At 38.6% G+C, this 144,179-nt stretch overlaps 2 protein-coding genes across 2 annotated transcripts; one reads left to right on the top strand and one right to left on the bottom strand.

Moving 5' to 3' along the window:
• The first annotated feature begins 23,675 nt into the window (after positions 1-23,675).
• LOC133987275 (putative nuclease HARBI1) lies at positions 23,676-24,945 on the top strand. Its single transcript, XM_062426582.1, has 4 exons — positions 23,676-24,120; positions 24,202-24,314; positions 24,395-24,506; positions 24,587-24,945. Exons 1-4 carry the CDS (start codon positions 23,676-23,678, stop codon positions 24,943-24,945), a joined length of 1,029 nt encoding a protein of 342 aa, XP_062282566.1.
• Positions 24,946-66,203: 41,258 nt separating this feature from the next.
• On the bottom strand, positions 66,204-127,712 carry ntsr1 (neurotensin receptor 1 (high affinity)). The gene is made up of 4 exons (XM_062427729.1): positions 126,954-127,712; positions 88,681-88,882; positions 77,446-77,530; positions 66,204-66,459 (listed from the first exon to the last, which is right to left on the bottom strand). The coding sequence occupies exons 1-4, from the start codon at positions 127,620-127,622 to the stop codon at positions 66,204-66,206; spliced, it is 1,212 nt and encodes a 403-aa protein (XP_062283713.1). The 5' UTR covers positions 127,623-127,712.
• Between the last annotated feature and the right edge of the window lie 16,467 nt (positions 127,713-144,179).

Below are 144,179 nucleotides of genomic sequence, written 5' to 3'. Positions count from 1 at the left end.
CTTTATCTGAGCAATAAGCATGTGTTTTTTTCCTTAATGTGAGTGCTTCATTCTGCACGTTCTGTCACAAAAAGCATCTCAGCTGGAACAGCACAGTCCCAGAGATATATGGAAGCATTAAAGAGCACAAACACCCTCCACCTGAACCCGCTCCTCCCCACACTCAGCTGGTAGCGTTGAAGGTGATCATGATATATATTAGAGTTCAATGAAACATGCATACAGTAAATCCATTAAGACTTAATACATACCAGCTTGTACATACCATGTCAACAAAAAAAAACCATTACATATACCAAAGCTGACACCTACATAATAACTTGCTGCTGTTAGATGTAAGTGTATGTGGGATGTGGTGTCTGCCTTAAAGGGAGGTAAAGTCAGCCTTTTGTTCCCTGTTTGCTGATTTAGTCTGGAATTCACTGTGGTTTGATAGACAGCACACACAAACACACACAGTATGGTAAATCAAATTATCTACACAAAGAGTAGTTTTCCTTTAACATAGCCAGTGAGAGAGCTTCGAACACATAGAGAGGCACATATTTCCATGTGTTCCAGTCTATTGTATTAGACTGGAACCTTTCTTATGAGACTGACTGTGGAAAAAGGTTTATTAAAATGTATTTCCTTTTTAAAACTGTGATTGTCAGACTTGACAGTGCCTCTTAGAGTTTCACCTGAAGGTTAATGGAATCCACTGCTGAGTCTCAAATACTCACTTTGCTGTTTTGTGTGCTTAAACTCTTTTTTTGTTCATACTAGCATATTTGTACACAGCTCACTGGGATCAGAACTCTGAATGTGTTAAGCTGTATCTGTTATGTTTTATTTAAATAAAACCGCCTTGACGAACTTGAAATTCAAGGCCTGTTCTTCAGTTCAAGTAACATATGTCTACTACAAACACTTGTATGTAGGCGAGAACGGGGTTGGTAGTCCTTCGAATTTCTCATGAACTGTAACCTGAATAGATTCCCTTTTAATGTGTAATTGAAGCCTAAAGTGTCAGGTAGGAATAAAGTGGTCTTAGTCTCCTTAGGCTGATTCTGTTCAGAAGATATGCACAGTCAAATATATCTTGTGCACTTGTGACAACCAACCCCACCATAGGGTTAGGGTTAGGGTTACCACCAGCAGCGTCTTCGTACTGCTGGATTCTTGCAAGATGGCGGAGAGAAACAAGCGATCACAAAATTCAAGACAACAGTGCTACTTGCAATCTTTGTAAAATGGCAATTTCGAGTAAGAAAGACACCAGCAATATGCTTCGACACCTTTCTACACGACATGGTCTTATATTATAAGAATGCCATGTATTTGACACTCTCTGGACAAAAAGTACCACTGTTCAGTATGTATAGTATGTTTTCTGAGGTGGGATCTTAAATGACATAAAAATTGTCAAGTTGCAAGTTGTTGTTGTGTTTTCATTAACTTATTCATTCACGTAATCTGTAGGGAGATGACTGAGACGTTAAACTCCAAGTATAAACCCCCATCAAGAGAGAGTCTAACCAACCACCTGATCCCTGCCTGGTACAGTATTGAGAAGAACAATTTAATACCTGGACTAAAGAATGTGTCCAAGGCAGCCATCACTGCACATGGATGGACAAGCCTGACTCAGGACCACTACCTTACAGTGACACTGCATTAAGTCAGGCAGGGTAGGGTCATAGGGAAGGTCCTCAAAACACAAGGAGTGTAAGAAGTTGAGCGCTATAGAGGTCTGCCTCCCATACCTGTTTCAGCAGACCCTGTTCTTTGGTGGTGGCAGAAGAGAGACACTCTGCCCCTGTTGTCTGAGCTTGCCCGAACCTACTTGTGTGTTCAAGTGTCCTCCACTTCATTTGAAAGGATGTTCTCAACAGCTGACACTATTAGCCCAGAAAGATCACGAATCCTCCCAGAGAAAACAGGCTTGATCATTTTTCTGCAGAAGAACTGATAGTTATATGTGCCAGTTATATTTGTTCACATTTAGTCCGTTTTGAAAAGGTCAAGGTTTTTTCTTTTTGAAAAAAAAAAATGTTACTGGGTATACATTCCTATTTTTCTAAATAATTGATTTTAATAATCAGTTTTAAGTTATATCTTTCTTAAGAAAAGGAGTGTTGTAATCAGTCTTAACATGTTTAAATGTTGCTGAGATGAGTGTAGTTGCTGGTCCACCTGAAACCTACACTGAAGGCACTGACCTGTAGGTAGTATTTAGTTTTATTCTTTCAGGGTGATTTTCTGTGCAGCCTGACTGTCCTGCTGTTTCGATCATAGATACTGTCTATTAGTCTGATTATTGCTTTCAGTTAATATGTATACAGTATGTGAGAGGCTGATAAAAATATTGAATATTTGTAGTTGTGTGTGCTTGATACAAAAACTTCCCCCTCCAAACATAATGATAAACAGTGAGCTGAGCTGACATGAGTTGCTTTTATTCAGTACAGCAGTCTTTTAAGCAGAAAAGATAAATCCAGAAATTGAGGAAGAGAGGTCCAAATTATTTTGTCATGAAGTCAGACTATCTGTTAAAACAGTGGCCGCCACCATTTGTATTTGGATACATTGTAAATCATTTCTCTCTCCCCTTAACTCTTTCCGTTTGGGCGGCGCAGGCTTCAACTGCCGTTTTCACTGTTGCTCTGACAGCGCAGTAGGCTGTGGGCTCTGATTGGACAACGCCTAACCTGCGCGTGTTGTGTGTTTCATGAGTGATTCATGTCTTATAGGCACATAGACAGTTATTATTTACGCCCTACTTTAGCCTAGTTTAAGGTTTGGGGGGCCTTAAAACTGAAACCTCAATGATGATTGGTCACTTAGCCAATGGCCAATGCCAGATGTAGACTATGAATCTGAATTAATTTAGGTATTACCCATCTCCAAAAGGCCACCTCAAAATCCCCCATTTTCTAAGTTAATACAGTCTGTTTCAGACAGAGGCTGCAATTAGGGACTGCTTAAAGGGTCAGTATTAAGATTGTTTTATGCACAGTTATTCCAGTGGTGCCCCATATTAAAAATATATAGACATATCCATGCTGATTGTTGAGAGCATTCTTTTCAACTAATCATCCCTTTTTTTTTTTTTTTTTACAAAAAAGGACAAAAATATAGATGATTTACAAAACACCATTAATTTTAGGATACATATTCATAAAAATATAATACAGGCTCTACATGACTTTCTTGATCAACTATACACTTGCAGCAGAGTTAATCAAAATCAACCAATCCATTTCCCATACCAGTAACACCTTACAGTTCTCCTAACCATGCGTGTTAATTGTTGATTTTAACCAAACGTCCATCTTTTAGCCGTAGTATTGTTTTACACACAGATATATACAGATGTGTATATACACTTGGGTGAATATATAGTAGATGCCTCTCTGGCCTCACAGTGCTCTAGGTTTACCAGATGAAACATGCAGTGGCGTAATATTGTGGTTTTGTAAGAACAAATATGTTGCTCAATGACATCTTTTCAAAGTTTGAAAGGATCCAGTTCATGTAACAGATGATTAAGGCATTCATTATTTATCCCTTTGAATTAAGCCATGACCATGATACTGAAAAGGGGCATAATCAGATGAATAAACCTTCATTAGAGAGGCAATTACAAAATGTACCAGATGAGTCACTGCACTCAATCAGGTATTTACCAAGACAGTGAGAATACTAATGGAGCCTTTTCAAGTATTATAATCATTTACATGGTAATATAAAAAGATGCATTTGCAGTACAGCAGGTCAGAATAAAATTACAACTTTAAAACAGCTACTGAGTAATGTACAGTAGATGTATGGTGTAATGTTGAAGTGAATGTACTTGAGATCTGTTTAGAATAGATTTTAGCATATAGACATTGACAAAAGTTTTAAGACTGACACAAATTTTGGTTTTCACAAAGTTTGCTGCTTCAGTGTTTTTAGATCTTTTTGTCAGATGTTTCTATGGTATACTGAAGTACAATTATAAGAATTTCATAAGTTTCAATGGCTTTTATTGACAAATACATCAAGTTTATGCAGAGTCAAAATTTACAGAGTTGACTTTTTCAATACTCCTGAAATTCGCCCTGGCATGCTAGATATCAGCTTCTGGGCCAAATCCTGACCTATGGCAATTCAAACCATTCTTGCATAATGCACTTAGTTATCACTTTTGCCTTGTGACATGGTGCTCCATCATGCTGGAAAAACCATTGTTCATCACCAAATTGCTCCTGGATCATTGGGAGAAGTTGCCCTTGGAGGATGTTTTGATACCATTCTTTATTCATGCCAGTGTTTTTGGGCAAAATTGTGAGTGAGCCCACTCCCTTGGATACAGATCTTACACATGGTGTGTGTAAGATGTGTGTTTCTACCATTTCCTTGTACTGCACGTTCACAGCATGAGCCATTGGTATTAAATCTGCTTCTGCTCCTTTATTTCACAGCATGGTCTGCTTGTCTCCTGGCAGACCTGCAGTAATATTGCCTTGCTTTGAGCCCTTCTTAAACGCAAGCGTGTCAAGGTGGGCTGGCTTAACTTTATTTCATTAACTGCTTAACTTAACTTTTTCTTTTTGGTCTCTGATCTGCTGTGGTAGTGGTTGAACTATGGCCTGCTGCTGGGAAGCTGGACCGTTGCTCTCTTTGGTATGTGTATGTGAGAAGATGCATTACTTTTAATTCAGGTGTATTTCTCGGTTGGTAATTTTAGTGTCTCGTGCACTATGGTGGGTGGCCTTTTCCAAACCTCTGTCCCCCATTCCCTGAGCACAGACTCTTCGCCAGACCTCAGTTTTAAGGGGGGCATATGAATGCCATGGAGGAGCCAGCACACATTAGGTTACATATTTTTGATAATCCGATATGCTATTAATATTTGTGTACCACTGACGCATGTTGACTGAGGTTACATAATTGATCACAGATTTAATATGTCTAGATACATTAGGGACTATTTTTAAAATGCTGTAAGTTATGACTATAACGTGGAGAGTGGAGGAAAAAACGGTGCATTCACAATTGCTGATTGGCGCACTTACAAAGTTTTGTAAATAATTGGCTTAGAAAATGAAAACAGTTAATAAACAGGAGACAAACAGGATGCACAGCAATCGGTGCACATGAAATCAGATTGGATTTAGTATGCAGATGCACGTCAACTATCATCCTGTAAAACCATCAGCAGCAAACATACGACCAGATAGGTCTACCACATCAGTCTTCATTCATTTAAAGCAGCCAATTAAATATATACAATTTTATCCATAAAGCACTGGATTAAAGTTAAATACACACCAAAAGGGCAAAGTAGCCCACATCACCACAGAGCAAAGGAGGTGACCACTCTTCAAGGAAAGTAAATACCATGGTGGGTGGTGACACACACACACACACACACACACACACACACACACACACACACACACACACACAACTTGAACTTTCTTTGAACGGAGCTTTCTTGTCCTAGTCCTCGTCCTTTCTACTGTCTGGCGAATTAAACCATTTACGAATGTCCATTTTTAGCAAATAGCAATCTGCTAATGCTACAACTGAAATTGTGGACAACTTGTCACTGCCCGATTTGCCGGGTCCGCCATCTTGGACAGCTACGTACAGCAACTCCACTATGACAAACTACTTTGCGATGCAATGTTTATGTTGCAGCCAAGGACTAAATCAAAAGCAGGAGTGTAACTAACAATGGGCCAGATGCAAGAAACACTCGCACACACAGTTTCGTTCTTAAATCATGCGTACAAGTGATTTACGAGGATTTGCTGAATTCTCCAATATTCTCGTATTTTGGATTTCTTAGGTACCAAAAAAATTTACGAGTGGTGCAGACCTGTCGTACGAGTCACACACAACCAACCTGCAGTCCTCCAAAGCAATAAAAAATTGTTGTTGACTACTCAATTGTGTCCCCGTCATTCATTCTTTTAAGACATTTCGAGTTGTAATATAAAAAAAACACACTTCGGAATCCATAATCGTGGTGACATTACCCTGTTTGAAAGTAGTATTTGACAGTTTAGGCATGATATTATCTGTTATTTAATTGGAAATAAAAAACTACGACGTAATAAGTATGAATGAAGCTTAGCGAAAGTTTAAAACATACAGGCATAAGGCTCTCAATTACCAACCAACCCACACATCATTCCTGTAAAACCCACAGTACCCACACAAAATGAGTAAGAATAAATACCACAAAGCATATAAAGTAATGCCAATCAAAATGATATTAATATTAATAATAATTACAATAGTAATAATTAGAGTAATAAGAGTAGTAATACTAAATAATGTTATCAATCTTAATATATACAACATGATAAATATCAAATGTCACCATATAACAAATACACCAACATTATATCATACCATTATTATCCACAGTATATAGTGTATATATAGTATACAGTATACAAAATTGGTTCCGGTGCTGATAACTGCTCATAATCTATATAGCTCATTGGAGAATCGAGCAGGAACACTCTTGAGAGCAGCGGAGCTCAGCACTTTTGATAGGAGCTGATAGCCAAAGAATGAACTGTAGCTTCAGGGTGTAAAATAAATGGCAAATTTTAACATCAGCCAGAAGTCCTTGAATCGGCAAGAGGATAAAATCTTAATCCTCCTTCCCTGTCTGAGAATAACGAGATTAGAGAAATTGAGATGGAGTGTGGTTTGACTGACAGAATTCCTGGCAGCCTTCACTCTTTTTTAAAACCTTTGCATTTTCAAACATGAAAATGTCAGAGAGTAAGACTAACTTTCTTTGTTCCTGGCTCATAGGACTGTAAAAGGGTTTAAACTAATTTGCTTAAATAAAAGAATAAATAAGTAATGATATAATATTGCTTAAATGTCACCATGAATACATAAATCACAAATTAAATATGTTCATTGAATACATAATTATACATTTGTGTTTATTTAGTCATTCTTATGATAATTTTTTTTTTACAGATGAATTTATACACACATTTATTGATTGTATTTATGTATATACGTATTAACTTTAATTTATCCATAGTGCAACTTGCTGCAGCAAAATAAATAAACTTGTCAAATGTATCTATCAAAAGTCTGGAGGTAGTTAAACTTGAATCTACTGCTTTTGCCTAATTCAAGATAGCAGCACCTGGTGTGGATCTTAATTAAATCTCACATGCTACAATGGTTGATATGTTGGCTGTAGCTAAACAGATGGAGGTAAATGCCAATTCCTGTGCTGTTTAAGATCAGATTGAGGGCCTTGCTGAACAAATTAAAATGCGATCGACCCTGACCAACACAGATCTGTGATAGTACAGCAACTGAGGCTGCAGGGCGATATGATGGAGGGCTGCAACAGTAATGCTGGTCAACCTGGCTATCCTTCTTTTGATGTACTTGTCAGGTCAGGGAGACCAACTACGAGACCAACTAAGCCTACTCAGGCTTTTTGCAACATTTATCACCGGTATGCCATTACATGTCTCCTATCAAACTGTGAAGAAAGTCAAAGCTCCAGCAACACTTGTAGTGTAGAGCAACTTTATTCATAGACAATTGCTTTTCAGGTTGTGGCCTTCATCTGTGTCATTATAAAACACATGTTGAGGGCTCGTCCGAGATAATCCCATTGCAGCAAATCAATGTGTTTCATGATGACCCTGATGAAGACTGCAAGCCGAAATGTGTTGGTCTATTGATAAAGTTGTTCTATACTACAAGAGTTTTGACTTTCTTCTGACTTTTTTCCCTTTAGAAGGTGAATATGTGCGTGTGATTGGAGTAGAGTAGTATCCATAGAGACTAGTGGAGGGCTTTGCCTGTGCTATTAGAGCTAGGGTTACAATATCGTAACCTTTGTTTCTCCTTTGTGTTGGTAACAGTGGCAGGTAGCAGTTAGCAGTTGACAGCTAGCCAATTATTATTATTTAAAAAATATACCCCAAAATGATATTTAATCTTCTGTACTTGATTATTAATGATGTAACATTTTCATTTGGGCCATTCTGAAGATTAAATTAAAGTTTTTTTGCAAAATGTCCCACTCTTTTAGGTCCAACTTTGAAATGTATTCATTTTTGGTTTAGCTATTCTTCTGGAACCTCTACGTCTGAGTCTGAATCCTGTCACTTTCCTGAGCCACTCTGGTCAGGCTTCCTCACAACATGACAAGGTTTCACTGGCCCTGCATATGTAAGTGTGGTATGCCATTCATGAAATTATTTGTGAGAAAACTGAATGGAAAACTTGGAAACATGGACTGAAATTCTAAATATATGAAATGTTGAATTCAATTGAAAATGTTAATTGGGCAAACCTTGCTTAAGGCTGAAGAAATGTCCTGTTTTTTTCCATTTCAGCACTGCTCCCTCAAGAAGTCCTGAGGAAGTCTTGAGTTACCCTGAACTATATGTGTAATATGGCCAAAATATAAATTATTTCATACTCAGGATTGAAATGAGAAATATTACAGCAGCAATCTGTCATCTATTATATGTACTAAAGGCTTTTATGCAGATTCTGTTCATTAAAAATGTTTTTCGTGTCCTCAAAGAGTCATAAAGCAGTTGCCGGAGTACCTGCATGTGCTGAGTATGTTTAGGCCACAAGAACATTTGCATCATGTTATGGAAAGATTGTGATTATGATAAAATACTGAAAAAATCATCACGCCACAGTTGACTTTTTCCATATGTAACTATGAAAGATATTTTCCTACTTTTAACTAAATGCTGTAAATTGCACATAAATATCTGTAAAAAAGTTAATCATGTTTAGTTTCAACAAACTATCATTGCAGACATAGTATGTCCAGTAAACACTTGCAAATCAGTAGTTTATAAGCTAATATACATAGTGCCAGAAATTAGTGCCAGGCATCTTTGAGAGAGGGAAAGATGGATGCATTTAGAATTTAATGCCAGAGGGGAAATGAAACATCCATCGCTTGACTTTATTCTCAAAGCACAGTGGTGTCAGTCAGAGGGTACTTGAGACACATAGACGAGCTGCAGAATAGTGATGACTTTATGGAACTGTTATACATCGAGTACCTGTAACTAATCCCTGCCTGATTGCTGAAGCTCGTGACAGCTATGCAAATGGAAAGTAACACCACAGTACTTCATCAGTGGCCTGTTTTAGTTGCTTCTGTATTCACATATTGTAGATTAGGTTCAGCTCAGTTCATGAATAAATGTCAATTTACATAGTTTATGGTACATTGGATCTCATGCAGCAACATTCTCTTAATTGCAAATACTGTAGCTCATGTCCACGGTTAAGAGAGATGCCACCAACAAAAGGGAGCAAAGAGAATGTATCGTCCAATAAACTTACATTTATTATAGTCCTAATTGGGATCAGCCAACTAATAGAATTTCTTTGGCTCACACATTTAATAATCCAATTATTAGAATATGACTTTGTTTTTCCTCAAATTTAAAAAGTATGTTTCCTTGCATTGGACAAACATTTTGTGAACTGTGAGAGTGAGATGTTTTCTGTCGACCACACGTAAAATCTTACAAAAGAGCAAAAATAAGAAAACATTGGTGAATCCCAGAAACCAATAGGAACTAACAAAATAAAAACAAAGTGTAGATACGTACAAAAATAAGAGGGAATTTGTTGTATATGGCTTCTTGTCTGAGGTCCAATTTCTGGTATGGTTCTGAGTACAGTAGAGTAAAATGGCTAGATTGTGTATGTAGACAATGCGAGACTATTCTTTTTGAATGTTTTACATCTGTAAATTATCCTGGTAGCTAGTCTTATTAGATTGAATTTAGATCATTACGTCACAAATTCATAACAAAAACATTGTTTACCTTTCGAAGTTCTGCGTCGAGGGAATGCGTCATGTTTTGTCGCGGTGCAATTCACCGCCAGAGTGGTAGGGGGATGTGCTCCTTTCCTGAATGGTTATCGGTGTCTCTAGTTGATTCTTTGTTTAGCTTCCGGCTTTTCCGGTCACAGTATACAACAATGGCAACTGAAACAAAGAGGATTTTGCTGCAGTTTTTGAATGTTGAAGAAAATATGCTTTTATTGCAGTATTTAGTATACACTCTTCTACTCAGTCCATTTTCTTTGTGTTTACCTCCCGGATCCAATGGCGGGGTATAGTCAGGCGACCAGAAGTTCACGATACCAGAAATACGTCGCTACCAAGCAAACCAATCACAGCCCTTGCGGTCTGCGTCACCTCGACGCGTAGTTAGGATTTTTTGGAGGTGCACGTCAGACGACAACATCGTTCCGACGCAGAAGCCTAAATCAGCCTTAAGCAGTCTTGGAATTGCATAAATTTGAAAAGCTGAGATTCTCGATTCAATGAGACTAACTGTATTCATGTGTGATGATGTTGGTCCTCATAGTAGACATTACATTGTAGGGAGACCACTTTTTGAAACTTGACCACAATGTACAAATGACCCATTGAGACCTCTAGGATTATTACAGCCTCACAAAACTTTACAACCACAAACTAGAGACCGCTAGCATTCAGAAGATGGCTTTCTTTCTTATGTCGTATTAACAATAGGGGATAGCTGAAGTGATTGCCATCCAATCGCAGAAAAATTTAATTCCACAGAAATCAGTGTCAATCAGCTGTGATTTCTGATACCAAATCACAGCATGAATTTTTCTGTGGTGGTCCTTGGGGGCTTGGTGTCTTAATATGGTATTTAGGCATTTTATTTAGTATTTTTTATTTTGTTATATACTTCTTGTTCTTCTTTGTTATATTTTTACTCAAAATGAAGACTGACTCATCTCTTCTGGAGCGTTCTATGGAGCTCTGGAGGGGACATGGAGTAAAAAAAAAAGCTAATTGTACTCTATACTTTTTAAAATGTCCTAAAGGGACTTAATTCAGAACCTGTATTGTTCTAATCAATCTCCTACTCTCTTGTCCACCCACACTCCATTACATTTTTTATTCTGTTTCATTTGCCTCATGTTCACTTGAGTGAAATTTGAAAGCGGTGTAATTGTTGTTAGCAATGAATGACAATGCCCAGATAATTATATTCAAGGGTGTGCGTACTTATAAAAGTCCCATAACAGCTACTTCTGATGTCATTTGCTTAAACTGTGAGTGTGAGAGCCAAGTATCACTTCCACTTCGTTATATCGGCTGTGCTAATTCCAATCATTTAGAGAAGCTAGTCCATTCCATGTGTGTACATTATGAAGAGGTTCATCCCCCTCTCTCTCTCTCTCTCTCTCTCTCTCTCTCTCTCTCTCTCTCTCTCTCTCTCTCTCTCTCTCTCTCTCTCTCTCTCTCTCTCTCTCTCTCTCTCTCTCTCTCTCTCTCTCTCTCTCTCTCTCTCTCTCTCTCTACATATGTTCTACAGAGCTTGTTATATGCTCATGCGATTCTGTTTTACTAGTTCAACGGATTCTGAATCAAGTCAACAGAACATGTGTTCCTATAAAATAATAAGATAAATATAGTTTCCACAACTGCAGGGATTTATTCCATACATTTGTTATTGCTTACAGCAGAACATTTTATGGCCAATGTCAGTGTTTTTGAAACACTCACTTTCTGAAATACCTGATTTTGGAGGTGCAAATTCAGTCATTCAAAGTGAACATTATTTTTTTATAGGATACTGGACTGGGAAAACATCACTTTCTGAAACTGAATGACTGTTTTTATATCAGTCAGATATAGATGATGAGAAAATGTTTTTTTTGCATGAATTTATTTGCATGAATGACTTAGAACTTTGAAATTTTAGTTTTTGCCATTAGTTTCATTGGCCTGTTATATTTTTGCTAATTTAAACTTACATTAATTGCTTGTTTGGCCATATGGGGGTAGCACAACAAGCTGTGAACACAACAACAAGGACATATGATCAATTCATTAAATTGATATGGTGGCTTTTTTACACATTCAGAAAACATGATGAAACATTAGCATTCATTTGGAGTTGTCCACCTGGTGAATGGACAGGCTCCTTTTGACTAACTTTTGTTTTAGGTATCTCCCCACTCTAACACACCTGATTGGGTGTAGAGCAGGGTTGGAGACCACTGCTCTACACCCTTACTATTACGGGAGCCTCAAGTATCTCTGGGGATATTCAAGGAACCTTTCCTGGGTTGGGCTTGAGGTCGACTTTGTGCTGATTGGGTATACTTGTGTTTCCTCCGTGAATATGCGACAATAGAAACTGTTGCAGAATGATTACATCACCTCCAGAGTCTGTTGGGTCCTATCAAGGTTCTACTCTGCAATGGAGACACAACGGCTGATAGGGCAGAGTGAGAAGATGTTCCTGTAGAGTTCCCACCTCCTAAATTTTACCCGGAGCTACCTTAATGGAAACGGGGCTAGTAACTAAAAATGTTGAAACATATCATTTTGTAGGGGTTGTGTGATGCTCAAAACAATGTACCCACTGTTTTACATCCACAGCAGCAGTGATGGAGGCACTGGCGGAGCTTATGACATAGGCACGTCAACAGTGTTTTTGTAGTTACTCTCACTGCCAGAAGAGGGAGACAAAAGTCCCACCAGCTTAAGTATAAGCTGAAAATGTCTTTGTATTTAACAATGCTATATTATAGTTTTCTAATTCTACTCTGATGTAGTTGAATAGTTTCTTCTGATCGAGGCACAATGCTCGAGTGCACTTGAGAAGGAAACCACAATTAGCATACCTTATAATTAATATGTAAAAAATCTTGACATACCAGCTGAGACTTTAAAAAAGATTGAAGCAACAGAGCTCGCTGATAAAGATAATTAAGTTGTCCACATGAGTGACACTCTGTGGGAGATGACTGAGATAAAACACAACAGTTTGTGTGCATGTGTGTGTGTGTGAGTGAGAGAGAGAGAGTTAGTATTAGAAATTATCCACAGACTTTCATTTTGCACTGCTTTTACGTTATGGATGAGCAACTGTGCAGTTTAAACATCACTGATACGGTTGGCTGACGTTTTTGGCTAAAATATGTTATCTGCTAATTACAGTGAGAGAGGGATTGGAGAGTTGGAATGTATGAGACCTTCTCTTCGTGGGAAATGAACAGAGCCTCTTAGGAAGGTGTGGGAATTTATGAATTTGTCTGGGCTGAGAGCCAAGAAGGGGGTTTTATTTTGCCAGTTCAACGAAAGCTCTGCCTTTCCTGTGTACAACGAAAAAAGAGTACAGAAATCCATTAATTTTATAGAGATTAAGTCACTGCTGCCTGATGTGTTCTGTTTGTCTTTCCTTTTCCTCATTTCTTCCACAACCATTAACTTGAGGAAAGTGCGGAAAGGCAGAGAGGAAACTCAATGAGGTTAGGACACAGAGGTAAATAGAATTGGAACAGTTGCTTTTTTATGTCAACACCTGTCAATGTGAATTTGACATCAATAACACAAGTTGCAGTTAAAAAAAATAAAACACAGTCACAGAATTTCCATATTTGGGGCCAAGTTAACCCTTACATAATGTTTGGGTCATACTTGACCTGTTTTGACATTTAACATTTGTAAAAAAAAAACAAACAAACCCAAAAAACACACCCAAAATGTAATTTTCTTCTACTCTGAAATTTGATGACTTTTCCTAAAGTTGCCCAAAATGCACAACAATTAGAATATTTTAAAATGTTATACCTTTGTATAGGTGTTACAAATCTTTGTCCATTGAGGCTGTTCTGGGTCAAATTTGACCCCTATCTATTGACAGGTCCTTTAGTTAAATGGATAGTTAATCCTACCCCCTTTTTTAAAACTCAATCAATCAAATCAAAGCCAAAAACCCCCAAACATTCAAAACAACACAAGTCAAAAAAGACACACTGTACCAAATCATATTATCCTTTCTATATCTGTCCAATATGTTACTTTTAAAGAAAGGATTTCTGTATTTGTCCTGTTTTTGGAACACTAATATTCCTCGGAGATCTTCCCTCATTTGGAACAACTCTTGGATACAGTTTGGTAGCGGTTGGTTTTTAGCTCTGTACATGATTTGAAAAGTTTTGTAATCAAACCAGATCCTTAAACTTTAGTGCTTTTAATTTGATAAAGAGTGGGTTTTTTGGTTCTCTGTAAATGTTTTTATTTACAATTCTTATGCCTATTTTTTTAAAGGATATATGCTGCAACACTTTCCTCTGTTTGCCTTTAAAAAAAACATTTGTGTGTATTAGTGATGAAAAAAAAACCAACCCATTTTTTTTAAAGCTACCCTTACCTTTGTTACATTTTTACAAATGTTTTTGTTTAGGTTAAAATGCTGTTAATAAGGTAATGGCACTCTAAAATGTTAGAGAGATCCACCAGGCATAGAAACAAATCATTATTCCATTCTCATAATATTCTTTGAAAACTCTGACCAATCATATCATTCGGACCGAATGATATGATATGGCACCCCCACCCGGAAGAGATTCTGTTGTGGATCCACGGCATTATAATACATCCATGATCCACGGAGATAGCCATAAACAGACAGTAGCGACTGACAATGACCGACAAAAGCGGGCCACGGCTTCCACCTCCAGCCGCTCCCACGGGGAAAAAGAAAACTACATCAGTAGTGCGCGTTCGCGGAGGCAGAGGGAAAGGGAGTGTGGGGTGGGACATAGGAGGGAGGAGGGGTTGTTGCTGTTCAAGTTTTTTCAAAGTGCTGTGTGAAATGCAAGAAAGGCAAGAGTCGCTTTAAGGTGAATTTTCAATATTTTTCAAGTTGAGGGGTGACAAAAAGCTGCAGTCAAGTCGTAAAGTTTCCAGCAGCCTTCATAGAATATAAGGGAAGTGACAGAAATAGCTACATCCCATTAGTTCTGATCCTGATTTATTAAGATGTTATCAGATTAATCTCCTCAAGCTGTTATCTGCTCAGTAGGGACAGGTTAGGCTATGAAAATGATCTGGAGCGTTGTAATCATCAAAACAGCATTTATTATGTCATCTCTAACACTACTAAGTTATTTTAAATAGAAATTCAAACAATAATCAGCTGACTTGTCATATTCATTCACATCTCATTTCAGTAATTCAAATGAAAATTTTAAAATTCAGTGTAATACTGCTTATTGTGTCTTGAGTATATGGAATGTAGATTCATGCCTCTCCTGTAAAGATGTTTATTTACTATCAATTAATATACAGTGGAGTATGCACAGGTGCAGGCTTTGTAACATATGTAAATAACTGTGTTAAATATTTTATTAAGAATTTATTTTGTAATGTGCAAACAAATAAAGGATTAAATTAAACCACCAGTCAGGACTGAAATAGACTTTACATCCTTTGTCCAGCAAATATTTAGACTTTCAGGGCTTCACATGTGTACAGAGGAGAATCTTCATGTCCTACTTGTTACCAAAAGTTATATTTGAGTTCATAATACTGACAAGAATTACACGATTATATAATGTTCATATTGTTTCCATCTGTAATATTTGGTTACTGAATGTTTTCTGTCTCTTTAACTGATAAATTAAAAATATGAAAAGTTTCAATTCAATTCAATTCAGTGAGCTGTATTGGCATGAAATGTATGAGAACACGGTTGCCAAAGCATTAAAATGAATCCGTCCAAATACTAGGACAGTACAAAATAACAATAATAGGAAGAGAGAGCCAATCAGCTGTTTGATCAGGTAATAGCCTGGCATTTCCCATCATGCCCTGGCTTCTGCAGTTATTGGAAAGCAGCTGCGGTGCCTGGTTCTTAAAATGATCCTTGCCCACCATGCATTACATTAGAGACAGGATGAAATCAGACACAAATGTAACCAGCATGTATTACTGGTGATTGATTCTGTGCAGGACTGGCTCATCTCAAATGAGCCTTTCAACACCTGTAGCAACTTTTGTTTGTTTCAGCGTACTGTGCTGATGCTAATAAAAGGTGCCAGAGCAGCAGTGTCTCCCTCTGTTACTTTCAACAAGCACCTGCACATGAATAAAAAGCTGCATTCTGTATGTATACTGTGTACCTGCTCAGAGGCACAGGAACCATTGCTATTGACAGAATGAGTTTATTTTATTTATTCATTATTTGCATCTGGATTTATTACTATTCTGATAGTCGATTCATTAACCTGTTGAATAATCCAGATATGATTAGGTTGTCTTTTGAACACTGGAAATTACTTATTAGGCTAAATATGTCAGGATGGAAAAAAGGAAGTTATGTAACTCATATCTAACCCAACAGAATTGTCATGTGAATGGTAATGATAAATTACATCAAATACATGTGTGTGTGTTTCTTTCTGACAGGCAGACTCTCCCTTTGCTTCATTTTTTGTTTAACCCCACTAATTCTGTATTTATTTATACTTTTCAGTTGGTGCTGAAGGTGGTGGCCCTGGTATCCCAGGTGGTGGTTTCCCTTCCTGTGTGTGAAATTGTCACGTGTGATTGGCGTGATTTATCTTCTTCCTCTTGGATTCGTCACACCCCTTCTCCGACTCATGTCCCCCCTACTGGTAAGCCTCAGCACTGATAAGATCCCTTAGTTTTCTCTTTTAAACCTAGTGTGAGTGATGTTTTGTGGTATTTAATTTCTTTAAACTGGAACCATGTTTTCTGTCTCTCCTATTAGTAAAAACGAAACCGGGTGCCTTTTTGTTGTTGGTATGGTAACATCTAACAATTCCTAGGGTGAAATTCCACAGGTGGTATTGTCGATCTCTTTTGGTGACTTAAGGTATTTAAGTAATATTTACATTTCTACCTCTCGTTCACCACCCTCCCTCTTGATCAGATTGACAGTTAACACAGATCAGTCCAATCTGCTGCAGCATTCAGTCAATAACTGTTTGCCAGTAAAGGGCCGTGTCTGCGGGTAGAAGACTTCTGTGAAGGCTGCTCTTGTATATCCTCACTCATGGCTGCTCAGAGATTCCTCCTCGATCATCACTCCTCTGTCCTAGGTCCTTGGAGCAGATATAAGTGCTTTGGGGTGGCCTGAAGGATGGTGGACCAAAATGACTTCCAGTCCGAGTGAGGAGCGACAAATAACAATAAGAGATTTGAGATATACCTAGAGGAAGAGGCAGAATGGGCAAGGGAGACAATATAAACAGGACTGAGGCAGAAATTGTGATCCGAAGAGCAGGGAACTCTGACCATTCCAAAATCCCAAAACCCTAGATCATTCTCCAACAAATGTCACAAATTCTGACATTTAGCAGGAAAACATTCTCCCATACACAATAATTACAAATTAAAGGATGTAAAATGATAAATTCATTTTTGTGAAATAAGTCTTTGTATGATCAGATTTGGTGGTTCTTATGATATAAGTGTGCATGTTCTATGAGAACCAAAAAGCAGAAGCTCACAGAACCAGAAAAAAACTCAGAATAAATGGGATGCCTTTTTTTAGAATATAATATCCAGTTTTCTTTATACTTCCATTGTTGGTAACATGCTGTTGGTTGCTTGCTGTTCTATAGTGACAGTGCAGCCTTTTTCTATTCATGAGTGTCCTGACCAGTAGCGTAGGTGGAAACTGTATTATGGTTGGGCTAATACAAAAGTGGGTGGGCAATCTCTTCCCAGAAAAATGGACTAAAAAGAAAAAGAAAAAAGAACATGCATTTACTTTGACATGTTCTCTATCACAAAGGCAACAACAGTAAAACAACAAAACAAAGCCTATTCAACATGCTCAACCAACATAGCAGTCTATGAAGGCTACACACAACAGTATAGACAAAAAGTGGTCTTTTATATTTCATCCAGCATAAAATATAATACATTTACTCACTGGCTGCTCTACAGTGCACGGTACCATTCATCAACATCTGTGGCAAAAATGAACCCAGACACACATACAGAGATGACACATGTAACATATCATTTGTGCATTAACCATAGATATAGCCATTGTTTCTTTAGTACCATGGTCTGCTCACGAATCTAACAGAAAACTGCGTCCTTCCAACCACGAAAACTATCCAAAACTTAATTTGCCTATGCAGAGAAATACCTACAAATTTGGCTGAGAAATGGTTCATAAATTGCACATAAATTGGCGGATAAACCTGCATCAGTCTGACCGGGATAAAACTTCATACCACCAGGGAGCAAGTGGAATGGCTAACCTGTGGGCTAATGAGTTTAGTGGATACAGTTGATGAAGGCAATGGTGTTTTCTTCTTCCCCAACTCTTACTTTTTAAAAAATAACACATTAAAAATCTTTGTTTAGCCATTGTTGTTGCGTCAACATTACATCACATGAAAATCCAGCTAACTAGTTGGCTGCTGACAGCTCAGGAAGGTCTGTGTGTCAGAACCAGAGGAACCAATTACAGTCTAAAGACTTCCTACAACTTGTCTCAACAGTTCCAAACTCAAAACATTTAACAATAAATCAAGTTTATATTTATTTATTTCCATGTAGTTATTTATTGTATCAAACTTGGCTGGGTCTGCCAGTGCTGCCCAGGCTCATTAGTGGCTTCATCCATCCATTTGTGTTAAGTATGTTACTATCACTGCATGAAAAGAGGTGAAAACAATCTTCTGCACAAACAATTGAATGCAGATAAAAGTCTGACCACCAAAGTTTCAATGGATCCACATAGCTGTGCATATCAAATTCCTGTATATGTGGAATGTGGGTGTTCTTTTGGGGATTTTCACACCTCAGACACATGCATTTGAAACTTAAGCCCACCCTCTCACTGTGAACTATGAATATGTGATTCAACTGGCTGTAGGTTCAACCTTTATTATTCATATATTCATGGCCAGATCTACCATATGGGGAATCTGGGCAAGTACCCAGGGGTCCTTGAGCAGAAATGGGCCCCTAATGATGGGAGGGGGAAAAAAGTGTGTGCTTCTTTCTTCTTTTTTGGTCGGGCTCCACAGAAATAGAACACAGAACTTGACCCATTCTCTTGATGTTGATCATTAATTGTCACTGTTGGAAACCTAGTATGTCCAAAATTAAATATGGAGTTAAGAGGTTTTCACCCAACATCAGCATTATCCAATCGGAATAAAATAAGTTGTTTCCAAGAAAATTAAGTCTCATGATTGACTGATTTATTTGTCAATTTGACAGCTGGAGAAGTGATGATTGGTCAGCAGACTGCATTACAATGGGGTTAGGTTGTATCAATCAACAAGCAGGAAATGGACAGTGCTGGCAGTAACCAAAAGCCCAGCAGGGGTGTCTCAGTGCCAAGGGGCCCCTGGGGGTTCTTATCCAGCCATGTATATTTTTTACATACATTCATGTATCCAAGCAGACACATAACAATAAATGCAGAACCACATAGGCTACTTGCAGCTTAAGCCTGTGATTCTCAAAAAGTCTGCAGACAAAACTGTGCTTAATCATATAAACACATATTAAAACTTCAATAAAAGCATAAATCAAAACAGCAGAAATATTTATAGGCATGCACACACATAAGTAAGCTCAGAATCCATACTGAAATGTACATTTTCTTTTACACATTTTCCAGCACAAATTGCAGCTTTAAAAAGGAGCAGTGCTTTCTCTCAGCTGCCACACGCCTGATGGTGCTTGAAAACATCAGCTCAAGCACAAGCCTGTAATCATCAGTCAGGCTAAATGGAAAGGGATCCATTTACTTACTATTCTGAGCCCATGTCTGTTCATACAGTATTAAACGCTTCTTTCTCTGTTGAGGAAGAAATAACAAGCTGAGGAAAAAGGTTTAAATTCTCATGGTAATGATTTCTACTTTCATCAAAGCCAAATACGAAATATTTTATTCAAAGAGTACTTCCGAAGAGTTTGTGGCCATTTTATGACTTACTGATAACCAATTCTTAATGTAACTGGAGGCTTCCCAGCTCGAGTCCCATTATTGACTCTCCACCGCTACTTGTGTACATACAACAATAACACCCACTTCATACAAACATTAATTTTTCATTCAGCAGCCTGATTCATGCCACCCTGCACGCTTCTTCTCTTTATCGCTCATTTGCGAATATAATTTTGTTGTTTGTTGTCATCCCGTGTTGTTGCTCAGCTTTTTTATTTACTTGCTTATTGTGTAGCCTGGTTTGTGAAGACACAGCCGTGCAACACAATCCATCACATCTAGTTGCAGTCTCATTAATGCCATATGAATGTGAGACAGGCTGCAATAGTGAAGGTCAACAAGGCATTTCATATCCAAGGGTTAGACAAGACTTGGCATGAATGGGCCTTTATAATTGATTGATGGGCCATTGTTTTCGTCAGTCTTCTTCCATCTGTCTCTCCGTCTATCCAATCTTTGCATTGTTTCAATCTCGACACAGTTAGTATGCCTGTTGTTACTCAGATTTGACTGTGCTTGATTGTGATTTATTTCATACTCACCGCCTTTTTGTCTGTCTCTGCCTTTCTATGAATTTTCATCTCTGTCTCTCTCTGCAGCTTTAGGTAAACAGTAAAAATCACTGGGTCAACATTGTGTCAAATGCAGGTCAATATAGCAAGGATGCAATACTGTGTTAACTTTAACCAGTACTAGGGCCTGACCGATACTGGAGTTTTGGGGCTGATGTCGATACCGATATTAGGGAGTAAATAAATACCGATCGATATATTGGCTTTAAAAAAAACATATTGGCACATATCGGACGGCATAAACACTGATACCGATATATCAGTGATAGGCCAATATTGGCCCATAATAGTCGGGCTCTAACCAGTACCAGTAAGAGCACACATGGTTCGACCAATCAACTGTCTGAAGACTGAGATCAGTTGATTATATGAGTCGAGCCTGATGTGTTACTGCTTGGTTGGAATGAAAATGTACAGCCACATGAACCTTAATGTAATAGTTTGGACATGCCTGGCGTTGGTGGTTCAGACTGAAAACAGCCCTGTGTTGAAACAGTACAAGGGTCCGCGGTGGTGGGTGTGTGGTGTTTGAGGTACCGGTGGGAGTTATCATGCTGGCAACAGTTTTTACCTTTTGTCACAATTATCAAGAAGCAAACAGTCAATACAGCATTCATGTTACAAAGTAGTGCTTTCATGTATGTTATTGGTCAAAGCAGTTCCATGCCAAATGACATCGGGTTGTGTTGAGGCAAGGGTTGAGCCCCTTTAACCGTTTATGCCTAGCAACCAATGCATGGTTTTGTCGAATCCTCTGTGGTGGCACCTCTGCTGCATCAATGCACTGCCCTTATTCCTCATTATCAAAGAATGGGAGTGTTGCGTTTTATCATGCAGAGCTGATGTCTGTCCAAACTCCTCTTTTATGCATTTCACAATTCTGTTGACATTGTCAGAAAGGTGAAAATCTACTTAGTGTTTATGATTAAGGTTGCAGTGGGTGGTGGTGATGTCATGGAGTGCATTAAATTGAAAAGTGTCCTGTATTTTTTCTCCATCAAATTAAAACACGAGAGGAACACTTTCAATATAAGCCCACCACCCACCAGATTCATGCAAATCTAACACTTATTATGTGGGAATGTATATTAGATGTATATGAGATGTATATTACTGTTAAGCCAACATTTACACCAGTGCCGAAAGCAGGACGACTGGCCGGAATCACAGCGTCAGACAGTCTGACTTCTGCCCTAAACACCCCTGGAGTGCTCTAACTATAACTGTAACTACTAATTACTGTAAAATATAGTTAAGAGAATATTACTACTTAACATTATCATACTATATAACTACTAATTACTATAAAAAAAAAAGAGATCCTCCAATTTTGAAAAATGAATTTCAGGTCCTGGTGATATGATGTTCTATTGATGATCTATTTTTGCTGAGAACTGTGCGTATCAAACTGGTCTCTGGTCAGTCACTAGCAGCATCCCTCCCTAAATACATTTTATATGGATTGATGTTCAGTGGATCTTTTTTACAATTTAACTTTTCATCGGTCAGTTTCTGAGGAAACATTTTATCGAGTGCACCTTGCAGATGTTGCTTAAAGTTTAATTGGATCTTTAATGCAAACTGGATTGATTAATTGATCATCTGCTGTTGGTACATTGTACAAACCTGACTTGCTGTCTTCAAATATTTCAAGCATCTTTTTACAGCTGAGAACTTCACTAAAGGGTTGATGAATTTGGACAGGCCTGATATAAAGCCAGTGTGAATAACAAGTGTGTACCTAACTAACACAAAAGCCTTCCCACATAGTGTCAAATTTAATCAAAACAAAAAAATCACGACCTGAACACAAATCAAGAGAAAGACAGCCTGCATGACAGCCACCTGGAGGGAATTAAAGACAAATAGAACGTTTGAAAAATCCCTTAAAAACTACAATGAAAGCTGCTGAAGAGTTCAAAGTACCAACATTTATCTTACATTGCATGCTTTGCCAGGTTCACGTCTGCTTCACAGGGAGATGAGCAGAGAACAGAGTGAGAGAGAGAGAGATATATATATTTAATTTGTTACAGTAATAGTCCACTTCAGAGTTATGTGGTGTGTTAGGATGGTTTTGTGTGGATGTCTGCAGCTCACCGTACCACATGTAGCAGAACAGCGCTGAAAGTTCAGACACAATAACAAACTGACCTTATATCGAGACCTTACAATACACAATATGACCTGAAATATTGGCATGCTGGTGCAGCTACAGGGTTACTGCTTGAGTTTCTGTAATGCGGCAATCTACTGCTGCCAACATCAACTGCCAACTTGTCGGATGTGTTCCTGGAATGAGAAAAGGTGAAGCTGTTTAGTATTGCAGCACCGGGGGTTTTGGAGTGGTAAATACTGCGCTGACTGCTGCTGGAATGTGAATACATCTTGAGGGATATACTTGGGATTTGTTGTAGAATGTATGATTCTTGTCATACTTGAGGATTTTTATAACATTTTGCCACTTGCAGTAACAGTAAGCATACCCAACAACAGTGGCGGCTGGTTAATGCGGGCGCCGCCCCCTCCAAATATCTAGAGAAAGTCTACTTAAACATATTAAATATAAATTAATTAGATAATGCTAAATAATTATGAAATAAAAAGTATTTGCTTGTAAAAATGCGCCTGTTAGTCTCTCAGCACCTGTCAGCATTCATTATAAATCGATTCCAAATGGTATTTTATTCATTTCTATATGTACTATGTACTTCCTGTGTGTGGGGGATTGGACAGTTCTGGCTGTCATTCACGCCCGCCCGTCAGCTGCTGTCACTCAAACTCCTGCTGACGTTAGTTTCAGGAGATAACGTTAAAGTGGAGCTGTGGAAATTAAAGAAGATTATTTGGTTATTTCTCTACAAAAACATAATTTCACAAGACTTTCACTTGAAGAGAGAAAGAAGATAAAGCAGTTCGGACCGGACCGGCCTTAGCAGCAGCAGGTGATAAAGGACAAGCTGAGACCCGGAGCTTCTCCCGCTGCTGTTATGATAAACGGAGTTGGCTAGCTGGATGTGGTGTGAGTTATTCCTTTTATTGCTTTATCTGTTTGCTGTTTCAAAGTGTCAGCACCGAAACGTTGTGGACACAACAGGGGAACGAGAGCTAAAACATCTCTCTGAAAAAATGCAAACAGAAAGCTGCAGCCGTCAAGACAATAGCATGGAGCTAAGTTGTTTTTAGAAGACTTAGCATTGCTGAGCTTTGTTTGCAGCTGGCCAAATCTGGCCACAGTTCAGCTTAACTAACCCGGAGTTTCTCCTGCTCTTAAGTTGAAGCCTGCAGACTGAAGGCAGTGGCAGACATGGCATGTCCTTTTCTTGAAGACCCAGTTGATGTCGAGGCGCAGATACTCCGCAGAAATCTCCGCAGAAATCTCCGTCGGGAGAGGATTATTAGACCCCGATTGGATGTTTTATCATTTCCTGATGAGTACCTATTTGAGCGTTTCCGTTTCTCTGCATCATCAATAATTTATTTAAACAATATTCTCAGCCCTCACCTCGTTCACATGACACATCATGGACACACTCTCAGTTCCGAGCAAATTCTTTGTGTTGCACTTCGTTTTTTTGCCAACGGCAGTTTTTTGTATAACATCGGTGATGCACAGCATGTGTCCAAGGCAACTGTCTGTCGGGCTGTCCGAAATGTGACACTTGCACTGAAACGGCTACTATACACGTTTGTAGTGTTCCCAAGTCACAGACCCACCAGACTTCTCAAAGAAGAGTTCCACAGAATTGCAGGTATCAGTCTAAGAAGTAATTAATTTAAGTCATAAAGCTTTGAGACTTGAAGCACTAATCAGTCAATTTGATATATTTTAGGGTTTCCAGGTGTGATTGGCTGCATAGATGGCACTCACATTCCGATCATAGCTCCTTCAATAAATGAAGGAGATTATGTGAATAAGAGATCTGTCCACACTATTAATGTACAGGTAGGCCTAAATAGTATCCTTTAACATTCCAAATGAAATATACTTCACTATACAGCTAATTACTGTTCTCCACTGTGAAGATCATATGTGATGCAGCCCACATGATAAAAAATGTGGAAGCAAAGTGGCCTGGGTCTGTGCATGACTCACGAATGTTTTGTGAGTCTACACTGAGTGCCATTTTTGCCCGTGGTGAGTTTATGTATATAGCTATATCCTATGATCAAAATGTTGTTAATTTTGTTATTAAACTGTACCTTGTATTATCATAGGAGAGTTCGATGGTTACCTACTCGGAGACAGAGGGTACCCCTGCCAGCACTATCTGCTGACCCCTTACCCTGACCCTGAGCCTGGCCCACAGCAGGCTCACTGCAGGACACGAGCCAGAGTGGAGATAACCATCGGGATGCTCAAGGCCCGGTTCCAGTGCCTTCATAGGCTCAGGGTCACCCCAGAAAGGGCTTGTGACATTATAATGGCATGTGTGGTTCTCCACAACATTGCCACTATTAGAGGAGAACAATGTCCTACTCGTTCCCCTAATGATCCAGATAGTAATCCTGACCCCCCTGCTGATGCACGAGATGGAAGAGCTGTTAGAGACATGAAATGCTTCAATCATTTCTGACTGACCCATCACCTCCCCAGTGTCAAAAAACGACAGTATGCCTCTCATTTTATTAGGTCTTCTTTATTTCCTAGAAGGACAAATGTTGTACAGTTAATCCTTTGTTGTTGAAACAATTAAAAATCATGTGGGAATATCACCCACCTTTAACTGATGGTCCAGCAGTTGAATTTCCATTTTTGTCTTGGTGATCTGCAGCCTTATATGTTCCATTTCTAAATGTGATTTGTTGATTTGTGCTTGTAAATATACCTTGTAGATTTGTTTCACAGGGAGCTATAGGAACAAAAATGATGTTGAATTTCACAGTGCCATGTCTACTTAGTGTCATTGTAAGTTGTGGGTCAATGCTGAACAACATCTTGGGTTGCACCTGTGCGCACAAACACACATATGGAATATAATTGTTGAATAAGTGGATCATTCAAGACAAAATATTTCTTTTTTTCTCCAATTAATACTCACGCATTGTCTCGGTCAGCAATTTTCTGCCATGCGAGCTCCCGCTCTTTTGCTGCTGCCACAGTATTACTTTTTCTTTTAAATATATGCTCACTTTCTGCATATGCGGTCATTAATATATCCAACTCCACTGGGGAGAAGTACGAGGATCGAGGCTTTTTATCACTTGTTGCCATGGTGAGTCATGTTATCTGTGTTCCATTGATGAGGGCTTTTTGTATCCTCATGCATGGGCTTCAATCAGGGTTACCTTGACTCAGAGTTGATTGAACTAACTGTTATCACCTGTTCTGAAACCGAAAACTCTGAGTTTGACATCTCACAGTAGGTCAATCTAGAGTTAAGGTTTTAACTCAGAGTTAGTTAAACCTGCTTCCTGAAACAGGCCCCAGGGGACATTATAGTGTGTTGTGTTGTTTTTAGATTGGTTTCCCTTTCTTATTTTTATTTTTTTGCTGCGGTATGAAGTGGTGCTATGGTTTGTTTGACACTAACCCTAGGACCACCAACCATCAAACTGCACCCCCTCAAACATTTTTGTCACCAGCCGCGACTGCCCAACAACAAACTAATGAAACAAATAGTAATAATGGAAACACATTTTATTTCACGATATGTTACTATAGTTGATTCCTAACTGCATTAATGTAAAGAATAAGCCTTTTTACATAGTAGATATTTGACTTGTCATAGCAGGAAAAGCACTGAGTAAAATAGTAACATTAACAATGAAGATGGTCAGTTCCATTTAGTTAACAAAGCCAGTGAGTGAGCATGCCCAATATGAAGCTCCTGAAATAAAAAGTGTAAGGCAACCACAATATGTGTTATTAATCACACCTGCACTCACTGAAAAAAAGACATTGATATAAATCACACTTTTTGTGGAGAGCACATAGAAACGATGGTACATTTGTTCGGGTCTTGTTCACACACTGCACAGCTGTGGAGTAAACTGTCATAATGTATTGCTAATCATATTTACCCCAACTTTTCTTTACTTTGAGAAAATATGTTGTTTGGTTTCACTGAACATGACAATAGACTTGGCTTGTAAATTTTATTTGATTCATTTGCTCATCATTTTATCCAAATTTTATATTCACTCATCTTAATTTTCTAGCAAAAACAAACCACAGCTTAAATCAAACAATACATCTTCTCCATCTCAGAATGTACAAATAAAAAAGCTGTTAAAATACACAACCTCTTCAAGCTCTACAAGATTTTCATGAAGCCGTTTATTTTATTTATTTATTTAGACCTTTATTTTCTTTCCATCCTTAGTCCCCCTGGCATGATTTTAACTGTGTTCATCATTCTCAAGTTGTATACACAAGCACTTTAAATGTATATATTCTGTACTGTACACTCACACCTGCACTCTTCCTGGTATGACATTTGTGACGGCCCCAAGGCCTCTGACTTATTTTGTTATTGGTTGCTTGGGATCTGGGAAGTGGCTTATTAGGAGAGATGGCCAACATCTGAATTGGTATGAATGCTCTGAGCATTCAGTCTCTCTCCCTCCTCTCCGAGTTGCTGGGTTTGTTTGAGCTTTGGTTATTTAGATTTTTGTTTTGTCTTACACCTACAGACATTAACACACCCATACATTACAAACATAACTGATGAACTGATATACATTAATTTCGTTTATTTAAATGCATTTATTTTTCCTAGTAAAAAAAAAAAGTGTGGTCTCCATCTTTTGTCCTATCTTTGAGCCAGGTTGTGACACATTTTAAAATGTTTACTTTAAAAAAACGTTGAAAAGCAGGAATCACACCATGAAGGTGATACTGTTGAGAGAAATAAAGTTGAAACCAGACAAAGGCTTTTTATTTTTTCAGTGTAGCTTCTCTGAGAATGTTTTGGAGAAACAGCAAGCAAGGTGGTCACGTTTAGTTGTGGAAGCTGGGCGTTTAACAACACGGTTCTTAGCTGCAAAAGGTCAAACATGTCCTTGGCTGACATCCTTACCGAGATAAGTGAAGCTGAGGCCTCTTACTGGAAAATTGCCAGGAGAACGTCCATGTGACACTCCCAGTAGAGTAAATACACATTATCTGAAGAGGGTTCACAATTAGCCGCAACAGACAATTCCCATACCATGACTGTCCTTGAGAATTTTGTTTGGATTGACAAAGGAAATTATGTTAAAGGATTTCTGCCTCAAGGGTATTTTACAGCAGCTTTTAGCTAGATTGGTAACATAGTGAGCCGTCCCTACAAACTTTGATGCAGTCTTTAGATGTGAAAGAGGAAGGAAATGAGGTCAGACCTTGGAATCAGCAGATGGGTGGAACTTCATGAGCTGCTTTCCACCACCCATGATGGTCACCAAAGTTGTTTTCACCCATGTATGCTTGCAACAGGAATTGACAAATCACTGAACCCCTCACCCCAGAGTGTCAATCATGTCCAATCATAGATTAGGATTAGGCCTGTAAAGCTTTGGATTTCTCCACATGATGTCCACAGGGCTTTAGTGTTATTTAGCTCAGTTGTTTCCAAATGAGCAAAAGTGTAAGAAATGGCTTAAATTGGGTTTTTGTTTGCTCTGACGTAAACTTCGTATGTTAGTGTTCTTGTCTATTCAGTCTAGTACCCACAGTAGTGTTACTTCCAAGGGCAAGAAGCATTAGCTATCTGCAGAACCATGTGGGGTTTAGGGTAGTTCTAGCAGCTCTGACCTGAGGCCTGTACTACGAAGCTGGATTTTCTCTTATCGAGGTAACTTCAGGGTTAACCCTGGGTTTTCAGTCCTACGACGCTGGTTCACTACTTACCGCGGTAAATCACCATGGTAACTTATGCTGAACGGCTAACCTGCTCCAGAGCAGGTTAAGTTCCAGAGTAAGATCCAAACCTGTCAAAACCTTGTCCTTTGACCAATAACATCACCGAAAAAAAGTCATCATTCCTACAGGATCCCGACATGGACAAAAGTCCTGAGTTTACAATAAAGCAACAAGTTTTTTAAAAAGGATAAATATAGACTGGCTACATTTTTATAGGTCATCAGAAACATCGAGGCTCTTTATTTCCACTCCGGGTTTAAAGCTGAGCTTCTAACAAACAGAGATCATTATTACTGTAGCTACACTAAACACATAATGATTTTACACAGATTTTAATTGTGCAAAGTATAGTTTATCCGCAGAGTGAAGCTGATTATGGATGAGTATAGACTCCGATTTATCACTGCAGCTCAGAATAACATGTGTGATGATCACTGGAAATAATGAAAGATCCTCTTTTATTAAAAAAAAATCCTTTTTAAAAACTACTTTTAATATTTGGAAATCATTTCTAGTGTTTCTACATCTGTTAAATTAGACAAGATGATGTGTGTAAAATGCGCAATTATATGGGAACTACAAACATATATTCAGGCAATACAGAACTGAGGTAAACTACACGAAAGAATAAATTTGTTTATGTTTCGCCTCATTGCATATGACTTTTTTTGCAGTGCGTACAGCATACTTTTGTCTGCGCGAGCCTCACCATTTCCTCTCATATAATAGGCTGCAACTGTGTACAGTCAGGGTGCTGATATCTGTCGCTCGTAATTAACAACTCCGCCTCTTTCACATGAACGCGCTTGTAGCTGGATAGGAAAACCCAGGGTTGACTGAGAAAGTTGATAATTCGCTTCGTAGTACAGATAATCCAGATGTCCAATGTTTGGTTAAGTGAAGCCGGGTAACTGAAAGGTACCCTGGGTATGCTTCGTAGTACAGGCCTCAGCTCTTTATTTGGTTTAAGGAAGTTTACACTCCCGCAAGCCCATCCAAACTTGTTAATTGAGATGGCATTTCTCTTGTATAAATAAGGCATACTTGAAATTGTAAATATAAAAGGTGCTGCATGTCTAACTTAGATATTGCATGTCTTTCTTAGATATTGTGTGTTTATTTATTCTCTCTCCTTTTATATTGTTTTTTGTATTTTATTTTGATATGGACTCCCCATGAGCTGTGTCCATAATAACTATGTATGATGTAGTAAGCTAAAACAGGATTACATTAGAACAAAACAATATTTAAATATTTTTATTTTAATACTTAAGTAAAATACCTGGGATGACTAGTTATACCAAGCCCTAACAATTAACATAACCCCTAACCTACCTTAATTTTAAACCACAGCTTTACCCTAAAATTAATTATTTACATTCAGGGGACTTGAAAGGAAAAGTAAAAACAAAAAATTCTGTGATTTTCACTGCACAATATATAAAACAAGCTAGGGAGATTAAAAATAAACAAAAACACTGATTTAATTTACAATCTGACTCCACTCTCAGTGTCTTTAAGGATCCGCCTTTGACTGTCTTCAAGAAAGAAAACCCTAACCCTAACCCTCACATTGGCCCCAATTCCTGATAGCAATCGTCCCTGTGGTACCTGCAACCAGTGTAATTCTACCTACTGCTGCCCCTCTTTCAGACACCCACAGACAGGAAAACTCATCCTTATTAAGGGGATTTTCATCTACCACACCACCAAAGGTTTCATATTTAATTTCATGCCCCTGCGCTAAAGCTTACGTGGGAAAAAACACACATTTCAGAACATCGTAGCACTATCCGTTGTGGTAATACAAATTCTCCCCTTGCAGCCCACTTTCTGAAGAAACAACTTATACCCTCATTAAAATTAATATGTACTGAAAAAGTCATGTTGCCATGAAGAGGTTGGTAACCTGGATACCCTTTTGATTCAGTGAGAATTTCTGGATCCATCATTTGAAGACCCTTGTTAAAGTTTACTGGTTAAAGTTTGATTTAACTGGTTAAAGTTTGATTTAAAATGTTTCCTCTGAAGTATTACAGCATTCTTTTTCAGGATCTGACTATTTTCTGTATTTATAATATCAGTTATTATTTTTCTCAATGATACTGTCTTCATTATATTTGCTTAGTTCTTGTGTTAATTGTCTGTTGTAACTGGGAATACATGTGACCTGAAAAGCTACACCTGTGTGGACTAAGGCTGTTTACCATTAGTGCAAATGTTTGTGTGACAAAACACCCTGATGAACACTGGTGATTAAAATAACTAAAATGGAGCTGAGTGTGCTGAACTATTTCCTATTTATCCTAACTTGCTTTTTGTCCCCATAAGGTAGGTGAGTCCCCACAACGTAGCAGTGTAAACAAATGTATGTCCCCGTAAGTGTGTAAACATTTGATGTCCCCACAACATAAGGAATACCTGGACTACACACACACAGACACACACACAGACTCACACACACACACACACACAAACACACACACACAAACACTTTGGAGTGCTTTATAGGATGACATGGTGAAATTGTTTGTGTTGGCGGGACCAAAAAGCAGACCCATGAAAACTTCAAATGATTTATTGAAGACAGGGAGCCGGTTGATTGGTTGAGGTGTGGGAGGGTGGGGGGGCTGGCAGCGTGGAGGGAAATTGTCCTTATCTGTGAATTATGATGAAGTGGACTTTAGCAGAGGAGGCAAGTCGGCAGAGTGACCGCCTTTCCAAAGGAGCGACACAAGGAAGCAGCAAGCACAGGTGACCCACACACTTCACAACACCATCATCCAGCAGAAGAGCATGATCAGCTGGAGACTACGTTCACTGTCATGCAAAACTGACAGACTGAGTAATTCATTTGTCCCCAGGGCAGTACAACTGTACAATCTGGCAATAAAAGGATCCTCACAGCCACAGCCTGGACTAAATTCACTTTAAATTGTAAATTTAAATTGTAAAAAGAATATTCACTAAATTCACTTTAAATTGTATATTGCACTATATTTTTAGGTTTATTTTTACTTTTATTTTATTTTATTTCTGCACTTTATCATACAGCCTCATCCTCAGACCTTGTTGTTCTTATTTTAGTATTTTAGTATTTAGTATTTAGTTTTTAGTTTTTAGTTTTTCTTCTTATTTAGTATTTAGTATTTTGTATTTAATGTTGTAGAATAATTGTTCTTTGATGTCTTGTGTATTAAGCTGCTGGACCCTAAATTTCCCCAAGGGGATCAATAAAGTTTTCATCTATCTATCTATCTATCTATCTATCTAAGAAGACAAACTGACAGGGACACTATGGAAAACTGGAGTCTTTAAATTGAGTGTTGATGATGATTGAGCCCAGGTGAACTGTTTGCAATGAGGAACAGCTGTGGAGCCACACGCCCACGTCAGTGAAAGAGCAGAGAGGGGAGTGGGAGAGAGAAGACACAAAAATACATGCACAGGCTCAATATTAATTAAGGAAGACACATGGCACTATTTTCTCAAAGGTGCAAGGCTGCGTCTACTTTTTGTTCATCTGGGCCTGTTTGGTTTCATCCAACCAAAGGAGCAGATTGGGAAGCGCAGCGCAATTCTGCTGCAAAATTGCATTTGAGATAAAAATCTGCTCAGACCATCACAACCCAAACGTGCTTAATTTTAAGGAAGATTCTTACCAATAATATCATCCACATGAGCATAATCCGATGACACAGAGTTCAGAAATTCATTCTTCTGGATTCCAAATCATTTTCCAACTTGTAGAATGTCAGATCTTTTCAGTGGGATCGGGTTTAATTAAAAAGCTGTAGTCATCACACGGTCTCAGGAATGATGCATGTGTTAACAGTCTCTGATTTGAGAGAGGGACTGTACATCAATTATGTGTGGATGGCACAGCAGAGGGAACTCACTACCAATAATTATTTGAATTTTAAAAAGTTTTAAAAAGTTTAACAATTAAATCATTTGTAGTAATGCAGCTGTTCACAGGAAGTGTCCTCAGCTCAATCTGAGGCTTCTGTCCACCAGTTTTCATAATTAAATAAAATTTCAAATTCAGGTTAGGGAATCAAAATATTTTACCCGTTGTGTCATGAGGATCACTACAGTGAGTTTTAATTTATGCCACTTACAAATCTCAAAAACTCAGTTCTGTGCATAGATGTGTATCCACATATTAGTTTGTAAAATAGCCTCTGACAACCTGAGCTCCATAAACACTGTGCGCTCTATATCATACTATATCATCATCCTTTTTTTTTTTGGCAGGGGGGTATTCATAGAACTGCAGAGTTTAAATGCATTAATTAACCTATTTAATTGTTTTCACAAATACTATACTAGGAAAGACTAGGTAAAATACACTGGGGTGCGTCCTCGGTTCTCCAATGGGACTAATACTCAACATTCAATTCCTTCTTTTTCTTCAGGCTTCTTCGTGTCTCTTTTAAATCCCATTTGCATTATGTCTAAGCCTGGCCCTCAGAGGTATTTAACTTCACCTTCACTAGTAAATCCAGTGGAAAAAGATCACGAACCTCCGTAAAAACATCTCCTCTTATTTTCGTGCAATCCTGCCTTAAATACATAATCGAGAGAGAGGCACCCCATGCAAACACTTGCACAAAATGACACACAGACTGTGACTCCAGCCTGCTGCAGCTCTTTGATAAATGCAGCACATGTGCTCAGGGCCGAATGTGTCACATCCGTGCATGAAAAACAAGATGCACAATCCTTAGTAAATCTTACCCTAAGCATCTTCCAGTCTTATTTCACTGCACTAGGTTATCAGGTAAAATGCAGTATGGCAGCAGAGGATACAGAAGTAACACAATATAGAAAAAATAAATGTTAAAAATGAGTAAAACAGAGAAGCTATATCTCTTTGGAGCAGGAATAGAAGAGACTGCATGAACACACATTTCACTTAAGAAAAGCACTTTTCTTCCAGTGAATTATTGAGTCGGTGATATTGACAGAGCCAGACATGCTTAAGTTTAATGTTACAGTAAATACCCCCAGCACGCCCAACTTTTAGATGAGTTTCGATCCTGTTATCTCTTTGTACCTCCTTTCCTCATCGATTTCGAGCCCCTTTTCTTCCTTCGCTCCAATTTCAACATTTCCAGCATGTGTTCACGTCTTTATCGTTGTCACACGCTGGGAGAACACGAGTACAAAAGGTGTGCGAGAAAGTATACACGCGAGATGAACACACACACACACACACACAGCCCGGCAGATGGTGGAAGTTGCTATTGACTAGGTGTCACTTTACAAGGAGCTGTTGTGACAGCTCTCTCGCTCCTGCCATGTTAACACCATGAATTATATCCATTGATGTGACATGTGTTTACACTTGTAGAGATTGACTGACTGACTGATTTGTAGTGCTGTAAAGAATTACCCCTGATTTGGCTGTATAGAAGGACCTCACAGAGCAGCTGTGGTAACCACTGAGCTCTGCTTTTAGTGTTAAATCTTAAATGACAATATTTCAGACCACTTTGTTTCAAAAATGCCACATCGCCCAAGAGAACAGTCTGTGCTGCTTTAAATGTTCTGCTGCTATATAATTACTAAATAATGGATTCTTACCAAATATGTAATCATATTTTACAACCAACACTTTTTCTGTCTCTTATCTCACTAAGGACTAAGGCTGTTTACCATTAGTGCAAATGTTTATGTGACAAAACACCCTGATGAACACTGGTGATTAAAATAACTAAAATGGAGCTGAGTGTGCTGAACTGTTTCCTATTTATCCTAACTTGTTTTTTGTCCCCATAAGGTAGGTGAGTCCCCACAACGTAGCAGTGTAAACAAATTGATGTCCCCGTAAGTGTGTAAACAAATTGATGTCCCCAAAACATAAGGAATACCTGGACTACACACACACACACACACACACACACACACACACACACACACACACACACAAACACAAACACAAACACACACACACATCTGAGACAGGCAGATGTTTTGTTGGTGCTCTTTGATAAATACAGCCAAATACAGTTTACATGTAAATACATATAAATACAGTTTTAGATACATGCAAATACCATAAAAATGGTTGTCTAAGTCACACTGGTGTATAAGACGCAGTCTATTTTGGGGGGTCTCATGCTGGGAAAAACGCTTTTCTATTAAAGACTGGTGTATTTGAACCAGTAGCTCCAGTAACTATTCATTTATAAACACATATGTTTATACTCCAAAACTTTCTCAATTTACTTTTATTTGAAACACACATATTACACCTGAAACAGTGTGTCAGGTTCGGTAATGATTTGCTTAACTGAACTGGACCAGTATATTAGCTCAGACCGGTCTCGGGTTAGATTAGATTAGAGTTTTATTGCCATTTGCAAAGGTACATCACAGTACAGGTACATTGGAATTGTTGTGCGTTTCCCTGAGTCAAGCAGACCTAGCTTCAATAAAAACAAGACCCAGAGGTAGATAAAATAGACACTAAGCTGCATTACAAATACAAATAACAAGTAAATAATAAAACACAACAAATTAATAAAAGACACGTTATGAGTAAAAAAATACTTATTGCACATTATTGTTGTAAGGGTATTGCACATTGTCCGTATTGTGATATATATACTGTGAAATGAGTTATGGCTTCTTTTTCTATTTATTTAAAAAAACATAGTTTTTTAAATACATACATACATACATACATACATACATACATACATACATACATACATACATACATACATACATACATACATACATACATACATACATACACAGAGGCCTGTACTACGAAGCTGGATTAATTTACCCTGGATATCTCTCCGTTACCTGGGTTGACTTAACCAGACATTCGCAATCCTGATAAGCGGTACTACGAAGCTGGTTATCAACTGGTAATTGAACCCGGGGTTTTCCAATCTTGATCAGTGCGCTCACATAAAAGGGAGTGGTGTTTGCAGCGTCCGACCAATCACAAACATGGAGAAACCCTGCAGAGCAGCCTACTTTACCATGGAGGAGCGAACCATTATTCTTCAAAAATATGAAGAATTCAAACACATCATCCAGGCCAAAAGCAACACTGTTGCCGCAGCAAAAGCCAGGAAGGAATGCTGGCAGAAAATTGCAGACTCTGTTAATGTGTAAATTCGTGAGATTATACAATATTAATTCATCGGACAATATAAACGGACAGCACTATGATCACTCAATTTCACACAGACGTTTCAGGCAGAGTCCTCAGTGCCCTTCCTCAGACATCAGACCCCGGTGGATGTAGCAGCACTCACAGCACCTCATTTGTTCAGGGTATGTTTCAGTGAGTCCATGTTAAAACACTGGGTTGCTTATAAAACACAATTATCCAATATACCAGTTACTGTGTGAGTAAGTAGCCTAGGCTAACATGCATTTCCTCTACAGTTAATAGTGAGACTCTAACCCTCACACTGCTGCCCCCACCCACACAAACTCCTGTACAGAGGTTAACAGTAAAAATCAATCTGTCATATATTTCAGCTTCAAACTTTTTTTCCACATCTAATGTAGCCCACTCAGGTGGAGACCATTAATGAAGAGACACTGTCTGTGTGCTCAGAAAGACCATCGCTGGTACAACTTAGTCTTTATTTTCAAATTGTATGCACTTAAAGCGACTCTTACCTTTCTTGCATTTCACACAGCACTTTGAAAAAACTTGAACAGCAACAACCCCTCCTCCCTCCTATGTCGTAATGTTGTCCTATGTTATTTTATTATTATTATTATTATTATTGTCTTTGGATTATATGTCCAGCAGCCTATTTCTGTTTGTGTTGAAAATAATGCTCTATTTATTCTATATCTATATCTATATCATCTATTGACATGAAAATATCTACTATTACAGGCCTGAATTCAAGCACTAGACCTCACACAGTCTCATGACCTGCTTCTGACCTGCCTGGAAAAGGACCCAAGCATGCTGTTTGACCTGATGGCACACTCACAGGTTCAGGACGCTGCCCAAATCAATCGCACACCCGGGCAACCAGAGTGGTGTGTCTGTGGCAGATGCATGCAGATGATCAGAGACATTGAGAAAGTGTGCTGTCGACAAATGCCGGAAAATTGCATATCTCTCCTGCCTCACATGGATGCCTTTATTTTGCAGCCGGGGGTCCGCCGCATGGCAATTTGCCTGTCTTGACACAGATGGAGTCTGGACAATGTGGTGGATGCTGGTGTATCTTTACTGTCTCACTAATGGTGGTGGTCTGCTCGTTGAACTAATAAGTGTGCCCAAGTGCTCTCTACCCTATAAATAATCAATTGCTATACTTATTTTACAGGAAGAGGGAAACCCGCCTGAGCCTGAGCCTGTGGCCTCCACCTCAAGACATGCCACCACGAGACAGTCAAGAGATGTAATGAACTCTAATTTAATGAGGGTAGTCAGTGTGACATTGGCATTAGTTTAAAGCGAGCCATGAAAAGTGGCTATGCATATATGCTGAAGCAACTGTATGTATTCAATTTGTTCCAGGTCGGAGCAGACTCTGTGAGGAGGCTCTACAAAAGAAAGTTAGAGCTCGACATTGAATCCAAAAAACTACAAATTAAAATAGCAAAGCTGGAGCTGGAGAAACTGGAACATGACAAGAAGGTAATTCAGTGATGTAGGCTTATTTATTTTCAGGCATGGTGAAACAATTAGGTTCGTACACATTTTACAAGGTCAAATTCAACCTGAATGAAACTAAAATGTGCACTCTTTTTCAGGAACGGGACAAAAGGAACTGAAATGGTAACACAGCCAAATGAAATACAAAAAAACCCACTTCTTTGTTTAACTGAAAAACTGCTGTGTTATCGCATCCCTCACAACCAATCCCTGCAGGGTAATCAAGGGTGATGGGGTCCACCACATCAGGGGGAGGGGGGTCAACGGGAGGGCTCCTGTCCTTCCTCATGGCAGCGATATTGTGTAGTACAACACATCTTTGATCTTATTACTCGTAAATGGAAAATGTATTCTATCACAAATATTTAGCCGAGTGTTTTCATCTATCTCCATGCTTAGGTCTTTTTCCCAAATCCTTAAAAGGTTTGAGAAAGATGAACGACTTCCTTTAGACAGCACCTCATACAATTCACTGATTCTTTTTCTTTAATGTGATTGATGTTATTAATAGGTCTTCCATTTCAGATGTAACAAAACTCAAAGTACCTTCCTTGATGAGTGTACAAACTACACTCTGCACCTGTAAATATTTAAGAAAAATCTGTACCATTGATACCATACTCCATTCTTAAATCCTCGAATGATTTGGACCCTAACCCTAACCCAATTTGGATCCATCGAGAATCCTGTCTCCCCATCGACCATGACACAACGTTTCCCATTTGAGCAGACCAATGATAATGCTGGAAATTGGGGAGACCTAGACCTCCCATGGATTCTGGCTTCATGAGAGTGGATAGGCTAATTCTTAGTTTTTTATTGTGCCAGATGAATTTTGAAATATTTTTGTTCAGAGATTTAAAAAATTATGTACAGTAGAAAAATAACAAGGTAACATTTGAAAAAGAAAATGTAACCTTGGGAGAGCATTCATGAGTTATGGCTTGAGGTAGTTTCTTCCCTCCCTAATGTCCTGTGCCCCTAGTCTGATAGTTGCTGGGAAGACGCTCTTGTGGAAGCGAGCCGTGTGGTCCCTGATGTTCACTTGAAACAGAGCATGTGCTGGGTGGAGGCCAGAGCCAACGACCCTCTCTGCAGCTCTGATGACCCGCTGCAGCGATTTCCTCTCGGTCAGGGTGGTGTTGCCATACCACACTGTGATGGCGCTGGTGAGGATGCTTTCAACAAGTCCTCTGTAGGCTTGGGTGAGGGGCTGGCGTCCAAGTCTGGCCTTCTTTAGCACCCTGATGAAGTGCAGCCTCATAGGTTATGAGTTTCAATTAAAAGAACACAGTAACTTTACATATATAATACAGTGTGTAGCTGTATGCTCACTTGAGTCCCAATACGTTGTCCTATACTTTTTAATTCTGAAATAAATGAAAGTCTTCTTAGAGTATTTTTATATATCTTCATATTTGTCTGGAAGGCAGCTTAAAAAATAATTGTGGGTCATTTCAGCAAATGCCCGGTAATAACATTTCAATCAGGAGAGAAGTGAATGAAGCAAAAAGAGTTGTTTATTATTCAGAGGATATTTATGATTAAGGGTTGTCAAAAGTCTTTGGCGCTTAGATTCTACAGGGAAAATTTGAATCAAGGGACATCAAGCCTGAGTAGCAGCAAGACACTGGTAGCGGTGGCTGATGACTGATCAGGCTGATGAGGTGATGAAGTAATGCACTGATGAATCTGAAGACTGGGAGGTGATGGGGAGGTGGAATGGCATGAACATGGCATCATGAAAGCACTAAAGCAGAGAGGGGTGTCACTGTGCTGTTGGTTAGATGTGATCAGCTGTTGTCCTAACTGACGCCCAGGGGAATGACAGCAAGGAAATGATGAATGAACTGTGGGAGGGATCGGAATGACCAATAGTTTGAGAAACTACCACGTGTAGAAAGATATTTTTCCTGACTGTATTTTTCCTAAGCTTCATATTTTCATAATTAAGTTACCTATAGCTGTTGAGGGAATTATGAATTTTGTCTGTTAGGAGGAAATAGTTTGACGTTGTTAGAGATCATATACATCATATAGATATAGATAAAATCAAGATTAGTACAATTAATAGGCCTTTGTTTGATGTACAATCAGTAATTCTAAAAAATCCTTAACATACAATAATTTCCACATTCTTTCTTACTTTTTTTTACCCAAACAGTTGAATGGTATTGGAACCAGCCTGATTATTCATTACAGCCTTTTCTTTGTGGTTGTGTTTCACCATACAATGCATATATAAGGAAATATGTGTATATACATGTACATTTTTACTGCATTATTATACATGCATATTATATATAGACAATTATTCTAAATGTTGTGTGTTTATTATGTACATTGGGATCTATTGAATGACAACTACAACTTTTAGGTCAGAAACTGCTTTATTTATTTTTTCAGTAACTGATATTCTGCATATAGAGATTATAGCTATTGCTAGTTCTTGTCTACTGTCCCTAGTTAGGCTTTTAAAAGACAGATATTAATATTACACCCAAAAACCATAATGATAAAAATGAAAAGAAAAAAGAAAATATTTAAACCATATTACAAATTACAACAGTCTTATAAAATAATAAAATAAAATAAAATAATGGATTTATTTATTGTTATTTTTTATTATTTTATTTGGTTTGTCACTATTTCTAAGGGAGATGAAGAAAACCAGGATGTATGATTATTTACTATATTTATACATGTTTATTTTAGTTTAATGACTGAAATAAACTAAATTGAACATGTTTTTTGTGTGTGTTTATTGTGTCAAGTGTCAAATCCTGTCATTTTTGAATGCTTACCCCCGAATTGTATTTGGTAATTGGCACAAAAAGGCCATACTTGTAACCTGTTTGCTTACATAACAGAATGGGTCATATATTCTGTGGCTTAATTATTTCAACTCAAACAATATGTCTCATGCGGTTTCCCAAACGAGTCATTTCTGTGCCTAAATTTACCAAAAGCATAGCAGCGTGAGCTCAGAAAACATTTATTTTTGTAACAGTGATTATAACAGAACGCACTGATGAATAATGTCCTGTGAATGGTGGCTGAGATGAGAAACACTTTTATGTGTCGCTCTGAAGGGCAATTACAAAGAAAAGTATGTTGCTGTTTAATTTGGAGGACCTGCTGCTTTTCCCTCATTTTGTATTCTTACTCACACTGTTCTGTCTGGGTTCAGTTGTTGTTTGACTGAAGGGGGACTTTAGGCTGTATTGACAGACAATTGCTAGATTTTTCTCTTGTTGATGCAACTTTAAAGCTTCTTTCCAACAGACGCATTTGAAAGCAAAAAACTCGATGACATAGCTGTTCCAAACCTTTGCCACCCAACTTCTGTGTCGACTGTAATTCAGATGAGGAACCATGTGACCTTTAAACTATGTACATTTACTACTACAGCTCGTACCAAAAGAGTTGAATTATTTACACAGTGTATATATATTTTCTGTGGGGGTTTTAACCTTGTATTACTGCCTCAGGGGATGATAGGAAGCTTCTATTAGAGAATGAATAACCTGTGTGTCTAAGCATTTGCATGTTTTGTCAGTTCATCAGACAGCAAAAAGACAGCAATTAGTCCTGATAGATGAGCTTCCCTTGTCTTGTATTATTGCTTCACTTCCTGAAACCTCCAGAAAAACAAGGATCAACATGGCATCTTGCCAAGACTCTGTTTCCTGAGTGTTTATGACAAGGTACATCTTGTACTGTGAAAGAATTTTCATACGTAGGATTATGAAATTTTAACAGAGAAATGGCAGCCAGCTGTCCTTTCTTGGGTCAAATTGTAACACAAGTCTTTCCACGAGGCTGTTGCCAGATGGTGTTGAAGTATGAAAATGGCTGTGCATGTTGTGACATAAGAACAAGGCTGTCTGCTCCACGGGAATCTTTATGTGTACAGGGTGAGAGGTTTAACTAGCAGACAACTGTCCTGATCAAGTTTGTGTTTTTCAATAAATCTCTTCTCATAAGACGTCCATATCTCTCAGCTATTAGATATCTGAATTAGTAAGCAGCGTTGGGGAATAACTAGTTACATGTAGAGGCGTTATGTAGTTTAATTAGAAAATAAAATGTAAGTGTAATCCATTACAGTTACTGAGAAAAAATTTGTCATTAAATTAGTTACTTTTAATTGTGGATGATTACAAAAAAGGTTACATCTGAAGTCAGACCTTTAAGATTTTGCTCAGGAGGGTTTTTTCCTAAATGAAAGCATATATTGATTTTTATAATTCTTTGAAATCAATATTTTTTTTATATTTAGTAAATAAATCATGATGTGGGCTTATTTGGAGCACATATGGGCTTAAATGGTTTCACAGTACCAATTAAACCCATGCCAGACTTAAGAGAGAGATCAAATATCTTTATTTTATATTCAAAAATCTACATGAACTAATGAATACATTTTCAAATGAAAATAAATCTTGCTTCATAAGAAATGATATCCCTTATAAATCATGTCAGTATACATGAAAAACACCTGAACTTAGATGTTGGTGCTTAATAGGAACACTTACCCTAACAGCTGAAAACATTGGTTAGAATATTAGAAAAGTAATCAAATGTAATAAGTTACATTACTTATTACATTTTGAATAAGGCAACTAGTAATATGTAATCTATTACATTTCCAAAGTAACCTTCCCAACCCTGTCAGTAAGCATAAGATTTCTACAACAAATTGGTTTATTGGAACAGGATTTCAGTATGACTGAAGGCATAACATTAGGTGAGTAGAAAAGTAATGTTTTTCCTTTCTTTTTTGATTCACTCTGTGCTCCACCTCCACCCTAGCAAAATACATTTTATTGATCAAAGAAAACTATATGTTTCTGCAGTTTGAGATGTCTGATATCGGAAAAGCGATGAGATTTTGGTGTCTGGAGAGTGTGCCTATTGTGCATAACATGTGCATAGACATCAGAACTAAGTTAAAAATGCAGAAAAGTGAGGGAAAACAAGTGAGCAAAATAGGCTACTGGTACTGTTACATACTGTTTTGGGTCACCCTAAATTAAATTTTTTAGGCTTGAAATTTTAATAAATAGAAATAATGATGGCTTTTATGAGGTATTGCTTCAGATGACAGGAAATCATAATATAGTGTGATTGTGAATGTATTTTATTCTATAAGTGAATAGTGGCACACCTCTCATTTGCAATTCAAAATTTGGTATAGGGACTAATTATAAAGGAATACTTAGAATATGGACAGTATGTCAGGGTTAAATTAAAAGTTGAAGGTTAGTTGTTGAGCCCCCTTGGAGGGTGAGGATTTTCAATTTGGGACACTACCCTTAGAGAGGAGGTTTTTCTGGGCCAACGTCAGGTTTAGACCTGACATATGCAAAATTCATAATTCAATTCATATAAGTTAGACCCTCAGGAAGAAATTCTGAGCAGGATGAAAAAGGCTTATTTCAATATAATGGAAACATAGTTGTATGAGTCTGTGTCCATTGGAAGAGGAGGTTCTGTCATGCTTTATAACTTCAGAATCAAGGCACTGTCAATAAAAGTGTAAGAACACAACACACACATTTTATTTACTGAATAAATAAATAGACGTCTCAAATCTCAAGAGAGAACAGAGACTTGAATGCGTCAACAGAATTTATTAGTATTGTTGGCATGTGTGTGTGTTTTGCATGTTTTGTCTGTAAATGCTTCACTGTGAATGTTGCAAGTATGGGTAGTGGTCAGTCAACAGTGGAGGTTAACCATGACCCAGTGAATAATTCACCAATCAATGTCAAAACTTCAAATTCACCAAAAGATGCTGAAACTCCAAATCTGAAGCAAAAAGAACCTGCTGGTAACTGTCCAGCTGAGACACAATCACACTATGAAGCACCGTCTCCCCAAGCAACATTAAATAAAGCAATGATGTTACATAGAAGAGGCAATTATCACAGATGTGGCAAACCAGGCCATCGGGCCCAGGAGTGTAAATCATGAGTGTGGCAGTAATCTGGGAAAAAGGATTTAGAAAGTGCATAGGGGGTTTCTATATCCTTAGTTGTTAAAATGAAGCAGGAAGAAATGCTGAATTGGTTGAAACTATATAGTTATGAAATATAAAATGTAAGAATTGGATGTTGTAGTTGCTTTGAAAGTTGTGGCAGGAGCCATGGGAAAGAAGTGTGAAAGTAAGTGAAAAAACAACAAACTGCTGAATTGAATGTGAAGGCTGAAGACACGCACAGTGTACACAATGCAGCAGCAGGACACAGAGGTAGAGAGAAAGAGAAGAGATTGAGAAAAAAAAGGAAAAAGCAGACCCTGGTTTCAGAATAGCAGCAACATCAGGACTCACAAAGGGGAGTATGTAATTACATCTAGTCAAATTACAATATAAATGCAATTACTAATTAAATCTGATTGATCTGTATTGATTGTCCATTCAGCATCTTGTTTGTTTTCTTTTTACATTCTACACTTTATGCTGATGCACACACACACTCACCACTGATTAGACTGATACTCACACCATGTTTCTTTAGTTTGATTTGTGTTCATTGTTCTGTTTTATAAATCACTTTACAAGCAGTATCAAATACATAGTAGTAGCTAAATCCTAGTATCTAAATAGGGTATTTAAAAAGTAGGTATTTAAAAAGCAGGGGGAAAAAGTATAAAGGTAAAAGAATATATAACAAATTTAGATATGTATCAGCCAATGGGTTTCTACCAGGGTGGGTTTGGTATTTGGTCATATGGCTTCAGGCCAGTCATTGTCCCAGACAGGCAAGGAGGCAAGGGGAGTATCAACTAAATGACATGAGTGACACTATATTTGGAACCAGACAAATACGGCCGAAAATTGTATCTGTTTGATATCCCATATTGGCTCACATGTATGCATAAAGGCTGGTATCTGAAACACATTGGTCTATTCATAAAGTTCTTCTACACTACAAGTGTTGCTGGACTTTTTCCCCTTTCTCCACGCACTTTGGAATTAGGTGAAGTTGTACCAGAAACCTGCATCTCCCTCACTTTTTTTGTCATGGCTGTAGAACCAGGTTGCAACAAATTGGGAGCTCGTCCGGGATCTCACTTAGAAAACTTTGGCAAAAAACATCAATATCATCAGAGGACATCTCAAAGAGAGCTCTCTTCCTATTTCACTGTCAGTTGAAAGCTTGCCTTCCTTAATCAGCTTCATGTTTGCCTGTACTATCTGCTGATGCATCCTCTCCACAGCCAAGTCTTTATCTAACGCTGCTCTTACTTACATTCATCATGTTCAAGTTGTAATAGAAGCAACTCTTTTTGCTGGTCAAAAGTTAAACCTGTTGTCGGTAAGAGCAAAAACAACACCTTATCGGGAGAAACAGCTGGCAGACCTTAAGTTAAAATGTTCTTTTCTACTAAATTTGACTTTAACAACCTTCTCCCTCTCTTTTCTGATGCTTATCAATCTCATAATTGTTTGCTATCTTCAGCAGCTGCTCTCTGGTGCACAAATCTAACATCTCCTGGGAAGGAGACCCCAACAAATTCCTCCAAAGTCACCATACTTACTGTGTGTGCATGAAATCAGTACTATAAAGTGAAATCTACACTGGTGCACAAGCCAAAACAAAGTGACTGCCTAATGTTAGTGTGTAGGTCTTTTAATTGTATTTAATAAAAAATAATTGTTATTAAACCTGATCATCTTGCCTCTGCTATCTCCAGGTTGTTTGGGTTAAAACATCAGAGATGGTTGAAGCTTCATACACATATTCCATATGCTGGTCTTTGACTCTATCAGGGCTTCTTTCGAAAAAAGACACGATAGGTCTTTATTCATCCTCAACCTGTTCCTTCAAAGAATGCGATCAATTGTTGAGATGCTTACTGTATCACTACTTTGGCATAGTCCCTGATCCTCAATAACTCTACTATGTACCTCATGCAAGCAAATGATATTGATGATTTCCATCTCTGGCTCTTCTGAAAATAGCCATCATCTGTCTCAATTAGGGGTTGTCTAAGTTCTGCAACAGTATTGATGGGATTACAGTAAAGCATCTATTTTACAAAATAGGAACATACAGTAACTCCAAATTAACTGTATGTGAGATGGTACAATATGGTACAGCACAATAGAGCAAACAACTACAGTACATGTATGTGCTGTAACATCACAGAGTACTTCAAACTTACACTAGAGAGCAGTATATCAATCACCTACCTATTTTCCTCTTTGAAATTCCAGAATGATAGAGGCTACTGTGAAGTGGCTCAGATTCGGATACACTCTTTGCCCAGCTTCCCTCATGGAAAAGGGATGTACTAAGGTCAACAAGAGCTGCACGAATCTCAACAGAAACTATTTGTGTCTGTGTCCTTGCATTTGCCCTTGCCCTTGCCCTTCCTCTTCCTCTTCCACCTGCTCTTCTGTGTCCTCTTCCTCTACCTTCAGGTATTTATGGATCCATTGTTCCAAAACAAGTGAACTGACCCCTTTTATCTATCTACCCTGTGGTTCTGAATGGTGTGTGAACAATTCTGCCTTTTAGTGATTCCACCTGTTGAGTTGTGTGATTGGGGTTCCTGCTGTGAGGACTTGGCTTAATGATATTGAACGGCAGTGCTTTCTAAATGAGCACATGGTGCAGCCAGTGATATGTGAGGGTTTTTTCACAAAAAGCTCAACAAATCTGAATCATGTGTGAACAATGGGGAATCGTGTTTATAGTTTTGGGAAATGGATCTGTGTTTTGTGAGATGGTGGCAGGGTTGGGATGTTTAGCTAATAGGCCCAGTTATAGTGTGTAAGCAATCATGAAAAACTGTCAAATAATGTCCATGTATTTTCTAATATAAATCAATGAAGAAAAACTAAACAAATCACACATAAAGAAAGAAATCATATTAATTCTGTCTCAGACCTTTGTGGATCCATTTTCCCAAAACAAGTGAAGTGAAGCATGGCCCTGTTATCCATCTGTCCTGTGGTTCTGATTGGTGTGTGAACAATTTGGACTCAGTGTTCCCACCTGTGGAATTGTGTGATTTGGGTTCCAGCTGCGATGACTTGGGTTAATGATATTGAATGCCAGTTCCCTCTAAATGAGCCCACATGAGTGAAATCATTGGAATAGTGTTTATAGTTGTGGGGAAATCGGTCTGTCTTTTGGTAGATGGTGTCATGGTTAGGGATGTTTAGTTAATAGGCCCAGTTATAGTGTATTATCAAGAAAAACTGTAATTACTTAATCACATGGATGTTAAAACATTACATAGTTCTTAAGCCAAAATAGAAAAACATTTTAAAAGTGTGAATTCTTTGAATTAGTTAGGTAATCACTGCTCACAAAACCAGGAGAAAAGATAGATGAATACTTAAGACGTATGTATGTATGTATACATTTCAATCAAATGTATATATTTAAACTCAATATAAAGTAGACAATTAGAGCCTGACCGATAAATCAGTCGGCCGATATTATCAGCTGATATTGGCCTATCACAGATATATTGGTATCGGTGAATGTGTTGTCCAATATGTGCTGATATATGTATATTTGACCTTTTTCTTAAATAAAGTTTAATATATGCATATGTTGTTGTTGTTTTTGTTTAGCATGTTTTTCTTTAAATTCATAGCTAATCCTAATCATTAAATTCCCAGAGAAGTTTACTGTTTTAGGGCACTGATGTCATTTTATACAATAATGTTTATTGTTAAAGTGTAAAATATCATACCTTCGTTATATTTGAGGGATTGTTGCCAAAAGAATGGAAAGGATACGTGCAATGCATTTTAGTGACTAACACTGAATTTAAATTTCACTTTGTTTACCTTTTAAATAAAACCAGGGTTATGCTAAAAAAAAAGTCAAAAGTCAAAGTGTCTTCATTTGTCATTATATTGTGAAAAATACAACAAAATTAAAAGTGCTGCTCTGTTAGGTGCCACAAATAGTACACACTCACATCAATACATAATAAATAAATAAAATAAATAAAAAATAAAATGAAATCACTCAATAAAAACAAGAATATTGCACGTGGAGAAGAAGAGTCAATTTCAGTTATTGTATTGTAAAAAACAATTTCATGTCAAATACACATTGATGTACTAGTCTTTCTGTTGCACCCATTTTTGAGATAAGGTTTGACCAGACTTACCTTTTGCCATAAATGTCTGTGCCCCTGTTATTTGCAATAAAAAGACACAGTTCGCTGAGTATAAAAATGCCTTTCATCCAGCAGTCAATATCAATTACCTTACATATACAAAGTGAACTGTGGTACTCCTGCTTCTCTGAGAGCTGTTATTGAGCCAATGAATAACCCCATCATAGAGGGTAACAGATTGAAAATGTTGCTCAAGAATGAGATTTTTTGGATGGTTGCATAAATAACATGGGCTTTGTATAAACTGTAATTCAAACTATTACATGCATTACACACACACACACACACACACACACACACACACACACACACGAAATGTATCACTAAAGATATTGGAGGTAGCATGTGTGAAGTACAATTACTGGTGTGTGTGTTTGAGTGTGTGAGTGAGAATGTTAAGTATATGTAAATTTTAACCTAAAAATAATCGATTGTAACTAATCTAATTAGTGGAGTTTAAATATCAAATGCATCAAAGATTGGAATATTACCGCTGAACTCAGCCTGTTCTGTATTTCCTACTGTCTGGGTGGGATTTGAAACTTTGATTGAACTCATATTTAAGTATTAATGCAATAATGATGGTATTATTCAACAGTATAATTGCTAAAATATGTACAACTAAAATGAATTATGCCCTTAATGAGTTCTCGGACACCAGAGTATTGAGCTTTTCGATCTGTTGTGTATTATTCTGAGAATGGAACAGCATATCTGAAAGCTTTCGGTATACTGATGGAACCTATAAGTGAAGCTAGTCTGCAGAACGTGTTTGATAAGATCCCCAAAAAATGAGAATAGATAAATCAGTAACCTATATATAAGACCTTTGTAAATAAACATGGTTTCTTCATCCCACATTCTGATAAAGAGAGAAAGCAATGATGTGTTCTGAAAGGATCTCCTGGTACAAATCTAACTGTAGAGTGATCAGTGGCATTCACAGTATTTGCTGATAAATGCATATAGATGACATAACACTGATGGAAGAATTGCCTTCACTAATCTATCACTAGTTACATAACATTTGCATTATTAATGACCACCTTCTCTGATTGGCTGGAGGTGTGACTCCCAACCAGTCAGAATTTGACCTAATGAATAATGCAAATTCCCTTATGCCGCATCTTTACCTGGGGTAATGGCTACAGCTGGAGACACAAGACAATATATGGAGTTTGATCCTGAATGGGAAGAGGAAGAACCTGCTGTTGCACATTTGAGACATCAAAAGGATGTTTCAGAAGGTAAGATGTGTCTCAGTTTCCCAACAAAGTCAAAAGTAACTTTTTCAAACGTAGCCAGAGGTCACCTGCTGAGCTTTAGCACTGATGTATTCCTTTAGCTGAGCAGAAAGAAACAAGGAGTGCCCATTCTGGTGTGACTTAGTAACAAGTTCTATCTTAAAATTCTTCACTTTTGAGGCACGAAATAAACTTAAATAGACAAAGGCTGGGCTCTCCCTAGGCTATTTTTTTCTTGGTTACCACAATTCCAACCTTTTTAACAGTGGTATTACCTGGGTGGCTTTCTGTGTTATAAGGATTTAATCATAAGTATGTTAAGGTTTCTGACATAAAAGACGCAGCAAGTTTAAGAAGAAAGGGATCTAAACAGCCTTCTCCACTTCATTTACTGGTGTCAATATGAGCCAGCGCATTAGGGCTATCATTCATTAGTTTGTGCTATCATGAGTCACCCAAAAAAACCTGCTGGGTGAGAGCAGATAAGAGTACTGACAGCTTGTTGAAGTGCCAGTGCACAAGATGAAAGTTCTGGTATGTGTAAGAGTAACTGCTTACCCAGCACTGGTGTTGATGTATTAAGTTGCCTTTTGGTCCATTGATAACATAACATAAATGTTTTGAACAAAGCATAAGGTTCTTGTCCTAATGAATCCCACCCTGATTTATGACTTTTCCTGTCTTGGATTACTATCCAATGCAAGCCCACAACATTATCACAACTGGCAGATGACACAGTCTGGACGTTCATTCAAACCATCAAAGAAAATATGGCAACTGAGTAAGAACAGGATGAAATTATCTTGTAATTTGGAAGGGAGGGGCGGAAAGAAGGACCATAGTCTCTATATTATTATAATAAAGAGTTGGCCTTGTAGAAACACCCAGTCTTATGTACTTTATGCATCGACACCGACAACAATCTATAGCCCTGTTTACACCTGGCATTAATTTGTCTTAGGCGATCCGATCACAAGTGGACAGTCGAGACGCAGTACCATTCCCAACTGTCTTTCTTATGTGTCTCTAGTTGTCCAATTGTGTCCAGATTTCGTTAATGCCTACATCAATTCTGCTAAAAGATCAAAGGGCCATGTGCAGGTCAAATAACCAAATATTCCAGCTGTTCAGATTATTCCAACCAGGTACATCTGTGCTCCATCCCCATTTTTTAACCTCTGGTACACTTATACCAAAACAACTGCCAAGTCCTGCATTGATGAGGTATTTTCCTGTTACATCCTCACCAATATATCAGGACATTTTAGTGTTACACTATAAAAGGTATGTAGTCAAATGTATCCCAAACCACCTCGTCAAGTGGGTTGAGTGATTGGATCACAATGCATCTTGGAGGTCCTGTACATCTGTGTTTAGAGCTGTCTAGTTGTGATTGGATCACCTGAGATGCATGTTAATGCCAGGTATAAACAGGGCCTTTCTTACATTTACATGGAGCAAATAACTAAATTAATGATAATTACAATTGTGATGATACAATTTTACATAAAGCTTGCAAAATGGGTGAAAGATTGGAAACAACATAGCCAATTAAATGGTAAATGGACTGTACTTATATAGTGCTTTTATAGTCGTTACGACCACTCAAAGTTTTTTTATATTACATCTCAATCACCCATTCAAACACATTCATACACTGATGGCAGGGGCTACCACACATGGTGCCAACCTGCTCATGGGGGGGAAGCTAACTATTTATTCTCATTCACACACCGTTGGCACAGCAACGGGAGCAATTAAGTGTCTTGCCCAAGGACACATCGACATGTGTACTGGAGGAGCGGGGAATCAAACCATCAATCTTCCAATTGGAGGAAACCGCTCTACCTCCTGAGCCACAGCCGAAATTCATAAAATTCAAAACAGAAATTCATAATGTTTGTGCTTTTTTTTTCCACCTTCAAATGCAAAACCTTTCCCTACCTTCCTGTATTCATATTCAATTAATCATTTTGTCTAATACCACTTTGTTTAAATGCAGAGGGCCAGATCTAATAAGAAAATTGAGTATTGCACACGTGTGCTCCAGTTCCATTGATTTACTAGGATGGTAGCTCCTGGACTGTCCTTCAAACGCACACTGCCAGTGAAGGAGAGCTCATGGGAACTGTGCAGCAGGATTTCTACAGCAGCAGATCACTTAGCTCAGAGAGGAAATGACAATATGATCTTGATCGCAAGACATATGTTAATATTATACTTTGGCATAGGTTAAAACTCCAGAGATGAACTATTACCTGGCTATTTCTCTAAATATTACTCAGAAATTAGAGTTTTTAGCATTCTTTTAACTAAGAAGCATTAAATACATGGGAAATGCAAAGGGCCATTAAGTGATGTAATAAGACACATACAATACAAAAGCAGAACACTCACTTTTTATCGAAATAAAGAAAAGTTTATTTGCAGCCTGCAGTCATTTCACAGTTCATTGATAGTCAAGTTCAAATTTAATGAATAAACCAAAATCCCACATCCGCTATTTGTTTGTGTTATGGTGATCAGATATTGTGTTCATTTAAAAAACCTAATTGTTGCTTCATTTCCTCCGCAACACCGATAGCTGCACGTTGCGCCACATTAGTAAACCCAGCACAATAGATAATCAACCTCCTTACATGCATATGCAATAGGAAGAAAAACACACCTTGCAAATACTTCCATAAAAAAGTAACAGACTGCGACTCCAGGCTGCTGCAACTGATCAATACAGCACAGTTTATTGAGCAAAATGCATCATATCTGCGCCTGAACAACAAGCTCAAGAGTCTCCAGGAAAAAGTAATTCTCTCCGTATAATACAATTCTCTTACAATCACCCACTCTTCTTTGTTGGAGACCCTTTGAGAGTCTTTTAAGAAGTGCAATTTAATACCATATCATATATTGATTGAAAGGACAATAAGAAAGCAACTCAGGCACCAATCTATTCTTATTTGATATTCTGCAGCAGATGTAAATTCATTTTCAAACCTTCAAGTTTACCTTGCGGGCCGACTAAAATGAGCGGAATTGAAAGAAAGATAGAAACGACAGTCGGGAATATTACTGAGTCTCTTGTTCGTGACCCGGCCATTCTATCTGACTGCCTTCCCCTCCTCTGTCCGACTGCAGTTAATGAGAGTGACAGCTCCCTCATGAAAACCTGTGGGAAAGCCATCTTTAAGCTCCTGTGTTGGCTCTAAAACAATTTGCTGTGCAAATTCCCACAGATTGGATTTGGATACCTCCTGTGTTGGTTTACCTACCTCCAGCGACTGGGCAGTAACATGCTGTTCATATGCTTGACCAAAACGCTCTCTCACTCACTCTGCCTGTCTGTCTCATTCTCTTCCTTTCAGTATATCTGTCTATCTTTACTCTCTCTCTCTCTCAGACTTTTCCTGTTTCTTTGCATCCCCCTTCATGCTTTTTTTCCTTTTATTTCCCAACAAAATATCTGTTTTTCTGAATAAATGAATCTTGTTCTCTGGGTTAGAGGCAAGTTTTCTGCCAGGCTGTGTCATTTTCCTCACTGTGAAGAAATCTACCCATAAGGATGAGGAGGAGAAAGGACAGTTATGGCTCACTCACTGAACTAGTGAGGCAAATGAAAAGTAAATCAAGAATTATGGCATGTGGCTGGCTCCCCTCAATGCAATTTATGTCCAAATTTGCAGCCTTTAGTTGGACTCTATATCAATAATTATGTCGTTTTAAATGTCCTGTTTGACAGGATCGTTAATATTCCAACCTCAACTGTGCTGCATCTGAATAAAAAGTCTAAAACTTACATAACTGCATGCACAATGAGAACATATTTGGTTTTTGAGCCATACAATAGACTGGCAATACTCTATTGTTAGGTAATGTTTATGAACTACTCCTTTAGGCTGGAGAAAACCAATGCTGTGGAATATTTTAAAAGACTGAGAGATTGCTGTGCTGATAGCCACAACGGAGGAGTCAACAATAAAGAAAAACAAAGTAAGGTTTTGATAAGATTTTGAAATAAATGTTTCTTCGGTTTGAATTGAGCAAACACTCAGCTGAAGCACTCAAATGGGAGCAATGAGAAGTTGCGTCATGTATAGGTAGGAATTTAAACAACTCTTCAACTTTAGACTTCTAGTTAGCTTACGCTTCAACTGATTTCACCCATTAACAAGTCAACTCACACCTAGATGGAGTTTTACTCTTCAACTTCACATTTTATACTTTGCCTGACATTTAAATGCTGTCAATGCTGGCATTTCAAACTTTACATACCAACTGACATCTAATTTTATACTCTTCAACTGACATTTTGCCACTGCTTAAATACCATACTGAACTATTTACAGCGCATAGCCAATAAGCAAATCACTTTGTTTGAACACCATGGCTTTATGGTACAATTTAAAGAACCTGTAATAGTTTTAATAATCGACAGACCACCCAAGCCAAACAGTGTTTTTATCCAAGAGTTTGCCAAGTTGCTATCTCATTTCATGTCAAAGTATGACAAAATTATCATTTTAGGTGATTTTAACATCCATGTCTGCTGCACATTTGTAACTGATTTTAGAGACATTTTAGAGTCTTGTAAAGTCACCCAGGCACATTCCAAGGGTTACACTCTAGACTTCTGTTCTGAACAGTGGTCTCAGCCCTGGCAACTTTGAGATTAAGGATATCTGTGTGTAAAGCCGCTTTATTGAGTGTGGTTTTAAAACAATTAACTTTTAATCAAAGTAATCCTGTCCACCGGTTTGTTTTTAATATTATGTCTGCTAGCACATTTTTTGAGATTTTTACTACAGCCTTTTTAGTTTTTCATCCTCATTTTAGTACAGAGGGGCTGGTCTCCCTTTTTAATCGCACCTGTAAGTCTGCCCTGGACTCTGATTTTTTAACCTTGTGGGGGGCGACAAAGATTACATCATAGTCCTGGCCAAATGAATCCACCCAAGAATTAAGAGATTGTAGAAGAAAGGATATTTTATGAGAGATTATCAAAAGGCAATTAAAAAGGCTTTTCTAATTTCATTTTAGTGAATCATTCTAACCCCTACCCCTGTCATTTTATCGATACCTCACAAGAGATCTGTGAGAAGTTTTTACTTTTTTTTTTTAAGTAAAAAAAATATTGATATACAGCAACAAATCCCCCTCCCAGCCCATGTTTTACATGCCAGTAGGGACATTCACTGGTATTTTAGTAATTTTAAACCCATATCTCTGCTATTTTTATCTGAAATCATAGCCCACATGTAGCCTTGATGTCATTCCCACAAAAGTCATTGATACAGTTGGGCCCATTGTTTTAATAATTTTTTAATAGTTCTTTAGAAAATTGATTCTTTCCTATTTTTAAACATGCTGTTCACTTTTTAATGAAACCAAACCTAAATCCTTCTGTTTTTAATCACTTAAGACCAATTTATAAACTTCCCATTTTTAAGCAAAGTTTTAGGAAAAGTGGTTTCAACCTACTTTGTTTAATGAGATCTTTGAGAAATTTCAGTCAGGTTTTAGAGCATTACATATCACTATTTAAGTTGGCCTGTGTAGGCATCAAGGACACTGCACTTGATTGGTTTCATTCATAACTTTTAGTAAGAACCTTCTCTACCATTGGTGACTACACCTCTTCCACAACTCACATTACCTGTGGTGTACTGCCATGTTTAATTTAATGTCCAATTTTATTATCCATCTACATACCATCTACTTTCTATGTTCATTGCTATGCAGACGACACACAGATATACCTTTACCTGGAAAATATTCATACCTTCATTTTCTCCTGACTAGATTACTATAACTCCCTCCTTTATGGCATAACACATACATCTCTCTCTTAACTCCAACTACTTCAGAAAGGAGCAGCACATCATCCCAATCCTTGCTTCTCTCCACTGACTCCCAGTTCAATTTAGAATTGATTTTAAGATTTTACTGATCACATTTATAGCATGTCTGGGTCTAGCTCTAAGCTATGACCCCGTATGAGCCAACCTACAGCCTTAGATCCTCAGGTGGGGCCCTTTTGGCTTTTCCAAAGTCAAGGCTGAAATCTAAAGGTGGCTGGGCGTTTGCCATTAGGGCCCCTAGGCTTTGGAATTACTTGCCTGAGGAAATAAGACTTGCAGAATCAGTAACTTCCTTTAAGTCACTTCTTAAAACTAATTTCTACATGACATGTTTTTATGTGATGTCGTTTGTTCATTGTTATTGTCTTTTTGTCAGCTACTTACTGTGTTTCATTGTCTCATACTTCCGTATTGTTAAAGTTGGCCTTGGTTGTTAGCAATTCAGTCCTCATTGGCAATCAGACAATTGTGCAAAACAGTTTGTCAGTCTCATCAGGCTTAAAAGAGATACACTGCTGAATATCATCAGTGAAACATTAATATGAAATACCTTTCAACTTGTTAATAATATGACCAAAGGGAAGTATAAAGCAAATAATAAATGACCCAAGACAGAACCCTGGGGCACACTTACAGGAAAGAGCGGCATTGTCAGACATATAGGGACTAAGCAACCGAGATAAATCCCAGTGGGCCGCTGCATTGGTGGGGTAATGGACTGTCAAAAAATAGTTTCTTGGGCTGGTAAACTGCCCCTGTCTATCTCTTTTCCGGCCCTCTCTGTGTGCCTGATCCAGCAGCACCAAAACAGAGCACTCGCCCACATCAGAAGACATCATTATGTCATTGGATACCCTGAGAAGAGCTGTTTCAGTGGAGTACTTCTGACAGAAACCAGATAGAAATTTTTATCAAATGTGGTGTGCATTCAAGACAGCAATAAGCTGTTTGGCAATAACTTAACGAACATTTTTGAGATAAGAGGCATCTTGGATACAGGCCTTTAGTTTTTGAAAAGGTAGAGAACAAGTGCATGTTTAAAATAATTGGGACACAAGCCGATTGAAGAGGGTTATTTATAATAGAGACCAGACTTGGACCAATCGACCCACATACACTTTTATGCATAGAAGTTGGTAAAATATCTGCAGGGATTAAGGAAGATTTTATACTGCCCACCAGATCAATGTGGTCTTGCAGGGAAATCGGAAAGAAGTAGTCTATAATTGATGGCTGAGTTGAATAAGCAGAAAAGGGAGTAGACTTCTCAGCTGTCTCCATTGCTTTATTTCAACTCGTGTCTTTTATATAGTTTCTAATTCAACTTACATATCAACTGCTTGTGCTTTTATATCTACTTTTCATCTCCACGCATCGACTGACACATCAACGTATTACTCTTCAACTGACATGTCATTTAAACACCTTTCACTACTTACATACCAACTGGTTTTAACTATACACAGTGCACACACTTCCTCCAGTGATCCAGCTTCAATTGAAATTTCAGTTGACACGACCTGGCTCAAAAAGCCGTATCAAAACAGAGGAAGCACACGGTTTAAGAGGTACCAAAGAAATATTTAATTTATTTACAATAATCCAAAACGCTAAACTGAATATGCAACAAAAGAAAAACTGAACAAAAGAGTAACTCCAACAGAACAAAAATATGCTGCTGTCCTCAGGAAGCGCGAGCGACCAAATGAGAGACAGGGCTTTTATCATCCCCCACACGACACTGGCCAGGTGTACGTAGTTGTCTCCAATCAGAGCCCCGTGCTTCAACCAATCAGGATCTAAGGAGAGAGAGACACAAAGAAAGAGAGAGACACCAGAGTGCCCATGACACAGTTCCTTTTATGTTTAAACTGACATTTCAATTAATTTACTTAGCTGCTTTCAATGCTTACTCATCAAATGATCATTCCTTTGACAGTAAATGACATTTCAGCTAGGTTTACCTCACCTGGGTTTCTTCTTTTTTTTTTTTTAAAAACATGATGAGTACACGGTATAAAAAATTGCTCACTCACAGCTTGAGATTAATTAAATGAGAGAAAAGGATTATAAAAACTTGGGTTATAGCTCCTTTTCAATGTGTATTTCCTGCGGTGCTCAGATGGATTAGTTTCAATGAGTGACAACACTCTCTGCCTCAAAGGCTGTAATGCATCATCAAGAGCTCCACACCAACAAATGGCAGTGCATCACTGCTCTCTGCCTTTAAGGCTGCTTTGTAAACTGTCAAGCCTTTCATTGTGACCAGCAGACCTAACACTACTGAACTGCAGCTTTTTTCCCCTAGCAGGAATGTGCTAAGGTGTTCCCCAGAGCCGGATGAGTAGGACCAGCCATGTGAGTGACAGACTAAGAATAAAAGGGATTATGGTTTCTCCAATCTTAATGATCCAACTAAGAAGCAGATTGTTCCCAGCACCCCAATGCTTTGATCCACTTTTCCAATTTCCCCCAGTCGTGATGATTTCCAGAGAGCCAGGTGGAATCTATGATGAAGGTCAGATATGAGCAGAGCAACAAGCAACAACAATGCCAGACATTCTAGTCATCTATTGCCTTGCATCTAATTTTAAATCATAGGCTAAGATTTAGGGACGGGTATCGGTACTTGATACCTTACGATACCAAGTAGTATCGAAACATCTCCTGTCAAATGATACCTGCAATCCATCCTTTTTGCACCCAGAGCTAGAAAATATTAATATTTGTATGGACTTGCTCACAGCCAATCAACGCAAGCATTCTTTGATTCGTACGACATGTGATTGGCCCACTTTAAAGACTTTCAAATGTGCATTTGTTTAAAAATGAAATCATTAAGATGTAGAGGAGTGGTGATATTTTATACTTCTATTCAAGTGATGGGTATTAAATGAAGTACCCAGTTGGTATCAGTATCATTTTAAGGATAGTTGGATTGGTACTGGTATCATCATTTTTTTTAAACAATACCCAGCCCTACTCAGATTGTTATAGTGTAGCTTCATGTACCAGTATGTGAATAAGGATGCACATGCATGCTGGGTGACGTGGTTCACATTTCAGTAGATGCATATCAACATTGACTTTAAACCAAACTTGGTTTACAATGAATTAAAATGTGTTTTAGAGCACAGGGGAAAGAAGGGGATAAAAGCAAAATACGACTACAAAAAGAATGGCTGTTTTTCACTTGGACCAAATGTTTTGATTAGTAGTTATTTTGGAGGCTGTAATAGAAAGCTCTTCTCCCGGTGTCTCAACACATCAAGTTAAGTGTCTCTTAAACCAATTCCAATGCTAATACTTGCATTCTGCAGATGGTCATTAAGAAAGCATTCTCCCTCTCAGAATTGATATATTGACTGGTTAGCTGTTCTGCCATGTGTGTAAATTTCCATTTGGCAGGATGGAATAGAGTGGACAGGGAGGGACAAGGAGAGGGAATTGCAATAGTTATACCCACATCCAGCTCCTCATTGCAAAAGAGCTTAAAAACGTTGATCCCTTTTGGTCAGACTGGATGGAGAAAGACCTTAGATTAAAAGCTAAATGAAAACTTGAAGTTAAATTGATAACATTTACTGTCACATACAAGCTTTACATTTTTCTACATGGCCATTTTTATCACTGTCATTCTAACAATAAATGGTACATAGTAGAGGTTTCTGGCACGACTTCACCTACCTCTAAGGTGCATGGAGAAGGAAAAAATGTCCACAAAGGTCAAAGCTCCAGCAACACTTGTAGTATACAGAACAACTTTGTTGTTAGATTATGTATGCTGCAGGGATGGGAATGCTAAACAAAATCTATCTATCTATCTATCTATCTATCTATCTATCTATCTATCTATCTATCTATCTATCTATCTATCTATCTATCTATCTATCTATCTATCTATCTATCTATCTATGTATTTATCTATCTAGTTGCATGTAATTTTTAAAAATGTTTTACCCTTTTTACATTTTTTTCAGTTTCTTAGCAACTCAGTTTAAAGGACCAGTGGGTAAGATTTAGTGGCATGTATTGGACCGCCATATCTCTCACCGTCGCACTTCCAAGTGTGTAGGAGAACTTACAGTGTTTTCGAAACTCACAAAAAATTAAAAAAAAAAAAAAAACCTCTCCAAAGCCAGTGTTAGGTTTGTCCATTGTGGGCTACTGTAGAAACATGGCGTCGCAACATGGCGGCCTTCGTGGAAGTGGACTCACTGCCTATGTAGATATAAAAGGCTCATTTTAAGGTAAGGAAAACACAGCGATTCTTATTTTCAGGTGATTATACACTAATTAAAACATACTTATGAATATGATATTCAATTTCAAGTCCATTCTGCTAGATGCCATTAAATTGCACACACTGCACCTTTAAATGCTGTTTGTAATGTGCTCTATGATGACCCTGATGAAGCTTTTTGGTCTCAGCTTCAATGGAATGAAGAAAAGCTGGAGCTAAAGTTGTAAACATGCGTGTCTCTACTGCAGAGGTCAGGTCAGGTGTAAAGAATTCATCACTTCATATGGCATTCCACAAAGCTCAATTCTTGGTCCTGGTTTATTCATGTTCCTCATACTTCCACAATATCATTATCATAACTACATAGACGATACTTTACTTAGCATATCAATTCCCTCTTGAGATGTCCATCCTGTTGAAAACCTGGCAGAGTGTATTGACCATATTAATGATCGGACATCTCAGAACTTTCTCCAAAACTGAAGTAATCCACAAAAAAGGCAAATGATTAGTATTCATCTTAGCTCCCTTTTAAGTAATACTTCAAAACAAGTCTTGGCATTGTTTTAAACTCTGGCTTAACCTTCAATCACATTCATTTTGTTAGAAGATTGGTATTTTATTATCCTAAATTAGGAGCTAATGAATAACTAATACAAGCCTTCATTACTAGTAAGTCCAAACTGCAGACCAACACAGCAGAGCACATATCAGTTTTCTTCTGTGGTTCTTATTAAAGCTGGGATAGGTAGTGTTCTGGAAAAGGCAGAAATAATCAATCAATCATTAAAAAAAATAAAAAATAAAAATAAATAAATAAATAAATATATATATATATATATATATATATATATATATATATATATATATATATATATATAGCCCTTCTCCTGCATCTCTCCCACATCCCCGCTCTGTGCACCAGACAAGCATGGGCATGTGAACAAACTTCACACATGCACACACACACACACACACACACACACAACAGTGTTTACTACTGGGTTCATTCACACACACACACACACACAACTTCCTCTCCAGGCACAACAAACTTGAGTAAACAGTAAACAGGAGAGTCTCTCACCTGTTTGCGGTCAGCCACAAAAATGATTAAATGAATTTAAATTTGACCTCCTCAGTCATCAGTCCCGTCAGAGAACCAGACCCTGACCTGCAGCACCAGGATGGAGATGGACAGAGAACATGGATTCAGTGATGCATATAAAAAAAAAAAAGATCACTGCTTTTCATTTCAGGGAGCCAAGGTCACTTCCTTTAGAAGAGTCTCGCTCCGGTGTTGTTGATGAGATGCTGCGCTGTCTCGTTTGCCCCACACTGCAGGAGCCTGAAGTACGAAGCAAGATTAGTAGAAGAGATTGACGGCTATCGTTTGGCTGAGCTCAGGTTGCAATGGCTGTATGTGAGACATTCCTCCTATCAGAGATATAAAAACTCGCCTTGTTACAAACTTTCTTTTTTAACTTTTTTTTCAAATTTGCACACATGCATTTTTATTGTCAGGCTTATGGGCCTCATATAGCGGTCGCAATTACATGAGGTCTTATTTTTTGGAGACATATTTTTTAGGTTACTTATTTTCTTAGGTTTTGTAGACAATAAGTTTACACATATACGTTTTTCATTGTTAGTGTGTATAGCTTTGGGCCTCTTATCTGCCTACTGCAATTACAGGAAATGTGATTTGTATCTATTTAGATACATTTTCTGGTTACTCATTTTTTCAGGTATATATATTTGCAGCTCTTCAGGGAGTTTAGTAGAAGATCGGTCTTTGTTTGCACACATATTTTCTGTTGTGAGTGTGTACACTGATGGGCCTTTTATGGCATGATACAGTATAAATCCACTTATTAATTATTGATATATGTATCATATTGCATATGATCAATGTCGATACATTGACATACATTTTCAATGTATTGGCCACTCATCAGACTTATTAATAGTATTTTTTATATATGATGTATTTAGTGAATCAGTTTGTCACACATGCTTTATTGTACATTCTCATGTGATATGATGTGATTCTAATGACCTTTTTCAAGCTGTTATAATGACAGAAAGTGATATATTTCATCTTATTTTGATATTATTTTTTGACTATTTTTTGAACATAATTTACTGACTTGGGGTGGTTGTTCCTATTTATATACATGCTAAATGTGATAGTTTTGTTTTTGTAGAGATGCTGCAAGAAATGGAATCATAATTGTAGACTTTGACTTTTTTTTCCTTTTTGCAATAGGTCATTGTTTGGTTGTTACAGCCACATCATTTACAACATCTCCTCAGGCGCCTTGAATTGTTTTGGATTTGTTTGTCAGTTTTTTCTTGCTTTTTTTGTGTGGTTGATGATGCCTGTTGAAATGATGTGTTTCAGCTGGTTTTAATCACCTGCTGATTCCTGGCTGCCGTGTTCCAGGGTCAACCCACAATTGTGACAGCTATGCTGAGGAAAGCCTAGGGCTGACATGCATCTTTTTTTACTTGTGCTGTTGTGCACCATTAAAGTTGTAATACAGAGTGATTTGTGAGTGTTGACATCTCTATCTATTAACTTTAACCCAGGTTTCCTGGTATTACAAAGCTGGCTTAATTTTAACAGGGATAAATCACCATGGCAACTTATGAGGAACAACTAACCTGCTGTAGAGCGGTATCGATTAGCAGAGAGCCTTGAATTAGTATATCAATCTGTGTTTGTTAAGGCAGAAAAATTAATTAATTTCATATAATCAATATTTGAATAAAAGTGGAAATAGGCGTTTTGGATTTGTAATTGAAATGCAGCCTCAGTGCTCACTGTACGGTCACATAAGAGGAACTATTTCTGAAATATAAGCACATGAACCGATCTAACAAGAAAATGCATAAAAGAAACAGAAAGGGGCTGGAGAGAATTACTCCTGAATTTGACTCCTTCACTTTAATTGTACGAACAGTACCAACGTGACCCATTGACCTAATCTGTTATTTTTGGACTAATTTGTTTTCCTGTGTTCCTGCTTTTTCTGTCTTTTCTGTTTTCTATAACACATACAATTCAATAAAAATAAAGTTTTAAAAAAGTGGAAATAGGTGTAACAATCCTGTTTTTCTTATTATTACACTGATTTAATGATCAATAAATCATTTAGCTAAGGAGCGTTCCGACACCGGGTCTCGTGCCACGATCTCCCAGATCACAGATGACTGCACTGACCAGTCAGTCAAAGCTCAGCTCCACCAAACACACAGACCTGCAGCTATTATACGACTGTGACACAGACACAGAGTGGAGCAGAGGAGTGGGATGTAACATCATTACACTACGAGTCCTTCACTTGTACAAACAAAAAAATAATTTCTAAAATAACTATGAAATAAATGATAAATGGACTGCATTTACATAGGACCTTTTCTAGTCCTCTAACCACTGAAAGAACCAAATTCACATACACACACTAATGGCAGAGGCTAATTTAATACTCATTCACACACACTCACTAGTGGCATTGCCTTGGGGTTCAGTATTTCACCTGCTTCGACATGCGGACTGGAGGAGCTGGAGACTGAACCACTGATTGTCCAATTAGAGACCTGCTTGGTAGGTAGTGAATAAATATTTGTAAAAAGCCACTGTTTGTGCTTTTCTGAATAATGTATTTGGTGTATTCCAACAAGGAGGAATAGAAAAGATAAAGGAAAAGCCTGGCTTAATAAGTCTTGCTAATTGAAGTGAGACTTCCATTCCTTTATTGTGGTATATATGATTCCCTGCTTAATAAGGAGTTTAAAAGTTCTACCATTAATCCCTAAAAACTTCATAGTTGTGCTCCGTTGCTTTTCAGACATTCACAAAACTGAATATCAGATGACCTGCAGCTGACCCCTGACAGTCATTTGCAACAGGCTTAGTAAATCCTCATTACTTTAGTTGGCGGTTGTTGGCTGGGCCTGTTTCTGCACTGTGGCCAGCAAAGAAAACGCTGCCAGCATGTTATATCCAGTCGCCTTGTGGTATCTAAACAAACATCACAAGCAGTCATTGATATTTACTGTATGCCCTGTTATGGGGTTTGATTCCCCGCATCACACAGGAAGACGGTTCTGTTCCTCAGATCTAAAGTAAGACACACGGCTTGTTTTATAAGGCGGCAGCTCTCTGTGCTGGACGCTCAGTGAGTGACATTTCTTTTTTAAAGCCTGCAGCTATTAATTGTCATGAGTGTACTTTAGAGAAGGTCAAACAGTGTGCCGCTAAGTGGTCTGTGTGTGTGTCTGTGTGTGTGTGTGTTTGTGCACCCTTTATTGTTTGTATATTCTTGCATAGCAGTGAGTGAGCCTGTGTAATAAGACAGAAGAGAGACATACTGTAAACAGCGTGACTGTATCATATATATCTTCTCTCTTTTATTATTTTTTTTTATGATGAAATGAAATAACATTCTGTTTGAGAAACGTGTGATATACAGTTTAAACAGCTGAGGTGAATCATCAATTAAAATAAACAAAATATTCCTTTTGATTTAAATACAATAAAACCGAGACAAGTCGTGATACATCCATTTACAGGTCTGTACATTCCACAGGAAACAAGTGTGTGAAAGCATTTACAGTTTTTTATGGTTTGTAAAAATTAAAAAGATATACAGATGAAAAGAATGAAGTTCTAATGAAGAATGTGCGATTCAACAACAACACAGATACTGTACAAATCAACAGAAGTACAGAGATTGATCAACCAATACAAAGCACAACTAGTAACGGTCACCAATACTACGTAAGTACATTGTTTAATAAAAGATCAGTCATGGTATAATAAAAAAACATTTCTTGCAATTTACTGCTGTGATATGTATTGAAAATGGGGTTGCAGTGTCTTTATTATGGTACAGTAATGCCATAGCCAAAGTAAGCGTAATGCAGTGATATTATACTACTCGTCTCTAAGCATTTTATTTTTTGTGTCTCTTAAACTAAAGTCCTCACTTTCATAAGCAACACTGCTAAGACAAATATAGTCTTTAATGGAACTGTACATTCATGGTATACTCACAAAACCTTTGGTGTTAAACATACAAAACTTCAAAATAAAAGGCTGCAAGATGAAAATTAACTGGTAGGAGTTCAGTAGCATGAGCAGTACAAACACTGAATGATGTCGCTGCTGTGACTTCAGTACTGTATCATTACCATAACCTGACATTGATTTCAGCATATACGTAGAGGCTCCTCTAACAGCATAAATGAAGCCTGGGTCCTTCGTGAATAAAACCTCTAAATCCTGCTGATCTGTCAATCCCATTTGTTTATATTGAGACAGAAAGACATACAGTAGAGGTATGACTTGTGCAGTAGAAAGACATTTGCAATTAGGTCGGGGCCACACCTGGAGGAAGCGTTACTTCACTGTGCACGTGTATGCCTCTGAAAACTGGCAACACAAGCATTAAGTCATCAGCAAAGATGATCAACCAGGAATACGAGTTTGAATACGATACCAGTTTCCTACAGCCAATAGGAGGGCGGACTTGCTAGTTACACAGCAGCTAATACAACAAAAAAAAAGTTTCATGATCCTCACCAACAAGTAGTGCAAATACTGTCGATGAGTAAGTAGTACCCAAACTGTGCACTGAATCCTATCGCTTAATAAGGTTGATATTGGATGGTTCTGCAAAACCTAGTGTTACATTCAATTAAGCTGATTTACATCCAATGCCAGTGTTTTCTAAAGTTGCAATTGTACAATATCTGCAAATGATAATTATGATACAGTTGGCATGGTATATTATGGTTAAAGTTAAGGCCCCCAACACCTTTCCGTCAGAGTTGGGGGGGGGGGTCTGTGTCTAACTATTTTCTTTTTACTGAAAATCTGACAATCATGCAGGCCTCATGCAGTTATTGACAGTGGTGAAAACAGCATTTTTGAAAATTCTCTGTAATTCTGTCACTGTTTGTGTGTATGAACGAATGCAACAATATGCATTCAAGAAGAGACTGTTGTTCTCACCCATCTAGATGATTGTGGGCTTTTCACTCCTCTTAATTTAGAACAGTTACAAGACATTGAATGTCTTTAGATGTGTTTGGATGACTTGTTGTATGAACTAATTCCTTGCAATCATACTCTGGCCTTTAGACAACGAAAACAGGTTAGAGTGTGGTTATGATTGATCAGGGGAAGGATCATGGTTATGACAAGTAAACTACAATAAAGTGTGTGGTTGGGACAAGCAACCAAAACTCTTGAATATGGTTTGGAAAAGACTGTTACAGTTAATAGAAAGCCAATTGTCAACTGCAGGTCTGTGTCAGGATGACGTGACACAATCCAATATACCACCTTGACCTCGATCTCAACCCTTACTTACTGCCTCACTACATAAAAGGCACACTACTTCCTTTTTTGGAACTAGACGTTGGCATTGAATGAACCGATAAAGGCAGATGGTCACCCATCTAGAGTCCGGTTTTGCTTGAGGTTTCTTCCCATTAATGTGGAGTTTTTCCTTGCTGTCGCCAAATGCGGCTCGTGTGGGAATGTTGGGTCTCTTTAAATTAAATTAAAGAGTACAGTCTAGACCTGCTCTATGTGAAAAGTGCCTTGAGATAATTGATTGATTGAATGTAAATTGTGAGGTCAGGAACCAAATATGGAGCGAAATTCACAGGGGTATTGGGAAAGTGCAGTGGGCTAATATAATTAACTGTGGCTGGAAGAAAATGTATATGAAGATCAACTCTGAGTTAAATGTCTATACCAGAAAAAGACCATGACACAGATAGAATTAAAGCCTCTTGTGCCATCTCATTCAGATAATAGTGACTTCTCGCACAATCTCCATCGTCTTTGCCTTTCAAAAATGCAATTCATAGAGAAAAACAAGTTATTGAATGCCTGCACTGAGGGAGACTCCAGATTGTTTCACATCTTTGTGTTTCTTGTAAAGCAGTAGTTAGACTCCCCTGATCTCCGCCTACCTCTAATTCGTGAAAGTAGCAGCTGGTGGGAAAGCAAAAATGACTTGTTTCCCACTTACCTCACATTTTCTATAGGCTATTATGAATGTATATATAAAATCTCTGTCTGCATTATTTACAGATCCCACAGACATTCACATTTCAGAGTCTAAGCAGTGTGACAAGAAAAAAAAAGCTGCTTGTGCTGATGCTAAGAGAGGCAATGATGGAAGAGATTCTACCAATACAGCTGTGAAAGCAACCTGGATCGATGAAAGAGCTTCTTTTTTTTCCTGACATCAAAGCCGGGTTTATCCACAGATCTAAAATTGCACAAAGGTGGGTTACATCAGAACCTTTGTAATGGTAAAAGTATCGCCAGAGGGCAAGTATTTTCAGGAGTTTCATAAAATGGATGGAACACTAAAAACGGCAGTCATTTACACTGTACAGCACCAAGTCTGAATGAATTAGTCCAACAAAACATGTATATAGAAACATACTGTACTGTATAAAACATTAACATATCTGTTACTGTTTTAAAAGATTCCATTCATGTCCATCCTTTCTTCCCTTTGTCGTTCTTCCATTCATATTCGTCATATTTTGTTTTTTTGTGATTCCACAAACTCAGATAGTATCTAATAAACATTCAACACACAGTAACACATAGTAAAATGTGTATCCGAAATTAAATCAGTGCTCAGATTGGTCACATGACCCCACATGACAATGATGGTGACCCCAACACTGGATCATACAGTCTCCAAGTAGAATTTCCTTTAATGAAGTTAGACCAGTATTCACAAAGTGGCAGCAGGTGGGTTTTATAATAAGACTAAAAATGTATTCCATTGCAGTTCAATTCAATCAATACGCCGTCTCTTTGATGATGTTGGTGGAGAGGGTGTGGTTGCTGGAGATGCTGATGGAGTGGCGGGTCAGGGCGTTGGGGTGCCTCCTAGGCGTCCGGTGGCAGGGCAAGCAGACGTAGCGCAACGTGGAGAAGAAGATCTGACGGTAGTTGGCCGACACCAGGTTGTAGAGGATCGGATTGATGGCCGAGCTGACGTAGAACAGGACGTTGGTCAGCATGTAGAAGTAGTGGTAGAAGTCATACAGGTCGCTGTGGGAGAAACACAGGAGTCATTGTCACATGGATTTGGACACATTTGTACAATAAAATAAAAATGGGATATGTAAAATATAATAAAAAATAGAGCCCGACTGATATATCGATCAACCAATACTATCGGCCGAAATTGGCCTATCACAGATATATCGGTATTGCTGTTTATTCCGTCTGATATGTGCAGATTTTTAAAAAAAAGAAAAAAGAAAAAAAAGAAGAAGATATATAGGCTGTATTTTATGTATATTTATATATACTCAATATTCTACAAGGGTAGTTTTCTTCTTACTTGCTTGTTAAATCCACTATATTGTAGCTTACTAGCTTTTTGCAGCATTGATTTTTATTGAACACACGTCTGCAGTCGTATAAACAGCTCCACAAAATAAGACTGGTTCCTAGAAAGTAATGAGTTGATGTTATAAATGCATCTCTTAACCCCCCCCCCCCCCACACACACACACACAGACTTTAAAGTTGGATGTTTGAGCTTCACTGTGCAGAATGATGCATGTGCAGCGTTTGTTTCAACTTCATCTGCTCAACGTGGAAAGTTTCTGTGTGCTCACTGAAAATCAGATTTTTAAAGGGAGGGGCCTATCAGCATGATTTGTGCCATCATACATAGTTTGAAAGCCAATCATGGTCCAGTATTCACTTATACAACAGTGATGTGGAAACTTGAATCCTCAAGTGCACAGACACTGAGAATGAACTTTAGTAAAGAGACGTCTTGTGTCCTGCAGTTAAAGTTATATAATTACGTATTTATAGATTTTTAATGAGAAGGAGTAGGTGTCATTTGAAAGATTTGAATGTGGTCATTTTTTCCCCAGACATACACTAATGGAACCTGGGAGGGATAATGGAAAAAAAAGCTAATTCGTGCTCACGATTTGGTAAATCATGCTCTCAATTCTCTTATCCAGCATACACCCTCACAGTGCATCACTTTGATTTAATTTTAATCTTGGACTAAGATCTGTGGATATACTTTTAGCAGAACGCTGTATTATCTCAGAGTTATAGTATGGAGCATAGAATATGGGAACTCAATTTCAGTGTTTTGAACGTAGATGTATTATACATCCATCCAGTTTCTATACTACTTGTCCTCTAGAAGGTTGTGGGAATGCTGGAGCCAATCTCAGTTGAACTGACATTGGGTGAGAGGCAGGGTACACTCTGTCAATCACAGGGACACATATAGAAACATATAGAGACAAACACCTATTCACACTCACATTCACACCTATGTGCAATTTAGAGTCACCAATTAACTTAATCTGCATGGAAGCCAGAGTACCTGGATTGAACCCACGCAGGCACAGGGAGAACGAACACACACACACACACACACCATGGATTGTACTAAGGAGAATATAATACATAATATATGTACTTCCTGGCTGCCTTGGATCAGTAACTGACTATTCATCACTTTCTTGCTGACTTTCAGCCAACTGGCAAAAAAGTTAAATGCAGAGCACAATTAACTAAATAGAAAGCACAAATGATTTTTCCCCCCTCAAAGGCCCCTCCTGGGTTCTGTACACATTACTGTTTCGAGCAGAGTGTTTCTATATGTCTTAATACTTGTAAGGAGGGGGTCTTTAATAACTGTCTGAACTTATTGTCCCGTTAGGAACAAAGCTACCAAGCATATACTGCCAAATTAGAAAGCTAGGTCACTCGATTATTGTGATTGATTAGATCTAGCATGTTAACAGCAGTTAGCTCGGATGCTACAGTTGTCATGGTAGTTCTGTGTGTAACCAGTAACCAGACATTTATATATTCATTTATTTAACTCAATTTGACATCAAAACATTGAAAACATAGAACATTTGATAAAAGTAATAATCCAATTTCATACATTATATGTACAAAACACTTCTTCTGGGACTGCAGCCCCCAATGCATTTGATTGGTTGTCTGGTCCAAGACAGGGTTTTTTTCTAGCTTGCAATATTTCTATGTGCATTGTTTATGGAAAATTGTTAATAGGGACCAAAATAAATGACTACTACTACTTATGTTTGCAGTAGTCATACAGTGGAATAAAATTTAATTCAGTGCATGTGAACCATAAATAAATAGCTCTGGTGATCTGGGCTAACTCCTAGATCCACCCCTGGTTGCCAACAAAGAGGCAAAGTCTATTGGGGGTATATAGAGTTACAGACAGTTATGAGACGAGATTGAGTCGATGAATCCATCTCCTGAATAAAAGTGTGTGTTGCAAAATGATAGCTTGGAAGCTACTGTTAGCGGTTAACTTGTGATTGAACCAGTTTGAGGTAACAGGGACCCTTAATCTCACCTTGGGTCCCCAAAAGGCTGAGGCTGACCCTTGTAACACTAAACATACAATAAAACGAGAGTGGAAATTATGTCTTGCTTTATTCCGCTGAGCAGATACTTTAAGAATTTATGTGAATTGACAGGCTCAGAAGACCAGAGAGAGTGATGCCTGGTGCATACTAATTGCTAGTGAGCATGTATTACACTAAACCACTAATCTTCCCTTAAGATGTCATTGCTCATTTTAGGCTTTGCTCTTTCACAACCAGAAATGCTTCCAATGTTATTAACAGATCAACTATTGCGGAAGAGTCTCCAAGTTTGTACCGAAGGACCTCTGCCAGCGTCTTTCTATAATAATGCTGCCAAAGCTACAGTAAAAAATGTTTTAACTGGAATTAAACAGACTGTAGAATAAGATTGACTTTTGGTGTCCTTATTGTACAAATCCAAGCTTCAGCTGTCTGAGGGGGGGGTACAGAGAATCAGATTTTTCTACCATTATGAGACTTCCATTGCAACTTGGTGTAAATGGTTTTTGAGAGAAGCATTAGTTTAATTCGGCCATCAGGAATCGGCGTTATTACTCTACAAAGCATTTTAAAAAATTAGAGAAAGGTTATTTCTCTACCACATGCTCCAGTTTAAACCAGTGTTTTTTTAACCGACCGATCAGAAACTGTCCCTCAGATTGCTATAGAACAGGACTAAGCTGCACAGCAGGAGAGCCACTTCAAGGCTCTAAAGATTACATAAGATGGGACGAGAGTTGGGAGGGGAACGGAGAGAGTAAGGAGAAAAACAACAGAATGAAGAACGAGATGAAAGAAAAAACAACAACATGAGTATAAAAGAAATCAAATCGAGTCAGTGTAACAGAGATATCGAAAAGAAAGTTGGAAACACTGTAAAAGAATACAAAGGCTTTGTCCACTGGTGATTTAAAAAAAGTTCATACATAAAAGATGAGCACATCCTCAATAATGACGACAAACATTGTGCAGTTCTACTGTAATAATAAGAAAAAAGATTGAATATAAAGCCACAGACGGCTGGAAGATATACACAATATGATCTGTCTGTCTGTCCACTTTAATATCACAGCGACTAAAATACATGTATAATGTACTCAAATCCAGAAATCCAACTAATCTGAGAGAGAGGTTATTGATCATCTGGCTCATGGGCTTCAGTTTTGTGTGCCTATGTGTAATTATTGTGCCTGGATTGTGTGTCCGAGCCACAGTTCTCAGCCTCCAGTCTGTGCTGCATTGCTACTGGAACAAACCTCCTGACATCCATACATACATCATCATCCATAAATTCAGTCCAGCAGCCTTTTCCCTCATCTCTGCTGAGCATTTAATCTGAGTATTCCTTCTTTCTCCTGTCAGATTTAAACTGTCGTTCTCGATCACACACTTTAGCGAGCAGGTTTCTCTTTTAAACAAAACATCATTTTCGGAAGATGGGTGTAAACTCTCCCACAGGAATTTTCCAGACAAATCTTTTAGAAAATGTCCAATATTTCAAAGAAAGTGATGAATTCATTTTAAAAAGGTTTGAACATTGTTAGTATTCAAGACAGCAACAGACTAATGAAGTGAAAAATAGAAGTGGTGTGCCTGAGGACTGTCTTCATCATGTAAAACTCAAGAAAAACACAGGTGCTCTTGAAGTAGAGGGTAATCACATGGAGGGAAAAACAAACTTCATGCGGAGAAGGAACAAAAAAAAACCTCAAGATTAGGTTGAAACATGGCTAAATCCAATAAGAAATGACTAATTTTGCAGGTTTTCATCAGGGTTCAAAAGGTGAGCAAACATTTTATAAACTTGGTAGTAGTCGTCTCCCAATCCTGATTAATGATTGGTGGTTGACAGCAATTGATTACAATGACAAGTTAAAGAGAAGCCTCTCCAAGTACTCAAAAGTCATCCACCAACATTAAACTATACACGATACCATGGAAGCTCCAAAAATAGTCAACCAATTTCATTTAAATGATCAAAAACAGCATTAAAATACATCATATCATCATATTGATACAAATGCTTCTATACAGAAATTGAGGGCTCTCTATCTTATGGTGTTTTAGAATTAATAATGTTTTTTCAAGATCTAGGTTTTAATGCCTAAAAAATGAAACATTAGTTAACTTTGTAATGATATTCCACATTTTTTGGATGTTTTTCCTTCAAAACACTGATCTGGCCATGAAACAACTTCCATTAAATGCTGTATATCAATTATATGTATGTATAAGATATCATTTTTTAATCATTTTGGTCCAGTTATGGTGAGAGCATATGTCCATTCTTTAAAAACCAACGGCAACAGGAAGTCCTGTAACCTCAACACTCTATTTATTAGTCCAATCATGATGCAAAACACAGTGTAACCAACATACAGAGTCACTGAGTAATGCAGTGACTGAGTATAATTGCCCACAGCTGGTTGGAATAAAAGTGACATCACAAACATTTTGTAGCTCCCACCAGCACAACTACTGCAAAACATCTACTTTTATTCAACAATATACAACTGCAAACCTCACTCTAGTGGCTGCTGTCACTAAAATGAATCATCTTTATGGTAATTAAGATTATGTATTATACAGTAAATACACCAATCAAAACCAACTCTGGTTAAACGTATTGATTTCTGAATTTTAATTTCAGTTTAACTTCAAGCAATTCACTGACGGATCACCAACATATATACCATATGATCCATCCCCAAGATGTCTGTAATGAAAACATTGCATTACTTCATGTGAGGAGGCAATGCATCGATGAATGAATACTAAATAGACAGGGTTGTGACACAGAAATAAGAATGTAATATCTAGGCCAAATTTACTCAGGCAAACAACTGACAGTAAAGATGAAGTAAAAGGTTGTAAGTCACAAGACATCAATACATCCTAATGCATTGTATAGATAACCCCAAGCATAATTTCAGTTACTATAATCATGCGTATTGATCTTTCTCTGCTCTTAGAATTGTAGGCTATAGACAAAGGGTCACTGAGGTGTGCAGAAAGTCAATGATGTGTGTGTCTGTCTGAATGCAGGGACACCACTAGAGATGAATGAGGGTGGGATTGACAAAGACAATAAGGATATTGAAAATGAACTTTTCTTTTTATATGCATATAACTCAAATGATTCTGTGGCTTCTTCTTATGTAATGGAGGATGATACATGAGCCACGAGCTAGTCTTTGATCACAATCCCTCAAGCAGGAGGCATTTTTTAAATTATAATTACACACAATGTTGGGCAAACTGTGAATCACAGGTGCAGCATTTCCAAATATGGAAAATCGGTCTTTTGTGCACGAAGACATCAGTCAGTTTTCTCTTGTGGCAGAATGACTCTGGAACGATCTTGCTGCCGTGAATTCATCAGCTGTTACCAGGAAAAAAAAAAGCAACATATTTGACTGGTCGTGACTGCTCCCAGCCCTTCACAACACTCACTGATTCCTCCTAATCCCAATCCAAGTCCATCTGTGCTGGGTGCTCCTTGGCACAAAATTAGCAAAAATTCTGTGAAAATGCCCTGAATGCTCTGGAAAGTGCAGTATTTTCTTTGATATCCACATTTTGCACCACTGATTCAAGAGAACCCTGTGTGTCTATTATTGTCTCAAATATAAACACCGCATGCACACATTTTTACTTGACATTTATTGGTAACTGACACAATGCAGGACGAGTGTCTTATTGCTGGAAAAACCAGGACGGGCTGACAGGAGGCTGGTTCAGTCACACCTGTCACGATCCACTAGTGAGCGAAGCGGGAAGACATCCCATCTACTCCCTCGCTGGCTCTGTCTGTCTTCTGTCTCCAGGAATGGCTAACAAATTTGATAGCTAAAGATATTTCCACAGGAGAGAGAGAAATCTAATTTTCTTGATACTCTTTCCAACTGACTCTGACTACCTTGTTTTATTGCTGCCTTCCCAAATAACAACCCTTTTACAGCTGAAATGTAGAGAAACTGAAGACGGCTGTCCTTTCATCATGCTGGAGAGTTGACTCACACTGCTTATATGACAGTCATGCTGATACTGTGCTCCATGGTTTAATGGGTTCAGCTATTGAGCATATTCTTCCATTTTTAAAAGAGAATTGCTCATACATATTTGTGGCCTCAGAGTCAAGAGGGTCAAGCTGTGGACCTCATGTTTAGGGGTAACATCTCTGAGCCAATGGAAAGAGAGTAGGGTTCACCCATAGCATGAGGAGTGTCACTTTTGTTCCAAGAAACTGATGGTTAATGTAACTCGATTTTGCTCAGAATGAGAGGGTGATAAAACAAATGTCACTTTTGTGCGTCTCTGGTGTTTCACACAATTTTTGGTTAATGTAACAGATGAAAATGTTTAGTGAAAGAAATAATACAAAAGAAGTGACACAGAGTAAGATGTCAAGTATTACTCGGCAAATAAGCTTTTTTTCTTTCATAAAAAAACATTCATTACTAAGATTAGCATTTTAACGTTAGCAAGGTGTGGGGAAAAATACGATTCAACTTGATGCCAAAATTAAACAATCACTTTTCTTCCAAGCAATTTATAGCTATTGTAACTTGTTTTGCTCAGAATAAGAGGGTAACAGATGAAACATATAAAATGTTACTTTTGCGCGTCTCTGGTGTTTCACGCAATTTACGGTTAATGTAACTCGTTTTTGTTCGAGACAGTAACAGATGTTACAGATGAAAATGTTTAGTAAAAGAAATAATACAAGAAAGTGTAGATATATGCTATGAATTGCAAAGCTAACATATTTCAGATAATGAGAATTATTAGTTTATTGTTTGTTTTATTTGTTTGTGCTGTTTTGCTGGAAGTGTGTAAAGATAAGGCAGATCACACATGCGTGTGATCCAGCTGAGTGATTGTGCCCCCCCCCCTCTTTCCTTATATGTGTGGGTGAAGTGAGTGTTAGGTGTTGTATGTTTAAAAAAAAAAAAAAAAAGAAGGTGTGGCTGAACTTATAAAAATGGAATGGTATGAGCGTTCCTGATTAAAAAGAACCATTCTTCCTAGATACTTCTGAAAAATCACACACAGTAAATGGTGTTCTTTTTCAGAAAAAGGGGGATATGGGCAGGTACTGATGTACTGTATGTAAATGTTATACTCGATCCAACAGAAGACAGACATCCGCCATGCACACGACACGCAGCAGGGGTACAACATTCTCCAAACATAGCACACATAGTATAGTGGCGTTTGTGAATTCAACAGCCTTCACAATGACATCATTAAGACAGACCAGATTAGGAAAAAAGTCTAAACGCACCACGCATAACATTTATACATGAAGGAATCAACAGGGCTGATAATATGGGGGAGGGAGATTCAGCATAGATGGTAGAAAAATAGGTAGAATTGAGTAAATGGATCAGAGCAAGATTTTTACTGCAGCCAAAACATAAATCATACATAACATAAAGACATTAAAAAGTTAGCAGAGACCAAAACAGCAAGAAATCAGGAAACAGACTTAGACAAGCCATACTATGCTCAACTAATAACTCTGGTTTAAGTTTTTTTTTTTTTCAAAACAGATTGGAGCTGTAACCCCCAGAGTCAATGTCCCATCAACCACAAGAAGGACTGGCCAAGAAGGACTTGAGCACAGATAACACAAGGAGAAGCAAAATGGAGAATTATTAACACATTTTTCTTTTTAGCAGCCTGCAGACAATATTCTGGTAGAAGTGATACCTGTTCGAGGATGAAATGTGAAATGTTTAGTGGTCTCATGTTTTATGAGACCAAAAGGGGGAATTGTAGATATATGCTATGAATTGCAAAGCTAACATATTTCAGATAATGAGAATTATTAGTTTATTGTTTGTTTCATTTCATAATGTGGTACAATGTATGATAGTTTGAAAAACATTATGTGTGTATCACCTCAGAGGAATGCAGAGCAGGAGATGGGTGTGATTGAAGGGGGTGACTGTATTAGCATAGCCCTAAGTATTCGTCCAGGATCAGCTGACTTTGAACCTTTTGTTAAGACAATGCAGAACGAACCCTTAAAGACCCCCCACAGGACGTCTGGTGATTCTGTAAGGACATCACACCTGTGGGGGGATTGCACAGGGAGAGGAGACATCCTGGAAGCCAAGATGAAGGATGGAGCCAGACAGACAAGAGACGACGCCTAGCACATTCAATTTGCATTCTGTTTTTGTATTTAAGAGGGTCAGGGAGAGACAGAGAAGTCAGAAATTTACGAACGCTGACATAAACGCTGTTGAATGTTAGGGAGAGTAAATTGACCCGGAGCTCTGTATATGCTTTATACATTTACTGTTAAATAAATAGCGTATTGAGACCGAATATTCTTCTCCTATTTTTTCATCAAAACGAACACGTGGACTGAGCTCACACATAGAGAAAGATTTAGCAAGTAGTATAGCTCAGACCACAACAGTAGTGTGATATAAAGTTACAGTCATCATATAATAAGATAGCCCATATTATTTAGAAGTTTTAAAGTTGTTTTTTCAGTCATAGGCAATAAAAAGAAGAGATTAATACAGTAAATTGCTTCACAATTCTACATATTCATCCTTTAAATAATCAAAGTAACCTAAATACCCCAAATGGACAATAATGAGTTATATTAATAATAATATTATGCAAATATATGATTCTCTTGATGTTCCATTCATGACAATAAAATATGCAAACAGTCAAAAAAGGCTAAATAGTCTATAAACAATAAACAGTAACATGGCAAAATTAAAATGAATAAATAATCAATTAACTAAAGACAAGTTTTACCCTCAGTGAACATTGAGAGTAGGCAAAATCATCTTCGTTTGAGCACATCTAATTATACATTCATTATACATGTCTCTCAACTCAAACACACTGTGAGCAGACATGCAGCACCATGACCACATTTTCCACACACAGCTGTCCTGCACTTCAGGCATTTGGCAAAGGTTTTGTTGCAACTCATTCTCCTCTGTTCTCTTTTTATAATTTAGTTATGAATTGACGTAGTTATCGGATCACGCGCTCTGACAAATTCTGTTGCCTAGCAATGTTTAAACATAAACCGAGCTGAAATGAATGCATTTCATATACAGGTAAAAATTTTGGCCAATTTAAATCACACACAAGTTCAAACATACATACACAGTACTTAGTACCAACGTATACAGCCAGATGCTGCTTATATTTTTGACGTATGGTATGTGTTTTAAGGGCAGTGTGAGTTTAAGCAGACATAATTCACTATAATCAGGGGTCACCTGATATAAGCTCTGCAGTTGAATGTCCATTGGTTTGCTCACATCTTCAACAGATTTCTACTGATACAAGTCTTATTATATATGTTTGATAGTCTATAAACAATAAATGATAATTTCCCCCTTTTCATGCTACTACTGCTACTCAGAGAGTGGAACCTAGCAATCATGTTATTACAACACCTGCTGAGTTCTGTTACAACAGCACTCCATATTCCTTATAAAGAAAAACAAATAAACTGAAATTTACATTTGTACCAATTGACTAAATAAGTATATGAGCAAAGACAAACATCAACAATATAACTAAAATAATTCTGATTTATAACCTTTAAAAAAAGTAACCAGACAAATGCAAAATTAAAATATGCATATTTGACTCATCACGATGAATGAGAAATTAGTCGTATTTAAATGTTTAGCATTATGTAAACCTACTCCTGGATTAATGACACCTAAATTGAACCAGTTTTATTGACTAAACTGGTACTGTTTACAGAGGTTGTATGTTTGTGTGTTCCCTCCATCCTTCATACAGTGTGGAGGAAAGAGGCTTTCTCAACACTGACATCCATTTACTGAAGTGGTGTCTGTTTGATTTAATTAGGAAAACAATATATACTTTGGAAACCGTTGCTAACCGTTAGAGGAGAGAGAGAGAGAGAGAATAATAGAGAGAGAGGATGAGAATGCTAAATGAATGCAGTATAGTCAGGAAGATGTATCTGTCCTGCTCCTCTTTGTCAGACGCTCTTAACTAATGACCCTATAAATGATGGCTATGGCCAATGTGTGTGTGTGTGTGTCCATGGGTTTGTGCCTGTGTGTGTGTGTGACAGTGTGTGTGAATGATCACACATAGGCAGGCCTGTGTGTTTGTGTTTGTCTATACTCTGTATGAGAATGAGAATGTTAAATGACGGCAATCTAATCAGGAAGATGTATCTGCCCTGCTCCTCTTTGTCAGACGCTCTTAACTGATGACCTTATATGTCATGGCTGTGGCCAATATGTGTGTGCAGGAGTCTACTGGGAACAAAATTTAGCCTTGGTTTAATCTGCTGGGACCCACCATGGGGGGTAGAAGGATTGGGTGGGCCTTGCATCACCCTAAATTATAGACACACAGAGACAGTGCCAGGAAAACATTTCTGACTTGTTTTGATGTTCCACAGGCCCACCGATGTGGCAGCCCACCGGGATTTCTCCCAGTATGCCCGACGGCAAGTCCACCTCTGTGTTGTGTCAGTGTGACGACACTGTGTGTGTGTATGTGTTTGTGTCTAAGCTCTATACGTAGCACGAGTGTGTTTCTGTAAAGATCAAGTGAGCAAAGTACTCAGAGGTTCCTTTCGCATTAGAGGCTAAGAGGAATCGTTACTCACTCGGACCAGTCGGAGACGTAGCAAAACATGAGGCGCCGAGCGTGATAGGGCAGCCAGCAGACCACGAAGGCTATGACCACAGCTCCTGCATGAAAGGAAAACAGAGATGACATCAGGAACCAAGAAGAAAATTGCACAATGTTCAGAAGATTAATGGGAATGTTTAACCTGATTGAATACTATAAATGTAGGTGTAGGTTTGTATTGTGTTGCAGAGGACACAATACAGAGAAGTGTTTGATTAGACATAAGAACCAGTGAAAGTGTGCCGTTAGCTAATCATGCTCAACAACCTAATGACAATGGACATAAATTGCTCCAGTGCATGAACAGGAAACTGTTTATGAATTGTATTTAAGTTGTAAAATATAAACCACATGAGTTAAATTGTAGATACAAGGGGTGTAATGCAAAATTACTATTATCTGTGTATGCCAACAAAAATAAATAAATATACATACACGGCACACAAGTTAGTAAAGTTATTTTAACCATGTATTTAAGGTTAATTCATCAAATAATAGAACATAAACTATAGAAAAAAAAGAAGAAGAAAAAAACACTTCAGAATTTCATGGAAACGGACAAAACCAAGTTAAGGTAATAAAAGTACACATATGACCGTCAACTCTAAAAGCCTCTAAAAAATGATTAGAGCATGTCTTTTTTTCAGTTATTAACATATGCTATTCATACTAAATCAGTTGTCTCTGCTTCTGCCTGGTGCCAGGTCCAACTGATACAGCTTAAGGCTCAGCAGCCCTGACTCCCCACCAATGAACCAGCCCTACTACTGATTGAAGGAGGTGAGCAGCATTTTTTTTTGTGATTGTTACGATCAGAAATCTCTGTTTTCTCAAAAAATGCGATATAATTGCAGTTTTTCTGTGATTTTTTGCAGTAAAATTGTGGGAATTGGCAAAATTGCAGGTCCTCAGCACCTAAGGGTTCATCCATAAGGGCTAAATTATTATAAATAATCCCACGTATAAATCTGAACCTGTGTGTAACAGCTGACCTGTGTACAGAACCTCTATACTGTACATTAATTATGGTCATATCCGCTGCTGTGCCGTCGCGTAAATGTGCACATTCTCTTTCTCAGTGTGAGATGCACTCAAGGTTTCAGCTGCTGCAGCTAGATGTGACGCACAGCCAGCTGTGGACAACAAACAGAACATCAGTACTGATGGTTCTGTGAAATTCAGTGACATCAGAAAATTATTGTAAGATTCAGACATTAATGATTCATGTTTCAGACCTGCCTGAGTCACATTAATATCTGTATTCTTACAGCAAAATACATGAAAGTTGTTTTTTGATTGAGCTGTATGTGTGTTCTCTGCCCTTTCATTATGAACCAATCTAAATGGTAAATAGACTGTACATATATATATAGCACTTTTCTAGTCTTTTGACCACTCAAAGTGCTTTTTACATTACATGTCACATTAACCCATTCATACAGTGATGGAAAAACACACACACACACACACACACACACACACACACACACACACACACACACACACCCCGTTTGCTTAGACATTGGGAGCAATTTGGGGTTAAGTACCTTGCCCAAGGACACATCAACATGTGGACTGGAGGAGCTGGGAATCCAACCACCGATCTTTTAACTGGTGGACAACCGCGGCGACTAGGGACACACTGTCAGCTATGGGCACATTACACACAGTCATCTCAGCGGAGAGCCGTTATGTGAGCTAGCTGTCATTTATTTAAACTCTCAACTTATTTGTAAGAGTCTTTGGAACTGCCACAGTGCGTAAAGACCGTCCCTGCCTACATTCAAGTTTAACGTCTTTATTACTGCTGTAGATTTGGACATTATCGCAGGATTAGCCCAGGAATTTTGGTCATTAGCACATTTCTCGTAGAGGGTATTGGTCTTCCATCAAATAGTGAATTCCACTGTATTTAGATTGTTTGAATGTCTGTGTTCTATTTTTACATCTCGTTGTCATTAAATAAGCATTGAACTACATGAGAGTTGCCAGTCTGCAAAGTTAGAGTTATTTAAAGCTTTGAATGGGTGGATTGAGTAATCATTATTTAACTTTAAGTTTTCAACTCCTGATAGCAGGTGCTTTAGTGGATGCAGATTCATCTTAGAATGGAAAGTAAACTCCAGAAACACAGTCTAAAGACAGATGGAAGAAATGCAATTGATGAGACATTGCATTGAGTTACAGAAGCTATCAGAGATCGTGTTACTGCTGCAAAGAATGAGTCTTTTATTGATTTATGACTCTGACAAGTGGTATGACAAACTGGCCAATCAGGTGACAAAAAAATTGGATTCAGAGTATATTGTTCACACCCCAATCATATATCTGTATCTGTTGACATCCTGAGTAAGTACCTACATTTGTTACAGCATTCTCAACTTAAACAGAACCTATTTCACACAAAAATCAATACATCCAAAAATAGCACAAAATGAGCATTGGAGGGAAAATGAACATGTTTCATAAGGTTTAAAAATAGCAACAGTTTGTATCAAGGCGGAACAAGCAGCTCTGAGTTGAGAATGGCACATATGAATCGATTCAAACTGCATGAGTACAGTTGTTCTATGTGCTTCACTTCTTTTTTCTTCCTTTTCCATTTCTTGTCTTCTTGCATGAACTTTTTTCAAAATAGTATCCATACAGTTGTGATTAGATGACAGGGTGGTATACTGTGTCAAACTATCCTGCAAACAGTTTGGTTTTCAACCTGAGCTCAGTCCTCCATGTATCTTCTGTCGAAACACATTTGTCAATAGCAATGTCATCACCACCGTCACATATCCCACCATATTATATTAACTTTGGAATAATGGATTCAACTTCAATAAAGTCTTGAAACCAGTATGACTTTATTGATTGTTAAAGTCCCCACAGCATTATCTCAGTGTGGCTTTGAAATCTGCATCCCTGTCTTCCTCTGTGGGCTACATTATATGATTATTCATTCACAGCACCCAATCTGTATCTTCAAGAAGTTGTACAAGGTGCAAGTTTGTATAACAATAGTTGTTAATAAAATATTGTTATATTAAGAGCAATGTTATTCAGAGCAAAACAGCATGAGTTCTCTGAATAAAATTATTCTGCAGTCTCCACTCAAGAAATTCACAGTGAGGAATGGAGGACATTACCTGCTAAACCAATGTGACATGAATAGCTTCTTAGCTGCTAATGTGAAGTGTAGCAATACTGAGGTCAAAAAAAGAAAAGTCAAAACTTTCAACCCATGATGTTGCCAAAATGTATAAGTAATTTTCTATTATTTTTCTTATTCTACTCTACTATTGTGTACTGTCAGCACAGCTCAAAAGGGTAACTGTCTGTCAGTCTGCTGCCTTGAACTATCAAAGAATATCAACTGATGCAAATACAGCAAAGATTAACTACACAGAAACTCTTAAAAAAGAAGAAGCGGTGGCACAGGACGGAGTCAGCATGGGTTTCCAATGTGTTAAGGAGTGTGTATGTGTGTGTGTTTGTACTACACTCATAACGTACATCAATAGCTCAGTGACAGACTGGGATCTCATTTGTCTGGAGTCTATTCCCACATGGCAGCTCCTTCCATGGCTCACTACCCATTGCTATTTGTCACTCTCAGTCGGTACCAATTGGGCATTCGGTCATCATATACACTCACACTCAGCCATTTTTCATAAAAAGTAATACTGACAGAACGGTGACCCCCCTGCTGCTGTCACAGTTCTCTGAATGTGTGGCTACACACATGTTACTTTGAATGTTGAGTGATTTAAAGCTGACTTTATTACATTATACACTGAAAAAACTCAAAATTGTTCACCTTACTAGGATTTTTGCATTCACTGACAATAAAATTGTTGGTTGGACCTTCTGTCTCTAATGAGTCGTTTGAACTCACTATCAAAAGTTTCTGATGAGAAGTTGATCTCTCTTTATATTGAAGTTGTAGTTGACGCCTAGTTAGGACGGGGTCAACTCATCTGCGCATGCTCATTTGAACGCTGCCATGGCAACCAGCTGCAACGGGGTTTCCAAAGAAATTTCCCAGAGCTTTTGAAAAGTTTGCGTCTGCCATCTTTTCACGTCTCAAGCGGTGGAGTGGAAATCCCGCCGTCTTCGTGGAATAAAACTTCGCCACAACAGGTAATGTGATGAATTTCAATATGTAGATTGTATTTGTATGTATTTTTTTTGTTTTTTTGGTTGCGTGAACAAAAAAAAGTATGAAACATAAGCAGGCGTTCTTGGTAATACGAATGCATCACTATACTAATTTTAATGATATGTTGACTGGTAACGAATAATGATTGAGAAATTTGGGTTGCCGTTATGTTATATTCTCGATGAGTGATTATCTCACATTATGCGTATTATCTTCGGTCATTGAAATAAAATACACTGGCGATGGTTAGTCATTGCTGCTGATGACAGGTAGGCAGGTAGCTAGCAAAATTATAGCAAGTTCAGGTGGATTTGTTTGAATTGCACGAAAAATACTTGAATGTGATATGAATGTCTCACTAGCATAGCTGCCAACACTCCCGTTTTTCCTGGGTTTCTCCCGTATTTCAGTTCAGCAGCCTCAGAGCAAACCAGGTAGGTAGGTAGCTAGCAAAATTAACCGTGAAGTAACTGGTTAGATCTAGTATGCGACTTGTGAGTGTTTTAGCGTTGAAATTCAACAGCATTAATGTGAATGGCTGCGAATTATAACACTGTGTGCATTCACTCCGTTCATTCTCGTTACAGGTTAGACAGGTTACAGTTTCTATGACGTGCTGCTTCTGCGGCTTCATCAACGCCAGTCAAGAGCGTCTGCTGCGGCACCATCGTCTCAGGCATGAAAGAGGAGCTTACTGGCCGTGTGTCTACAGTGACTGTGGAGCAACCAGTAGAGGCCCATTTATGCTCAACGTACGTACGAAAATGTATCCGTCCTTTTCAAACGATGTTACCGTCACTGCTCACATATTTCCATGCGTCCTTTACGTTGGCATGGATGTTAATCAATACATCCACCAGGGGGCAGTGCAGAGTCAAACGTTCATGACAACAACAAACTGAAAAACAAACATGGCGACTGTGGAGGAGCTATTGATAATTTACCTCTTGAATAGAAGACAAAAACGGAGGCAGCATTGTAAGAGGCGGTGGTCGGTGAAACCGTTAAATACATTGCGACTGGAGGACGGAGAATTCTGACGACGAGCGTCATTTCCAGTACTTTAGGATGTCCGCCGGGGCATTTGATAACTTGCTACGACGGGTGGCCCCTTACATCCAGCACGACAAGTCGCACAGCGCGCCTGTGAGTGAGGCAGAGCGACTAGCTGTCACCCTGCGCTTTCTCGCTACAGGAATCAGCCAGCAAGCTTTGGCAGCAAGTTTCAAACTGGGTTCCTCAACTGTGAGTGGCATTGTCAGGGAGGTGTGCAATGCAATATGGATTGTGCTCAAGGATGAGTGTGTCTTTTCCAGAGGGAGAACAGTGGGAGGTGATCAGGAGAGACTTTTGGGAGCTGTGGAATTATCCCAACTGTATCGGTGCCATAGACGGAAAACACGTGAGAGAGAGCACCAGCCAACAATGGTAGTCGTTTTTTTAACTACAAAGGTTACTTCAGCTTCATCTTAATGGCAGCCTGTGATGCAAGGTACAAATTCAGGTACGTCGATATCGGAGCTTATGGGACAGACAGTGATGCTGGAGTCTTCTCGAGGAGCCACTTTGGATCCCAGCTCATCAAAGGCACGCTTCATCTCCCACCCTCAGCTCCTCTGCCTGGGACTGAGATCATCACTCCAGCTGTGTTTGTGGGTGATGAAGCATTCCTGCAGAAAGTGAACCTGATGCCTCCCTATTCAGGTCAGTACTGTAGTGTTGTAATGTGTAGGGTACACATTACAACACTACAGTACAAAGCAAACCTACAATTACCGGCATTCCAGGGCCAGGCGAGTTGTAGAGAACGCTTTTGGCATACTTGCTAGGTGGAGATTTTTTGGAAGGGCCCTAGAGTGTTCAGTTGAAACTGCACAGGATATCACAAAGGCATGCGTTGCTCTGCATAATTATCTTTGTGATGCAGATCAATTCCAGCCAGAAACTGAAAGGTACATCGCTCCTGTACTGATGGACACAGAGGGTGCACCTGGAGAATGGCGGCAGGCAATTCAGGGAGATACTAACCCACTCGGCGCTTAACTGCAGCCAGAGCAACACAGGATGGCATGGCTGTTCGTTATCGATTCAAAGACTACTCACTTACTGATGAGGGAAGGGTGACTTGGCAGGATGCTGTCGTCCAACGAGGCACATTACAATAAAAAGGAAACAAAAGCCTGAACACAATACCCCAGTACAGCACATAATCAATCAAGTTCAATCTTGTCAATTAAATAAAATGAAAACATGGATATTATGTGTTCTCTGTTCTTGATTAAATGTAAATAGTTACATTTGATTACTGTCATTACTGTCCAAAAGATAAACATAGCACTTAAACCACTGTTACGTGGGAAATTAAGATTCCTTATTTCAAAGTTTCATTTCCTGGTCTTTCCAAGTCTGTGTACTTAATATAGAATTTCATGTACTTTACCAAATACAACATCTATAGAAAGAGGCCAGTAAGAATATTTTATTCAATGAAAGAACTGGCAATAGATAACAGTTAATAAATAAATAAATAAATCATTGTTAATAAATAAAAGTGTGAGCTCATGTAAACAATTCATAACAGAATGTGAGCTCCATAAAACAATAAAGTGCACAAATCGGTGGGCTCATGTAAACAGTTCATAACATAATGTGAGCTCCATAAAACAATAAAGTGCACAAATCTATGGGCTCATGTAAACAATTCATAACAATGTGAGCTCCATTAAACAAAGTGTATTTCTATATTGTTTACCCATAACAAAGCATCAGTTGCTGTGAGTCATGTGATGATGTCCCAGGTGGATTAGGAGCAGGAGGGAGGCTTGTGACATCAGAGGAAGATAGCTGTACCTGAGTTGCAGGTGAAGGAGGATGATTGACAGTGTGCAAAACTTCAAGGTATCCAAGGAGATGGCACAAAGAACTACTGGAGGAAGATCTCAGTAAAAATACAGCACGATAAACCTGAGAAGAACCACCAGCTCAATAAGACTGCAAAACAAATTGGGAAGTCAAGATGTCAATGGATTTTCTTCTATGAAAAGGGATTTTTTTTTAAAAACGTAGACCTGCAATCATACAACACGGATGCCCTCATTAAAATGCTGAGGGAATTTTACTCCTTCGTCCAGCCTTCAAAATGGGGGAGACAGTACACCCTGGCGAGCCTGACAGATTTAAAGGCAGGCATCAACGAACACCTCACTGTTTCAATTTAATTATCGAAACCAGTCGCCACTGATCAAATTCAGTTTTTAAGTCCATAATCAAATGCTACAGAAAAAGAGCAGAATATGTAAAAGCTCAAGCATCCTCCTGTTATTAAGCCTGACCTTATACGTATTAGAAATTCTCTGCTGTCTCCTAATATTCAGCTGAAGGTCTTGTCTGAGTGTTGCGTTTGGCCTGGAGACATAGGGAGGGAAATGTGTCTGTTTGTGTCTTGAATATGTGATGCTGTCGCATCATCTTGAACAATAAAGATCCAAATGATCTACAAAAAGAAAATGCCTGGGATTTTATGTTTATGTTCGGGGGTTTCATTATGTCCTTTGGCAAACTCTCTGCGTCCTCAAGATACAAAAGCTTATTATTTGCATCTAAGTTGAAGTACACAGTGGGAAGTGAACACCTGTAGGTTGCAACCATGAACCAATGGGGATCCACTTTCTTGAAAGCTTGATAAAAAACAAAATTATTTTCTATTACATTGATATCATACAATTTTTGGCATGCATGTGTATTGTGGGTTCATATTCCTAATGAGAATCAATCATGACTCTTGTAGCAGCCAATAATATAATAATGACCAATAATATAATAACGTCCAATAACGTTGCACGTTTTAAATGTGTTAAAGACGATAATGTAATAACTTGTCAATAACGTAATAAAATATGTGAACCAATAACGCAATAACTTTTTGCCAATAATGTAATAAATTATTATGTGATTGGTTAGGTAAAAGAAATAATTTACAAATATAATAACTGATGTCGATAACGTAATAATATACAAATATCACTTTATTTAAGTTTCATTTATGGGATATAGTGTCACACTTCTTCAGAAATTGTATTACGTTATTGGCAAGTTATTATGTTATTGGCTCTATTACATTTAAAATGGGAAAAATGATGATGTTATCGACCGTTATTACATTATCAGCCGTTAGAACGTTATTGGCTGCTACAACTTTTGCACAATCGTTGGGCAAATATACTTTACTAAACTAGATGACCACAGCTTTGTGGTGAAGAAAAAAAAGAGCTGCAAGGGCCCGAGGGGTAGCTATTTTCTAGAAATCTGTGGCTATTCCTAGAAACCATGACTCACTGTGGACACCTTTAATTACTGTTGGTTAGATATGTGGTTTCATAGAGTGGTTTAGAGTGTTAAATAAAAGTTGATTAAATTGGGAGCCATTCAAATCTGTATCTTTAATGAAACAAACTTGCACATGTAGGACAGCAAGTCTAATCAAGTTAGAGAAGGACAGAGAGATATAGAGATTAAGAGGGGGTTGGGAGAGGATAAAATAGGAAATTAATCTGCCCCATTCTGGACAGTGTCCCAGTCTGCTTTCATAATTGATGAATACAGAACGTGAGGCACATTATAGTGACGATTACTCTGTCTGATAAAAATGGCAATCACAGGCAGAGTAACATTAGAAATCACTTAACAATTCTTTTTTTCCGTATTTAAAATAGCCTGACATTATAAAACCAATTGGATTGTTGCTAAAGTACAACACTACTCATCATCTGTATATATATGGACAGATCTCAGTTATAAAAAAAAAACTGCTGTAATTGGAAGTATTAAAACCTAAGTTGGACCAATCTGGCCCCTACATCCACTTTGATCCAATTAAGCTTTAAATTCAATCTGCAATATGATGACATATGTCAGACTAATGAGAGTAGATGATTATAGAAAGACAGAGTGGAGCTTGGGCTACATATTTCTGTCTGAATCTAAGAGAGTAGTAACTGAACCTGACCAAACCAAAAGACGTTCTATTTTCCATATCCGAACCTGACCTGAGCCTGACGTAGTCAATGTTTACTGAAGCACTGAATTTATGTTGCCTGTTTAGCCTGATGACACATTTATAGGTACTTTGTAAATAACTGTCAAAAGGCACTGTTTTATAGACTATAGGTAGAATGTTTTTGAGCATACACATTATGCAATGACCATATCAAGTAGGCAGCGGGCGCTCAGACGATACTCAGCGCATAAGACACCAGATTTAACCGCAACACAAAAACTACAGCAGCCACAACAGAGGAATACTCACTCCACACTTTGGACTATAAATAGAATTCAGTGATCCGATCTTGTTTCACGATGGGTTTATCCTGGACGAGCCCCCACAATCGTTACGACCCCGACAATGTCTACGAGTTGAGAGGAGTTACAATTGGGATAACCCGGGGAAAAATCAAGAGGACAGCTGAAGTAAAAGTACTAAACCAAGGCCAGCCAATGTGACCTAACTTGACCCGAACCCAAATTTTCTTTCCAAAATTTTGTGCCTGTCTTTAAGACTTTATGTCATGAGTCCCTTGATTTGATGGAGAAAAAAAAGACTCATTCACCTCATTACAATTTAAAAGACACATGGAAACACACATATACACGACAAATCAGCATTTAAAATTATACCATTGGTTGTTTGGGCTTATGATGATTACCAGCTGCAGCTCAGAGTTCCCCCACATCTGACTACCAATACATCACTGACTAGATAACAGTGATAAATAAGGTGGTTTTGGTGACACATTTGCTCAGTTGGAATGAGTGAAGTGCAGATTACAGTTTGATGGAGTAACTAAGTTGATTTGTGAAAGTCTTATCTTTTAAGTGTGTGATTGTGCGTGAATGTATGGGAGAATATGCTGACTGTCGTCTGCTTGTCCTGCCACATGGCTGATAAGGTGTAGACTCAAGAGCATACACTGAATTGGAGTGTTAAGTGGATTTATGTGCGGGGCCCCAAAATAAACCTGTGCAAATCTCTTGTGTCATATTCAACTTTGGTGAACCTTGACATCCAAGTTTGTTTCACTGATAATTAGCAAACTGTCTTGGCAATGCTCACTTTTGAGAGAACAGAAAACTGGGGAGTCCGAAACAAACCCTATTGTAGCTTGCTTTGTTAAACAATCAATTGTTTGACTGACAAGGGTTACATAAGCATATAAAACCAGATAGTTATGAGACAGGAGTCAATAGTATAAATACCAGATGTCTCTTGAATGAACTGTGTGAGCTTGTAGTTCCATAAGCAACTAAGCAAACTAGCTTGCCAACTGTTCGCTATTAAGCAGATGTGATGGAGCCTTTATACATTTATTTCCTTCATTTGACACCAAAACACTGTCAAATGTTTGACAAATATTGTCAAAATGTCTCAAGGAAATTTGATCTATATATATGTTTTACCCAACGAGTGTACAAAGAAACTTAGCTAGCTAACTCATAACATGTATTTTGCAAATAATTGCTGTTGATTTCTGCTTTGTCACCGCGTTGATGTCACCTCACCGATGTAACCAGGGTTCTGGGAAATTATGAATGGTATTTTTCACTATCAAATGACATTTTATCAACCTTACTCCTCGCCCCATGACAACTTGCGTTAATCATGGGCATGAATTTCAGTTATTTCTTGGAGGTGTCTTCCTTTCCCCCCTAAACTGTTGAACTTCTTTGTGTGACAGGCCTTGTTCCCAAATCATTTATCTCCCCAAAATGGCAAGACACTTGTAGCACACCACCCCACACTTTCAGACAGAGGTTTTGTAAAAGGAGCAACTAGAAATTGGACATCATGGGGCTAGAGTTAAATTTTGAGAAGTGTCAAGACACTGCAAGTTCCAAAACTCTGAATTTTGTGTTTTGAATGAAGGCACAAAGGTCACATACTCTAGACAACATGACAAACTGGTTGTCGAAACTGTCCTCTCCATCTACAAAGAGGATGAGGTGGAATTGAACCTGCTGTGAATGTTTGTGTGTATGTTGTGGGAGTGGGGGGTATTCACTTACGAAGAACAAGAACTCCATGGCGAAGTGACTGAGCACGGTTGGGCTCCACAGTGACATTCAGCATGGTGGGATTGCCGCCAATGATACAGACACGGTTGTCTTGCTCTGCCTCACGGAACATACGCAGCAGTTGATTGGCTATGACCCCGTTCAACGCTGATATGGCCACCATGGGTACCACAAAGGACAGAAAAGCGTTGACCTGTTCAGGGACAAAACATTGGTTAGATTTTGGAGCTAATACACAGCTGAAGGTTAGTTAAAACATATCACATCCTAAGAATTACCTTCTAGATAAGTGGTTACAAGCCTGGGTGAGATATAACAAGATTATCTAGTGGGTAAAAAACATGAAAATCTGATGTATTTTCTCTTTTTTTTCTCATGAAATACAGGATATATTTACCTCTTAAAGCTACAAAAAGAGTCAAGTCAAAGAGGAGAAAATTGACTCATATGCAACCTGTGATAAAGGCTCAAACGAGTACATTGCTTCATTTCAAGAGGAAATATTGATATATCCTCGAGGCATTTGCCAAGCCCTATGTTTGATTCTGTCATAATGAAATTAAAAACAAAACTCTTTTCACTTCAGCTTTTTCCATGAAGTCAGTCACTGGAATGAATATCGTCATATCAAAAACAAACTTGTATTTATATGCAAATACAACAAATCAGTAAAAGCAACCAATGTGACGAATATCATGGAAAATCCATTAAGAAGAGAGAAAGTACGAAGAGAATCTGAAAAGGAAACATGAAACAGACACCTACTGTAGTGAGAGAGGGATGATGTAAAGAGTATGAAAACAGGAAGAGAGGAGAGGAAGGGCAGCAAGGTGAAGGAGAATTGGGTGACAGTAGGATATATCAACAACACATGCCTAAGACAGAAAATGAGGGTGCAGTAAAACAAACTGAATGAACCTTTTTATAGTCAACTTTGTGCAGTCTTCCTTTGATTGAGTTAATTAAGTGGAAGCAATAGCTCTCAGCTCTGTCTTTTTTTCCTGGGCAAAGGAAAGATGAATTGACTTCCCTGTAATTTTTTAACAATTCAAAACATCCATTGAGAACCACTCCAAAACACTTGGTGAAAATTACATTTTATGAGTGGCGACTTTGATCAAATTGGGAATGGAAAGTTTTGCGTGAATCATTTTCTGCACACTGTGCCGACTCGCTGTTTATAGAACATAAAAGAGCCAGAATAAAGTTGAGTGGTGAGGATTAATGAGTCAGAAGAATGGAGTGAGAGTTGAAAGGATCAAAGTTGAAAGAGAGGATGTGCTGCTAGACATCATTTATGACAGCAGACTTCTTGCTGGAGCTACTGTGTGACTGTAGAGTATAAATGTGAACAGCAATGAGAGAAAGAGGTTGGTGAAAAGAGGAATCGTGCAGGGATGTGTGTAAAGCTCATTTGTAAAGGTATTCGCTTCATCAAGGTAGCCTTAACAGCTTTAACGTATATCTTCCCTACAGCATTCCCTCTCCATCTACTACATACTCACACACACACTCAGACACACGTGGATGCAGCGCTGTTGTTTTTCCAAGGGATAATCATGGATGAAAAATGTTAATGGCTTTAATGAACAGGTTGGCTGACTTCTGAGGGTTCCCTGCTTCCTAGACATTGATGACTGATTAAAGTTGAAAAGAAGAGTATAAAAAAAGCAACAAGGCAAGCCCTTACTGCAGAGTGAGACAAAATCTCAGATTAGGTGGAGAAAAAAAAAGGTGAAAGGCAGCCAAAAACTGGCAGAGCTAATGTGGATAATTAGGGCTGAAGTGCAAGGAAATTGAAATATTAGACAAGAATGACTTGAGGGGAAAAGGGCGAAAGACTCTGGAACAGTGAATTTAGACGTCTGGCAAACTTTGAGATGACTAATTTTGATATTTTGATGCATACAAGGCTTGAAATCTAGGTATCAGTAGTTCTTTAATGTTCCTTTCACTGACTGCTGCCATGGCTTGATCCGAGTACAATATATAACTCTAATCGCATGTCAAGCTTATTTTTCTAATTTACCTCCTTGTCACTGATGATTTACGACTAACTGCTGTTGCACTTGTCTTGTCTGTGGGAAGTGAGTGATTTGCAGTGAGTGGACAGTGAGAACTCTGATAAGAACAGCACAATGTTTAGAACTTAATGAGATTCAGATGTTTTCAATGGGAACTTCAATGGGAAACCCTGCTCCATTTGTGGGCGCAGAGTTGTTGAGGCATAAGAGCTCAGCATCATGGTACTTTTCTGGCAACATCAGCGTTTAATTGAAAACATTGAGATTTGCTTCAGGTGTGTGAAGGGAAGCATGTGTACAAGAATTATGTGTATTTTCTTTTTTGTGTGTGTGTGTGTTTTTAGGTTCATTATCCCATTTAGTTTGTGGGGTTTTAGCAACATATAACAAAGCAGGAACAAAGAATGAAATAACTACATACGAGCTTACCAAAAACAGGCAAGATGTGCACAAATGTCTGTCTTAGATCTTCACTATATAGAACCATTAACAAGAAATGTGTCTTTGTTGAGGCACCCCTGGCAGCGATTACAGCCTCAAGTCTTCTTGGGTATGAAGCTACAAGCTTTGCACACCTGGCGATGCTCCCCATCTAACCTGACAGAGCTTGAGAGGATCTGCAGAGAAGAATGGGAGAAATACCCCAAATACAGGTGTGCCAAACTTGTAGCTTCATACATATGTGTTTGTGTGTGAGCAAGGGTGTGTGTTGGATGTTGGAGTCGGGGGCAAAAAGTGAGGATAACCCCTGCTGGTGCTCCAGAGGTACAACAATGAACACACTTTGGACACACTTTTTTTCTTTAATACCTAAACTGTTTTAGAGACTGGATTTCTGGTGAGCAACCCCTAGACCCTGAGGAAGGGGTTTGCTCATCTTGGTCAAATCTCCAATGTTAATCCTGCTGATTTCTTTTTTAATTGTAATACCTTTTTGAGCACGCTTTAGCTATTTTCCACCGAAAACATTTGGTGATACAGATTAGCACTAAACACAAAGTACAGTAAAAGCTGTTTAGTATACATCATCCAGGAACTAAGAATTTGTATTAATGTAATGCCATCTATTGGATAGTCAGTCTCTGTCCAACACTTTGGTCCCGACTGAAAAACATCTACAACAATCTGATGGTTTTGAACAAACACTCGTAGTCCCAAGAGGATGAGGCCCTCTGGTGATCTCCTTACTTTTCCTATAGAGCTACACCATGATGACATTTTTGATTTTGCTAAAATATCTCCACAATTATTGAATATACTGCCATGAAATCTGGTACAGATATCTTTGGTACCAAGAAAATGAATTCCAGTGACTTTGATAATTCCTTGACTTTTAGACTTTAAACAGGTTACTACACCAGTAGGTACATAACACTCCATTTGGGGCCTGATTGAAGGTTTCAAATTACAAGCATTTTGACACCCTGTGCCATCGCAAGTTGGAGTTTGATTAGAATGCCAGCTATTTCAACTTACTGGGAGGACTGGGAGCTCAGCTGGGACTATTTGTGGCCAATATTCATTTGCAGCAATGGAAGCCGTCAGAGTATGCAAGAAGGTGTCCATTGGGCCAGAAGTTCATCTTGATACCATGAGGACATTGGCATGTTGTTAGAAGTCCTATGTGGTATATTACTAACCTCAGTTACTTTTGGTTAGTCAGGTGGGACATAGCGTGCAAATGTATGGTCTTAAGAACCGTATTTTGGGAATAGGCAGAAGCTGGCTACCTTTGCCCCAATGTTCAAGTGCTTGAAGTCAGTCTATGGCTTGACATGATTAAGGTGGTTGTTCATTTGTAAGTGTCTTGTCCTTTTTAGAAGTAGTTAAAAAATGGAATTGGTACAAGAGCCAAAACCAAGTTTGTAATTTAGTCATTAAACATAACATAGAATAAAAATACAAAACAGGACAGTTTGTTCAGCCAGCATAATTATTTGTATTTGGAGAAAAAAGACAACATTACATAAGAACAGATGGAACTAAAGATGGATTTTGAATCACCTTAACATGGTAGAATTCTAGTTTTTCCATTAACAGGCTACATGCTGCTTGTGTGATTTATGAAAGAGGCTTCCAATTAGAAATAACAGTGTCCTGTGAGTGCGTGTGCTTCTAGAGAAAGCATCAGTAGGCCAGTCATTTTCTTAATGCATGAGGTAAATGTGATTGGGCAGTGCTATTTTGCTGCCCCTTGAGTCTGAGCCTCGGCTCGCTTTGGTTTCCAACAAATTACAGTCTGCTTTGGAAGGATCCAGCTCATTCGCCTGACACTTAAATTCATACCAGATCATTCTGCAGTCCAGTGCCATTATTTCAAGGTGATGCAGTGCCAGTGCATCCCATCTACTCCAATAAAGAATGCTGGAATTTATGTAATTTAGCCAAGCCATTTTTTTCCCTATAATGGCGACAAAGGGGTCTAGCGCGCTTAAATTAGTCAAATTTTCAACATGGAGGACCCTGTAGACAAGTGGTTACAATGCATGCCATGTACCAGCAATGTCCCTGGTTCGAGTCCGGTAAGGAACCTTTGTTGCATGTCATACCCATCTCTTTCTCTCTCTCTTCCCTTGTTTCCTTTTGGCTTCTTTGCTACTGACTATCTACTAAGAAAGGCAAAAAAATGCCCAAAAAATAATTAAAGAATGAATCCATCACTTTGACGAATAAAATAATAAAAGTGTACTACATGCACAGTCATAACTTCCATTGCAGATGAGGATAACATGTTCCCTTGGCTTATCAAAATCCATATTTTCCAGCCAACTTCAAAAGTTTAATTTTCTCAGTAAAATTTAAAACATTTCCATAGTTTAATGTAATCTGCACTCTAAATTAATTCAGTTTCAGATTCTGGGTGCATCTTGGATTCATTCAGCAACTACGGTGTGAATCCATAACAGCTTTGATTTGTACCTTTGATGGGCTGCTTCTCCATTGCAATTAGAAGTGTGAGCTGTTATCATTGTTTTAGCTTTTATTTATTGCATATCGCCCTTCTTGATAACCACAAGCTTTTTATATCACCCATGTGTGTTTTCAGAACAGGTAAGACCCTTTTGTTTTCAGATGAGGTCACATAACATGTTTTCGAGGAAACCCAGGCTTCCAAATTGGTCAAGGCTGTTTGCTGTGCTGAAAACAAGTACTACCACCACCTCCACATGTTTTTGGAGAGAAAAAGAGAAAACCCCCACCCCAAACCATTCCTCTACGCCCCTCGCACACGTGTATGGTTTTGATGAGTGGGGAATAATATCATTGTCATTACTGTTAGCATAAACAACAGGTGACTGCAATAAATAACGCATCACCCACACCCTCACTGCCGACACCAATAACCTCACTGAAAGAAACATCCCTGTTTATGAGAGAGAGGTGGAGAAAGAGTAAGAGTAAGGCAGTGAGAGAAATAATAGCAATGAACCGCATCATTAAAATTATTATGTTATTATACAAACACCAGCCAATTTAATTTAATTAATAAAAATGATTACACCAGATCTGGCAAATTACCACTTTTTTTTTTTACAACTGTGAATATATTTTAATTACTGTTCCAAAACACTAACAAGCCATGTTTCTGTGCTATTTTTGTCAGCATATTAAGAGGTTACTATATTTCTGACTGAACCTGACCCTCTAGTTGGACATAATGATAACCCGTGACCCCGATTAGCACTATCTTGATCATCATCAGCACATTATGTGTGTGTGTGTTGGTTTGGACTGTTCTGGTGTGCAACAGGTCCCAGCTAAGCTATCAGCTGATTTATCTTATTGTGTCACCTCATCTCTATTTTGTGCCCCAAACATGTTTTTTGACTTCTAATGTATTGATAATTACATACAATACCAGTTAAAAGTTTGGACACACTTTCTCATTCATGCAAATGCAAGTTTGCCTGCAGGCCTCTACGCTTCCGGCAGAGACTCGTCTCTAAGGACTTTTCAGTACAGGAAATGCCACCAAAATAAAAGTCAATATGACTGCTATCAGCATAAAATCCCACAGAAGTATCAGCTGTCAAGGCAAATACACCAAATAGACTTACACAGTAACTATTTTAACAGCAAACTAGTATGGAGCAGAACATCAAGACTTTTTTTGATATTTTGGATAATACAGTTTTTTCTAGTCACTGTTGTGTAGAGGAAGCTTCAAATAAAGACCAGAGCATCTTAAGTGGGCCAGACCAGTAAAACCATTGCATAATAACATACAAAAAATATAATACATATACTACAGTTTTACTTTAATAAACCATCTATTTACAAAAGAGATGAACAACCTGAGATGCCAAAAGAAAAAAATAAGTGCAGTTTCAACAATATTATGTTAGTTTTTTACAGATTATTTTGCGCAGAAGCTGCTGATTGACAACATTTTGCACAATGTTCAATATATGAATTATTTAAATACGACCACAATATGTATTCATTGTTTTTTCAGATAACTGTATTCTGTATTCTTTACTTCTAAACACATTAAATAGGTCATAAATGCATTTCTAAAAAAGGTGTAAAAAGCATTTCAACCATTTAGATTTGAATTGTGGAGCTGCTACTACCACTACTACAGTCTACAGTTAGCTGCGTTAGCCACCGAGCTAGCCGCCAAGTTAGCTGCCGAGCTAGCCGCTGAGTTAGCCGCCGAGCTAGCAGCTGAGTTAGCAGCAGAAAGATCTAAGAAGTAGCGTCCATGTTTCTGGTAGAGGTGGTGATTTTGATTGACAGGTGACACTTGGTAGGGGGCGGGGTTTCAGCGAACTCAGCAGGCATTCCCACAGCGTTTGGGAGCAGAGACAGCCGGCTGATTTTTACACAACTTTGTAGCCTAATTTCATATATTTGGCGATTTTTTTTAATCATTCAAATTTGGCAGGGTGGTTAACAACACACTTTTCCGTGGTATGTCAAACTCAGAACACATATTTATTCTTACTTTACATGGACTTTAATTGTATAAGTATGAGCCTATTTTGACTGATATTGACAGCTGGAGTTGAGCCTTGGCCAAATTAAAAGTTTTTAACTTTGTTTTTTTCCCTAGGAGAACTCCACCTTTGAACTGCACCCGTAGAGCTGGAGGGCACTGCCAGGTTCAGTCCAGGAGTTGACTGCACAATGAGCTGCTCTGGCCCTCAGTACACAGTGCCAGTAGGAAGAAGAGACACAACTCAGTTTCATTTTTGATGTTAAAAAAAGTAGTCAGCTATGTATTTTTGCACTTTATAACATCCCTACAGTGAGTAAAACCTATTTCTACAAAAACAACCACATCCATGTCAGGTAAGTAGCAGGTAGCTAGGTAGTTGTTGAGTGCTCATGGCAGACAGCTAGTCAACAGGGTCGTAAAAATCAATCTGGCATCTTATCGCTATCTTAAGAGCTGGTGACCTTCTCACTCCTTACCCATTAAATACTTACCAAATGTTGCTTTACTTAATTTTTTGTCATTTTCATGTCCTGTATCCAATTCTTCATAACATTTGTGAATACAGTGTGTGAGTATGACATCTCTCTACTGTTACACTATAACTACACACAGTAGACTGGTTGATCATAACTCAGTAGGCTATTATGTGTACATGTCCATTTATGTGACAGACACTGGATTAAATGGGCTCATAAATCCAGTTCATTATTACCCATTTTCCAATTTCCAACTTTCCAAAAAGTGACATTTCATATTTTATTCTTGGAATGTTTTATGTTGCCTTATCAATTATGATATGAAGTGAACATCTGAGATATGAGATACAATAAAAACTGTGTTGAATTGATGGTATCATATCAGCATAAATGGCTTCACCAACATTTTAATGATCTATTCCTATCATCATTATACTCATTTCTTTCCATTTGTTGAGCCATTGTTGTCACTGTGATTGGCTCAGCTGTTTCAGAGCAATGCGAGCAGTGATATGACTGGCTGAGAATGTATTTATTAATCACCAGTTAGTATAGAGGAAATGGGTCAAGGCCATATCCTATACTCAACCCTGTTGCACTTTGCACTCCTGCACCTACATGAACCAAAATAGCAGATGTGCTAAGAAACGCCCACTCAACCTGAACACTCAAGAACTTCCACCTAGCTCTGGGCATTAAATATTATATAGGTCTCCAGATGTCCACGCTCTTGTATGCCCTCAGGTTGTTTTTAGAGTAGTCTTACTTCCCCAGTTTCAAAGTAAATATGTTGGAAAGTTCAGTTTCTAGCAACACATCTATTTGCACATACACCTGACTGTCACATATGTCTTACAACACCTCTTTAAAGATAGAGTCATATTGAATCTCCAGGTGAGTTTGTTCAGCCTCTCAGTGGTGGTGAGAAGAGTTACGACCCACATCGAACAGTGACAGAAATACATATCCTCTGATGTTTGATTGACAGCTTCATTAATTAGTTAGATGTGACAAAATGTCAACCTGTCAACAGAGCTTGTTGAACAAAACATTCCTCTTGTTGCATTTTTCAACTGGATGCCCAACAAGATACCTGGTGTGTCCACAGTGAATGGTTAATACCTAAAGACATTCCAGGTCTATAGTGACAACAAGAAAAAGGATATTACCCTATTAATACAACACTGAACTTAATTAAAAAAACAGAGTATTAATGGGCCTAATTAACAAGATGCACTTCTTTTGTTAGTATTTCTTGTATTAAAATGAGCCAGACATTTAGCCAGGGCTTTTATACAACGTAGCCAGCTTGTTTCATCTCCCTCTCTGCCTCACACATGCATTCACCACAAAATACATACCTTAGAATTCACTGGGTTATTTTTGTCAATTGTTATATATAGACTTCTTAAATGCTCTGCACCATTGAATAATAATTGCAGTCCTAATGCTTGTTTTGTCCAATGAAGAGTTCAATGTATTTGCGTCATCAAATCTTGTTTGATAACTGTCTATAAACCATGTGATGAACCACGATATCGTCCTCTGTTTTGAACTCTCAGGTTTTCCATTCAATCAAATGTCAAAATGTACCAAAGTTAAACATTACGCAAAATCAAGCATCAACGTTCACCAAAGTTTACCTTGACATAAAACACTTGTGGATTGTTCCTGGAAGCGAATTCACTGATCATGGCAATTGAAATTAATTGATTTTGCCACCAACCCTTTGCTATATTGACAAACCTCCTAGTGTGCATTGTACATTTCTCAAAGGCCTTCACTACAAAGTCCAGAGGTTCAATGGTGTCTTCCTTACACAGAACTACTCTCTGGTGACTGAAAATGTGAACGCTGTTGTTAGTCCCTATTAGACATTTCATAATAAAGAAACATGTCACCTGGTGCAGCAGCGTGACTCATGACTCATGGACATGTTTTTCACCGTTTTTGGACAACAACATTTAGGTTTACCGCACAGAGGAATAAGATATATCAGACATGGATACACGCAAGAATTGTAAGTAGATCAATTCATTGTTTGTTAGGCTCTGTACATGAGATTTGTCGACAAAAAACATCACCAGCCTTATCCTTTCAATGCTGGTGACAGGCCCCCAAAATATAAAGTGTCATCTACACAGCAGCAGATAAGACATAATATGCTCTGCACAGATTTTATTATGTGGGTGTAAACCCAGAGAGCCCGCAACAAGAAAAATGATTTGACTGAAGGGGGGGGGGGGTGTAAGCTGCTGCTCATAAACACAAAGAGGACTAATGCTTTTCTAACCATGTTAGCTACCTACATTCTCTGCCTTCTAGCAAAAACATTCACCTGGATTATCCATTAAAGGTAATAGGAAATAAAAACAGACCTTCTCCAAGTTTACTCATAAGTACAGCCACAAATTGAAACACATTTTATTTTTATGCTTTGTTTTGTTTTGTTTCCATACCAGCACCACCTTAACAACCTGGATGATCCTAAATGCAACAAGATGCACATATAACAAGGATGGAAATGAGCACTGGCCGCGTGCCAGTGAACTTGCTAAACCTACCAGTCACTGTGGCTGATGTGTTATAATGACACTAGTGAGTCTCTGCAGTAGTTCATATCATTGAATGTGTATATCTGACCAGCAAAAAAAAAAAAAGATATATGAGACCGATTGAAGCCAGACATTGGTCATGGCCGATCAGCTGAAAACCAGATGGTTTTGATCGGTGGCCAATCGACTGGTGAGTCTTTACAAACAACTTTATTTGTGGGCACCAAAAAATTGTAAATTGGTGGCTATCAAGGACCACAATGCCTTCAAATGCCAAAAGGACAGCTTTTGGCATTTGAAAACGGCTGCAAAGAGTTTGTTTTGTGTGAAATAATATGTGGTAGAATATCAAGGTTCTTAAAATGGATCTACAGAGTGAGTTTGTGTGGAAGTAACCTGAAAAATGTCCAACACTGATATACAGACACTGCTGGCAGCTGATGCTTTTCTATGAAGATTAGAGAAAGAGATTTATATTGAATAATGACTAATACACACAGTGGGGGCCCGGCGTGCAGGTTCCTTTTTGATGAGATGTCACTTAATGATGCAGCACTAGACCAAACAATTACTGGAGAAGAGGGCAGACAACTTCTAAATGTTTGCAACCATTTCTTGCCTCAGCTTTCATGACCTGCTGATTTCAATCAGTGCTAAACATTTTATTGGTTAACAATTTTAGTCTTGTTAGTTTGGAGGGAAGGAAAACAGACAAACCTGTACATTTACTTGTGTTTCTTTATGTAAGTTGCATCACCTGTAACATGCAACACTTACGTTAGTAGCAGTGAGTTGGTGAGGTTACTAGCCTAATATGGATTGTTGGTTAGCTAGTTAAAGTGAGCTGTTCAGCTCGCTAGCTAACTTTAGCTAATTTGATTATTTTCATTTTGAGACACAGGTGAGTTAGCTGGAGAAGAGGAGGAACAGGCACTACAGCAGGGGGTAGCAGGTGGATTAACTGCATCAAGTGATCCAGGGCCTCCAGAGAGGGAGCAGTTTTATCTTCCACAATACCCCTTCGGCCAGTTTGGAGCTCAGTAAAACATGGTTAACAAGAGTTGGTTGAAGCACTCTTAATACTTTAAATACTTTGTAGCCAGAGACCCTACATTGTGCTTTTCATGTCATCTATGTGGAAGGCAGAACATTTGCACAAATAAGATGCCCTCAGGGGGTCCTCTAGGTTTTCAAATTGGAAGAGGGCTTTGGAATCCTTCTGGGAGCATGAGATAAGTGCCCCTCCACATGTCCATGGCACGTCCATGACACGCTGACTGAGTTTTACAAGCACATGACACCAATACCTTCATCACATTGTGGCAGCAACTACCTCTTTAGGACAGCAAAGCAGGAGTGTAGTCAGAATCAAGGCAGATTTATTGAATGTATGAAGCTCCAAAAAACAATTTGACCCATTTTTACAAGAATATAATCCCCCTTTTAATACCACCCACCTCTCTCAAGCAAATTAAGATCTCTAAATTGCTGATCAAGCAAATTGAGATCTCAAAGATGTACTCCGAGTTGGCAGATGCCAGAGAAAGACGCACAGAGAAGCTTGCAGTGTTTGTTTCAGTTCGTAAAGCAAGAGGTCATAGTGAGAGGATGTTTTCTTTGGTTATAGAAGTTACAGGGCTTTAATGCACAGTCCTCTGCAGGTGTGATGAAAGAAATGCTACAGTCACACAACTTGGGTGATCTAATGCGTGTTACTCAGTCCTATGATGGTGCATCTGTCATGAGTGATGCAGTGGGGGATGTTCAAGCCAACTTCAGAGAGCAATACCATGAAGCAGTGTATGTGCACTGCTACACACATGAGCTCAATCTAGTCATTTGTTACACATGTAAAGTTACACCTGAAGCTACCACATTCTATGAATTACTGGAGATTATGTACATTTTTCAGTGAACCACAACAACTTTGTAGAAATCCATAAACAACTCGGATTAATACCATCTGAAGTCGTGCAGCTCTCCAGAACAACATCGGTGTGCCAGGTGAGGTCTGTCGATGTTGTCCTGAACAAACTTCCTGCATTTTTTAACATGTTTAAGCACCATGAACATATCCATGGACTTAGGGATCTGGTCAAAGCTCTGCAGGCCAAAGACATTCTACAGGCTGGTGATGTTTTCCAAACTTCCTATACCATAACTAAAGGGCTAAACTGGTACCTACAGGATGAAAGTTTGGAGTCGGGCAAAGCTGTTCAGTACAAGAGGGCAGTCATTCAAACTATGACAAAGCTATGCACAGACTCTGGTGGTGAATATGTGTTCAAGAGGGCAATGACCTTATGTGAGGCAAATGACATCCAGTTCCCTTTTGGTCCCAAGGAGAAACAACAAATATTTGATGGCTTTGTAATGGAGTCAGCCTCTGGATCAATTTCCAATATGACCACCTCAGGATAGAAGAAGAGCTCACTCATCAGTTTTCAGGTGTAGGGGAAGAGCTCATGACAGGTATTGAAGCCTTCAACCCAACCACAGAGACCCTTCTTTCTCAAGAGGGCCTCAAAAGACTTGCTACTCATTATATAATTCAACTGAAGCCAGAACTCCTAGTGGCTAAAAGTTTCATTTAGAGAAGGATGGAAAAAACATGGCTCTGATGATTCTAGCCAGCAGCTCCAGTGCCTTGCGCCATCTTCACACATGGCCAAAGAGCATCATGGGCCAAGACAGGCTCAACAACCTTGCCATCATGTCAATTGAGAAGACCAATTGGGATTCCATAAACTCTGATAACTTCACTGACACATTCGCTAAATTGGAAACATGTTGCTACAGCCTTATGTTGCTGCCATGTAAATAGAAGAAGAAAAAACTCCCTGACCCAGACAACAATAGGAGGGCGAAGACTGAGAGGGGAAGGGAGAGAAGGAAGGGAGGGATGACAGTTAGGTAGGAGTATAAAGAAAAAGTTGAAGTAAGAGTGGGCACATTTTTCACATAGGGCAGTAAAGAATGTATAAACTGTACAAGTTCAGGCTGAATGGTTAATATAATATTTGTAATGTTGGGCTCTCAAACCTGTATGGCACTAAGACAGCTGATATTAACTTAGGATTTTAAATCTGTTTGTATAAATTCACACATGGAATTTTCCCCCTGTAATTAACTGCTACAGCATGACTCCTGTGTAAATGGACCAATTAGTTTTACACTTACTAAAAATACAACTACACCAATATATAACTTGTTAGCCCACTATATATACATTGCTGCAGCCCGTTTGCTTTAACTGTGATAGACTATAAAGGTAAACATTTACTTTGTAGACATTTTTTCAATTTCAGAGATAGGTCCACACATATTTGTGTAGTCTACCAATTGCGTGTTGGTGCACTTTGGTAGTATTTTCCAATAAGCTGACCTGTATCTGGATATGTTGTGTGCGCTCTCTTTAATAGCTGCCAGTGTTTGCACTGTTAAGATTTATTACTTAAGATAGACTACAGCTTTGTAGTCTATTGGTGTTTGCATTCAGGCCAGAAATCTTGTATTGTTTACTTTAGTAGCTTCTAGTTTTTTATTTAAACAGTTATTTGCACTTTATAAAACTCAAATGGTATGTCAGACTGTCTTGGCGGCGCTGGTGATAATAATATACTAGTTACTTGAGAGGTTAGATGACTCATAGCTTTTATAGTTATTTGTGACATTTAAAGTTCTTCAGTTTCCACAGATAGAAAGGATCGAGAAAAGAAAGGAATGAAAGAGAGGAGGAAAAAGGACATATGCGAAAGAGAGACAGGAGAGGGAGAAAGGAGTGAAAAGCAGAAGTTAAGAGGAGTAAAATGTGTGATGAGGAGCCAGGAGGAGAGGAGTGGAGAATTGTTGAGAAGAGGACAGAAGTGGAAATGTGGATTTGAGAAGTGAGAAAGAGAAGATAGGGTGAAGTGAAAGAGAAAAGTGAGAAAAAAGAATGAAGGAGAGAATAGGAATTTATATGTTAAAACGAGGAGAAAGCAGGTGAGGAAGAGGGACAAGAAAATGTATTGAGAAGAAAGAAGTGAAGAACAAAAGGAGTAAAGGAGAGCGGAGGTGCCAGGAGTAGATGTAAGAGAATAAGTCATACATTAAACCTTTTTGCATCTTAAGTTTATGATAAAATGTTTCATATCTTTTTTTCAGTGAAGGACATTTCCAGGGATAAATGTGTGGAGCTGAGAGAGTGAGAGAAGTTAAGAAGAGGAGAAAAGGAGGACAGAGTGGCCAGGAGTAGATCAAATTAAGTACCATAACATAATAAGATGTGCCAATGTTTTTATCCTACTCTGCTTTCTAATATCATTTGAATGAATGTTCTTCTGTTGGCCTGATATTCAACTCAGAGTTCCGAAGAACATATTGACTTGGAATTCTTGGGGATCCCTGATTTGCATTTAAAGCAGCCCAGATTAATATGGCATGTATTCAAATGTAGCAGCTAATGCATATGCAGTCAGCTAATCATTCTGTGAGCACTACTCCAGCAGAGTATAACAAAAGTAGGTTTAAAGATTAGTAAATGCTGTTTAGGCCTAAGTCCAACCCTACTTATGTATGTTATGTAACTTGAAAATAGTAACATAAGACAGTTTTTGCCTATTTTAAGGTGGCGGGAGAGAAAAGTAAGTCATCCTCAACATTTGTTGTGTTATGGTTTCAGAATGAAGAAAATAGTTTGAGAATAGTGAGATACAAAATAGGATGTAGGCTCTAGAGCAGGAGTCTGCATCCTTTACGATCAAAAGAGCCATTTCCCCCCTCCTACCAAATACATCATATAAAAAAATCCTATAATAAATATAGTTATACAATATATAATGCACCTTAAACATGGAACAATCTGCGAAAGGCCTTAAAAATTGATTTACCATCAATACAGCTGTTCAAAAGCCTTATCTCAGAATGTTTTATTCTATATCATTTTATTTGTCTTAATATTTCCTTTTATTTCCTTCTTTCTTTTCTTTTCTTTTCTTTTACCTAATATTGTTTTGCGTGTTGTTGTGTTGCTGTAATGTTTCTCGTCTCCATTGTAAATGAGGGTTCCTCCTCAATGGTCTTTCTAGGTAAAATAAAGGTTAATGAATAAATAAATATAAAAACTATTCTTACTATTTTATAACAAAGGAAAACACCAAACTCTTCTAAAGAGGAGGAAAAAAAATCCACTGGCATGTGAAATTCTATTTTGAAATAAATTAAAGACAGAACTATCATGTAGGCTTATTTGAGTCCTCTACATATTTGTGGAAAATGAATCAAATAAAAAGTAAATGGACTGTACTTATATAGCGCTTTTCTAGTCTTTTGACCACTCAAAGTGCTTTTACACTACATTACTCCCATTCACCCATTCATACACTTGGCACAGCCATCGGGAGCAATTTGGGGTTAAGTATCTTGCCCAAGTACACACTGACATGTGGACTGGAGGATCCTGGAATCTAACCGCCGATCCGCTCTACCTCCTGAGCCACAAACCATTTTATTAGGCTTTTTTTTTGGGCTGAGCCACTAATGTTACAGTGTCCAGCTCTGCTGCTGAGTTTGACCACTCTCTCTGGAGATGGTGGATGTTTGGTCAGTGTGAACAGACTTGCTTTCATGCATGAGCTTTTTTGCCTTTGTTTAACCGTCTCTCAGTTGGGAAAGACAGGAAACACAAGTACAGAGTGCGTGGTGTCATATGCAACAAAGGTCCACTGGGAGGCAAACCTTGGATGCTGTGGTTATGTGTTATGCACCCCAAAAAAAGTCTCTTACTTTCTTCTAGAAGCCAATTACTGTAGTGGTCGAAACTCCTTGCTGTGTCACCTCGCTTCATCATGACTTGGGTTAACGATATTATAAATGACATTGCTCTGAGCTGGTTGGAAAAGTTGTTTTTCATCATTACTAATCTCTCTACTTTCTTTTACAAGAACATTCTTGCTCTCTGTTATACATTTGCGGGCTAATTCCAAGAAAAAGATTTGCTCTCAGTACGACTGTGTTCAGACAAAATGTGAACAAAGTTATTGAAAAGAATTCCCCGGGTGTGGCGTGACTTGATACAAAGATGTGTCTGAGAGAAAGTTGAAAATGTTTCAACTCGAACAAAAAGAAAGTAAAAAAAAGAAAGAAAAGAACTCAAATCCCAGATAGAATAGAATGAACCTGCTTCATAAATGCACAGAGAACAGTGGATAAAGAAGACTGGAGGGAAATAACTGGAGTCTCTGCTGAGTTCTGAGTTCAGCCAAAGGCTCAGCATACGTTTGTTTCTCGCTACCTTTCAGCAAACCTATAGCTGGTACAACGGCCGTTAGGTAGGAATAAACAAACAATCCAGCCACTAAATATGTACAAATGATGCAAGGCAAAAAAAAAGAGATTTGCTTTCTGTCTGAATATACTTGTAGAAGGTTCTTTTTAAATTCATCTGTACTAGAAAACCACATTTAACATTTGACAATTTAGAGGATCTTATCATTCCAGGTTGTCGCTATATGAAGTCGTATTTTCCAAAAAAGAATGTGTGGGCTTTTAGAGACAGGGGGCAGACGGGAGGGGAATCCAAACCAGCCTGTTTCAAAGAAAGTCTCAACTGGAAGGTTGCATAAAGGGCCTGTATAAAATAAATAACTGTTTTCGGACAGCGAATCATGCAAAACTACTCTAACGGAGTCCAAAATATAGTGCTGAAAATGATGATAGTACGTCCCTTTTAACATTTTATTATCATGCAAAATGTTCACTTTATCTGACACTTTGGTTTATGACCTGTAAAACTGATGTTATTCACTAATTGCTTCAGCTGTACTTAATGATTAGTGCAAGGACAATCTGCTCTTACTCTGTAAAAAAAAAAAAAAAAACAACCCTCAAAGATCCAATTTGAAATACAAGGACGTTGGTTACATGACATCAGGATCAGTGAGTTTGCTGAAAAACAGTAGGTTACTGCGACTGTAATTATTTCTGGGGTGGTCGTGAAAAATGACCTCACCTCAACACTCCCACAGATATAAATCCAGTCAGTGTGAAATATATTGGTGAAAATTCTTTAAAATGAAAATCTAAGACATTGGCCCTTTCAGACAGGTATTACCAATTACCCAATGAACCTTGAGAGGTAATGTACTCCTGCTAATTGTCATTTGTTGACTACATAACCTAGAAAAAATGCTGTAATTTGATGTGGCGCTGAGAGATGAGATTGGAAAACAATGAGAGGTCCTTTGCAATTCTGTTCCAGAAACATATTGGCAGTAGTGATGGAAAGATTAAAGTATGTCCTCCTAAAGAGAGTATGCCAATTTCCTAATTCTGATTAAGTGTATCTCAATATCTCAAACTGTTTCATTATTGGCAGCTCTGTGCTATTCATCATCGTTTGTACAACTCGGACAAATGACCGACATTTTTTTACTTGGCTTCTTTTCCATAAATTCAGTTTTAATCTACATCTACATTCATATTCAATTACAGTCTCTTTGAAATGAATGATACTGTTTACCAGAACATCATACTGTATGTCCTTATTATCTCAAACCACACATTTTGTCATTCTGCCACATTGTTTCCTTGCAATTTCAGTGATGGCAAGCATTTAGCCTGAAGGACAATCTTCACAAATGTATGCTACCGTCATGTTAACTGAACATTTTATAAATGGTCTCCACAGTTATATAATATCTATTGTCTGTTGTTAGTCACTCTTCCATTTCTCTCTGTACACTTTCAGTTGCTGGAATGGCAATGAAACAGCTGCATTCCTCATTTTTCTATCAGTCAGGAGCAGAAAAGTGAGAACACAAAAGCTAATTTACTGCAAATGGTTTAAGAAGGTCTCATATTATGAAAAACTGTGTTCCTATTAAACACACAAACTGTGAAAAGACATCTCAGCCAGTTTCTTGTGGGCCACCTATCATCAAACGTGATTCAACAAGCCGTTCAGATCTGCCTCCCCCTCCTATGTCGAGTGGGGAATCATTTGAATAACACCACCCTCTCTATTTGAGTATCTCCACCCACCAGGTACAGCACTTGTTTTTTTAAATCGCAAGCGCCATCCTCGTAAACCCGATGTCGAAGCTAAGAGCTACAAACGTCAACTGCTATGTGGTTGGTTGAACACATCAGCACAAATCCCGACATCAGCCCCCCAGCCTCAAAGGACAGAAGAGCTGAATGGATTAACGTTATTTTTTTAATTGAAAAGTCCCAGTTACAGAAAGTAGAAAAGTCTATGTGTGTGTATGTGTGCTTACCATTTAGAGTCTGACAGCTTCACCGACCTGGATCAGTACAGTCCTTGACTGACTGTACTGTCCTAATTCTTAACCTGTGTTTTTTATCTCTAAATTTTAGTATTGGTTTACAAATTATTCAGGACTTGGTATTTTTCTATTGGTGTTTACATTCTTGTGTTGTTATATTGTGTATTTGTAGTCACTTTTTGCACTACCGCCATGGTACACATTCTATCCTACCATAACATCCCCCTTCATCACTTCTATCTATCTATCTATCTATCTATCTATCTATCTATCTATCTATCTATCTATCTATCTATCTATCTATCTATTTAGTTATGTAATTAATGTTATCTGAAAAAAGAGATAATCATTATTTTAAGAAAGTTAGTTCATTTGCATATGCTGTAAAACGAAAATATATCCGTATGGAAGATTGTCGGTTAGATTTCCCGGCTCTTCCAGTCCATGTGTCATTGTGTCGTTGGGCAAAATACCGAACCCCAAATTGCTCTCAATGGCTGCACCAATGGTGTGTGAATGTTAGTCTCCCTCCTGATAGACAGGGTGTGTGTATGTGACATGGAGCTCTTTAAGTGGTCAAAAAGGCTAGAAAAGGGCTATATAAGTGCATTCCATTCACCATTTACCTTCCATTTTCTATACCGCTTATCTCAGCTGACATTGGGTGGGGGGCCAGGTACACCCTGGACAAATTGCCAGTCCATCACATGGCTGACATAAAGTAAACAGACAAACAACTACTTACACTCACATTCACACCTATAGGCAATTTAGAGTCACCAATTGGCCTGAACTGCATGTTCATGATCTGCGGGAGGAAGCTGAAGCACCTGGAAAGAATCCACACAGGCATGGAGGAGAACATGCAATCTCTACAAGGAAGAAGATGAAAACATATACTTTTCTTTAATACAAATTGCAGCTTTTATCCCAACTACAATCTTTCCCCCAAGCCTTTAAAATGACTGATGAAGTTTCCCTACCTCCCTTGATATTGTGTGATACTTTAATAAATAGTTCCCTATATTAAAACGAAGAGGCGAAATTGGATGTTTTTGACTTGGGTCCCCCAGGATCCCAATATATTTTTTAGAAAGCAGAACAGAAACAAGACCAATATGAAATCATTAAGAACAAACTGATTGACAAAGTCGTGAAAAACTGGAGTGATAGAATAAGGCACCTGTGAGATATGACAAAAAGTAAACCTCTGAGTCGGTAGGATTAAGGTTAAATTAACAACCGCTGACATGCTTACTCAAAACCTTTCTGTCACTCTGAGGAGAGTAGATTTTCTGGCTTCTTACAAAATCTGCTCGGTGTGATCACACAGATAGGAGCCCTGTTAAGCTCCAAGTAACAGCAGGACGTCTTTCTCTCCCAGAGAAAATTGGTGCGAGAACAGAGGCGTTCTCTTTAGTCTAAAGTGGATACGACAGAGCGACTTCTCTCTTTTGATCTTTTGCATCTGCTCTGCTTTTCTTACAGAGAGAATGGAGCTAGAAAATCCTACCAATAGACAAACTACACAACAAAATAATAAACTTTGAGCTCTGCAGCGTCTCACCGCCGAGCCTGTTTATGTTTACTGTAGGCATAATCTTAAAAATGGGATATTTGAGGCAGTCAATAAAGCATTGATCTATGGCAATAACAACACCGGTGCACCTCAACGCCATATCTCAACAGAAAAGTGTAGTGTGAACAGCACATCATCTGTGTGTCTACACTGGAGGCGTTCAGGTGCAGTGTTTGAACGTAGGTCACCAGTTCATTGAAATCGCTCAGAGCCCAAATACACACGATTGTAGTGCCGCCCATAAAAAATGGAGCAAAATAGACTCGAAGCATAAATAAATTCTTCAGGTCATGGTTGAGACACGAGCCTGCACGGAGCCGGCGAAGACAGCCGCGTAGATTAAAAAGAGAGTGTATGTGTTGGGCTTCATGAGCACGTCTGACATGCTTGCCGTCTAGACGCGGGGTAATACTTTCATGGTCATGCAGAAATTGGCCCATTCCACCACCACGAAGGACGTTCCGATGCCCTTGTTTCTTCTCTGAGGAGCAAGGATACACCAGCTGATTTGGGGATCTTTCATCAAATGTATTGGAAACCTGTGATTGGACTGCATCTGCTGTCTGTTTTATACCAGGAAAAACTACGGCTCAGGTATCATATAAAACCTTGAAGCTACTTTCATCATGCATCAGAGAGGTTGGACTTTCAACAATAAATATTCTTAACTATTGCTGTCATTTTCATTCAGTCACAAGTGACACTAAAAATGAGATAGAAAATGTGCTTTGGTTAGGAACTGTATTATGTAATTTAATATATTAACTAAGGCTGTCAAACAAATATTTAAAAAACAATCACGATTAATCGTTGAATTTCAATAGTTAATCGCAATTACGTTGTTTCAAATTCTATTATTTAGCATTTCACAACAGTTTTTAAGTCCATATTAACAATGTAAAGCAATTCTTACCAGTGTATCGTGATTGGGATTCAAATGAATGCAAAGAAACTTTATGAACTTTAACCCTTTAGATTTCTTTCAAAACAAAAGTAGTGCCATGAGCCTGAGGTAACACAATGTCTACTTCAAAAATATAGAAAAGAAATGCTACAGCAACAGTGTGGTCTTGAGGTAGGAGACAACTTCAAAGCAGTGACATTTACTCCCGGAGGCCAAGGGAAGCCAGGCTTCCTCACTTTTTTCAGACAGTAATTGTCATTTAATAAAAACACTTTTTTTTCTCCCCTCTCTTTTGTGTTGTGTCTCTGTCGTCTCCGACATTTCTCCTCTCTAATTATTGAGCATTTGTATGTGTAAAACAGCGCCCCTCTAAGTGTTACGTGGTGAATGAGCGGTGAAAACTTGGTGAGGACACTGTCACGACACCGCTCACCTGTGATTAGTCAGGACGGTGTCACGGGGAAGCCACCCACCCTTTGGCATCACACCAATCAAATCATAGTATCGTTATCATCAACGTCATTGAATGAAACAACGGGAGATTTGCTAATTTGTGTTGACATCTAGTTAGGTTAGCAAAGATAGCAGTTATGAATTTGGAGTATTTAGTAAAAAAATATTTTACTAAACTACCTCTACAGCAGCAATTTAATATTAAATCAGATGGTAGGCCAACACCGAAACTACAGCTGGGTACAGAGAGGAAGACAGGTTTTCGGACTTTCAATTGCCATTTTTCTGGCTTTGTCTCCTTTTTTGACAAGGACTTTTTCTGTGTGCGGGTTTACCAGTGACTGAATTGCCCATTTAGCAATGTGTGTTATTTTTGATGGGATTATATTGCTTATTGTGCCTTGCTTGTTTGATTACACTGAGAAAATGAGCACCACGGACAGCAGCCGTGAAGGACCAGGCTGCCTGAATAGATGCACGTGCATGTCAGGTGTACTGTTTACAGCTTCTGGTACTGGGTTGTTTTGTTGCTGTCTTTTAGGTCATGCTATATAATGAACATTTACATTTATTAAACGATAAGGAAAAGTGGAAAGTATCGTGTGTATCTCACATACAGCGAACAAGTAATGTTTGACATTGACGTAAAACTTAACGTCTTCCGATTGAGGAGTGTGAATGAACTCGCCTCTATTATCCACTATCAAATATGCGCTGTGCAATAAGTAGCCGGTTGTGCATTTGGGAGGGTGGTTGCATGAATCAATAAGATGTTTAAGAGGACTGTGTGTGTGTATATGAGTGACTGAAGGAGGGAGAGGGAGAGAGAACATGGGTGTCGGTTAGATAACAGGTGTGTGTAAGTCCTTGTAAAATGATACTGGGCACTCTAATAGTTCATTGGGCTACATGAAACATATAAGTGCACAAAATGTACGGAACGTTATAATAAAGTGCATAACACACAAAAAAAGTGAAAACTGAGTAACTTGCCACATTGAGAAATATGCACAAGTACATGACACTATGCAGAAACATGAGCAGCACTTCTCTGAAACTGCAGTGATGGAACATTGACGGAAAGTCAAAACAATGCGTGCAGACAGTGCAGGAATATGACAGCAGCAGCAAAACTCCTACCGTACCAACACAAACTGAGCATTGAGCACAGCGTTATGCGTTATGCTCTGCCCTTAACCTCCTGCAACCCTGTGTCCTCACATGGAGACATTACATTTTGGGTTTGCTGGACCTTATACTTCATTATGCTTATCTTTGACCTGTGGTCCTCGTTCATACATGCTTTTTTGTGCCACCTAGTGGAAGCAAATACACGAATCAGTGTAAAAACGAGATCAACAGCCGATCCCCAGACAAAAGTAACCAAGGCGCAAAACCTGATCAGATTTTATGGCTGCAACGTGTTTATTTACGCTTAATAATGTTTGTAGTTTGATACGCTATTCAAATTTGACTAATTTTAGCAATAGCAACAAGCTACGACAACGCTAATCAGGAAGTACTCGTTTCAGGACATTGGGATTTTAACGTTCGTGCAAAGGGACGGCGTAAATGTAAGGGAATAATGTTATACACTGGTGAAGTAATTATGTTATACAGTAGAATAAACCCATTGTCAATATACATATATATTTTAGCCAATGAGTTTATCAGGTCCTACTAATCCAAAATATCTAAAGAGATTAAAAATATGTTATGACACATTCTAATCATATCCTGGATTCACTGTAGTTGGATTGATCTGTACACAGTGTACATACAGCTATTTTTTTTTTTTTTAAAAGGCACCCTTTATCTAGTTCTGGAGGAGGATTGTTTGTTTGTTGTTTTTTTTTTAAACATAATGAGTGGGTCTCTGCTTTGTTTGTCTCATGCATGTACTGTAGGTGGCACAATACACAGTCCTGCTAATGGTTTCACAATGTTTCACTAATCTACAAGCAGCTGTATTGCACCAAGAAAGGTACCAGCAGTAGGTAGGCGTATCTATTATGTTGCACTTACATTCGAGCATTTACAACCTATAAAACACTCTCCAAAATGCTCCCACTTGTCTTTATTCTTATCTTTTTTCTTGTTCTTTACCCCTCAACCTTTATAAAAACCACATGGTTTGACTATAAGTATTTTTAACTTATATTTAATCTATCTTTGACTGCCGTGTAAAGCACATGAAAAGAATTGTATAGTTTATATGAATTCTGGAAGTCTTGGACACAAAAAAAGGTGCTGCACTTTTGAGGAGTGTAGCGAATAAACAAGCATGGAAGCAGACCGGGTGATTGAAGACTTTGGAATGGCACTCAATGTGACGAACCCCGTAAACAGAGTGAGAGAGGGTAGGTGGAGGGTGTGGGGGAGGGGGAGTGGAATGGAATTGAACCATAGTGTGGGGGAATTGTGGAAGTTAGAGTTGCCCAAACATGGGAAGGCCCCCTTTTTTAGGGGCGGCTGTGGCTCAGGAGGTAGAGCGGTCGTCCTCCAATTGGAAGATTGGCAGTTCGATTCCCGGCTCCTCCAGTCTACATGTCGATGTGTCCTTGGGCAAGACACTTAACCCCTAATTGTTCCCGTTGCTGTGCCAACGGTGTATGAATGCGAGTGAATGGGCAGTTTCCTCCTGTGCTACCCTGCGTGGTAGCTGCCTGCCATCAGTGTATGAATGTGTGTGAATGAGTTGTAGTGGTCGAAAAAGACTAGAAAGGCGCTATATAAGTACAGTCCATTTACCATTTAATAAGCCTGGAATACATGAAAATGATTGTGTTTGTCACAATGGAGAGTGGAGCAGGAGGACCCAATTGTGAAGACTGAAAGGAAAAAGCAGGTCTGCAGAAGAAAAAAAAAGTCTTTATTGCTGTGCATGCAACAAGGTGAATGAAACGAGACTCAGGTGGAACACATGAGGTAATCAACAAAGGTGGAAAAACACAGGAAGTCAGGGTTATAAAACACATTTCAGAATAAAACAGGGACTAAACTACAAGTTCAAAACTCAAACAAACAAAGTCCTGGTGGGATACGAAAGTTTTCACCTGTAATTTTGTTGTTTTATTTATTGGCATTACGAATAATGTATTACTGTTAGCTTAATGAATAGCTCAGACTGTCTTTTGTATTTGTAGGTACACATGGTTTAGTCCACTTCTGCAGTCGGGGGGGGGGACAAAAATAGTTCAGCTACAGTCTTCAAACACTAGTTGTGTTACTGCTGGTGGTGAGAACTTCAGGTGAACTTCATGTCTTTCAAAAAAAAAAAAAAGTAAAGAAAACCTATCTGCTGAGCGCAGCTTGCCAGCAGTGCCTCAAAGTGGTTGAATATTAGTATGTATCATGGTCAGCTGGCTCACATCAGAATAGTTATCTTGCTGATTAATGAAGCAGCAACCGCCTCATGTTGAGAGTCAGAGGATCAGCCGCAGCTTCATCACCGCAGTCTTTTACTTACTGATTCAGTTATTCGTTCAGGCGTGACAGAGGTTTTTTTTTAAATGGGAAGGGGGTCCAGAGAAACTACATAGTGTCTAGCTGTGCTGTTGTCACAAACTGAGATGATTTCATATGATGTTTAAGAGGAGCAGACATCTCATTTCACTGATAGTGTTTCCCACGATTCCTCTTTCTTTCTAGCATCCTTGCCCTTTGACGAGCTTCAGCTGCTTGATAGCAAGTTAATTATTAGAATCAGGTGTGTTAGAGTGGGGGGGTACCTGAGACATGCAGGGCAGTAGCTCTACAGGAGCAGGGTTGGAGACCACTGGTTTAATCATTACTTGTGTTTTGGTCCTCTTGTTTTATAATCTAAGCATCTTTAAGACTATTCATTTCTTTGCATTTCTTCCTATTAGAAGGAAATATTTGCCTATTAAATTACCCAAATAGCCTAATTACCCCCCAAATGGACAATAATGAGCCATAATAATAACAATAAACAACCACTGTACTTATGGAAGGGGCTCGACATAAGTAAGTTGAATGCACAATTTCAACTAATCAATTATTAATTTAGGAATGTCATTTGCATCTATTTTGGCTCCATTCATGAAGACAGAGAAAGGGGAAATGGGAAAATTAGGCTAAATAACCTATAAACAATAAATGGTAACATGGCAAAACAATATGAATGAATAGTTAATGAATTAAAACAACATTGTGAAGAGGCTAAATCATCTTCGTTTTGAACACATCTGATAATACATGTCCCTCAAACACACTTTAAGCAGGCACATTGACACACACACAAACAGCTTTCCTGCACTTCACACACTTGGTGAAGGTTTTGCAGGTCATTCTCCTCTGCTCTCTTTATAATTGAATTATGAATTAACATAGTTGTCAGATCACGCAATGTTTAGCATGGAAATAAATGCATGTTATATATGGGTTAATTTACCCTGTGACAAAAAATTTATATATATATATATATGTATATATATATATATATATATATACTTTTAACACAACAGGGTGCTATACAACATTAATTTAAGTAAAGTCAAAGACTGGAGGACATGAATATTTTATTTTATATTTTATAACACAAAGTAATGTACAATTGAAAAACCAGTTCTAATGTTAAAAGCCAAATTACCTATTAATTGCTTTGGATGATTCATGCTTCTTTCGTCTGCATCTCTCTCTCTCTGATGTAAAGATAAGAGCAATGAAAAAAAAAAAAGTAGAGAAAGTGAAACACCAACTGTGCATAGAAAGACTAATGAGGTAGTGATGTGCAGATGTGGAGGCAGGCAGAGGATCAGGACTGATGATAACAGATGTGCAACGCAAAGAATGAGACTGAGCACTTAGCGGACAGGAAGGGTATGACACATTCTTGAAAAAAGAAGACTAAAATCTGTCCTTTTTTAAAATGAAAACATTGTCTTAAATATCCTCTTGTCTCTGATGAATAACATTTGTTTGAACGAACTGTTTTGGCTCATTTACTGCTCAGATTACAAAGCATGTATTATCTTTTTTCTATATAAAATGAATTCAAATTCTACCATCCTATCATAAAATAATGTACCCTTTTATTACCCTTGATTAACTTTCATTACCCTTAATTAACTAATTGCATTTTAGTGAGTGGACGCATGCTGTTTGCAGTCGAGAGCCTATTTATCTTTTCCTCCAGCACGCTGCTCTCATAATTGCTCTGACCGGGTTCTTCATATCTAAATAAACATCTATCTCACTTTCAGCACGGAATAATCCAAATATTTGCATCGACTGACAATGTTTAGACAACGGTCTCTTGCGCAAGCCATGCGTCACGTGGTGCTTTAGGATTGCACACAGATAGAGTCACTGATGGTTCCTGTCTGGCCTCATCTGTCCCATCAGCAGAGCACGAGAAGCACAAACAAGCTCCCTGCGCACGTTTAACCACTTGCAATACAAATTGTGAAGTATTCAATGAACAGTAATTCCCAGATTAGAGATTTTTTTTTGGAAATGACATGTTTATGTGCTTTGAGCATCGGCTTTGTCAGAAAAATAACAGAAGGAGAAACGCAACCGGTGTCTCTGTTCACACTGTTCTGAAACAAACAGCTGGGCTCAAAGGATTCATCACACCACACTGGTAAAATGAAAGAGACTAAAGAAGATAGTGTTGTTCAGCACAGTAGTATATTAGTATTTCACATGTGTAAGCAGAGAATATTTATAGTAAAATGAGCCAAATATGTAGGGTTAGGGTTAGGGTTAGGGTTAGGGTTAGGGTTATGGCCTTATGTTTACCCTTACATACTGTTCATATTCTACACCCTCGCAGTATGTCCCCTAAGGGTCCCCTCATAAAAAGTGTCTATACCAAATGACTAAAACTAAAAGACATGTCAATAGATACGGGTCAAATTTGACCCAGAACAGCCTCAATGGACAAACATTTGTAGCACCTTTTACAAAAGTATAACATTTAAAATATTTAGATTTTTGTGCATTTTTGGGCCACTTTTGTGGTGTTTTTTTTTTTTTTTTTTTTTTTTTTTTTACAGCTGTCAAATGTCAAAACAGGTCAGATTTGACCCTAACAGTATGTAAGGGTAGGGCAGGGCGATATAGACAAAATCAAATATCGTGATATATTTGACCAAATACCTCGATATCGCTACAATATTGTAGGGATGACTATTGGTGCTGTCACAAAATATTTACACAATGAGATTTTTAATAAATAATCATCAGTAATGTGGATATAATGACAAAGTGGGTAAAAGCAAATAATAGAATAGCTAGAACAGTCTGGTAAGTTCAGAAAATGACATCATTCTCCTTTAATGCAGCCTTCAAAATGAGAAAAGACACTTTTGCCATATCACCATATTACAACATCCAAAATCTAAGACGATATCTAATCTCATAACACGATATCAATATAATATCTCTATAGGGTTAAACCAAAAGATTTTGAAACATTACTTTTCCATTCTGAAACATTGTCAAATAGTCACAGCAGCCATTAAAGTGCATGTTATCAATGTAGGAATCCACATAGAAAGTGAGATGTGAGCTGTATTGAAGTTACTTCTTAAAGGAAGAGTTAGACATTTTCAGAAATACGCTTTAGATTCAAATATCGATACCAGTCTCACATCTGTCTGTTGGCTATAAGCCTGCTGAAGTGTGATTGAAGTGCTCTATCCGTCAATCCACACTGACTCTGACCTGCCTTCACATCTCTGTCAACAGAACCAGCTGTCTGGCAGCAGCAGCTCCTGACAAGCTAGAGGACAAACAGTCTTCACCAGACTAAGTGACACTTTAAAAAATAGTTTGCTTGTTCTTTCACAGGAAGAAGAGTTTTTATTTGTGAATTGATTGATTGGAATCTGCCAGTAGAGACACTAGCAATAATGTTAATGTTGGAATAATTGTATATACGTTATCTCATATGTTGTCTTTATATTTTCTAAAGGTGTTATTATCTTGTGCAAGAGTTGTGTGTGCGTGTTTGAAGTGTTTTTTCAGGAAGTTACACCTGGCTGACGTAACTGCAGGTCGATGACTCAACCACGATATCAAAAGAGGAACTACAGCCCAACCGCGATATCAAAAGAGGAACTACAGCCATGGCCGTAGCTACCATTGAGGACACCGAGGTCATGTCCTCGGTATTTTTTTCTTGAAGTTTCGTTTAATTGTGAAGTGAAAATAGCCGACGAGACAATTATCCTCGCATCAACGGAACCGTCATGAGACGGACGAAGATTCCGCTGCCATGTCAAAAAAAAAAGGATCCGGCTATAGCCAGCGGTGGAGTGAAGCCTGAAATGTGTTGTCTACATTTGTGAATTGGACTTGACTGTTCATTCATTGGATGAGCCCTTTTCTCCCTTTCCCAGCAGGCCGTGCTCCATTCCACATTTTAAGAACAAACAAAGAAAATAATATATTGCAGTTATAATTTTTTAAATATACAACCATGGAAGTTGTAGAATACTGAAATAGGAGTTGATTTAAGTTGCAAAATTGGAAGTGATAAGAAAGAACTGGACCACAAGAAGGACCATGACTGAGAAATGCACAACAATAAAGCAGTATAAACACATCGTGGATTACAGCTAACAGTCATATAAATTGTGGTCTCATTTTTGACCTCGGTATTTGAAAAATCCTGGCTACAGCCTTGACTACAGCCCAACCGCGATATCAAAAGAGGAACTACAGCCCAACCGCGATATCAAAAGAGGAACTACAGCCCAACCGCGATATCAAAAGAGGAACTGCAGCCTGACCGCAATATTGACCGAAACCTAATAATAACTGGTTTCCAGGGCGATGTCGAGAAAGAGAACGTCATGGCTAGAATGTTCATGTGTATATGCAAACATATTATCATAACTACGTTGTTTCAGTGTTAAATCCCCTCGTTAGAGCAACAACTGTAATGTAACTAGGAAACTCCCTTGTTGTGGGATAAAAAGACAGGGTTCGGACAGATACGCTTTCAGAGCGGGTTGGAGATTGTAACGTATGTGCGTATCTCTGTCCGTTCTCCTTGCAAGTAAATAACTCTAACGCTGTGTCTTGTCTTCCTTTGTCTGATATTTATGATGTTTTAGGTTGCCTGAACCTGACAGTTAACTATTAAAATCTTTTATTAACCGGTGTCTAATACACCTTAAAACAACTTATATGTGTTGGTTTTTTTTTACAATTGTGGTTTAAATAAGTCATGAAACAGTGTTTGAACCAACCTCAGTAAATATTCAGAGGGAGGAAACAGACAAAATTGGTTCAGTGAGTACGACATACAAATCTGATTTCTTTAATATTGTAATTCTTCAATCTATTATCCTGCAGCCAGATTTCATGAGAGATGAGGAGCTGTCCCAAATGTGTTGATATAATCATTAACTATGTGCTCATAAAAAATAATCTTAGTAAGCAGCAGTGAGTGAGCTTGTCAGGGGATTATGCAACCAGAGAAGAACACAACAGTAACTGAAAAAGCATATCCCCCTTGTCTAAAATTAGGAACAATTTCTTTACATTTAATATTCTTGTAAAGCATCTAATGTGCTCCACAAAAACTGTTACTATGTTTTAAAGCAAAGAATCAACAATCCCTTGCCTACTTTCAGAGCTGCTAAACAGGTGACTCAGCAAGTTAACCATTTATAAATGTTTCACAAAGTCAAAGTTAACTGTAGTGTTAATAATAAAAGATTGGATTAACATAGAACAAAGGGGCACAGAGGTGGGCTGCTCAGATTATATATATCGCAGCTGTCAAATACTAACGTCAGCTAGACCTGTCACAATAACTACTTTTGTCAGACGATATATTGTCTCAGAAATAATCACGATAAACAATATTATCGTCATTTGAAGATCATTTTCTACCACTGATATAATGATAATATAATAGCATAATAATGTAAAGGGGGGGGGGGGGGGGGTGGTGGGATTGGAGAGTGGGTGCTACGCTTGTGTAAAAACACAGAGTGCCATTATGGTTGGATGACAGAGTTATTTACCTTTTAATTCCTTCCAACCTTTGCCAATTAACAAGAAAACAAGTGATCTGTTTACTCATTTTATTGTCTTTTATTTTTCCTAATCTTTTCTTTTATTTCTTTATTTTATTTGACCTAATATCATTTTGCGTGGTGTTGCTGTTGTTTCTGGACACCATTGTAAAATGAGGATTCCTCCTCAATGGTCTTTCACGGTAAAATAAAGGTTGATGATGATGATGATGATGATGATGATAATAATCATAATAATAATGATAAAACAACATACTGCTGAGGCTAATGGGTGTTTATTTAGTTTGGGAGTTAAAATACAATTTTACAATTTTGACTCAATGATGGTGCTTGATGAAAAAAATCACAGTTAATAAAGTGATATAAATATCCGTACAGAATTTCATGACAATATATCCAACAGTTGAAATATTTCAGTCTGGAAGAAGGTAGTGGACTCCAACAGATGGACCCTGCAGTATCCAGATTTCTGATAATTCTCTATTGGTACAGCTCAGTTATGCATTCAGTAGTTATTGCATCATCTGTTCTGTGTACATCATGTTGTTTGTCTCTTCACTAAGGATCTGCATAGTTTACATACATGCACTTCGCATAAATGTTCCCTCTTACTTTCCAGAATTTGTTTGTCTGTGAGGTCTAAGCTCCATTTGTCACTCTCACTTCAGCTACTGCCGCAGAGAGGATGTTATCCACACTGCGCTGGTTCCTTTGAAGAGGAAAACCAAACAGAAGGCAAACCGGATATACTGCAGCCAGGAAGGAAGTTTAAAAGAAGACTCCCAACACTCCCTACATAGATTAATGTATATAAGACTGACTTTTAGCAGAGGCTCTGAGTTGTTGTTTTAAGCTATTAATATGTTTATTTACTCACTAGACATTATTATGCCATCATCTGCTTTAGACTGATGAATAGTCGGGTGGTGAAATAATGCACAAGGCCACATCCCAGCTAGTTTTGTCAGCAGAAAAGATACAAAATCAGGCAAAAGTCTGTTTCCTTGACATTCACTTTAATACCTCTTTTTCAAAAATCAAACAGGAGGTGCTACATGTAACACTTTCAAATCAATGAATCACCACCATGTTCATTTCAAGAGCATACTGTACTTGTGTAATTACTATAACCAACATCTGCTGCCTGCTCCTACCAGTACACCGCATTATACACTGTGTGCCGCTGGGTCGACTTTTGTTGGAAATTGTCTGCCGTGCCTCGTGGCAAAAAAAAAAGAGGAGGGATTGATTTTGGCACAAATCAAGAGGGAGCTAATGCCTTTTCAGTTCATTCTGAGCTCAAGTGTCCACAACTTCAGGCAATGGCAGGTGATGAAAGTCAAAGGTTAATGGAAAAATCACCTCCAACAGGCTCACTTCAGGAAACACCTGCCAGATAGGGACATGCTGATGTGAACTGCAGGAATAAAAAGAATTTATGAGCAGTTTTAGCTTTATTTGGGCTGCAATGAGATATAAGCTACCAACCTTCACGACTACAGTCTTATCAAGGTACAGAGCTGTTCATTATTCCATATAAGTGATGTAAAAGTTAAAATATTCATAAAAAAAAGTTATGCATTGCACAAGAATAAAACCGGCCATTTGGAGAATTCATATGCATAAGAATTTGTCCAAATATAAGGAAACTTATCGAAGCTCCCATAACAATTATGAATGATGACAATGAAAGATTATTTACAGTCCACCATTTGGAGGACCTCTGAATGGAAACCTAATATCCAAGAAAAGATGTTTCTTGTTTTTTCAGCTGCAGCTCATCTCTCTCAGCTGAATCTGATTAATTTCCTGCCTATCCAAGAAAAGAAAAAAAATTCAGTGTATAGGATACAGTGATGGGAATAACGCCGTTCATTTATCTGTAGTTACTGATGTCTGTTGTTATAAGGTGGTATCACAAAAGGATGTAAACAACAATTTTCAGATGGCCAAAAAATAATAATTTTGTCTACCAAGAGGTAGGACCCCCCCCCCCAACAAAATAACTTTCCCTCAACAGCCACCACCTGCTTGGCTTTACAGCAGGTACAGGGAAAAATGAGCTTTGTAAGTAGAGGAAGAAGTAACACAATGAAAATCACAACAATGGCGGATGGCTTCATGCAAGTGTTCATTTTTAAACATAGTTATCAACCACCTTTCACTGGCTGAAATTGCTGTAAACTGCTTGCAATGAACAAAATGTCAAGAAGCTGGAAATGAATGGAAACAAAAATCATATAGTAAAAGCATAGAAAATAATTACTATGGCAGACTTGCCTTTCTGTCTTCCGTGCTTGTGCCCAGTAGGGGATGAATGAGTTATTTGTAGAAAGGAGCTGAAACTCCTGCTGAGGATGCATGAGGTTTTTGCACAAAAAAGCATTTTATAATCAAGCCAGCTTAATGTAAATAGTCTCAGCCTGTTTGGCAGTACAAATGTACCCTTCTGCACTTGACAACATGACCCTATGCAACTAAAACAGAGGCTCCTGCACAGCATGAGACCACTCAGTGCACTGACAGCAAACAGACCCACAGGTATACGGGCCAAGGTAAGTGCACACAGCAGTGGCAGTTAAACACACAGCATGTGAAATGTAAATGTACTGGAAATATCTGAGCGGACTGTCAAACGCAGCGAGTTCCCTTCCCTTTCAGTTTACTCACATCCTGCAGCCTTAAAGAAATGAAAAACAAATCCTCTCTTGCTCAGTTAATCCTTAGTCCCTCTCTCTCTCTCTCTCTCTTCCTCCCTCATTCATTCCTCCTTCCTCTTGGTAGATAATTTACACACATGCACCAGTATTTAGCACTGTTCTTTGGTAGGGTATGCAAATCATTAGTTACAGCACTATAGACTGATTACGATTATTTCCATTCATAAATTTCCAAGTCCGAAGTGGCATGTTCAAATGATTTTTTTATCCGACCTACAGTGCAGCATCAGTGATATTCATTTTACCATGACAGAATAGGTCTAATGAAAAATGCTATTCATTTGTATTATAGACCTCAGGGTATCTCAGCCTTTGCTGGTTAGATTTTTTTCTAACATTCTTCATTATCCTTTGTTAGCCCCGCAACTCTATAGAAGTGAAGTACAAAATCACATGATACCTCTCTAACGGTTTTAGAAGATACAGATATGGGTGCTGTCTGTCGTTTCTAAACTGAAGAAAATTCGAAATGGTTCAAATGGTTTTGCAAAGATTTCTGCACATAAAAAAGACTTTTAAGACCAACTAGTTATAGTCCTCCACAAGACGTGTGTCCGTGTTTATAATGTGTTTTTATCAACTGGTATTGCTATCAAGGCTAATCTGGCTAGAACTGGTTTTCTAATTGGAACCATACACACTTGGATGTGACGTCGTTCCCGGCTCCCATTTCTAGCTTCCGAGATAAATGGAACACAGCATAAGTTTAGATAAGAAGGAAACTCTCAAACTTGCATGGTTTAGTCTGGGTGGATTGGGATTTGGTTTTCCTTGTTGGTACAGCTGTCAGGGTCCAATCAAAAATGAATTCTCGAGTGGATTGTTTGTGGTAGGAATGTGATCGGAATATAATCTGACCCAACTACAGACATACAAGTAAACAGATGATTGAAATCAACAGTTGCTAATCAGAGAATGAATTGATATCTGATCTGAACTACTGCAACAGTACTTGATATTTGGGCACATAAGAGCTTCTTCAGGAACTTAGTCCTGCGTTAATGTTCTCGCTCCTGACCCAGACACATCCGACCAATGAGAATAGACACTATTCTCACTTGGCTATTAGCGATACATTTTGGTTTTTGCTCGATTTTTTCTGTGTTGCAGAGCAGATAGTCACACTGAGCCTGACTGCATCCTGATACACAGGACAAGGCTGTTTTTACATTCATCTTCTGAATGGGGGAAAGTTTCTCTGGTCTCAGTAAAAAAAAAAAGATTTTAAGGGATGCACCTATGAGCAGAATTTGTGACATCACAACTAGTTGGAAACCAATCAAGATCCAGTATGCTACTTACATATACCGGACCACTAAGTGTGACGTAGAAACTTGAAGCTTCCAATGCACATACTCTGAAAATGGACTTTACAGTGAAGTAAATAATATTTGCCTATTTATAGACGAAGAAGAAGGAGGTGATGCCATTTTAAGGATTTTAACACATTATTGTTCCAAACACTGTATTTTTATGTCCTAAAACATGCCTGGAAGAGATCTTTAAAGACCATATTGGCATCACTTTTGACTGTAAATAGGGCTGATTAAATGTGATTTCAGTGTAATTACCCCTCTGATATATACTTAACTTAGGTAAAGTGCCTTCCACTACTTGCACCTTATAAATGGAATAAACATGAATTTCTCATCCCACTGATAGACTTCAAACTTCTAACCTTGCTCCTTATTAAATAAAGGTAATATATTCATCAATTATGAAACTAATAAATATAAAATATTAATGTCTCCCTTTTGCCTTTAATTTTTTGGGATATATGACTGACAGGGTGGAGCAAAAAAAAAAAAGCAATTTAACTTCATTGGGAATTAAAAGGTTTTTAGGAAGTTCAAACGGATGTGCATTATTTATGCGTTATTTATGTTTCCCATTTAGCATAAAGTTTTACAGACAGCGCTGCAAGTTTTATTCTGAATAACTGCGAGGGGAATTGAACTCCCCTATCCAGGCAGTGTTATTGCCTTTCTCCTCCTAATGATCTCCACAGGAGTTCCCCTCTGTCTTCCCCCCTCCGCTTCAATTTTTTTCCCCACACAAATAGACACACCCTCTCTCTCCACTCAGTGTCACTCAATGTTGTCAAAACAGCCAGCTGAGTGTTCGGGGGTTTCTCCGTAGCGGCAGGACGCCCACTGACTCTTACGCACACACACACACACACACACACAGGGCACAATATTTTCACAAACACACTTATGAAATGTTATGGGAGCAATTTCATCGTTTCCTCTTTGCCAGCACGGTATAAGTGTGTGAAATGATGTCCCCCAGGCTCGACTGTCCCATTGCTGATCGTGTCTTTACATCAAGAGGAAAAACTAACAAAGTCTGATGTGATTTTTATGGCATATGACCTCTTGTTGGAAAACGTTTCTTCACTGACAGAAACTATTTGCCTGAGCCTGGCTCACGGATGGCAATAGCCTCAAACGAAAGCATCAGAAGATAAGAACTGTTAGCCTTGGCAATGCTTCACATGGTTATTGTCATGCGGGAGTGATGAATAGACGAGGGAAGAAAACACTGAGAACACGAGAAGAAAAGAAAAATGACATGCGTGGAAGGACAAACAAAAGACAAAACAGGTGGAGGAGGGGGGGAGGGGGGGTATCAGCGCGGTGTCGAAAAGCAGGAGAGAGTAAACCCAGACGCAGAGGAAACCGCGATGGATGATGGCGATAATGATCATAGCGATTCTAAAAAAAAAAAAAGTCACTTTGAATACACACAGGCTAATGTCACGTCTCCTTCTGCTTTTGTCTCATGCCAAGTGTCTGTAAAGCTGCACCGAAGTGACGGAACATCCACAGAACCCTTTTACCTTAATCATTTCCTATTCTCTCACGGCACCGACAGCTCTCCTGGGATTCTGAGTGAATGCCAAGTATGTGCATTGTAAACAAAGCGGTTTTTGGCCGAATCATTTATATGACCTACGACCTGCAGAGCAATGCCATATATCTTGGGGAGTAGTCTGGGCAAGAGGGGACAGCCTTGAGAAATAGCCTATTTAGTTACAGGGAGCTGCTGTACTCAGAGTATGGAAGGTGCATGGTCCTTTACATTAAGCTCCATGTCTCCTTCACGTGGACATAGGGCTGCAGCTAATGATTATTTGTTGACTGATGATTATTTTTGTGATTAATCGATTCATCTGTAGGTGGTGTGGTCTGTAAAATGTCTAAAACTGCTAAATTCATTTTGTCCGTTAATAAAAACACGAGAAACAAGAAATGTGGGATCCAGTGTTGTCAAATGGGACTAACAAAAGGCAGCGTAATGAAAACGCAATAAAAGTAGCGAGTGCTGCAACTAACGGTCATTTTCATTATCCATTAATTCGCTTGACACCTTAGAATCAGGTGTGTTAGAGTGGAGCGATACCTAAAATATGAAGGCATTAGCTCTACAGGAACAGGGTTGGAGAACACTGGTTTAGGAGGTTGTCAGTTTTATGTCTTTGGCAGTGATTCAGTGTGTTCAGCTTGACACACAATCTCAAGCTATACTGGACGAGAGAAGAGGATGGTTTTTGGAATCTTTCCCCAAATGGGATAAAAAAAAACATCCCAACTCAATTAAATAAAAAAGTAACCCCGGCAGGCCAATCTGGCAACACTGATAAAATTACAAACCATTAAGTCAAAGCTTCATAAATGAGTGATAAAAAAGATTTTTATTTTAGCTTTAGGGAGCGCTGCTTCCTGAATGCTAATAATATCAAACCTCTGTGAGATCCTGGCAGGATACGATTGGCAGTTTAATTAACCAATAAAAGAGCAGCAGAGCCAGAGCCTGAAAGTGTCCATAAGAGTTAAGAACAAAGAACATCTGAAAATTCTGCAGGAAAAAAAAAAAGCGAACCATTGTTCATGAATATTGTTTTTTTCTCATATTTTTGAATGATAACAATCTTGGGTTACAGTTACTACTGGATTATATATTACAGCACATTTCAGTCATACAATACAAATAACCCCCAATTTTGTCCTATCATGAGCATTATTATATAAATATATAACACATATGAGTCACAGAGCTACAGTAAGCATCACATTTTTAATTTATACACGACCTCAGCTCTTTGAACGCTTACAATTACTCTGAAGGACTTTCCAGACACACTTATCTTAATTAAGAACATTTTTTCTGTTGTAAAATAGAAACATGTTTTTTTTTTAAACCCTTTTCCAAACTTGCAACTCTGTTTCTGTCCAAGTAGCTGTAAATAGCACACAGTATGTCCTTATTCTGTTTGTAAAACACAGGTAAAATGTTAATGTGTCATTTTGTTTGACAGTATTATGACACCAATGCATTACAATATAACTGATTATACTTTAATTCATATTGGTTCAGGCCATCATCTTTGTCTGGATTGGGACAAATCCCAATTTGGCGAATGAGATTAAAATCTGCATTTATCTTGCAGCAGAGGAAGCTGGTTAGGAGAGGAGGAGAGGGTTCTTCTTTTTTTTCTCAGATCATAAAAATGAAAAAAATGAGAGAGAAAAAACCCATAAAGCAACACATGTTCACGTTTGAGAAGCTGGAACCATCAAATGATGCCAGTTTTGCTTGACAAATGGTTTAAATGATGAATCATATACTCCACTTATCCACTAATTGAATGATTGTTTCAGCGCATGAACGACAAAGATGGGCAGTAACTGAGCCAACAAGCATCACACCTGTGGCACCCAGCATGCATGTTTGATCACTTTTTTTTTGATATTTTCCCTCATATTTCAGTGTTAATTAGATCAACAAATTATTTTGAGTCATTTCACGTGCATGGTTATTGTTCAGTTTTGCGAATAAAAAAAATCTTCCTGTTGTTTGTAGAAAGACTGAAATGACAACCTGCTGTCAACATTACTATTCTGAATGAAAGCCTCAATATTTTGTAAGAGTCTACTTTTTTTCTTTTGTACAAAGTCCACTAAAAATCAACAGGTATCCACGTGCACAAACACGCATTTTGGAGACGTTTGCGCGCAAAGCCTTTTAATCAAACACACCAGTGCGCGTTAAGCACTTTCAAAACTTAAAGAAAGAAAAAGATGTAATCACCAACAGACACCTACAGTAAAGTGTAAAAGGTGGCTCCATCCTTATATGTATATCTCCCCTTTCATCCTTTCAGGTGCGTAAAGAACGACTGTCTCGATATTTGCGAGTTAAGCCTCCACACAAACACACACACACACACACACACACACACACACACACACACACACACACACACACACACACACACACACACACACACACACACACACACACACTGGTCTGACACCCACCTGAAGCACGGTCTTCATGGTCACAGGGGAGACGATAGTGGTGCAAATATTCTCGCCATTGCGCAGCGCCTGGCCCATGATGAATAGCATCGGCGAGGCGAGAGCGAAGGATGCCAGCCACATGGCGCTGATGAGCTTCTTGGTGCGGCTGCGGGACATGATGCTCTTTGCTTTGAACGGGTGGCAGATGGCCATGTAGCGTTCCACACTCAGGCTGGCGATGTTGAGCGCAGTGGCGTAAGAACAGCTGTCCCTGAGGAAGTAATAACCCCTGCACACCGCGTCCCCGAACACCCAAGGGTGATGGAACCAGATGAAGTTGTAGAGCTCGATGGGCATAGAGAGGACGAGGATCAGCAGGTCGGAAACGGCGAGGCTGGCCAGGTGGTAGTGAACGGTGCTCTGGAGGTTCTGCAGGGTCTTTTTGGTCAGCAGGGTGTACAGGGTGATGGAGTTCCCCAGAGAGCCCACAGCAAACAGAGCCACATAGATAATCGTGACTATCACCTTTGAATAAATATCCGTGTTCACTTCCAAATCTTCCTCGTCTGTTTTAGAAACGGCTGTGGTGTTTTCAAATGGAAAAAGTGAGTTATTCCCAAAAAGTATCTGCGCCAGTGCGCCAAAACCGGACAAATCGCGCCCGGTGAGGGTGATGTTTAAATCCATGACGCCTTTATGTGTGGACACATAGAAACAGTGAGTGACATGGGCTATTTCTTACTTGCACGTCAATCTGAGTGAAACAGGTTAAATGTGTGTGGAAGTCGGAGGAGAGCAGCTTTTATATTTGGCACGACAGGAGGAGGCGTGCTCGCTATTGGCGCCGCTGCGATGACGCACGGTCATTCAGCGAGAGGAGCTTTCTCTATTTAGTCCGTTCATGTTTCACCTTGGAAACCAAAAATAACACGAAGGACCAACATATCAAACTATCACAAGTGTTTTTAATTCCAAGCACGCTGTCCAAGAGATGTTTTGTATGTATGCATGACACCAATAACTCAATTTGTCTCTCATTCTCATTCACTCTCAACAGCTGGAGCTCCACTATAGTGCATCTGATTGTGTGATCGTGTTAGAGGTATAACCACTGGACAGGGGAGAGGAAATGTGACTTTAATAGTTGCTTTATCACAGCTGCCACTGCTGAGACCAATGTAGCAAGACAGACCCTCCTCTCCCTCTGACACACACGCACACACCCACGCACGTACACCAACACACACATCTGTACAGATAGTTGAACACAGTGTGGCACATCTAAAGTTTGGATATATGTATCCTTTCAGTTGTTATAGTGAGGTTGGAGAAAATTCATCCTGTGTGTGTGTGTGTGTGTGTGTGTGTCTGTGTTACATGTCACGTAATACATTAAAGCATATGTGTGTTTATGTGCAGCAGTGTCATTACGCACAGCATCAAGAACCTGATGATGATGTTCTTCAGACTGTGAGAAAATGCTATTCTTCTTAAGTAGGAAATCTCCTCATGTCTCCGGCCCCGGGGCCCCGCAGCCCACACTGAGTTTAATGTGTGTTCAGCTGATAGGCTGTCACAGAGAGGAATATCATTACTTATAATAACTGTCAGCTTGTCACAGTTTGGACAGTTTCCAAGAGTTATAGCGAGATAAGTGGATATATGTACATCTGCACTACCTTTAAATATGATGTTTACTGCGGGACAGGATGTGTGTTTTTTTACTAATGGTTTTTCCCTTATCTCATTCACTTCCCTCAGAAGGGAGTCAAAATAGGCAGCTGATGGTTAGGTTAGACATGAAAAGACAAAGAGTTGTATTTTAATGAAACAATGTTAAATACACATCCAGTGTGTGGGAGTCTTTTTTTTCTCTTTTTCTCCTCATTGTGTCATTATGGAGGCATTTTAATGTGAACATTAGTGACAAATATGTGTTTAATGATGCACAAATAAAATCTAATTTACAAATGAGTATGATGATTTGTGGAAAATAGATGGTGTTTGCAAATGCGAATCTTCCTATAATAATAATTGCTTTTGAAAAGCTTCCTATTATGTCTATGAAGTAATTTTAGCTGCATTTATCTACAGAATGGCACATCTGTCAGCATGCCAGTACGGAAGTTTATTGCTGCCACACTAGAAAAAAAAAAAAGGATCAGTATGATCAGTGAAACTTTTCATGTCATGTGGCATATCCTATATAATCCTATATCCTATATAATTGTGTTATATAGGATTTGTGCAATTTACTATTATTTCTTTTTTTTATTTGTAATGTTATAATTCATGATAATTTGATTCTTTATTGTATTCGTATTTATAAACTAGAATTGTTTCCATTCTTCTATTTTGGTGTGTGTGATTGTTATGATTGTATATAATTTGGGTATTTATGGTTTATTAATATCTATCTATTTCTCTCTCTCTCATACACACACACACACACACACACACACACACACACACACACACACACACACACACACACACACACACACACACACACACACACACACACACACACACACACAATTTCCAAAGGTGCTATTGACATGACATTTTCAGTAATCCACACATACAAAGAAACCAAAATAAATAAATTCAGAAATTAAGTTATGTGTAATAAAATGGAATGACACAGGGAAAAAATATTGAACACGCTTAGTGAAATTTATTTAATACTTCGTACAAAAGCCTTTGTTGGTAATGACAGCTTCAAGACGCCTCCTGTATGGAGAAACTAGTCGCATGCATTGCTCTGGTGTGATTTTGGCCCATTTTTCCACACAAACAGTCTTCAAATCTTGAAGGTCCCGTGGGCCTCTTCTATGAACTCTGATCTTTAGTTCATTCCATAGATTTTCTATTGGATTCAAGTCAGGTGATTGGCTGGGCCATTGTAGCAGCTTTATTTTCTTTCTCTGAAATCAATTGAGAGTTTCCTTGGCTGTGTGTTTGGCGTCATTGTCTTACTGAAATGTCCACCCTTGTTTCATCTTCATCATCCTGGTAGATGGTGGCAGATTTTTATCAACAATGTCTCGGTACATTTTTCCATTCATCCTTCCTTCAATTATATGAAGTTTGCCAGTGTCGTGTGCTGAAAAACAGCCCCACACCATGATGTTCCCACCTCCAAACTTCACTGTTGGTATGATGTTTTTGGGGTGATGTGCAGTGCCATTTGACCTCCAAACATGGTGTGTATTATGGCATCCAAAGAGTTCAATTTTGGTCTCATCTAACCAGACTATATTCTCCCAGTATTTCACAGGCTTGTCTTAATGTTGTGCAGCAAACTTTAAACGCGCTTCAACATGCTTTTTCTGCAGCAATTGTGTGTTGTGTGATGAGCGTGCATACAGGCCATGGTGGTTGAGTACATTACTTATTGTACCTGCTAATTCCAGGTCTTTCTGAAGGTCTCCACAAATGGTCCTTGGCTCTTAGACAACTCTTCTGATAATTATTTTCACTCCTTTCAGAAATCTTGCGAGGAGCACCTGGTCGTGGCTGGTTTATGGTGAAATGATGTTCTTTCCACTTCCAGATTATGGCCCAAACAGCGCTCACTGGAACATTCAGAAGCTTAGAAATCTTTCTGTAATTAATGCCATCAGTATGTTTTGCAACAATAAGGTTGTGAAGGTCTTGAGAGAGCTCTTTGCTTTTTCCCCCATCATGAGATGTTTCTTGTGTGACACCTTGGTAATGAGACACCTTTTTTATAGGCCATCAGTTGGGAATGAACCAGTTGATATTAATTTGCAAGTGACAGGATTGCTGTCTTTTTCTGTTCTATTACTGATAGATTTTAGCTGGTGTTTTGGCTTTCTATGCCTTTTTGCACTTCCCTTTTTCTTCATGTGTTCAATACTTTTTCCCTGTGTCATTTCACATTATATTACTCATAATTTATGGACACCTATGGTTTTGATTTCTGTGCATGTGTAGATTGCATGGGTAGTTACCGACGTCTGGTGAAAACTTCATGTCAATAGCACCTTTAGAAATATATTTACTGAGAAAAATGGTGACGTGTTCAATACTTATATATATAACAATACAACAAAACTGTTACAAATGTAAGAATAAAATGTAAAAAAATCTAAATTTAGTTCAAAAAAATAATAGGATAAAAAATAACAATAGAGTAAAAGTAAGGCAATATTAAATAATGCAATAAAACAAAAGTAATATTAGAATTGAAGAGAGACACAGGAACACAAGGAAGGGGTAACAACAGGAAGAAGACTGCACCCTGACAACAACCCCCTTTTGACCCAAAAAAAGTGTTTTTCTTCTTCTTGTTCTCACAGTTGAATGTTTGAGCGTCACTGTGCGGAATGTCTGTCATAATGTGTGACACTAGCAGGCTGTTTTCACATTCATCTGCTGTGAGTGGAAAGTTTCTCTGAGCTCACTAATAATCTTATTTTACGAGGTGTACATCACAATTTACTCAAGTGTGATGTGGAAACCTGAAACCTCCAGCGCACACAAACACTCCAGTAAAGTATGAGACATTATATCCAGCACTTAAACCTCTGAAATGAAATATATTTGCATATTTATAGATTCTGAAATTGTTTAGAGAGGAAAGGAGTAGAGGCCTTTTTTAAGGATTTTAATGCGGTCATTATATTTTTTTGTGGAAGAAAACACATCAGACATACATTACTGTTCTATGCGGTGTATTTTTTATGTTATTACATGTCTGGAGGGGATCTTCAAGGTTAGGGAAAGATCATTATCTTGGTTTAATACAGTAAAAAAAAAAAAAAAAAAAGTGTTTATTAACATTTAAGCAAAACCCCGAGCACAGTGCTGCTGTTACATAGGGCTCAGCACGTGAACCTCAGACTCCTGTATTTTACATGTGATACATACATGTAGCCCTATAGGAGACAGGGTTGGCATAGAGCTTCTCATTATGGAGTTTATTTTGAAGTTTATTTTCACATCCTCCAATCTGCAAATGCATTTAGGTGCTGATGGAAACCTCAGACATATAACATTTCAGCACATCCATGTGAAACTTTTGTGTGGGAAACTTTTTTTTTTTCTTCATCAAAATATACAGTAAGTCATCATGAGCACCCGATCAGACAATATATGTTACTGTAAGTCAGTATATTTTACACTGAATGTAATACATACATACGTTTTGATTTATTTATTCATTTTAGCCTAATTCATCTTCACTGATTGTACTGCTTTTGCTCCTTTACCAAAATAAACAGACTTATAAACATTCCAAACATTGACATTTCATTACAGTATATATATATATACACATGCAGGTTCTCATAACTGACAGAGCTTCTTTCATAATAATGAAAACAAACACACCAGTTAGCTTTCGATGACAAGTATTTGTGAACATCTTCATTCATTCGTAAATTGTCAGTGCCGTGGTTTGAACTTACTGTGGATCCCTAAACACACATTTGTTTGGTTTAGTTAAGTTTGCACAAGTTAAAATGTACACAAAGAATGATAAAGAACAGATAATATACCAAGCAGGGACAAGCAGAAAACTTGTGAGTTAAAGAATTGATTTTAAGATTTTACTGTTGTTTTTTAAAGCACTGACTGGTCAGGTCCTGCCTATATAACTCCTTATGAGCCTGATCACTGCCTGAGATCCTCTGGCAGAACCCTACTGATGCCTTCCTATATTCAGACATGTCACCGGAGGGGACCGGGCCCTCGCTGTTCGGGCCCCTCAGCTGTGGAACTCCCTGCCTGGAGATATCAAGCAGGCAAACTTAGTGTCATCTTTAAAAATCTCTTCTTAAAACTCACAGACAAATATGCATCTAGAAAAGCAGTTAAATGTTCCTTTAAGCGTCTTTCATAACTTTTTAAAGAGGAACAGTTTCTTGTCAGGTGGAAAGAGCTATTCCATAATAACCTCTAAATCTTATTGAAAATTGACCTCTGCAAGTAAGAACTTTAGGAGGATGAAGATCTAAAGACTGACGAGAACTTTACCTGTGAATTTGCTTTTAAAGTAAGTCTGAAACTGCTCAGGAATATTCCCTTCACATTAATGCATCTTATAAATAAAAACACATATTTGAAAAGTATTGATGTTATGAATATAGTCTTAATCTGAATTTATTTCTTACAACTGCTGATGACACAAACTTCGCTCCATCGTGCATCAGCTGCAAACTAGACAAAGGCGTTCAACTAGTAGCTCAAAATGAAAGTCACAGTATTAAAGTTGAACCTTTTCTCTTTGTGTGCCTCAGGTGCCAAAATGTAATTTGCTGCATGTTTTGGGGGAATACACGGGCTACATTTCAGCAGTGTTACATAAAACACACTTCAACCCAATTCCTTTTGTATCGAGGAAATAGCAGTATTGGCATTTTCCAGCTGGTGTGCGCTCTTATTTGTCAGGGTTTGTAGCTAACAGGAGAAAAATGAACCTGGCATCATGAAATATATACTGGCAAAAAAAATAATCTATAAACTAAGCAGCTGGGAAATGGCTCAGACAGCCCAGATGTCCACATATAGCTTACCGTGTGACAAACAATGAGAATTCCTTCACTTGGTTTTTCCACCTGACAGCAGCAATGTGAGATGAATGGCTCTTTGGCCAAGACACTGAAGATCTGCTATCTAATCTGAATTCCTCATTTACAGCCATTTCCTTTGCAGCTTAAAGCAAACATACTCAACCCAGTACATTTACACTTAATGTACATTTCTGGAGGGAAAGCCCAGTAAGAAAGGAAAACTAAATGAAGAAAAAACACTTTCCAGTTCTGTTGTTTGTGATACTGTAAATCGCTGCATACATGGTATTGGATGTATATATTTATACTGTATGTGCTGAACAAAAGAACAATTAGCAATCAGATTACTCCAGTGATTTAGTATTGCACTTTAAAAAAAAGCACCAGTCTGAGATGCTCTAAAAACACCCATACTACATTTCCCACAATGCAACTCACTAGCATCTTTTTATAAGACTCTTACTACCTTCTTTGGGTTTCTTTTAAAACATATAAACCACTACAGATTACTGAATACATGCCCTAAAATGTAATTTGAAAAGAGGGCCGCATTTGAAGGGTGCATTCGAAGGAGCCTTTGAATTGGGACAGCCTTTGCGTGGCGATTGTGACGTAATCGGCCTTCAAATGCGTCCTTCGAAGGATGCAGCCCCTGAATTGGGACACAGCTATAGACTTCAATCAGCTGGGCCTTGGTTAGACTCATTACCTTTATGATGTGATGATACTCTGAGCTTCACCTTGTTACGGAGGGAGCAACACATGTCATGTTGGCAACGTCTTTGATCAGTTCAGCAACACCTGGTGAGCAGTGAACCTTATTCCAATGGCACTTTTGTACAATTCCCATAAACCTCTTGATGCAGGTTTGTCCAGATCTAAGTGGACATCACTGTTTGGTGGAACTGCTAATAACTCATAGACATCTGAAATGTAACAAGGAGCGACAACTGAACAGTTTTTTGTAACTGGTCGCAGGCCAAAAAAGTTGGATGGTTTAATCTTTAACAATGGATTTTATTTGATCTTAATTCGAAAAATAACTGAAGCTGTCTCAAAATCCCTCTGAAATGTAGTGTCACATTGCATAAAATGGAAATATTAAAAGTAAAAGTATCTCAAAATTGCAAGTGCTGATGTACAGCAGTTGAGTAAATGTATTTAAAAATAACTTATGTTCTTGGTGATAGTCCCGTTAAGAAATAAACCATATTTGTTAATTTTAACTCAACAACATTATGTGGTAATTTAGCAAGTTAGATAATAATTAATGAAGCTCAAAACCTGTGACCAGATAATGTGGTTTAGTCTTACTCGTCTGCATTTTTGTTGACCTAGCACTGAATAGACCTTTTCCACAGCAGACACTGGCTGTGTTCTATTCATATGTCCCAAAATGTCCCAAAAGACCTAAATATAACATTTTCTATACTTGTTGGAAGTCAGTAAAACGACTTTAGATGTGAATTTGTAGATGGGATCTGTCCCCACATTCCCAGACTTTGATAGATATCTGTCAGCTCTAACTAGCAGATTCTAGTGAAATATTAGCATGTATTAAAGTCCTGTTGTCTGCTGCACAAGTTTAGAGAACTAAACCCCCCTCTTATTCTGGATATTATATTAGCAACGTCACCATGTATGTTAATCTTGCTGTTACCCATTAAATGTACAAGGCATTAGATAATGACAGATGTGTCCCATTAGTGCAAAACGTCATATTAGATCACATTAGATGTGCATCAATGACCCAAAGCTACAATACGCATACAATGGAACTAAACCATAACAACTGGATCTAGACAACTTGTCTTGAAAATGACTGCACAGTACAGTAGATGATTGGTTTCAAGATGGATTGAGAGATCAGCAATGCCGAACACTGAGGTCAAAGAGAACTAAGTGCGATGAATCACCATAATAAAGCATCTAAATGAAGGTAATTTATGACAGTTTCAGTGCTGAGGTGATCTCTGCAGATGGACCATACAGTCTTAAGAGCAATCAACGGATAGCAATGAGTCTCCTCATGGATCTTGGCAAGAAAAGGAGCTTACAAATTGGCCTGTGATTTATCTTCATTTGTAGTTTAAATGAGGCTTTTTTCAAGAGAGAATGGACTGTGGCATTTAGAAAGTAGGACAGGACCACTCGTGAGCTTAAGGATTTTGTAACATGAATGGACAGTGTGTGTCAGATTCTTTTCTCTCAAAAGTCTGAAATCCTCTAAAATACAAAGAATCCAGTGCACATGGTATTAGGGTGCATAATCAGTTTTCTTCCTAATAGTGTGTTTAATTCCAGTAGATAGTGTAGCAATTTTGGATGTTTAAAATTATATTATCTCGTTATCAGGGGCAGCACCTCCGTGTTTAGGAGGAAATATGTATTTACTTAATTAATTGGTTGATTTAATTTGAATAAATCAATACATTTTGATAAATCAGTCACATTTCTGAATTTGTGGCTCTATGGTTCAATAGAAACCCTGTATCACTTCAAAGAATAGACACAAACAATTGACTGGATTTTTATTAACTACACACTACTAATATATGATATAAATAAATGTAATGAGGAACTTGCAATAACAAATGAATTCAACAGATTGTTATCCAATATAGTGACATGAATGAAAGATGATGGTGAATGATGAATTTAAGATGAAGGTAATTATGTGGAAGCTAAGAAACTTGTAAGTTTTACTGAGTTTACTTTTAAAGAAAATTTGAATTACTCGATCTGACATCAACCCGTGATTAATGCAATATTTAGATCCTACTTTTATCCATGGAGAGCCTCAGCTGTCCTTCCTTCAGTACCACGCGTACACACGGCAAGTGGAAGACCTCAAAGAGCGTTGCAGGTCCGGGCGGTGTGCTGTGACGATGGTAAGGTTGGCTGGCCTTCTGTCAGACTGCCTGGTCTGGTGGTTGTCTGCCTGCAGACTTTGTTCTTCTCAATTATGATGAGTTGTAGGGTTGACAGACGTTTATCTGCCGTAAAGCTCTCTTAGGTTGATGACAGATGGAGGAAAAAGTCCAATTTTGATAGCACCTAGATAAAAACTGTTAAGCATTTTGGAAGTATGAGATCTCATGGACCTGTATCGCCTTCCAGAGGGCATCAGGGTGAAGTGTTAGTGTCCTGGGTAGGAAGAGTCCCTGATTATGTTTGTGGCCTAGACAGTGACTTTTGTGCAAGTCCTCAAGTGCTGGTAGTTGTGTTCCAGTGATGTTTTAGGCCGACTCAATGACTGTGTTAGACCATGTGAGGTCTTGGGAGATGTGTGTGCCTAAGAATTTAAAGGAAGGCACTTGCTCCACAATTTCTCCTCTTATGTGTAACAGAGCAGGATCCTGCTTCTGTTTCCTGAAACACACAATCATCTCCTTTGTTTAGTGGAGTGGTTCTCAAACTTTCCCATCTTTGGACAAGGGGGAATTTTCAAGCCCCACCTGCCCCGGTCGCCCCAACACAATGCTAATGAAATACGCCAAGCTTAACATTTTCAAATTTATTGAAGTAACATCAATTAACATTATGTTGTATCGAAATTCTAACTCAATAACATCAAATTAAACCAAGTTCAACAATAGAGAAAATAAAAGTGCAGCTGTGTCATTACTTGCATCAAGTTCAAAAATAGAGAAAATGAAAGTGCCACTTTGCAATCTGTAAAAAAAAAAAAAAAAAGAGAAGAGAAATGCATTTGGCAAGACAGGTGAGCAAGTGAACATATGAGTCTTTTCCCTGCATTAGGGGCTGCATTGAGCCTGTTTTGCATTGCACATCTTTTCAAAGATTGGTTGCAGGCTTGATGTTCGGGAAGTATTTTTGAAACAATCCTCTCAGGGAAGAGATGTGCTTGCTTAATACATGGGATCACTGTGGTGGCTCCAGAATCAGTGGTTTCAGCAACTTCACTAAGGTTCTCAAAGAAGCCTATATTTTGTTGATCGAGGCGCCTGCCCCATACCTCGAGCTTTCGGGAGAATGCAGTGATCTTGTCTGCCAGGTGAGGTAGGTGCTTGTCTTTGCCTTGGAGCTGAAGATTTAATTCATTCAGTTTGCCAAACACATCACTGAGGTAGGCCAGCTTAAACAGAAATTGATCATCACTGAACTTGCTTGCAGCCTCATACATGCGCTCCTCCTCTAAGAAGATCCAAATCTCTGCCCTGAGCTCAAAGACGCGCAACAGCACTTTGCCCCGGGAGAGCCACCATGCTTCACTGTGAAACAGCACAAATGTGTGATCAGCTCCCATTTCCTCACTAAGTGCAGAGAACAGTTGCGCTTTCAGTGGTCGGGTTTTGATAAAATTTACCACGCTCACAACTTCTGATTAAACCTCATTTAGTTCAGGGCTGAGCTGCCCTGGCTTAACCCTACCACAGTGGTGTCGTCCGCAAACTTAATGATGGTGTTGGTGCTGGGTGTTGGTGTGCAGTTATGTGTGTAGAGGTAAAACAGAAGAGGGCTCAGCACAAAACCCTGCAGGGCTTCGGTGCTGAGTGTCAGGGGTGAAGAGTGATGGGTCCCCAACCTGATCTGATCTGTGAGCGGTTGGTTAAGAAGTCCTTGACCTGGACTACATGTGTGCTGATTCACACCCAGGTCCAGCAGCTTGGTATCCTGTCTGTTGGAGATGATCGTATTGAATGCAGAGCTGAAATCCAAAAACAGCAGCCTCACAGATGTTCCAGGTGGAATAATGCAGTGTGCAGGCCTGTGTTTATGGCATCCTCTGTCGACCTATTTGCTCTATATGAAAACTGGTGCTGGTCCAAGGTGGGTGGCAGTGCAGCCTTGATGTGCTTCAGAACCAGCCTCTCAAAGCACTTCATCACAGTGGGGGTGAGAGTTACTGGTCTTAAGTCATTAAGGCTGGATGATTTCTTTGGGACCTATGGTGGCAGATTTAAGGCACTTGGAGACGGTGCGTGTAGACTCGGAGAGGTTAAAGATTTTGCTGAATACTTCTGCCAGCTGGTCGGTGCAGTCTCGAAGTGCCCTCCCCGGGATGCGATCAGGACCGGCAGCTTTCCTGGGGTTAACACCTCGGAGCACGGTCCTTATGTCCTCTGTGCTGACAGTAAGTGCCAGGCTGTCTTATTCCCGGCTGTATATGTCACTTCAAAGCGGGCGAGGAAGTGATTCAGTTCCTCTACTCAAGAGTCACTGCTGCTGGTGGTTGCATCTTTGCCGCCTTTGTAGTTAGTGAGGTGCTGAATACCTTGCCATGCCTTCCGTGGGTCACCCTCTCTCAAATGCCCTTCTAATCTCTGCCTGTAGCCTTCCTTAGCTGTCTTGATGCCTCTCTTCAGGTTGGACCTGGCAACGCTGTATAGATCTTTGTTGCCAGACCTGAAGGCTGTATTTCGTCCCTGCAGCAGATGCTTGACGTCCCCAGTCATCCATGGTTTGTTGTTAGGGAAGCACCTTATGCGTTTGTCCACAGTGACACAGTCAATACAGTTCTTGATATAAAACAGGACAGTGGATGTAAAGTCGTCTATGTCCTGATGAGCAAATAAATCCCAGTGTGTGCGCACAAAACAGTCTTGGGGTTGGCTGGAAGCTCCCTCAGGCCATATCTTGATGATCCTCACACAGGGCTTAGTTTTCCGGATGAGAGGTCTGTATGCCGGGGTGAAAAAGAGGGAGAGGTGATCAGATAGGCTTAAGTGAGGGAGTGTGGAGACCTCCTTCCTTAATGTTGCTGTAGACATGATCCAATGTGTTTAAGCCTCTCGTGGGACATGTCACACACTTATGGAATTTAGGGAGGATAGTTTTCAGATTGGCTTGGTTAAAGTCTCCAGCTATGATGAAAATCACATCTGGGTATACAGTCTGTCATTTGTTGATGACAGACAGTAGAGTGTCCAGAGCTAGCTTGATGTTGGAGCTAGGTGGGATGTATACAGCCATAACAATAATAACTGTAAACTCCCGAGGCAGATAGAAGGGCCGGCACTTCAGTGTAAAGTACTCCAGATCTGACGAGCAGTGTGTGCCGGTGATGGTTGCATTTGTACACCACTGGTTATTGGAGTATATGCACAATCCCCATCCTCTGCTCTTACCGGAGTCTCTGTAAGAACAGTCTCTGAATTTAAAATCCCCACATTAAGACTAAAGGGCTATTAAAGTAAGGTCAGACTTTTAAAAAGAGTCATACTCAAGAGCAATATTTGGTGCACAGGGCCCCAAAGTTAATTAAAGCTCTATCATTCAAATTGTAGCTTTTTGTGTATGGAAAGGGTAAGTTATTTTAATCATTGGAGATATGTGACTGTCTCATTCATTATGTATGCAACACTTGCACACAAGCAGGTGAGAGAAAGCTATGGAAGTCACAATATCAAGCCTCCTGTCTCAAAGGCCAGTGTATTCCAGGCCTCGTATAAATGCCAGGAATACAAGTCCAATAATAACCCATATATTCAAGTGCTAATGGCCCTGGGGAGGCTGTGACACTGAAACAGAGCAGCATGGCCATGGTCTACCAGTATCTATTTGTTAGAAAGTGGGGTATGGATGATGAGGGGATATACCAACACAATGCACAGAATGTCAGGTGGAACCATGACATTGTGTCAGCATATAATCTATTCGTACATTGTGAAAAACTAAGAAACAGATGACATAATATATTGAATATAATGTTACAACATTACATTAGTCTTATTAGTAACTTGCAACATGGCGCTTTCCGACTCAGGTGGTGATTGGCTCTAGAAATTAAGCCAGAAATGTGGGAGGCTCAGTGACTGTTCTTGCACCTGAATAGATAATGAACAAGGCTTTATTGTCACTGCAGTTGAAGGGAATGCCTTCCCTTTACAGTAATTGTTGGAGCCAGGCAACAGTTCACTTTCTGTTGTTGGGCTCTGTTTGTGGATGTAAAGACAGCCGTATCAAGACGGGGGTGCACTGCGGGTTCACTACGGTGGATAGAAACCCAGAATTAAGAGAAACAGCTGATGAGGAGCCACATGCTCCCATGGCCGTGCTTGTCTTGCACATGGTTTTCAGCCCTCGCTTTTCCAGTTACAACTGGCGAGAAACATTTGTGATTAGTACAATTACATATTTGCAGTTGAGGAAGAGCAGGCTCGTGACAAAGAGGAGTCGGCTGAGCAAAGCGAGGAGGAGATAGCAGATGAGGGTGTCCACATGCCTGCAGAGGATGATCCTATTGATGTCATCTGTAGGAAACATGCTATCCTAACGCAAGCAGAACAGGTGGAGGAGGAGGATAGCCCCGCTGTGCAGGATGTGCTGATGACCTAGCGACATCTGCATCTGCCAGGAATAGAGGAAGTGGAGGCGTTAGCCTTGCTGATGTTTGAACTGGCAGACAACCGTTCCAGCAAACCTGAGGCAGAAGATCGTCACTGCTGCCAGTTCTCTTCAGGAGCATGACAAGACTGCTGCCAACTTTGTGAAGAGGTACAAGTCCAGGTGGGGCTACACCCTGTTTGGCCGGTGTCTTGGGGCTGACACACCCTAGACCAGAGCAGCCCATAAGACAAAATTTGGGTGGATGAGGTACCCTCAGGCAGCACAGGTGACAGAGGATAGTCGTCTGCTGTACCTCTTCATCAAGATGCTCAAAAATCAGCCACCAACCAATCACCTCACTTCCCCCAGTAAAATAACCTCCATAAAGGGACAGTACAAAAGGATTGTCGGATTGTCGGCAGAGTTAGAGACGACTCCATCCTCTGCACTCTCTCCATTCCTCTGCCCAATCCGAATGCCAAATCCATCTCTAATTTCATCTCAAGAGAAAAGAAGAAGGCCAACTACAGGGCTACAGTAAAACCAATGGCAAAGCCTCACCGGACAGTGCTCTCACACGAGCAAATGCCAGAAGCTCCAACTCTACCAACATCCCTACCACCACCCACCAGATCGACCTCAGGTGCAGTACCAGGACGTTCATCACGTTGTTGGTAAAAGGCGTGGTGAGAAGCGGAGGTAAGTTGTTTAAGCACTTTATTACACCTGCTTGAAAGATGGAAATTTACAGCACTTTTGTAGTGTGTGGACATAAATCATACTGACACTCATCATCACATGTATTAAACATACATGTGATGATGAGTGTCATGATAGAGAGTCATGTTGGGGGAACTCAAGTGGAAGTGTCCATGAGGCCAGTATGTGCGTTTCAAACAAATCTTTGTCTGAATGGATCTGCAGTTTATGATCAATAGTAAGTTGACTTTTTGGAGTCAAAATGTTGCTACTTTTTCCACGTCTTGGATGATGCAATCATGCTGTTAGGCGGAAAATACAATTAGTCTGTTAAGAAATCTAAGACATAACAGCTAATATGATTATGAGAATCAGTATAGAAGAGCAGAAGAGGAGAACACGGTTATGGTTGTGTCTATAGAAATGCTGGAAGTGTCTGGTCCTGCTCCTGAAAGCAAGGGTAATCTCAGATCTAAGGGAAGTCTAACACAAGCGAAGGTGCATCAGTGGCACATGGTCCCTTTATGTGGAATGTTGAGATTGCTGTTGATATTCCTTCAATTGCCTTTATAACATCTACTTGACATTTCAGCATTTTGAAAGGTTCTGCTCTTACATGAATGATTAACCAGGGGCTGTTTGTGGGCAGATTCTTTCAAGAAATTACAAAGACTACTGATAGAACCCCAGCTGGGAAATTGCTCCATTTTACTCCTCAAGAGAAGATTTTATTTCCTCTCCACAAGGGCCTTTCTGCCTTCCCATTATTGATTTGGCCATCAGTACAGCCATGTGTGTTCTGAATAGGGTGTTTCATATTTCATACGTGGTGCACAGGGAACACCCTGAGGTTGCGAGGTATTGATTCAAGTGTGCTGTGAAATTGGATGAGACAGAATGGTTTAAGGGATTTTAAAAAAACGTCATAGTTGTAGCTTACACATATGGAAAGGTTAGGGTTAACGTTAAAGGTTAGGTTTGTTAAGATACACATAGGCAATGTCGCTGATACTTTAGCAATAGGTTCTTAAGGTCATTTTAGTGAAACAAACTGCTAAGGCAGCTAAATTGATGGGATAGATTCTGGGTGGCACAGGAAATTATAACAGAGGCAGAGGTCAGGGTCAGGCCAGGGAGAGGTCTGGTGTAGTTTGTGTCTACACAGAATTCAGGCATATATACTACTTTATGTTTGTTATTGAAGTCGTAGTGGATGGTGGTGTATTAGGGTGCATTATATTGAATGATGTTCCTCATATTTTGTCCACTACATTAACATACATGAGGGGTTAGGGTTAGCAAAATATTAGGAACTATATTAAGCATTGAATCTCTGTATGTATATGTGTGTTTGTCCTTCACATATCTCTTGAACTGTTCATCCAATTGACTCCACACGTACCAAGTGCATTGCTGGGGGAAAAATAATAATATTAAGAAACTTTGAATACACCAGCTATCATTGAGTCGCTTCGCTCTCTGCAAGGGCAGGACAGAGCTTCAGGGCAGCATGTTTAGCAGATTAGCAACAAGTGACTACATAGTAAGCCTTCAGGTATTGTTAAGTATAGGAGGCGCACAGAGCCCAATACTTCCACGGGAAGTTTTGTCTCATATGTTCTGAGACCATGGTGATTGTGAAGCGTTGCTACAGACAAACACAAATCTTGGAGCAAAAAATCTCAAACCTACTCAGAAAATAGGAACGCTCAATATGATCTTTATTTTAAGATGCACAGTATTTTACTTTTAAATGCATCCCTTATTGGAATTTAAACGAGAACCCCCCCTCCACACACATATTTACTATTAGAGTACATGGCTGATTATTTTTATAACGGAGTGTCTCTTTGCACCCCTGGTACAAATAGCCTCGGCCACACAGCTGAACTATTTGCACCCTAGACGTATAACAACGTGAAAACATGGAGGACATTCATCTTCCACATCAACAGAAAAGGGCGAATTTAGAAAGGTTTCATCTCTAATGTTTGTTCTAAAGACATTTCTGGCGGAAAAGTTGTATTATTTTTTCATAATTTTTCCTCAGTTTGTCAGTTCCCAGTTACTTCACTCTGAATCACTCTGCTGCATTTTCATAACTAAGTAAATTCATAAAACCCGAAAATATCTGAATTAAAACCTTCAGGTTGTTATATGATGGAAATCAAATCTTCACAGATAAGTATATGGTTGCTATGGATACCAAATACATTTCAGACCTCTGAAGTCTCAGGCATTGGCCGTGAGACACGCATTTCAAGCTGCTCTCATGCTCACACGCCACATCTGACATTTTTTCACGCCGGGAAGTGATAGCTCTCACCGGACAGAAATGATTATATAATATACAGAAGAGAACAGCGACCTATATTTATCCCGCTGTCCCGGTGGGATACGGGAGTCTTCCGCATCTCCAGACGCTCCCCTCCGACAGCATGCACTCCTGTACTGGGGTGCAAATAGCATACATTGATATTTGCACCAAGACGGGTGCAATTAAAACACTTTGCTATATATACCAGGGTACAAATAGCATCCACTTCTAATTGTACTGGGGTGCAAATAGCATTCATTGATATTGCCTTTGCCTTATTATAATCTGTCTATAGTAGAATGTCTTTCATTTTGTTACGCGTTCACATATCACATCAACTTTATTCAATGTTCTACGCGTTGAAGTAGTGGCTGGAGGCCAAGCAATCAGCCCATT

The sequence above is a fragment of the Scomber scombrus genome, chromosome 10 (assembly GCF_963691925.1).
Source record: "Scomber scombrus chromosome 10, fScoSco1.1, whole genome shotgun sequence".
NCBI classification, from domain to species: Eukaryota; Metazoa; Chordata; class Actinopteri; order Scombriformes; family Scombridae; genus Scomber; species Scomber scombrus.
The sequence above is the reverse complement of the archived record's forward strand: the minus strand, read 5'-3'. Positions and strand labels throughout refer to the sequence as shown.

What these genes read in the sequence shown, in the direction of transcription:
- LOC133987275 (XM_062426582.1), top strand. Translation starts at nt 23,676, where the DNA reads ATGGCATGTCCTTTTCTTGAAGACCCAGTTGATGTCGAGGCGCAGATA. An exon ending in AGAGTTCCACAGAATTGCAG is followed by an intron (nt 24,121 to 24,201) that starts GTATCAGTCTAA and finishes GATATATTTTAG; the next exon opens with GGTTTCCAGGTGTGATTGGC. An exon ending in TCCACACTATTAATGTACAG is followed by an intron (nt 24,315 to 24,394) that starts GTAGGCCTAAAT and finishes TCCACTGTGAAG; the next exon opens with ATCATATGTGATGCAGCCCA.
- ntsr1 (XM_062427729.1), bottom strand. Translation starts at nt 127,622, where the DNA reads ATGGATTTAAACATCACCCTCACCGGGCGCGATTTGTCCGGTTTTGGC. An exon ending in CCATGAAGACCGTGCTTCAG is followed by an intron (nt 88,883 to 126,953) that starts GTGGGTGTCAGA and finishes GTCCCTGAACAG; the next exon opens with GTCAACGCTTTTCTGTCCTT. An exon ending in TACGTCTCCGACTGGTCCGA is followed by an intron (nt 66,460 to 77,445) that starts GTGAGTAACGAT and finishes TTTCTCCCACAG; the next exon opens with CGACCTGTATGACTTCTACC.